Genomic DNA, 130,511 nt, shown 5'->3' with positions numbered 1-130,511 from the left:
GGAAAGCAGAAGGAGAAGGGGAGATAAGGGAAGGCAATCTCCTTTGTGATTTATACCTGCTCCATTTTTTCTGTGCTCATATGCCTGCCTATAACTTGCATGTTTTCCTCCCTCCTCTTTCCTCCTCTAGTCCATTGTTTCCCTTCATCCTTTTTCCTCACCATCTCTTTTTCATATAGCTGCTTATTCTCATAAAGGCCCTCTGCAGATATGTGTCCCAAGCTAATCTCAACCTCTAAGGTCTCTCTGTCTGTGCAGCTTCGGTGTTTTACTGTTCTCTGCTAGCGCAGCTATCAGCACCCTCTGAAGGCCACTCGCCATCAGCAGCAGCCAGATATAAGCTCTGGGACAGTGGTCTACAGACATCAAGTACAGCAATTACATAACCTGCTACTGACAGGGTCATATTTTCTCTAGACTGAATCCAGAGCTACAGTTCATCTCCTGTTACGGAGGGTTAGCCTTACGTACAACCTTACGTACAAGCTCTGCCTATTAGTAAGAACATAGAGCACCACAAAATTTTAAGCAGCAAGTATAGAGAATGTGCACAGAATTGAAAGTAAAGAGGTTTTGTTCATCTGGATATGCTTATCTTTTTTTTTTTTTTTTTTTTTTGATAAGGTGGTTAAAACAAAACCCAGATCAGGCTTTCACCCTATGACTCTTCTCTGGATGCCTTGGATGCCTTTTTTCATGAAGTGAAGAACTGGACATAAGAATTGTGGCACAGGTATCTCTCTCCACAGGCCTCTGTTATCTGTTCTTGAAAGGTGTCAGTTCCAAATCTCATACATATGCCTCTGAAATAATTTCATTATTCACAGTTGTCAAACAAACCTAATCCCAGTCCCATATCACGAAACAAGTAACAAAATAATAGAAGAAAGAGAAGAAGGAAGAGTGAATCAAAAGTAAAAATGTACTGTGGCAATAATTAGCAGAGATTGTTCAGCAGAGGAAAGTGTACAGTAGCACAGAAATCAAAATAAAAGCCAAATAAAGGGAAAAGAAAAAAAAAATTCTAAAGAAATAAGCTGCAGAGAAGAAAAGAATGACAAAACACTCCAAAAGACTTTAAAGATGGTAGTGAACATAATATTAGAGAAAACCTGGATACAATGAAAGATTAAATACTTAAAGAGTTGGAAAGTAGTATGTAGAGCAGGTATGGGTCATCATAATTCTCTACTGTCCAAATTCTGCTTTTGCTGAAGTCAACTGTAGAAGTCTCAAAGGAGGATAAATAAGCCAAATGACAATAAGTCTACATTTGCATTTCGGTTTGGATCAGGAGTGCACTGCTGAAATTATATTCCTGATCATCCGCACTTACCTTCTTTAGTTCACATGGAAAAGTGACACAGGGGAGCAAAATTGGGTGCCTTTTCGATGACGCTAAGCCAAAAGATGCACACTTGGTGTGGTATGATCCAACCACTAATAACCATTCAGCTCTTAGAAGCGGACTAGGGCTGGTCTGAAGCAGCTCCCCTCTGAATGTGTACTATGTGGGCAGTTGATTCTCATCTCCTTACAGTGTCCTTTGGCAGCTTAGGACTGCAAATCCAGTCCTACCAGGCTATGTTGCCTGCAACTGCAAGCACAAGAAAGAATGACTTTGAAATATAACCCAAGGAAAGGGAAAAACCAACATAAATAGAGGTATATAGGAGAAGGATCAACTTGTCACTTGCATGCATGTATGTATTCTTCTTTACAATGCCTAAAATATTTTAATACTGTTCTCAGCAATATTGTAAATCTATTTTAGTTCGTGATTGACAGAGTCTTTCTCTTATTTACAGGTAAAAGAAAGCTGGCAATGGTCTTGTTTCATCAATTTAAATGTTTCAATGTGAACAAAATGTAGCATCTAGTAGTGACTTTAGGTTCTTATTTTTTTCAAAAAATAAGTCAGAGAAGTGTTTCCATGTGTATATTACACATGAGAGACAGAGAGAGAGAGAAGAGCAAAAGAAGGCAAAGACTGTAATTCAACCAAGGTGAAACACCCAACATTTTCATCAGAGCCAAGTATAGATTTGGGTTAATCTGGTGACACACTGAAGTTGTTCCCAAGAGATGCCAATGTAAAGAGATACACCTTTTGGCATCTAGTAAGTGTAAGGAATTCAATATGTCTGTGTTTGCCTAAAGCACTTGAGATATGTTTGAAGGAGGCAAACAAGGCCTCATTAAATTGCATAGTCCAGTTTACCTTAAAAGAGCACATTAGTTCACAGTGCATGGCAAAGCGTCCAACGCAGACAAATTTCAGAATATAGTCCCATTTTTTCCTCAGCTGCCTGGTTACTAACTCAGAGTCAAGGCCAGGAGTGGATTTCACTCTACAATGCACACATTGTGCAATAATACAATCTCTCTGTGAGTACAAGAAATGTCCTTTCACAATTAAAAGTGTTTGTAACTGTGTTCATAGTATTAAAGACTCCATCTGATGGTGAAATACCTTCGTTATGTCTTTCCATTATATCTGCATATGGGTACAGTGACTTGTGATCACCCAGTCTGGGTAGGAATAAATGAGGACTTCAACTTCACAAATATTACACAGGTAATTAAGGAGGCCCTTTCTTTCTGTGCTGGAATCACTATCGTGTTACTCCTGTTACATGCCAAAGCAGCACCACTGAAATTTACTGGGATGAAACACGAGAAGAGCAATAGTTTATGCAAATATTGCTTATAATGTTAGGGAAGTTGTAGTCAGCATTTCACAGAGAACAAAAATTAACAAGAGAAATGAACTTACTGCACTTCCTTTCAAAGCCTCTGAAAACTGACTGCTATAGTCAGCAGCAATTACTAAATTTATACTTCATGTTTGGATTTAAATGGTGATATTTTTCATATAGTTCTCCAAGCCAGTGGGTGCCTGAATAAATAATGTACAGCAAAATCCCAGCAGATTTGAATGGGACTATTTCTTTTTCCAGTGAACAACCTTTCTATCCCCTTAATACTATAGAATGCATTACTTTAATTTTCATGAATGTATGACCAATGAGATGCTTTTGCAGTCTTCTTGGAAAGTTATGTTTCACGCAATTTTATACCATATAGAAAAGCAAGTCCTAGAAACTTGGGGTGATTAAAGCCATTGTCTTGCCATCACAGAGGCTATCCCTGCCCCTGACACACCTTTTTTTTTTAAGAGGGGGGAAGCTGTTGAATCACAACAGCAGGACAGAGGGATCCTCAGGCTATTTCAGTCAAAATAGTGAAGCTGTAAGGAATTCTCATTCTGTCTCAATAAAGAAAATTACTGATAATCTTCGACTGCCAGGTATCCAGGTCTTAAGACAGACAAGAGAAGATATGGAAAAAATATTCAGTGCAAAAAAGGCATCTGGCTTGGATAAGGAGTGAAAATTCCCTGATGAAGTAGGTTTTAGGGAGGAATTTGAAAGATGGGACATCTTGGCAGGCAAAGGAGCTTGGGGGAGGAGAGTGAGATATTCCATGTGGGACACAAAAGATAAGTGCAGAAAAGACAAGTGCAGGAAAAAGAGAGAAAGGAAGGGAGCAATAGCAGAAGTATAAGGAGTCTGATGAGGAATGAAAGAAAAGCTAAGGATCACCTTGGGTTTCTGAAAGATCTCACTGTAAGTTCTCATTATAATTCTGTAAGAGTTAACATGAAGGGTTTAATCATAGAATCATAGAATCATAGAATCATTTCGGTTGGAGAAGACCTTCAAGATCATCGAGTCCAACCATTAACCATGCCCACTAAACCATGCCCTGGAGTACCCTGTCCACTCGCTTTTTGAATACCTCCAGGGATGGTGACTCAACCACTTCCCTGGGCAGCCCATTCCAATGTTTGACAACCCTCTCAGTAGAAAAATTTTTCCTAATATCTAACCTAAATCTCCCTTGCCTCAACTTGAGGCCATTTCCTCTTGTCCTATCTCCAGCCACCTGACAGAAGAGACCAACACCCACCTCACTACAACCCCCTTTCAGGTAGTTGCAGAGAGCGATAAGGTCTCCCGTCAGCCTCCTCTTTTCTAGACTGAACAACCCCAGCTCCCTCAGCCGCTCCTCATAAGACTTGTGCTCAAGGCCCCTCACCAACTTGGTTGCCCTTCTCTGAACACTCTCCAGAACCTCAATGTCTTTCCTGTAGTGAGGGGCCCAAAACTGAACACAGTACTCGAGGTGTGGCCTCACCAGTGCCGAATACAGGGGAACAATCACTTCCCTGCTCCTGCTGGCCACACTATTTCTGATACAGGCCAGGATGCGATTGGCCTTCTTGGCCACCTGGGCACACTGCTGGCTCATATTCAGCTGGCTGCCAAGCAGCACGCCCAGGTCTTTCTCTGCCGGGCAGCTTTCCAGCCACTCTTCCCCAAGCCTGTAGCGCTGCATGGGGTTGCCGTGACCGAAGTGCAGGACCCGGCACTTGGCCTTGTTGAACTTCATATGATTGGCCTCAGCCCATCGATCCAGCCTGTCCAGATCTCTCTGTAGAGCCTCCCTACCCTCAAGCAGATCGACCCTGCCTCCCAAATTGGTGTCATCTGCAAACTTGCTGAGGGTGCACTCAATCCCCTCATCCAAATCATCGATAAAGATATTAAACAGAACAGGGCCCAACACCGAGCCCTGGGGAACACCACTTGTGACCTGCCGCCAACTGGATTTCACCCCATTCACCACTACCCTCTGGGCTCGGCCATCCAGCCAGTTTTTCACCCAGTGAATAGTGCACTTATCCAGGCCACGAGACGCCAGCTTCTCAAGGAGTATGCCATGAGAGACAGTGTCAAAGGCCTTGCTGAAGTCTAGGAAAATAACATCGACAGCCTTTCCCTCATCCACTAGGCGGAATGAAGCGTCCTTCCCCAGCTCCTACATCATCATGTTTGCTGTCAGATTGTATTTGTCTTGTCTGATCCTTCTGCTCTCCCTCTTCTCATTCAAGTCATGCTCTAGTTCTCTTGGTGTTAATATTGTCTTCCATCTATAACTCTATTAAAAAGTGAGATTTAAATAACTCATTAGGAAAAGTCCACTTCAAAATAAAGTAGCAAAAAAAGAGTCTCTGAAAATTTGGGAATAATAGTTTCCTGTGAACTTAGTGGGAGGCCCTAAGGACTGAATTATTACCTTTGCTATGCTGAGAGAACAACAGTGGCTTGATGAATATACTGCTCTGGAAATAAAAGTTAAAGATCTGGAAGCACAACATAAACTGACTCAGTCAAATAAAATGCTGCATAGTCTTGTAGGAAAGACATAAATCACTTGTTGCATGAAAAATTGGACAGGTGGTTTGACTATTGAAAATCCAACTCGTGAAACAGTCCTCAAAGGGCAGCAACAAAGATGATTCATGCACAGTAAAATAAACTGTCCATGCAAGAGGAAGAGACCACAGCTGCTTTTACACATGACTAGCAGGTGTTGTAGAGAGATTTGGAAGAAGGATTAACCAAAATACAATAAGGCTGTCCTTGATGGGAGTGGAATAGAAGTAGCAAACTCTTCCAAGAAACTATATTAGTATTGAGGGTTATTTAGAAGCAAGCAAGCTAGAAGAGACAGCAGCAAGGAGAGGGTTTGTTTTATTATTTTAGTTTATATCCTCATATTGCTTACAGTACTATGTGGAGTATAAGATTATGACTAAATAATAGCTTGGATACTCAATACACCCCAATCCAAGATGGCTCTGCACATAAATTTGACAAACTCTGACAAGCATTTCAAATTATTAAACAAACCACTGCAACTGGGCACCATCCTCTCGCTGTCAGAGCAGAAGAATCCCTTAGCCACCAGTACCTTTTTATGGACTATTAAGAAGCTTTGATAACATAGCATGATACATACAGCACAAATCCAGCTGTGGCAAACAGAATAATGCCTTTATATCATCATACTTTGCCAAGTGGTGCAAGCTGTCAAGGCCTTACCTAGGGGCTCCTTGCAGGTTGGTGACTCCAATAACATGGATTCTACATTAGTTCTGAATATAGCTCCTTATTACACACAGTGATAATGCTTAGGACTGAGGAAAACACCATGTGGTGACAGCAAGAATGAGCCTGGCAAAATTTGAGCAAGATTAGAGATTTATTGCCCTTGGAAGAGAAGAATGTCTGACAGGTAAATAAGTGAATCAAGTGAGAACAAGTAATACTGTCCACAATTTACTATATTCAGGAACCAAGAAAGACTTTGTATGACTCTGAAGAAAGAAATGGGTCATGTGAACATTGTATTTGGACTATAAATATGTCCGATGCATAGACACATCAGCACACATTTTAGAACTGTTATTATGGACAAATAATGTCCATAGCAGCACAGTGCCTATTAGAGAGCTGACTCTTACATAAAGAATCTTTGACCCTGCTTATCCACTATGTTGATGGAAATCTTTAAAAGACATAAGATTCTGTGGCCTTCTGCATTTCCAGAAATCCTCAAGGAAAAGAATCCATGCAGAGCACTTATTTTCAGCACAATGCATGGGCCCTCATATGGCACATCGGTCAAGTTCAAACTACAGGGAAAAATGCCAGTGCATACATTTGGATGATGAATGAATGCAAGAAAATCATAATCTGTCTACAGATATTTATCCAGCAGAGGAGTATATACAGTCAAGACTTATTGCAAATTACTTATTTAGTATTAATATACTAATTATAATTCAATATTCTTAACCTATTGTTTTCTCTTAGTGGGGAATTTCCAGGGAAAATTAGTCTTCTCTTTCTTCTATGTGTACTAAGTCAAAATTCTCTAAAATAAAATAAATGTAAGTATTTAATTTTAATGTCCTGAGCAATAAAGGCATTCTGTTTGTTGAATACGGGAGGTCTTGGGCATAGGTTAACTAAAGGTAGCAGAAGGAATCTGAAGTCGCAGATCCACATGTTATGAGGGAGATTTGGTCTGAAGGAGGAAGGAGATACAAGCACTCACCATTAATGCTGTTGTGGCTGTAGGGGTCTAAAGGCAAAACAACATGATTAAGAAAGAGGTGCAATCTTTTACAAGACCACATCAAATAGCAGAACAACAAAGAAGCTCTTGGGTACAAAGTGCCTTCTCCATGCCACCTGCTGGTTGCCTGTTCTCAGGCTTGATCACAAGTAAGGGGAAACAATCACAGTCAAAGTGATAGTAAGGAGGTTGAGGAGAGGAGCACTCCCAGCTCATATACCCAAATTCCATCTCCACAAAAAGCCCAACATGCAGGTTCTTTGTTAGTCTACCTTTATGGCATCTAATGTGCAATGGGAAAAGCAGTAAGTTTTCCACTACTTCATCCTCCTTCTTTTGATGCACATACTCCGCTGTGCTCCATGGCTGCCTCTCTGTTAACACCTACATAAAGGAGTTGTTTAATATGAAACTAACTTGCTATGTTGAATGCCATAATAATTTCAATATGATTGAGGAAAACAATTGTGGAGTTATTTACATGGACAATCAGCCATGACACTATAGAAATGGGCAAAAACCCCAGTCCTCTCTATAGAGCTAAAGAAATTTCACAGTCTAATAAACAACGTGTTTCATATCTTCTATTTTGCTGATCTGTTGATGGAAAGGTTAGGTTTCATTATGTTTCTCTCCAGACCTCAACAAGCAAACAGAAACAGTTGGTGCCACTAACACTAAGGAAAGGTCAATCCCCATGAGAAAGTATCCCAGGAACCCAAACCTTACACTTAGCAAAACACGTGTGTGTTTCATTCACAATATGCTTCCTCAGCCTGCGCTCAGTGACTGTAGTCCTCTTCAGAGAGGTCTTAATTATCTTTAACAAAAGGAAAAATGCCCATGCATTACACTATTCACTGATACAAGTTAGATCATGTCTGACAATATGTCACTATCTCCTATTGTTTTCTTTTCTGTACGTGATGTATTAGCCACCAGTAAACAAGGGAGCTCTTGCAAAACCTTCAACATTTTATCTGTCACTTTTCCCTGCCTTCATTAATATGTAGGCTTAATAGCTAACCTCCACTGGCTTATTCACTGCTAGAAATTAGGCTACTTAAGTATGTGGCTTTATGGACACTGGAAGACACTTTTTAAACTTTATTTAACCAAGTGATTAATTTTTTATGAGATCTATTTGTTGCACATGTTTACTGCCTATTTGCTTCCTTCTTATTTTTTTCTGTAAACACTTTGCTTACAAAAAACTACATTTAAGTACTAATCTTGTGCAAATGATATAGAAATATGAGCTTATATGTAAATTGTTGTATTATGGAGTATATTTACCAGAACAGAACATGGCAGAATTTGGTTCGTAAAAGGAGATTATGAAAGTTTAAAACTTTGACATACTGGACATATAAGACAAATACATATGCCTTCTCCTTCACACCAAACATACCTGTCCAGATCAAGGTCATAGCACTTTCATTGCTGCCTTCTGTGCCTACCTCCCTAGCACACAAGCAGCTGCCTGGGAAGAGAGTGGGGTGAGTCAGTTTGACTCAGATTTTTGTGTGGTTTTATGTCACTATTGCAGCTGGAAAGAAGAGATTCACAGCTCATTAGGGGTTCCTTCATGTCATATGAAGAACTGTATGGGAGAAGCTAGCTGTGCGTTAAAGTGATCGATTCTTAACAGACTGAAACTTTCCACAACCAGCAAATCTAGAAGAGTCTGACATAATTTTTGACTGTTAAATCAAGCACTCCGCACTGTCCATGCTGGCACTGACTTGTCAATGACAGAGACCAGCCTGCATACTCTATAGCCTGTACAAAAACTTCAGTATCATCCACGAAGAGACTAAACTGAAGATTTCTAGTGGTGTCAGTTGTCACTAGCATTAATTTTGACAGGTCTGGATATCCATGTGATTCAGGTAAACATCTCCTGTGAGCATTGCTATGCTCTGAATAGAAGAACTAGTTATTCATTTTGGTCTGGTGCTTTACTGCCTCAGGGCTGCTTGCATGTTGTTACTGCTTTAACTTCCAAAAGCATGTTTTATCTGAAAGATGCATTTTAGCTCTTTAATTTTTAAACAAACCAAATGGACGTCTTTAAAACTAATCTTCCTCTTGAATGCTGCATAGAATAAATTATTTTGAAGGTGAGACTTTTAATAATGGTATTCAACCAGGGAAATGTATAACATATGTGATGACAGAAAAAAGAGCACACCAGTTGAGAGAATCCAGAAACAAGTTAAATATTTAAAACTAAAATTCTCATTGTATAAATAAGACACTACATTATTAAACAGAAAATATCTGTTTACTTTTTAGTCATTGCTCTCTCTGTGAGAAAACTTGCTGCTCTAAAATACTGATGCAAAAATCCATGAGTGTGAGTGGCAGCAGACTACAACCACCTAGCAAAATCCATAATGCCAAGGTCAAATCTTGTTCATAATAACCAGCTGAAGGCAGAGGGGCTCCAGTGAATATGGAGGACAAGATTTTATCTCCCAAACCTTTACGGATTTAAAAAGTAAAGCTTGAAGAAACAATCAGGAGCAAAGCTATAAAGTAAATTAAGAAACCTTACTGAGAAAGGAGAAAATGTATGCCCACAGAAAAGTCAATAGGGATTGGATGCAGAAAAACACACTGAACCTTTTGCAGAAATAGAAAGATAATGTTTCATATTATGTAATAGGCTGGAAAATTAAGGCAATTAAGATATTTTAACATTTGTAAGAATGAACTTCTGGTTACAACATCTGAAAGTGACAATAAATTAAACATTCCACCCTATGATATTTTTCCGTCATCTTTGAAGAAGTCCAGCTCTTAAGCTTTATAGCTCTTTCTTATGTATTTCCTTAAGGAATACATACCTCAGAAGGCTAGAGATCAGCATATATAGGAAGCATTCAGAATTGAGAAAAAGAATTACATAGAACAAACTCAGCATAATAGGCAGATTCAGAGAATTCATAGCTAAGCTTAGACTTAAAAGAAATGCAAGTACATAAGGCAAAAAAAGTCACAATGTAGCCCTTGGATATCAGTAATATTTAGAGTGATATTCTGTAGTTAGCAAAGGAGAAGAAGCCATTTGAGAGCCTATGTAGCCAAGTTAGAGGAACTAATTTATTTAATTTAATTTATGTTTCAGCTTTTTATATTTTCTCCCTTCTCCTCAAGGGGAGAAAATTGTTAAGAAATAGCTGTGTAAAAGAGTGGAGTCATCCACAGATAACCTACTAATGGGTAGGATGCCATTCAGCCCAATCTTTGATGTAGTTATTAATGCAGATCTCAAGAAGGTTTTGAACAATGGCTTATCTGTGAAATCTGATTCTATTCTATGACATTTGTGACAGATGGGTCTTGTTTGCTCTTCACAGTAAATACATTTTTCCTTTGCCATAATGCAATACGAACACTTCCTCAACAAAAAAAAAATATATCTGTATATGAACAAAAAATCATCTGTCAAAAGAATACCTGCAGAAAGTTTTATATAAAGGAAATGTTCCTAGCCTCAAGGAGTTGATGGCACAACATTACTTTAACTTGCCTGGTCTGTCAGTGAAATAAGAAACACATGAATGAACAATGATATAGTTACTGCAGAACCAGGAATGATCCTATTTTAATCTAGGATCGAAATATTCTTTATTTCATTATCTGCCTGGGAGAAAATGGTACTTTTTATGCCACAATCCCATATAAATTATGTGTAGTGCTTCAGTACAATTAAATTAAAACTTAAAAAAACCCCAACTTTCTTCATTGAAATCCCTCCTAGAACACACCTGTGAACTCCTAGGAGATTGACAAAACAGCACAGAATTTCCCATGCTCAGGGCTGCTGCCTAACTGGAAGGCACCATGCTGTCCATTAACATTTCCAGGAGGTGCCCTGAGCTCTCAGTATCCAAGGGCGCATATTAAGAACATCGAAATGAAATCTGCAAAATCTTGTATGTTAAGCACCGAGCTAACAATTGCCAAACAGTCAAGAGTAATGGGGCAACTAAACATAGTACGGACTAAGGGCCAGCTTTCTGCATTTGTAAAGAATATTCAGTATAATTACTAGGCTCTGAAGTCATTCTGGCTCAATCTCTGGCACAAGGATGCTTTGTTGCAAGTGAAACAGGAGAAAAGGAGAAAGTGCCATCTACGGAGCAAGATGCCATATTGGCATTTCCTGGAGAGAGAAAAGACTGAGAAAAGTCTGGTACCAGACTTTTGAAACAGGAGTCCTGCACATCAAAACCCATTTACCACCAGGACCCTAGGACAGAAAAAAGGGAGCGCTGGCCTGACTGTTCACACAGTGTTAGTCACACTCTGCAATGGTTACACACTTAAAGCTGGTAGGGTTTAAACCTGAATCTGAGTTTGTTACTCTCAGTATAATTTAGGCATATGCTGGGTGACCTGGCTTTTGGCACTTGTAACAGACAAGTTTTAAGCAGGTCTATGTGTGTCCTAGTAGACATTTTGGTACCAGGGTAACTTTGCTGGTGGAAAGATGTTTTCACAGAAAATTCAGATAACTTCAGGCAAGGCAGCAAGAAAGGGAAATTTTTTATTCTGTAATTCTGAATACACACAATGAAAGTGGAAGTTAAATGCCTATCTTTGTGGATTCAGCTACTGCTCCTTACTTTGTATCTCTCAGCTAGGTGCAGCTGACACAGGAAAAGTATCCACTAATTCCTTGACCATCCAGCAGAGAGGTCTCAACTGAGTCACTTTGGATGGCTATGTATGTGTTGTTTGCAGACAAACCCTGGAAAGAGAAGCCAAACTAAAAGAGCAGTTTCAAGCAGCAGAGTCTCCTGCAGCCTTGCTGGGATGTAACCAAAGTTCACCACATGTGCAGAGATGGTACCATCACTTAAAATGTAGCATAAGCAATTCTGTTGTGTATCTTTGGCACATCATAAAACACCACAGAAAAATAACCATAGATAAGTAATAAAATATTGATAGCAATGAATACAGTGAAGAAAATTATCCTGATGATGCTGGGTTTTGTATTCATACTTCCCTGGAGTTAGCTTTCCTTGTTACTTGCTGTGAGATTCCCATACTATTTTAGCTTGCCTGTGACCCTTAGGAGACAGAAAGTACTTACTCCACATTGCGCAGTGGTAGCTGGAGTTAAGGTGATATTTGTCTTTTCTAGTGCAATGCTAGAGGTTTTCTAGGGGCAGTATTGTTTGCTGCTGTACATTTATTTGTTGTAGTTAACTGAAATACAAAGCGGGGACTGGATATACCACTGCTGTGCACAGAACCTGGCTGCCCACCAGCCTTATATTGCATTGCAAATAAGGTCCTTCCTGTACCTTCATACTTGTTTTGTGTTAGGGAACAGAAAGGTGTAGTCTGAGGTTTTCCTGATCCTGTTCACTCATGATGTGGAAAAGAAGGGATAGGTACCTGTAACCTCCTGCGATGGATGTTTCAGCATTTGAAGCTGTGTTGTACTTACCTGCATGGACAGTTTGTGCGAGGCAGGACCATCTCTCCCTCCACCCTATTCTGTCACAGTTTATAAAGGCTGTGGCTTTTTCTTTAATCCTGCCTCTGCATGTGATTTCTCATTATTGTGGTGTTTGGGCCACTACAGATGCTCCGTGATATGGAGTAGTGCTGGATTCTTTGCAGAGCTATTTGCTACCTGCACTGAGGGAATAACAACTTAGAGTTTTTCCAAACATCTTTGCTTTACAAAAACATTTCCCAAATTATTCTGTATAAGGCTTTTCTATCTGAATATTTCTACATATCTATGCATTTGTCCAGCAAAATGAAAATCATTACTCAGTTACTTTAAACACAACATGTAAGACAGAAGGTATTACTTTTCCTTCCCAAATGGAAGCTCCTGAAATGAAAACTCACTTTGATGAGTTTAAAGTTTGCCTTTTCTATGTACTCATAAATAATGTTTAAAGCTGGCTTTTTGAACAAGCATTACGTATTGTCATGTTTGAAATGAGAGAATAGATGGACTATTTTGGCCTGCAAAATATCTATGGGTCAGACTATATGATTCAGCAATGCTGCTTGTAAAAACAGAAACCAACAGACTTATTCCCAAGCAGTTATACTGCCTGTTATTATATCTGAAAAACACACTAATGTTGGAAAGATGATTTTTTTCACTTAATTTTCCCATGCACTATTTCAGACGGCCTATTAAATTCTTTGTTCCCTTTAGATAGCAACAGCACAGAAAATCTTGTACTTTAGTCCAAACATCACATCAGCAAACTTCTGGTGTTCTCACGATTTCCTAGTTGATCTGAAACCCTACTAGCAGCCTTAGTTCTGTCAACTTTTACGGGATCAAACAGTAAAGATTTATCCTTCCCTAAGGCAGTTGCTCACATGGATGCAGAGCAATATCTTATGTTGTTGTGACCTCTGCTGGAGAAAAGACCAAGGCACCTGTAATTTTTTTTTTTTTTTGGAGACAACTGGAAAGGAAAAAGGCACTTTTTACTTCACTGTAAGCTTTAAAACCATTTCTTATTATGCATTTAGGTAATAGATTAATTCATATCTAATGGCACATTTCAATGTGAAACTAATGGTTAAGTACTCACACACCTAGATGTTCACTGTACTAGTAGCACTCAAAGATCCTAGTCAGATTTGGAACAGCTCTGCAGTGGGACCCTCACAAACAGATAAAAAGGCCAAGCTACCCCAAAGGGTTTACATGGGACATGATGCAGCCTGTAAGTTTGACAAAGAAAAATAGCTGAAAAGGAAGTGGCTAGGCAGATTAAGGCAAGAATAATATTTTTCTTTTCATGAGTTAACATTAACTTACATTCAGCAGTTACTAAAGTGAGTACACAAGGCATCCTTCTGCAGTCAGTGAACTATTTACTAAATTTATACTTAAATGCTGGATTATGATCTCTGTATCTATAGCTTGCAGTGGTGGAGTGAATAAGGTAGAAGCTAAACTACAAGTGATGTCCACATTTAGCAAGGAGAAAGGGCAAGGAGCAGGATTTCAGGAGAGGATTGAAGGTTGAGAGAAAGACAGGGAGGAATTCAGGGACACAATTTCATTAAGTTCAGATACTGACAAGAAAAATGTGACATATTTGTCTTTCTTCAGTTAAAGCTGATGAAGTACTGAGATAAACTATCTGCTAGTGCAAACGCTCTGGAATATAAAAATGCAGAAGGGATTTTACCAACCTAATATAATTTGGTTTAGGGGCACAGAAACAAGCTAAACATTAGAGTCATCTTGGAGATATCATATAGGCTTTAAAAGTAAATCTAAGCAGCCTGGGCTTGCTCAGGTAAAGGTCTAGATAACCCTACATAAAACCAGCGGCTTTTTTTCTAATGGTATCCTGCAAAATTGCAGCATAGAAGTGAGTATGGGAAGTATAAGGCAGTGTGGTAAACTCATACATTAAGTAAGCAAATATAATTTTAGCCTCTGACTCAATTAAATTCTGCTGTGAACTGTAAAGTGAAACAGTAGAAAAAGAGCAAGCACAAGAGTACTGGGGCTTCTCTCAGCTGTTCATCGAAAGAGGAATGAAATGCTGGAGTCTCCCACATGGGAATGACTTGGAGAAGATTGCAAGCAAAGAAACCACTATCTAGATGTGGTGAAGAAAAAGAAAAAAGTAATTTTGAATTGTCAGGGTTTCTTCATCAAAATGCAGTCCAAAAGAAACTTTCTCTACTGATTAAATCATACACATCATATACAAAAGAAGGAACAAAAAAGAGACCTACATGAAATTATGTAAACAAGACATTGAGCCCTGAGAGCTGATCCCATGTGTGAAAGAAGGAGGACTTCTGATGTCAGAAAAAGACTGCCTGGCAGGGCTGCTTTTTCAAAAGCATTAGCTAAAAATAGGGCACCTCCCCTCCTGCCTCAGGACCATCCTAGCATAGTGCCACTAGTGTAATATGGATAGCCTAACACACAGGGATTGCCAGTCTCGTGTTTCACAGAAAGCAGACAATTATGTAGCGTGAACAGAGAAGAAACATGAACATACCTCCCCTATCCCAGCTACGGGGCTGAGCTGTGGCATAAGGGAGTAGTAGCTGCAGGGCAGGGAAAGGTGGGAAGCCTCTTGCCATGCTGCAGGCAGATTGTGGCAGTCTCAGAAAAAAGAGATTCTGCTTCTGCTGGGCCAGGGTGGTCCCACAGCACAAGGCTGAACAACCTTGTCACTAGGGTGGTGGGGCTACAGCCAGAGTTGCACCACCACAATGCTGTACAGAGAAGGGAAAGCAATTTACTTCCCTGTTCTTGTTAGTGTCTGGCTGCTCTTCACTGTGCCTGCTGCATCCCTCCACTAAATTCTCATCAAAATCCTGGTGCAAAGTGAAACCAAACCAGAGACCAAGCAAAGGTTAGAGGCAGCTCTGTACGGACAGTGATGCGTTCGTACATTCACTGACCAAATCTGCCAGGAGACAGACCAGCAATAAACAAAAGAATGTTCCTTGTGGCTTAGTTTCTTTTAATTTAACTCATTCTTCCACAAATTACTGAACAAAGCAGGACAGCGAGATATTTTCTGTGTTGATGCTCACTTTGCTGAATCAGATCAGGCTCCCTCTCTGATTTAAGGCAATATTTAGAAGACAGCGGCCCACAAGCTGATGAGGAAGATTCCTAGGGCCATCAGCACCCTGATGTGGAGGGGATGGCTGGGGTAGAGGGAAGCTGCCTTTACAACCTGCCTTAATCACAGGTGATTCGGAAAACCCCAGGGAGACAATACTGAAGCAGGAGAGGAAATCAGATGTTAACACATAATGTGCTTTGTGTTCTTTATGATGTCCCATTTTCTAAGCTGTCACAGAACCTTGGACACAGACTGTTTATAGGTAGGTAAACAGACAAATAGATAGTTAGATAGATAGATTTATTCCTAGTGTTGCAGCGTGATGAAAGTAACTTGGTATTATACAGGCAGACAGTGGGCACTCAATTTCTCTGAAAACTGCTATTTATACTAATCTGTTACCATGCCTCAGAGTATCTCCCTTCCAATGCACATTACACCGCTTTCCTCTGTGTGTGGAAATGACAGAATATTTGCTTTCCACTGTGCAGCAAAGTTCATTTTGGGAAAGGAAATGGCAAGTGCCAAGCTGCTTATCTTAGCAGACAACATTACTCAGAGCACAGTTTACCATCTGAGAATACCCATCTCTATGATGCTAATCCAGCACATGAGAGCAGCAGTGGCACAGACAGGGCTGTCAGTCTGCTTTTGCATGCTAGGTAGCACTGAGGCTGATCTTGACAAAAAGAAACTGCTTATTAATAAAAAATACACTTCTATATTTTTAATGTGGTTGCAGCTGGAGCATAAGCTGATTTATGGTCCACCGGCATCATTGCTGTGTGTGGTCATCAGAGATACTTGAAGGTGCCAGACTGGTGCTATACACTGGTGACAAGAATATGCCTTTAGAATGGTATAAGAGATTTTAGAGGTTTTCAGACAGTTGTTTACAAGCAATAATAAAGCTTACAAGGTGTTTGGAAAAATGTCCTCAGTGTTTCAAATATGATTCCTTTAAACAAATGAATTTAGCTTGAAGACTTTCTAAAAACATCCTTTGTGCAAGGTATCTGGAGCTGTGGCTCTGTCTGTGGAGTTGTCATTAAGTGATTTAAAAAAAAAGAAAAGAAAAAAAAAGAAGGGAATGGTCTTGACAAAAAGCAGTACAACACTGAGAATACATTTGCTTCATCCTTCTAGCAAAAAGGAAGAGAGAAAGAAAGGTAAAGGTTTTGAAATATCACATTTATCTTCATCTTAGCAAGACATTAATCCCATATTGATTACAATGAAATTGTGCTTCATACTGTAACACGATAAGGATTGAATTGTTACTTTATATAAGATATGTATTAGATTGATATCATCTTACTGGTGGATATTGGTGTTTTGCTGAAGATTTGGCCATCGTACTTTGAGAACCTCTGAAAGTATTTTAGAAGATTTTCTTTTTTTTCCTACATTCATTACATAACACTTTTTCTTCTATTCACTTTTCCAGGTCTTAAAAAAGGTTTTATCTAGTAGAAAACCCAAGACTCATCCCTTCTCAGAGATGCAAACTAATGGTTTTAATGGTCTGTTAGCTATTTGACTCTCTTTTGCTTAGCTCATTGCATAAAAGTAGCTTTTAGCTTTTAGCTTTGTGAGTTAACCACTTGGGATAAGCACAGGTAGAGTTTTGTAGTCAGAAAGTTCAAAATTTTAAATTAATAGTTTTCATGAGTAGAATTTATATTGATTGAAAACTATCTGCTCTAAGAATTGTGCAATTTAAATATCACCAACATAATTGTTTTGTTTCCTGCTCCAGTGTTTTGAGATAATGGGTTGTAACTATTATTGACCACAGATTACATATTGGAATTTTTTTCCTGATCTAATTCCAAGGGAAAAAAATGTTCTGATTCTATTTTTTAGGAAGTTCTTCACAATGGGTTAAGAGTTTGAAATATTAAAGCTTTCCCCACAGCTGTGGAGAGCAGGCAAGGACACAGACGAAAGAGTCAAAAGGTAACTGATAAACATAATTTACTGCAAACCTCATTAGTTATTGTATGATAGCAATGCACACATGATAAGAAAGGATTTAAGAAAAAAATCAACCAGAAGTTTTAGAAATTCTCTTTTCTTGTGCAATTTCAAAATTAAATAACCAATATTTTTTCAAAATATATGTGACTGTGATATTAACTGCACAGAGTAGTATGTACAAATACACGAATCATCTTTTTCATGACCTGACCAGAACGGTACCCTGGGTAGTGTGGGAGGTCGTGGAAAGCTTGAAATCCCCTCGGAGTAGATTAAGGCAAAATGATGCCAACCGACCAATCAAATTGTTTATTGAGCACAAACGTAAACAAAATCCAAACAATCGTGTGATAACTCAAGAAATTGCTGTCTGCCAAGCGAGTCACAAAATCAAAGGGAAAGGGGAGGGGAGAAGTTTGCCTGATTTTACCAAAATGATTCAACATGAAACTTAAACTCTATGGATGAACTATTCAGATGACTAACAACATCAAACTATGTACACAAAGTGAGATAAAGGAGGTGAGAAAGAGCAAAATAAGGTGCTGGCCGCAAAAAGAAGAGCAAGGTAGGAAAGAGAAAGAGAGAGAGACACCGGTAAAAGGTATCAGCACCCTAGGATCCAGCGACGTTCTGTTGGTCCTGTTGATTGCTGGTGTCCTGGTCTTCTCAGCTGTGTGGTGGGGAGTCTCCCTGTGAGTCGACTTGGTGATAGAGGTCTCCCTGTGTGTTGGGTATATCAGAGGTCTCCCCACTTCTGTTCCCGATGGTGCCCTTTTACGCGGTCCAAGTCCCCAAAATCTCCGCCCAGTTATAACTTGACTAGTCAAGGTAACGGAGATCCATGCAAAGATTGTGTGGTGTCTCCAGTCCAACACGCAAGTCTCTGCAACTACCCACCAAACTTTTGTTGCGCCTGCACTGTCAAGATTGTGACAGATTGCGCCAGGCTCTGGGTATCATTGTTGGGGTACAGGTAGACTGCTCTGTCCCCGTGGTTTCCTTCATACCAAGAAACATTTATACAGTCTCGTGGTTTCCTCGGTACCAAGAAATATTTAAGACAAATATCTGACACCTGTCCTTTACAATCTTCCAACAAAAAGTCAAGGACAAAAATAAGCTTCAGATAAATTCTGCAATATTCTTTTATTATTATTTTGCTAACTGTCCTGGTTTCAGCTGGGATAGAGTTAACTGTCTTCCTAGTAGCTGGTACAGTGCTATGTTTTGAGTTCAGTATGCGAAGAATGTTGATAACACACTGATGTTTTCAGTTGTTGCTCAGTAGTGTTTAGACTAAAGTCAAGGATTTTTCAGCTTCTCATGCCCAGCCAGCGAGAAAGCTGGAGGGGCACAAGAAGCTGGCACAGGACACAGCCAGGGCACCTGACCCAAACTGGCCAACGGGGTATTCCATACCATGTGACGTTACATCTAGTATAGGAACTGGGAAGTGGGGGCTGGGAATCGCCGCTTGGGGGACTGGCTGGGTGTCAGTTGGCAGGTGGTGAGCAATTGCACTGCGCATCATTTGTACATTCCAATCCTTTCATTATTACTGTTGTCATTTTATTAGTGTCATCATTATCATTATTAGTTTCTTCTTTTCTGTTCTATTAAACCGTTCTTATCTCAACCCACGGGTTTTGCTTCTTTTTCCTGATTTTCTCCCCCATCCCACTGTGTGTGGGGGGAGTGAGTGAGCAGCTGAGTGGTGTTTAGTTGCTGGCTGGGGTTAAACCACGACACTAAGACTTCAGCAGATGTGGTTCACAGCTTTCTATGACTATGCACTGCATCTGGGAAGTTATGTCTCAAAGGAAATAAAAAAAAATCTGATGTGGTATACAAGCTCCTTTCTTTAGATCTTCATGTTAAGCAGGATAAAAGAATCAGACCCCTGAAGTGCAGGTCAGTATATTCAGGTGTTCCCCAGACATGTAGGGAGGTGATAATTATTCCTACCTTGAATTATTATTAATGCCAAACATCTTTCAGCTCTTTACACTAACCTAAAATCTTCTAATAATGTAAACTCAAGCAAATATTCCACTGAGAATGTTTATACCCAAATATGATACTGGTAGTACATTTGAGTCCTAACCTTAGCAACATTTCTATTTGCAAGCTGTCAATAGGATCTGTAATTTCTGGCACAGTGTCCTCCCACAGCATTTAGGCAATAAAACAAAAACTTACTGTGATAAAAATATCTTGGTTCTGTGGCTTTTGTTAACACAGACACATGTGAATTCCCTGGATAACCTTGCTATTTAAGGAAATGGCCACCTGTCATGTACAGTATGTAGACAGGAGCTGTGTGTCGGACTTGGTGGCTGCATGTGATGGAGTATGACCATGGAGAGACAGCTTCTTGCTTGTGGTACTGAATGAAAGAAGCTAAACTAAAAGGGGACAGGAAAGAGGGGGACAAGGTGTTTCCTTTGCTGAGACCCCGGGAGAACAGCTGCCTGGGACCAAGATGTGGCAGCCCTCATTCAGAGCCACTGCTCCTTTCCAAAGCAGTTACTACAGTGGCCAAAGCCCTGCTGTTTCACACAGTCCAGTTTCAGCCAGGGAAATGTCTTAGTGAGTATCTGACAAGCAACCATGATGGCATTTGAATCTCACAAACCATTACCACAGCATCCTAGTGACTCTGACCTGGTCTCCTTTCCCCTGTGCACAGTTTTAGTGTCACTGCATGAATCAGCCATGTGAGAAAGAGCTCATGTGCACACAGCTGTGGCCCAAGGAGCTGAGTCTCCCACCCCAGCACTGCAGGGCAGCATCACTGAGCTGTCAGAGGAAGCTCTCTGAGTCTCCTGCTGTGGCTTGCAAAGCCCTCTGCACTATGCTCCTCTGGAAGAAGCTTGCTGCTGAAATCACCTCCATGTTCTCTTGAGCCAGCAGGCTGAGCCACAGCCGAGCTACCAGGGAGTCACACCCTTCCACCTTGCTGTTTCTTCTGACACAATGCCCTGGAAACACCTTTACTTGCACCCACCGGGCAGAACAATAAAAGTGAAAAAGTTTCTCCCAGTGGTAGCTGATGCACCACAGGGGTGTAGCAGTGTCTCTCCATGGACTACCACAGTCTCCTTGTGGAAGGGGAATGAGAACTGCATCCTTTCCCTCACAGCTACAAGTTGGGCAGTGGGTGCTTATGTGTTTTGTCTCTCCAAACTATGCTATAGTTAGGTCCCACATCCGTAACGTGACCACAGACCACAATGGTGAGTGCTGCTTCCTGATTACCGGGTGATAACTAGGCTCATGAATGCATTAGAGACACTAGCTGATCACAAATAGATGGAGAAAATGGACAACTCACAGAAAAGTATACATTCCATTATTAACCTGACTTTAATATCTTGAAACACAGCTACCACTGAGTATGGTTATAATCTGGTAGATAACATCAATTATACAGCGCAATCACACACTGACTTTTTTATAGTCCAGTGTTTATAGCCTGTAAACAGCACGTTTGCTACATCCATACAGAAACTTCTGTCACAACCCCCAGGTCATTCTTTAGTTTAGGGAAATACTGTTTTTCATAGCTTTCTTATAACCACTGGGCATGGGTGCTCTTCAGATTATAATGACCTTTTCTACCGGAGGTAGGGGAATATTGTTTGTGTCAACACATTGTTATAATTTTTCTTTTTTTTTTTTTTGTCCATTCAGTGATTTCAAGGAATTAATATAGACTGGTTATGTGGCATGGACAGCAAATAGCTCATAGTGAGCTCGCAGCCTCATTTTTCAACAAAGGACAGAGCAGATGTTACCTGCTTTTGAAGTTAATCTCTAGCCATAATGAGTTTAACAGCCTGGGTTTTCACAGAGAACTAGAAAGTGAAGCAAAAGATTCAGCACAGCTAAAAACTGCACCTAATTTTCCAGTGAGAATTTTGTGGTTTTTTTAAACAATGTAAGGTAATAAAATGACTCCTTTAATTTAAATCTCTATCAGCTTTACAACAGCTCTGAATTTCCGCAGATCTCCATGGATGTTATTATTGCATGTATTATACTTGTAATTTTCAGGTCCCAGCTACCACAAATCTAGTGTTGAAAAGGCTATGTTATAAAACGTCCTGTCTCTCACTTGTGAATTCAGTCAAGACAGGACTTGTCATCCTTTTGCTTCCTGTTCATCTGAGAGCATTGCACAGTCCCAGGGTAGGACTTTGTCACTGAATAAAAATATTTAATTCAACAGCAGAAAAAAGACAAATAGTAGAAGGGATATGTGTTCAATAACCATCATTTTATAGGAATTATAGTTTTCACTGATCAGTGAGAAATTAAATCTTTGGCAGGGACTTCAAAATATTTTGAAGGTCCCTCTGCACCAGTACACTAATATAGTGAATTGCGCTTTTATTATACAGAACATTATACTAAATGCTCAGCCAAATGTTATGAAGATGGCATGTAAATTGTGCAGAGGAAGATGTGGGACATGGTAAGATGCACTGAGTCCTGATTTCACTGAAAATAAACACACAATAGAGCTCAATTTGCAGGTCTAAAAACATAGAAGAAAGAAAATGGTATAGGTGTCACCAATGAAAACAAAATATATTTTGTTTCTATAAGACCATTTACCATTATTTGAATCACAGTAAGTATTATTCCTACTGTCAGGAGTATTTGTTACCTGTTCAGCACAGTACAAGAATCAAACAGAGGAGTAGCTGTGTGGGTAAGCGAATGAAGGTTGCTTGAGGCACTTTTTCAAAAAAAGCAGAGACAAAAAATTTTAACTGAAAAACTCAAAATTTAGGAGGGATAGAGAAAGATTGTACAGAAAGGAAATGTGACTTGAAATCTGATCATGCAAAATTATTGTAACAATCTCAAAATTACTTTTACCAAGTAAGCAGCATGTTTTCCTAAAGGTAAACTTAGTATAGAACATTAAAATGTACAAGATCACATTTTGTCAGCTAAGTCAATGTTATGTTATCAATAAGATTGCAGACAACGAAACAGAACTACGCTAGGAAGCATTGAAAGCAGAGCTTCATGAAACACAGTGATGAAAGGCCTTTACTTAGAAGTACCAAAGAATAAGAATAAATATTTCATTTTCAGTCACAGCAGTCTGATGCTGATCACAGGGCATGAGCAACTGTGTCTTATTGTTGTTATTCATTTTGGCTATTAATGCTCATCACTGCATATACAGGTGCATTCTGAGAACACTTTTATTGTTGAAAAAATAATACAGCATACAGATCTAACAGAAAGTTCCTCAGAATAATTTCAGCTGGTGGATTCCTTACTGTGTCGTTCTCCCATTCATGATGTAAAGCAATCCCACAGAATGAAATACTAAGCTTGCTAATAATAAGAAAGCCTTTAATACCCACAGAAAATATTCACTCCTAACAGAACAAGGAATCCTTAAGATCCGTGTACATAGCATAAACTTCCCTCTACATTTCAGGGAACGAGACTGCATCAAAACCAGTTTACAACTCCAATTTATTCCAACACCCCTTGAAAAACTCAGATGGATCACCAAGCCACAGAGCATCTTTAAAATCAGTTTCTTCACTTCTATAAACAATATTCCTTTTCCTAAGGAATATACATTTTTTTTGTTATTATGAAATATTAACAAACAGTGAGCTAAAACCTCTGTGCAAATCAGTGTCTCATGACAGATCAATACCAGCTTCTAGAAAAAGTTTACCTTAAAAACATGGACACACTAGAGCACTGGGGCCCGTGCTTAACTTCAGTAAGACTACTGACAATCTTATGTCTCTCGGCTAAAAACATATGCAGTTTAAAAATTAATCATGTTAGAAGAAGATTTCAGATTAATAGACAGTTTGAATTACTGTACTTTTTCCACGTCTGAAGCCCATAGATTAGAAATCTTATCTGAGAAAGATGAAACAACTTACACTGCACTGAGCTGTACTTTCTCTAACATTAAATGCAAGACTCACTGCACCCTGGGTGCAGACATGTCTTGGGATCCAGTCTTAACTCATTTGTCCTCTCCCCTAGTAATAACAAATTTCCAGTCTGTCAGCTGGAAAAGGCCCTCCCTTGTAGTTGTTGCAATACACTTATCTCTTGACTTGGTTATCAATGCTTAGTGTTTACATGCAGAACAGCCATGCTGGTGCCCACTAAAGGTCTGATTGATCTAATACCTTCTCTCCAGCTGATAGCAGATGCTTATGGAAGCAGTACAGAGTCAAGTCAAGTATAAAGTGAGCTTTCCCTTGCTTTACCCATCCAGGTTCTGGCAATTGTTAAAGACTGCTGGAGCTGGAAATTGCATCTGGATCATTGTGTTTTATGGGGGTACATAGTATATACTGGGGATTTTTGTAAGCCTTTTTCAGTAAATTCCACAATTTAGTTACATGGAGGTTGTTTTGTGATGTCACAGACTGGTTTTATACTGAGATATGGTTAAAGTTTTTCCACTGTACAAAACGGACCTCTATTTTACAGAAGGCCCCCAATGAAATTACATTTATTTTTTTAGAAAAGAGTCAGTTGACTAATTTTGTTGTTATTAATCTTGTGAGTCTTAAAAATAATTATCAAGGCCCAAATTCTGGACAAGGACATAAAATCAGTACATAAAAATAAAGCTATCTCATTGGAAAAAGTAACATCAGCTTGTGCATGGGCTCGCAGCTATCCTGTGTTTCCACAAGACCTATCAGACTAAGGACCTTTTCCAACATGGACTCCATAGAGGTCAATGCAAGTATACAATGATAAATTCCCAGAGTAGATTATACAGCACATAATCTTATGCAATAATAAGAGTCTCTGTGCTATAACACAATCCTGCAGAGTACTTGGGGGAGATTATTGCATAACTGTCTTACCCCTAATCCTCAAATACGTTTTTCTGCACAGGAGAGATTTCTTCACCACTTTCATTTTTTAAATTTATTTTTAGTCTTTCAGAATGTGATAAAACTATTATTAGCTAAAAATGGTACTGTAATAGGAGTTAAATTTTCTTCATAGCAACAGGCAGAGTATTGGTTTTCTTTTACCTTTTTAATACTTTCTCAAAGACTTTAGAGGTGATCACCCAGCTTTTGGAAAGATCCTAGTTTTCCCACGTAAAATCTGAAATCTTTGGGTAAGCATATCTGACCTGCAGAAGACAAGCTGTATGCAGTGTTTAAATATAACTGACTCTCACACACTTTGTAGGAAGCTATGTTTTCAGTGAACTGTGCTTCTAAGAAAAAGGAAAAGGTGTTAGGGACACACTTTCAGGATTTTAAGAAAATAATCAACTGAATACAAAAAGTTTTTCATTCTTCTAATAAATATCTTCCAATAAATATCCCTAAGTTTAGTAACCTATTGACACAGATAACACATTTTTACAATGCCTTCAAATGCAAGAAGATATATGCAATGTTTTCTTCTGAAGCCTCCCATCCTGCAAAAACTGAAGCCCATGGGTAACTTCTATACACATGAAGATTTACAACAAACACAGCAGGGTTCTGCACTTGCAGGAGTGTGTTCGGGTTTAGGATGACTCTTCTGTCCTTCAGCATCCTTCATCATATCACAATGTGCTTGAGGCTCCTTATCTGTAGTTGGCAGAGCCCCTGGGCAATCCTGGTTGCACCCCTGGGAAACGTGGGTTTCCGGGTGGATAGCCCATCATTCCATACCCCCTGGGCCCCGGTGGCCTTGTCACAGCTATGGATGGGAGAGGAAGATTTCCTCCTCTGCTCTGGGGGGGATAGTGGCTGTTCGGGACAGGGCCTGGATGCTGGAGTGCCTGAGAGGAGCTGGCTTCTTGTGGCTGGCCTGTCTTCTTTGCCTCATTGCCACCCTGTTCTTTCTTGTTGTCTGAAATATGTTTGGAGAACAGAATTAAAAAATGAACATGCAAACCAGAAATCCCTTGAGAGGAAAATCCTGCAGCCACCTGTCCACTCCAGAGTGTGGTGGAAAGTCTAGTGCCTCCCCTGCTAGCAGCCTGAAGTCTGGGGTAATGGACCTTCATGATCTTTGCACCAGTATTTTCTCTCCAGTCCTTTCTTCAAGGCCCCAGTGTAGGAAAGTGGAGGCTTTTCCCAAGTAGCTAGCACTTAGATATCATCTATAAATGATGGTAAAGGTAGCTATTTCAGAGTTAAGTGGGCAGGTTTTGATGCTGAAGATGTGCCTTGCACGTGGTTCTTCCAAAGACAGTCATCTCTACTCTGTGTTTCTCTGCTAGGTTTGAGCTTATGCTGGCTGTATGACATGCATGCATGATAGGGAAAGTCTAGCAGTGTCCGGGGGAAAGGAAACAGCCTGCAAAATCCTTCAGGACAGACTGAAACCTGCCTGACCAAGCTAGGCTTTCTGATAAGCGTTGCTACCAGACTGCATTCTCACTATACCTTCTCCCGGTGAATCTGGCACAGAGGACAAACATTGTCCTGAGCAGTCTTGGATCAACAAAATACAATAGGAGGGTGCAAGATTTGGTTTGTGATAGGTAAGAGGGATCACTGACGTTCAGACCAGGCTTTAAGTGTTTTTTTACAGGCCTGGGACCTTGTGATTCATTATAGCTGTATTACAGGGTTTTTTATTTTGGTGTTGCCTGGTGTGGAATAATGTTACAGTATTTCTTAAACGAGCCGAAGAAAGAAAAATGGACTGGAGATTAGGCTAATAATTGTGATTCAGTGTTGTGAATCTCTTTCAGGAGATTATGGCAAAGGAAACAGTCAAGACAGTGAGGAAGGCTATGGTCTGGCATACATTAATTCCTCATCCTGAGGAGTTCAAAACAGTCTTTACCTTGGTTTGGAGTGGGTTTATCTTGCTCGCCTCCGTTTTGCTTTGGCTGTGGTGGTTCTGTCTCAAGTGGATTTTCCTCCTGTTCATTTGATTTTTGTGCCTTTTGTTTATTTCTTCTTTTATTTTCTTCTGCTTGCTAATGGTGGGGGGAGAGAGAAGGCATCTTTCAGTGACCTGAACAACTTCTCTGATATTTAGTAAAACCGAAAACCAGTAATTCTCTATTTCTTACACTTTGTAGCTTCTTTTTAAGTTCCAAGTTAGCTTCCTTGTAGGATTTGGATGTAGCGTTGAGATAATAAATACTCAAGCTAAATTTAAAGAAAAATAATTTATTGTTATGTAATGATTTAAATATAAGGACTCTTACAACTTTCCTATAGCAACAACTACAGTTGTGCTAATATAAAGTCTGTATATTTTCCTCATTTATCATGCCTAATCAGTAGTAGTATTTTGACAGCAAACAATTGCTTCCTTACAGTATGAAGAAGACACTGTTACTTCAGGGTCAAAAAAAGCTGAAAGAAATTATTCTGTCTATTAATGCTCTACATTCAATCTTACAGTAGTTAAGGAAGATGTACCAGAAAGCTATGCCTCACTATGAAGTGTGTTCTAAAGAATAACTTATAAAAGTTAATTAACTTGTATGACATACATACCTTAAAAATGAGTAAATCATATTTATAAAAGCTTTTGAACTAATACAATAGGCAAATTCAAGTACTGCCAAGAAAACAGCCAAAAGCATAAGTTTTCATTTTTGTATTAAATTATGACCTACACCTTCTACTGAATAAAAACATAACTGCATAATGCAATTTTCATTTTTCAGTGTATTGTATTACTTCTTTGATAACTCTATGAAATTAGTATTTTTCACCATGCTGGCTTAATTAGAGAAATTCTGATATGAAGTCTTTTACTGATGTAAGCAGTAAATAATTAATCTGCATATGCTGTTTTCTCTGCTTTGCCTGATTTTGCCCTGTATTTTCCTTCTTTTTTTTTTCTTTTCTTTATTTATTTTTTGTATCTTTGCCTTGGACCATTCCAAGAAGAGAATAGTGCTCAAAAAAATATCTGTAGGACCTGACCATGTATTTCAGAGGACAGCCTGGATTCTTTGTTTTTCTAGCCAAGAGTTAAAAGAGAATTTGATGTTAAGTGAACCTTGGAAAAATTTTATCTCAGAATTTCATTTTGCTCATGTAAAATCCTTCTGCAATTTCTGTTGTATTCTGTAATCTTCTCTACATTTATTGGCAGTTCTACAATGGAGGGTTAAATCCCAGCTCATCTCTACATAGAATTAACTTTTAGTTCAGCAGTATGCTAAATAATCCAATATATGTATACAGCAGTTTAAAATGCCTTTATAAAGCAGGACTCAATACAGTCTCTGAGAAAGACTATTCTGGGGTCATAATTCTTTACCAGGTACTGACTTACAAAAAATCCCTACTAGCCCTATGTCATAAAGTCTCCAACACCTTGTCTCACACTTCTGTCCCAACATCATAGAGTACTTTGTTTGTCAAGGAAAGGCCAAGGCACTGAAGATCACTCACTGAAAGTTACTGAGAAATAACTCTGCTTCCTGGTGGTCATGTTTCTATTAAACTTGCTAAGGATTTATGATACGTTGTTCTGCCTACTGGACAAGCTGATAAAAGTCACAGTATTTCAGATCCCCTATAGGCTTTTGCATTTTAATAGCTTTGCCATTATTGTGGCAACAACAACATTTTTGAAAAGCAATAACAAGACCAAAAAGAAAGCTATTGAACAAAAAAGAGATATTACCCCTTGTTCAAAGGCACATTAATTATGATGAAATAAAAGGCTTGTGAATTGTTTAGGTCCCTCACCATAGGGCAATCAGGACTGTATTTAATTAAATATTCAGACAATGAAGATTCAGAGTGAAAGAAACTTAACAGACCTTAGATTAAGCAAGCTTTGAGTTAATATTGTATACGTACACCATCAGCAATATAAAAGGTAGGATGAGTCCAGGGTTAGAGGCATAACCAAATACCTTCCCAAACCAGGAAGGGAAGTCATGCTCCAGAGTTTCTGATATGACTTCAAACATTCTAGTCTTCCCACTATTAAACAGAAAAGTTGACAATATATCACACACAAATATTATGACAATGTCAACGCAGTAGTATGAATATATAGGTTAATCACATCACATCAAACCTGGGAATAGGTCAATGAACTATATGTTTACATTATTTAAAACTTGACAGTTTGAAAGGAATATTATTTAAAAGAGTATTTATATATTTTAAGGGGGAAAATGGACACCAATATTTTTATCGTATGCTAATAGATTTTGCCTGCAGTTACCACCAAGATTACTCCTCAAAGAACCAGTGTACCGTGTTGTGAACTCCATGCCAACAACCAAAGAGTGAAGTGCAATTTGTGCTCTATGAATTCCTGTTGAAAAATTCAAATCCCACCTTTTTATGGTTGATAAGCAAAAACTGGTCTGCTTGCAATTAGTTTCCATCCAGGAGTGTTCAGCCTAATTCTCCTCTCTCTGCCATGTACCAATGCTATAGAAGTCAGCGGCTGTGGTTTAGGAGACTTGTTATTGTTACAGCAATCTAATAACCTTCATGCGTAACTGTTCCATGGCCAGTTTATCTAGAAAGTATTTTCTCCCTAGACAATTAACATTAAGTTTTTCTTGCAGAAGCATTTTAATGGATGTTCCAAAAGTCGCTTCCTGTTTATTTTGCTTTTGGCTGTGCATCACAGTATAGTTTGAAGTTTTTTACCTGAACAATACCAGCAAAATAGGTCTTTATATGTATTGATACTAATGGTAGTTTTAATTGGTTGAAGGAATTGTCACGAAATTGCCACCTGATATTCCAGTCATTGAGGTCTCCTGTCACCTCTTTTCAGTTCTTGTAAAGCATTTCTGACAACCAGTTCTTATGTTTAACCCCTTCCTGGTAATCTAAAAAGGTTTCAGGGAGAATTCTTCAGACCAATTCTTTCTTTCCACTTCCCCTACCCACCCATGGTAGATGAGAAATTCCACTCTGTGCTCTCCTTATCTTTTCCCCAGCACACACAAAGCTTCTTCTGTTGCAACTTTGCTAATTCTGTCCTGGCTTCCCTACTCCTGGCAAGTCTCTGTTGATTTGTGTATGTTACTTTTAATGACAGATTAAAAAAAAACAAACAAAAAAAAAAAAGAAGGAAAAAAAACCCCCAAAGAATCAGAAGTTTCATAATAGATGAGACACTGACTTACCAACAGGAAAGTTGTTTTTTTTTTTTAATATAAAGCCATGCACTACCAGTATTTATCTACTGGCTGTTCAGTAGTAACATTACCTATACTCAGCTTGAATGAACCTTCATTAGTTTCAAATCCTCCCCCATTAAAAGTTACATTGAATATTTCACACTTTTTATGAAGAACAAAGTATCTCTGCATTTGACAGAGAAAAAGTTGCAGGCACTATTATCTTTCTCATTTTGAACAGTAATCCTGCCATTTCAGTAATATTCAGTTAGTAACTGCAGCTACTCAGATCTGACTCCAGATGTCTCCCTCTGTACTTTGTTTGCTATGACTCAAAAAAACCCTTACTTTGCATCACTTGCTTTGTTATCATGCTTCCACAAATTAAAGCAATTTTCTGTCTCATCAGAAATTTTGGCATGTCATGCAATTCTCCCTCTTAGGTGACTGACTATTGCAGGTGGCTGGAAACTGTCTCCCAGATATTTTGCCTTTGGCCAAAGCTAATGTGGCAAGACTTCTGCTCCTTTACAAAGTGCACTGGGAATTATGCAGATATCATTTTACTCACAACAGTAATGTATTATTCAAACCTTTTATTGGAATCAGGATGTCTCTTTTACTATTCTCCTACTCTTTCTTTGCTAATACTTTGTTCAAAACCAAAGACAAAAGTCTTTAAAAAATTTTAATTTCATATATTGACTGTTGTTGTGTATTCATTATAGTTGTATGTCATGCTACCCGGCAAGTAAAGATGATAGAAATGGCCCTGGACTTTCCAGGTAGTGTGCACAGAAGGAGAAAATGTGGCAACAGGTAAGCTAGCTTGAATGCAAGGCACATGTTTGCACAGGCAAGGCAGGCCTAAGTTTTTAGAAGGGACTAATGAATGTTGAGGTCTTGAAGACTGAAGAAACAGAATCATCATCACAGTGGTAATACAGATGCATGGAATACTGTGTCAGCTGGAGAGAGTCACAGCAGTCAAAGACTACACCACCATACATTTAGCACACCACCATATGTTCTGATGTGCCCTTCCTACAAGGCATGTGCAGACATTTCTTGAAAGTTACCACTCTCAAGCCAGCAGACCAGAGATGCATAACAGGTCACTGCTCTACTCCTTAAGAATAATTTCTGGCTTAATTACAGCAGTAATGACAATTTTTTACATTACAACTAACTAAAAGAAAAGATTTTCTACTCTACGCTTCAGATAAATCTTTCCAAAGAATTACTCAGTTTTCTAGGATTCCAGCTTCAGGAATTATCCACAATTAAACACTTAGCCTATCAGGTGCTAACACTCTTTTTCATTACTGCATCATTCACTGTGATGTAATGAGGAAGTACATTACACCGACAACAAAAGATGGATGTAAAATGCAAAAAACCTGAAAGGACCACAGTCAAAAGATGGTGGGATGGAAACAATGGTGTACACAGCAGGCAGTGTAGAGAGAAAAAGGATGAAAAGCAGCATGGCCATGTAGAAGTTATTGGATCTGGAAGCTTTGAAGACCCTCTCTTGGGGGACGTTGCAGCACATCACTGCCCAGCACTGCAAGTACATCGAAGTGTGGAGGCGGAACACATTGATTGCTGGGAGACATGGAGCATAAAAAGATCCCATCCTAGAAAAGAAGCAACAAAAAAAATAACCACTTTGTTGTAGCATTTCTGTCTTCCTAGATACGCCAGCCATTCCCTACGTCAATGTGCTTTGCAGCCATACACACTGTGCACTCAGAAATCAAGTTCATAAAACCATCTTTATACTTTTTTACTGGTCTTGTCTCTTCAGTCTTGCTTTAAGAAGAGCAGGAGATGTATGGAGAGAAGATACAAAGCCCTCTTTGTCTGCAAATTAAATGATCATCTGATGAAATGTTATCCGCTTTTACTTTGTCCCTTTAGTTCAGGTAGCATCTCACTTGTGTTTTATAAACAAGGATAGTCCTAAAGCTAGGTATTACCAAAATAATCAAGTTTATTCTTTATTATTTTTCTTAATATACTAGCACCATTTTAGGAAGGATATTTTTGCTTAGCTGACATTTGTTGTACTTCTGTTACCATGATTGTTTAGTGCTTCATTCCAACAAACTGTTTATTGATCCTGCTAAATATCGTTATTTTCTTTATTATGTATGATTGCATGACATGTTATGCATGTTATGACACTGAAACAGTTGGGACCATTTTATTTTTATCACACCTTGTTTCTTATGCCCTGCTGATTGAAGAGCAATTACTTTCATTTGGCTGGCCAAATGATCCAGAATGTAAGAGATCAGGAATCTACTTTTTCCTTAATCATTGTCCAGGTGACAAAGGGCTGAGCTGCTTTGCTTCTGAGTGCCTCGGTTTCTCTGTTATATTAATATCTCTTCTGTCTCTTTTCATATATCTTCAGTGATAAGACGAAGGGTTTGCTAGTCTTACAGTCAAAGGGAGAGAGCACCTCATGGCTCTGTTCCTTACCCTTATGGAAATCAGTTGCGAAATACCCCTCAATTTCAACAAGTTCAGAATCTGGGTAACTTATGGCCATTATCATATTTCAGTACAACATTTATTATATGGTAAACAAATTCTTGCCAAAGCTTATTAATATGAAGAAGACTTGCAAATGATTTGCATCCCACTTTCTTTGTGAAAACAGAGAAGGAGAAGAGAGGAGTTTTCCTAACCACGTGGTCTCTCTCTTGTACACAAAAATAAATGCACACATACATGCCTCTTGTATCCTTTCTAGCTATGTGATAGTGCCAGCTTACCAGCTGCACCTGAAACTCTTTTTTAGTCTGTTTCAGATGAGCATGAACATGTGCACTAGAATTTGTAAAGCTCAGATGAAACAGAAACTGATTTATCCTTTGTATGTATTAATGATAAACATGGTTTTGGCGGTGTATGTTTATTATAAGTCAATCTACCTTTTTTTACTCATCTGATGTATTTGGTTCAGTTTAAATCATCAGACATTATTTTGAAAAACATTACACCTCAGTGAGTGCCTTACTCAGCCCTGCAAATTTCAATTAGCATATAAATGCGGTCCCAACCCTGCAATAAGCAGTAAACCAAAGGATGCTGTATCTAAATAGCATCACAAAAGCACAATTCGCAGTTTCTGTGCCAGAATGTGCACATTGGGTCATGGCAGCTTATAAGTGCACAGAGTCTGTGCAGGTAATGAAGTATAAAAATGATAAGTACGTATAGAAGTTTTGTTAGAGAATAATCAGGAATTGACTCCCTCACCCAGTCCTCAACGTCTCTCAGGTAGAGAATGATTTCCAACCTATCTTCCAAAGTGTTAATTACAGCAGTAGAAAGTATTAGTGCCACCAGTGGTGTATAAAATTGCAAGGAGAGTTTATGCTGCAGCCTCATCATTTTGATGAATAGCAGCCTTAGAAATGTTTCTCATCAGAAATTAGAATGCCAGTCCTAAGGCAGATAGCAAGATGTGAATTGCAAAGCTAAGCTGCTTTTCTAAGTTGCAGCACACAATATAGGTGCTCCACATGCCAGCAGCAGGTCTGGACTCCCTCCAGCCACACTCTTATGGCATTCCATCACTATGAAGCCATAGGTGGTGCCATGCTCATCCCCAGCGATATACCCTCCTTCTGAGCAAGCCCACAGTGCTGCTGTTGGGGCCCTCAGTGCATCCCCCCATCAGGGTTTGGTTGCGGGGACTCTAAGATATTTGCAGCCTCTTTCTTTGCCATATTTCTGTTGCATTTCTTTGACATGCACAGAGCACACAACCTTTGGCTTTACAGAAGTGAGGACTTTCACCAAGAAGAAAGTAGGATCAGCAAAGTCATATTAAAGGTGAAAAATTAGGCCTTAGCAACAATTTACTTTGAGAAGTCAACAGTGCTTGAGGAGGACAGTTCCTGAGGAAGACTGAGCGTCTTGCATGAGGACTCTACACCCTGGTATTCTTTACCTCTGGTGTAAAGTCCAAAAATGGGATGAAACAGACCTCTTCTCTAGAGCTAAGGGCTAACAGTGCAACAGAAGCATTTTCTGCATGTTCACATGCCTGCACAGATAAGTACACATACTTTTGGTTTAAGGTGTTTTTCACAGGACACGTGGGAAAAGAGTGGTAAAGTATTTTGAAAGGCTGAAATTCAAAGCAAAACAGGACAAACCAAGTGCTTGCTCTAGCAAGCAGTTGGTCAAAAAAAGGTAAGTCATCTACACAGCTTTTTATCGGTTGGTCTTACCAGCTTATTGCAAAATCCTGATGCATCTGGTCTCATAATCTTAGCCCAGAACTAGTTTTGAAGTAGTCCCACTGATTGCAGCGTACCAGAGTTTGATATATATTGGATTACACTTCCATCAAACTAAAGCAATGGGACAGGATCAGAATTTCAGAAGAATCTTTCACAGATACAGCTAAATCCTGCAGTCCTGCAGATGCAACATGCTTTGCCACACCTACCAGATCATGCCTTGGTTAAAGATCAGTCCCAGCACATTTCCGCTTATATCAAACTCAGAATATGATGGCTGAAAGAAATAATACAGATGCTTTCATTAAGTTTGCACAAAGGGTTTTAAGATGACTTACAGTAGGTTAAAACTGTCACTTCCAACAGCAGCAGCATACTGGCATTGTGTTGTAAGGCCTTTTGTCACATCATATCAGTGAATCATGAAACAAATTAATATGACTAAAGGCCAACAGGCAGACTTTAATACAGCTTGCTGTATTTTACTGAAAATCTTTCTGAGATTTGTTCTGAGGAAGGTGCTAATGGAGAATTAAAAATAGTTCTGGGTACTAGGTAACTTTTAAAACAAACAGTTAATAAATTTTCCATTGGAGTGGCTAGTGGTGGTCATCTAGTGTGTCCTCTAATACAGTACCAGCCATAAGACTGCTGTGATTTAATTCCTGTTTGAACTATAACACTGTCTTTCATATTTTAAGAGTTACTGTTGAAAGATTCTTTTTGAGCATTGATAGATATTGCCGATCATTGTCTTCCCTGCTTAATATGACTATCTTATTTCTAATTTAAGTGTGTTTGATTCTAATTTTTACTTCAAGATTGAGCCATGGTGTCTCATTATCACTTTGTCTGCTGAAGAAAGCATTGTATCATAAATTTTTGTTTCCAGTACAGACACAGACATACTGTAAACAAATAATTCTTTAGTCTCATATTTCTGAACTATTCACCTGACTCTCTCATTCTGGTTTTCCAAATCTTTAATCATTTCCACATTTTCTCTTTTACCCTACTAATTAGTCTCTAATTCATGAACACTTCCATCTGCAAACACTGAATCAATGCATTTGAGCGTCGATTGAAATACACATATACGTATTTGTTTGTGTGCATATGCACCAGAACAAAACTTTCTTGGTAAGAAATTGTGGCTGTAAACCTTTGGTTTACACCTAAATGTCTGATTCATGCATATTATTCATATGGTTTTCCATCATCACAAGATTTTGTTTAATCAGCTTTCTGATAAAAGAGAGTTTTGCTACACCATAGCCAGTGACTTGCATGATTCACCATAGTGGGTGGACAAAAAGATGATGAATAATGTGTGTCTTGCAGGTATTAATTACATAGATGACTGATAGAGGGAGAAAGGAACATGAGATACAAAAATAACTATTCCTATATGGCTGAACCAAGACAAAGTTGTTCTATTAAAATCACCAATTAAAGTCACAATTTTGAATTGTACTATGTTATAATGTCAGAGTATTTGGAGCCCCTACACTCTTTCTGTGTCGTTTTGTGTATATATGTAAATGTTTACAGCAAACTTCTATATTTATGTTGCATGTATTTATGAATCTGTTTCCATATGAGGAAAGATTAAATAGATTACTAGTATTCAACTTGGAAAGCAGTTGACTAAGGAGGGCTGTATAGAGGGATAGAATTTCATAAGTGACATGGAGAGATGAACAGGATCATACGGAATCAAATAATGTGTGACTGTTCTTCCTAACATAGGGGCTAGCATTAAGAAATAAAATAATTTGAATTTTAACTTTTAAACAAACAAAATGAAGTGGTTTTCCACACAACATGCAAGTTAACTTCTGGAATTCTTTGCCAAAGGACATTTTGGTTGTCAAAAATATTTAGGGTATTAAAAAAAGTCTAAAAATTAATGGATGATAAGTATATCATGGCCACTAACCACAGAGACACAGGTACAGCTACTTCTTAGGGAAGATTTTAAGCTCAGGTATTTCCAGAAATTCAATGATTTCCAGTTTGCACATCCACTTCTGGCTGTTGTTTCAGGCAGCCTACTGGACCTGAGGACCAGACCATTATAGCCTTCTTATATACCACCAAATAAAAATGTCAATAATAAATTGGTTTTAGCATCCTCTACCAGCAGATGTGTTGTTGACAGTTTGAGAACAATAATTGATCATGGAAATAAGTGTACCCTCATTGCTGGATAAACATGCCACAGCTTCCATTAACAGTGTTGAAGCCCTTGTGTGTGGTCTGTGAGGTTCACTCTCACTGCTTATCGCCTCTCTCTATGTTCTTTACTTTTTATATGGGTAAATGGCTAGAAAGAAGGATGGTATCTGTGCAGCTCTTTATTCCAGACCCTTAATTAAAGCTCCTTCCTTTATAGGTTCTGTTCTATTGATTGAATTACTGTTTATATTCCATTAACATCAATACTGGTAACAAAAAACAAAGAGCAAAAATTAAGTCTGAAGTGTTAATGGATGAATGTATGCATCTTCACTTGAGAGCTGGCACTCCCAGTTCAAGTCAAGCTGTCCTACAGTTCACTGTTTGGCTCCCAACACTGGGAGACTTGCAGGTATCTCACAAAAAAATACATCTAGCAGCCCCATCTAGCTATTCTGGATACCTAGGGTCATTCAAACAGCACTAGGCACCTCTGGTTGGGCAGGTCATGCAACAAAAAGTCCCTGCATAAGAGACAGCTGATTCAGAGTAAATAGCAAGACAGAAGAGGCTTCAGGAAGCCCAAATGGAAGCCATATCATCCTAGGTAAAGAGTCTGTCCTACAGTCTTCAGAATTGGTTTCAGGCTTGCATTCATTCAGGCTCTTTCATTGATCGTGGATATCCTGACAGGGAAAAGATCCAAGCTATCACTTCAACATCTTTAGAAAATACGATGTCTGAGCTATTTCCTGTCAGAGGTAGCACTGGCTACAATGATTCATGTGTTCCCCACATCCAGCCTTAGCTATTGCGGTGGCTGTGGAACATCTGAAAATGTGAGGAAGCTCCAGATGCCACTTAAGTATATGAAAATACATGGTTCCACAGTTGTGCTGGCTCTCTGCCCATGCTGTATTCAAGTTTCTGCATTTGATTTTGATATTGCAAGGGTTATAGCTTGTTTTTCAACAGCCTGGCCAGCTGGTAGTCTTTGTCTTCAGCCCTACATCAGTCCTGTTTGAGACACACTGTGGAATTAACAGGTAGAAGCCTGAACCTTGCTATAAAGGCCAAAATTCCATAGAGCCAGCCAGTAGCAATGAAATTGCTATACCAGAAAAGTGGTTTTCTATAGCAAACACCAAAACTTTCTCTTCCTCTGGAAAACTATCATTTCCTGAGAGGCTCTTTTTAGTAAAACAAGAAATTTGTACACATATGAAGGTAAAATTTTGAGGAAAGGAAGACAAAAGAATGGCAGAACAGCTACAATGGCTGTTTATGCAGATGTACTCAAGATAGCTTTAAATGACTTCGCTCTTTTCCATACCTCTCACTAAGTATAAAAGAGGCTTCAGGAGCTTCACAAGCTTTGCCGGTACGCTGACTACTACTTAACAGGTGAAAAAGCAACATCAGACTTTACAGTGTAGGTATCTTAGCTGGCTAAGTTAAACTAGCTCAGACCTGTGTAAAAGAGTGAAAGTCTCAACTTCCAAGTGAAGAGCTCTACACCCACTTATGTTATGGGAATTACTAACTTTATTTCAGCTAAATTAATTCTAGCAAAAAAAATATATATAATAAGATTTCTAGAACAAGTTATTTCATATTTTTCTCCACAAACACTGTGTGCTAGAAGATGCTGTCCACAATCCTGTAGAAATCAATGAGATTGTATTCTGTGCAACAGGGAATGAGTCTTCAAATTGGAAACGTGTGAAAAATGTGTACCCAGTTTTCTTACACAATCAAATAAGAAAAAAACAAAACAAACATTTCATAAAGTTACCAAAGTCTAAAGAATAAGACACATATTAAGAAATAAGCAAATTCTGAGAAAAACTAATACAATGTTGTTCATGGATTTTGAAGGTGATGTGTCGTCTAGCTAACTGTTAACTCTGTAGGATTGAAAGGAAAACGTAACTTATTACAAAAATATGAAGTGATAATCTGAAAAAGACATTTAAAATAGCAAACAAGATACTTACAAATCCATACTCCAAGTCCCAGCACCAGCAGTAATTGAAAAATCTAACAAAGACAGCTCTCAAGAAATCGCCAATTAGAATTGTGATGTATGTTGTCATCGTGTCGGAGACTGTCAGCCGCACAAATTCCTGTTAGAGCAATATTTTCTTTTAAGAATATATTTAAGCAATTAATAATTATACTAGTATTGAAATACTGGACTAGATCCCTAATTATGCTTACCCTGCTTCAACATGGAAGACTCTGCTCCTCCCTTACATTCACCGATTCTGAAAAATGCCAGGAGAAAAACTGCCCCTCGTTTGCTAGAGGTATCCTTTGCTCTAATTTGTGCTCATATGATCAGATGAGACTTCCAGGGTGTGATTAGACTGGGAAAGGCTTCCAGCCAAGATTGCTGCTGTAACAGAAATCTGAGCTGATATCTTAAACTGCTTTTGATCCCTTCGATTTTGGGAAGATTAAAAAAAAAAAAAGTGAATGGTTTTCTTTCTCAAGGAGCACCAACTCCCAATGAATATGAAAAAAAAAAAGAAGAAAATCCTAATGGAAACCCTCACTCCTCTACTTTAGTTTAGCAAGTCCCACTAAACCCTACTGTAACAAGCCTTACCCCAATAGCCCAAAAGGCTATTACTCTCCCTAATCTGAAATTAAAAAGAAAGTGCAGTGACGAGCTCTTAGTGTTCTTAGCTTATTATTCCACATCAGTGAAAAGAATAGAGGGGCTGTTTTTCTTGCCTGTCTGCTCCCTGCTGGTGATTTATTCAGTCAGAAGGTGAGATTGTCAGTGTGATAGAGCAACAGCAAAAGTTGTGATTCAGTGGTGAATTCATTCTCGTGCACAAAACAACAACAACGGCGTATGATCAAAAAGAGGAAACGGGGATGTTAGAAAATTCTTTGGAAATTATATTTTATATTAATAGGTCAATAAGAAGAAATGTTCAACTAAATCAAATAAAATGACTGAGCAAATTTACCATTAAACCATGACTGTTCTTTTGCATCATGTTACTTGGCTAAAGATGGAGCTGCTTTCTCAAAAGCACACTTCTGTAAGAGCTATCTTATACACATTTCCTTGTTGAGGTACTCTTTTTTTTTAATCTTTTCTATAGGTCTGTTGTAGCTACAAGCTTATATTGCCTGATCAAAATTCTAATCACAATTACCACACTTATTAGGGGTTGTAACGAACCCAACTTTTCAAAATTGTTAAACAGGTTTTGCAATACAAAGATAGGATGAGGAAGAGGAAGGTAAATGAAGAAAATAGCAAAAAGGAGCAGAAAAAAAGAAATGCTTTCAATGCTGTCAACTACCAGGAGAAAGAATTCTTGGCTAGACAAGGTCCAAAGAAATTAAATAATTTTTTCTTAACTTTTTAGCTCAAGAAAAAGTCCCACATCTGCTTTTCCTCACATTTTCCCACCTTAATGCCACTTATTAGCAGAAATAAAGATGGGTTAGATATCATATCTTGTAACAGACTATGACCTGTTTTCAAATATGAGCTCAAAGCAGTTACATTACCTGTCCTACCATTGTTTCCCAGCATGGCCCTCTGGGGACATCTGCAGGGTCTACCTGTATTGGAGGAGCAGTCGAATTTTCTGGAATAGTACCGTTGTACAGATTGGCTTCCCATATTGACATGTTATACTTGACTATCTTTTCTTCTTCCAACTAAGTAAAGAAATAAATTGGGGGAAAAAAAACCAACATGAGCTTGTTGCCAACTCAACCTTTTCTACTCCAAGACTCCCATTACCAGCTCAGGCATGGACGCGATTTACAGTACCGAAAGAAAAGAACATCTTTCGCTGACATGTCTGTGACTGGCTGGAAATCCTCATCCTTGCCCAGCTACATGTTAAAAATAGTGAAGGGAAGTAAATAGCTTGCCTTGAGATTGATTTCATCCATTAGGGCAATAATGAAAGTGTAGAGATTGCCAAGAAAAAGAGCAAAGATTCGTCCCAGCTGCCATCTTAGAGCTATTCGAGGGTGGTAGTTTTCCAGAGAACTGATTACATCAAATAAAGTTGGACAGAACATTCCTAAAAGTGACATAACCATGTTCACCTGAGAGGGGGAAAAGAAAATAAAAAGTTCACAGTGAAATGTTAGAGGCAAGTTCTTTTGTTATTATTAATTTGGGTGGAGGGTATACTTCCATTACTACTTTTTATTTGTTTTTTGATTTAATGAAAAGCAAAATTCACTTTGGGAGTCACAAGATGTTTTCACAAAGGAAGAAAGGGCTGAAAAGCCAGTTGCAATCTACTGGAGATGGATATATGAGATAAGCCATACTAAGCCATATGATTAAGACTGTTGTCCAGACACTCCTTGAACTCTGACAGGCTTGGGGCTGTGACCACTTCCCTGGGGAGCCTGTTCCAGTGACCAACCACCCTCTCAGTGAAAACCCTTTCCTAATGTCCAATCTGAACTTCCCCTGACACAGCTTCATTCCATCTCCTCGTGTCCAGAGAGAAGAGATCAGCAGCTCCCCCTCTGCTGCCACCCAATGAGGAAGTTGTAGACTGCCATGAGGTCACCCCTCAGCCTTCTCTTCTCCAAGGTGAACAAACCAAGTGACCTCAGCCACTCCTCAGAAATTTTGCCCTCAAGGCCTTTCACCATCTTGGTCGCCCTCCTCTGGACACACTCTTAATAGTCTGATGTCCTTCTTATATTGAGGTGCCCAAAACTGCCCACAGAACTCGAGGTGGGGCCTCACCAGTGAGGTGTAGAGTGGGACAATCACCTCTCTCGACTGGCTAGCAATGCTGTGCTCGATGCACCCCAGCACGCAGTTGGCCCTTTTGGCTGCCAGGGCACACTGTTGACTCATTTTCAACTTGCCATCAACCCAAACCACCAGATCTATTTCTGTGGAGCTGCTCTCCAGCCTCTCATCCCCTAGTTTGTACGTATAACCAGGATTGCCCTGTCCCAGGTGGAGAATCCGGCACTTGCTCTCGTTAAATTTTGCATGGTTGGTGATTGCCAAGCTCTCTAGTCTATCTCAGATCTCATATCCTCACTGCATAAGCAAATTCAGATCAACCATGCTTCTTTCTGTATGATTTTCTTAGAAACCTCTAGTAAGATTAACTCATCATCTTAGCAGTATGGAAATGGAACAAGTTTACTGAAAGCAAACTGAGAAATACAGATAACTAGCTTTTATAGAAAGTTTGAAATACAACATAGCTTATAAATTCTACAAAGTGAGGCATTCTAGTAATGTAACAAGTAATTGCTGAAAATTATTTCAAGTCTACCTGAACCTTTTTGTTCTAATTCATTGTGTCAGCCAAAAATGAAAATAATTGTAAAAGTTTAAGAGTGCAGTTATTCAATTTAAATTTAAAATAAAATTGCATTACAAAAAGTGTGCCTTTAAGGGACTAAAAATAACAAACAAGAAACAGAAAAATTGGCTCAGTCTAAGTCACAAAGGTTGTTGGAAAACACAAAGATGTTTATTCGAGATGGCTCATATTAAAACAATTAAGTAAAAATAATTTATTTAGTCAGAAAAAAATGTAATTGTTCACACAAGTCTGGTCTTCCAGTTGCTCTGAAACTAGCATTTCTCAACCATGCTGGAATCCATTTTGCTAGAACTATTATAAATTTTAATAAATTCCTAAATTCCTGCTACTGAGAGAGTTAGGACTGCTCTTGCTTCTCAGAATTAATATGGCAGCAGAAAGGCACTATGCCAACAAATAAATTTACTCACTTATAAATATGTACATTCCCACTCTTAAAAAGTTTCATCTATGCGACTGGTGTTCTTAAAGCAAAGAAATAAATGGCTTGCTTTCTGCTGGTTTTCTATTCTTGGTTTTTAATGAGATCTAGAGCTAATTACTGGATTTTTGCATTTGTAGGCAATCAGTATTGCATTCTGTGCATGGCTTGTGGCACCCTGTAAGATGGGGGGGCGGGGGGGAGTGTTAAATGAGTACAGGAATTCACTGATGTTTTCTATGTATTTAGAAAGTGTTTTTTGTAACAAGGATTACCTTGTTAAAATAACAAGAAGTCACTGTTACCTCATAACACTCAAAAAAGAAACAACCAACCAAAAACTTGTAGCTATCGTCTCTTGCAGCACTTTTGGGTTTATAACTGAAAAGGGCAGAATTTATATTTGAATCCTCTGCCATCTTTTACCTTATTTTATTAACAGCTGTGTTGGGTTTCATACATTAATGCTTTGAATAAATTTTCTCTTACGAGAATTGTGGATATTCCTACTTTTTGGTACTTCTAGAAGGTGATGAGATGTTGGTGACCAAAATATTGGTTATTTTTTCTTCATAATGAACTGTGTAAACTTTTTTATCTTAAAGTCTTTGAAGTATTTAACATAGTTTATAACACATATTGTCTCAGTCACCATCAAACCAAAGACTTTATGCCCAATATGGCCCAAGATGGTAAAGCTGCAGGAGTCACCTACAGCCAACATGACCAATCATGAACTCTCAAAATTCAAACTTATTTGAACAGGCTGTATAACCTGTTCATCAATAGAAATGTTCAGTCCTGTTGGGATACTGCTGAACCTCAAATCAGAATCCTCACTTGCTCTGGTGTGTCATATCCTCCCGTGGCAGCAAGTTCTAGGCACAAATATGTGCATAAGAGGAAATATCCTGGGTCACCCCAAGGGTTGGCCTAGCCCAACAGATGCCCAGGGATGAACAAGAACAGGGCAAACATACATGAATAATAAGTCCTAGACTCCAACTATATTCAGTTTGGGTACTTGTCAGTCAGGTGTGGTTTTTGTGTATTTAGCAACCCCCAGAGGATTTCTTTTTCATGCCTTAGATCAGTCTTCCTTCAGTCAGATGTGCACTGGCACCCACCATCTACCATTCGTTCTCTTTTGCTTTTTCTGAACCTAGCTTTTACTCAATTCATTTGATGTCCTTAGTTCTCATACTGGAAGACATAGTGAATATGTATTTTGGAAGAAGAGTTATGTTCTTTGGGCAGTTTTAAATATAGTACCTGGTAACTTTATTAAAAGTTTCCTTGTTGCTGCATGGGAGAGGCAGGACAGAAGTCACTGTTTTTCTTTCTCCTGAACATTCAATATCTTCTATATTTGTGTTATGTTCTGCCTTTTTTACCACTTATCTGACGCAAGCATATTCTTTCTCATTTGCTTTCTATCTGCGTTTTTCCATGCCTTGACTATTCATGCTCCCCGTCTCAAGAGCATTTCTAATTCTGGAGGAAAGATATTATTAAGATAAAAAGTGAAATGAGGCACAGAAACTTCCAAAGCTGAAAAGTGAGAAATTATTACAGGGAAAAATGCAATGTTTTACTGAGACAAAATGTAGCACATTGAGTTTTCAAAATCCAAAAACTATGATGGGTTCTATATTTCAAAAGCATAAACATTTCTCATATAGTTTCATAGATATATTATCTTTATACTTTTTAGTTTCTTGTGAAGGATTTTGCCATTGTCCATTGAATCATCTATTGAACAGTCCATTGAATTTTAGCCACTTTAATCTAGTCTGATTTCAGAAAGGAGCTGATTTGTATTCTGGACTTCTTGTTAACGTGAAGCTCAGGTGCTGGAGCTGATTTTCTTCCCCTGTTTTTATCAGCGACAGTTTCACTGTTCTGTGTTGACTTACAAATTGTAGAATGATATGCCAGAAGAGGGGCAGCATGCCAGCATGCATATGTGGTGGAGTCATGGCTGATAACCAATGTGGTCTTATATTCACTATCCGCTGAGTGAATCTCAAAAGTCCTCTCTGCCCTACTGAGATAGAATTTTCCCTAAGAAAGCAACAATAATCAAGAGGCACCCAATAATTACTAAAACTCTGGTTGAAAACACAGTTTTTTATCTCTCTGTGACATTAACTACTCCACATACCAAGTTTCTGCATTACACTCTGAAAGCTAGAAAATTACTGCTTACACAAGTTTTTCCAGCTGCTATGAATCTGGTAAGAAATCCTGTCACTGCAATCACATCTAAACACTAGCCCCCCGGCATATTAAACTCTGCCAACACAACATTAAATATTGAACACTGACCACTTGTTGGTTAAATGATAAGTTCAGCAAGTGTAAGTAGTCTAGCTAAAATATATCATATCTTCCACTAACAATGATTGCAATAGTCATAGATTTGTCTAGCATCTGCTGCAGAAAGGACTGATAAAGACTTGTTTTTCCAGTAAATGCAGTTTCATTTTTTAAAAAGAAATTAGAATTAAAAATTATATTTCATACTAATAAAAGTTGCCTGATGATTTCTAAAATTAAACAGAGCATTGACAACACAGCTTAATAACTTCAGTATAAATGTACTCCATAGCCACTACTAGCAACATTAAACTAAATAGCAGGATGTTTTTGGTAAAAGACCTATGGGGTTGTTTCAGTGTCGTGGTTTAACCCCAGCCAGCAACTAAACACCACGCAGCCGCTCACTCACTCCCCCCCCACACAGTGGGATGGGGAAGAAAATCGGGAAAAGAAGCAAAACCCGTGGGTTGAGATAAGAACGGTTTAATAGAACAGAAAAGAAGAAACTAATAATGATAATGATGACACTAATAAAATGACAACAGTAACAATGAAAGGATTGGAATGTACAAATGATGCGCAGTGCAATTGCTCACCACCCGCCGACCGACACCCAGCCAGTCCCCCGAGCGGCGATTCCCAGCCCCCATTTCCCAGTTCCTATACTAAACGGGACGTCACATGGTATGGAATACCCCGTTGGCCAGTTTGGGTCAGGTGCCCTGGCTGTGTCCTGTGCCAACTTCTTGTGCCCCTCCAGCTTTCTCGCTGGCTGGGCATGAGAAGCTGAAAAATCCTTGACTTTAGTCTAAACACTACTGAGCAACAACTGAAAACATCAGTGTTATCAACATTCTTCGCATACTGAACTCAAAACATAGCACTGTACCAGCTACTAGGAAGACAGTTAACTCTATCCTAGCTGAAACCAGGACATTCAGCTTGCAAGACCTGAAATGTTAAAACTATACTTTTTTGTTCCTGGGAAAAAAAAAAATTATGGGTAAAACTTATCTCCTCTTTGCCCAAATGTTGTTAATGATTCTGTCTCAAAGAAATCAGTCTGTGTCCTCATGTTTCCTCTGCTTTAAGTAGCTTTATTTTTAAACAGTACAGGAATATATTTGAGAAAACATGGTACCTCAGTACCAGAGAGATGCTCATACTACCATATAGCTCTGCAAACTATCTCCTGTCAAATAAGAAAAGTCAATTTTGTTCAGCAATTTTCATCCAATTTCAGAACTTTAACAGGGGAATCAGTGGCATTATTCTCCATTTTACCAAAATTTCCACAGTCATGGGGAAATTGTCACATGATGCAGAATCATCATTCATCCATGACCAACCACCAGGCCACAGCCATGTATGAGGAGCAATGCAAACGCTGATGAAATCCGTTAACAGTCCTAGTCTGCCTGTTTCCGCTAATTTCCTGCTTTCCATGACACACTAGACACCTTTGTCTGAACTGTGATCTGACAGAACTAGGTACTGCCAATATGGAGAGGGAGTTTAAAAATTTACAACACTATGACAGAGGAGGATAGTCAGAAAAAGGTCTTGTCCACAAAGTCACCAGTGCCACTTCAATAGGCTGTGAGCTTCAGGAACAGATGATATAAAATGTATTTACTTCAGGTTGCTCCAAGGACACCATAACTACATGTAATAATTTTTTAATCCCTTAATACATTCACTGTGATGAAAAGAAATTTCTTACAAAAGGAGCTTAATATTTTTATGAAGAATGTCAATTTTTACATACTGTTGTTTGAATCGTATATAAAAGCTGCACTTTCATTTATTCTAAGTAGTACATTAAGTGTTTATGGGTTTTTTTCTGATCAAAATCTCAATTCAGTTATTATTGATAAAAACATGAGAGCTTGATCTAGAAAATAAGAAAAATGTTTAAATGGTTGTTACATAGAAGCCAAATATATTTTGTAACTAAATGTTAATATCCAAACAAGGGCAATATATTGTACCTCACAAATATGTTCATTACCTGTCAATAAGAAAAATTCTTTAACCAAATAATGGCAATGTTGCTTTATCCACTCTCCTTTAGAGACAGACTTGCTCCAGATCTTAGTTCTGTGATACAGAGTCTGCTTACCAGTTTATTTTTGTAAAGCAAACAAAAGTAAAACAATGAATGTAAACATGCGTATGTTTAACTACTTTCCAGGTTGCAGCATAAGCTAATATAATAGCTTTCGGTAGCACAGTTCTTGTTAGTACAAATCTGTTACCACACCTTTCAACTGAGAGAAAGCTGAATTCCTCCTGAACGGTCTTCATCTGCTAGTCTGTTATCACACTTAAAGCTCATGTTGCTTTAAGCTAAGCAGCTTTGTACACAAATTTTCTTTCCCATCAGATCAAAATGTAATAACTTTTATAAGTAACTTAACCCAATCTCTATAGACCCATTTCTCTGGATTCCAGAGGTGGATTGCTGGAGTTTTTTGTGTTACTTTCTCAGTCAGGTTTTGGTGCTGAAAATTAGGGATTGACTTTCTTCATTCCATTGTCACCCATCCCAGCAGCTTTTTGAGGCTAGCATCTTTTTGCCTTACCTTAAATCAGGTATCTACTTCACACTCCAGCTCAGAAGATGAGCTTTAAGTAACAAACAGCTAGTTTTACAACACACACAGCAGCATCTTCACTAAGAAAGTCAAACCTGCCCAGGTTTTTATATAGCAACACTGACTTCAGGTGCTTACTGCACACTATTACAGCAAACACAATAGCTATCACTATACACCTCTATCAGCCAGGGCTGCATCTGCTCTAGAAGCAAGCAGATTAAGCACAAAAAAATGGTATTGGACTGGGCAGCTGGATCAGGAAGGCATGACTTTCACCTTGTTGCTACACTGCAGAGTAATATCCATGAGGCCCCATATAACTTTGGATATGCCCACACACCAGTCACTGCTTCAGCCAGTCCCAGGAGGAAAGCAATAGGAGAGCAGGCCCCTTGAAGAGATCTTGTGAGTCCACAGAATGGCTGGAAAACAGTCTTAAGAGCACAGAGGAAAGGTAAAGGCCTCAAATGAAAACTAAATATAAAGGGACATTTGAAAGAACCAACCAAGGAACAATCATTTTAATGAAGCAGGAAGCAGAGACACAAGAACAATTCTTTTGTTAGACTTTTACCACCCACACTCAGAGTATTTAAATTCTCAGAAAAAAAAAGGCAACATGCAGAGTAGAGAAACACAGTTTCAAACCACATCTATTTTAGAAATGTGATAGCACGAACTTCATTTCTTTCCCACCACCCGTAGTTCTCCAGACCTTCCAGGGCAAATTTCTGGGATCTTCTGACAACAAAAAAGATGAGGTAGCCACTTCCAGCAAGTGTGCATAAGGCTAAGAAGTTAGCAAGAACCCTCAGGAATCGAGTCAAGTGAATATTTTCCTCTTTTCGGCTCTCCTGCTCCTCCACAATAGCTTCCTGCACTTGTTAGAAAGAAAATAATATTATGAGTACCTTAATGGTCAAGACTCCACCTTGCTTCCCCAGTTCTTAGAAGTCAGTTAAACAAATTATGAAGACGTGAATGGACACCTGGTCATCATGTTTTGAGAAGACTTTAAATTGTCTCATAAAATCTGTTTTGGAGCCTGGTGGGCCCTGAGATTTTGACTCCCCAGAGTTCACTTTGCTTCTATTGAGTGTGTCCTCACCAAGTCTCGTTACATCTGCACTTGTGTGCCAAAAAGAAACCAGCATTTTCTGTCAGCTTGCAAGGTGCTCTGAGGCTGAGTGACCCAGCAGGATAAATGTGTGATTAGCTGCCAGAAAAAGAACTGTTGTACTTTAAAAATGTGCATTTGTGAGAAAAAGGTAAAAGGTTTTATTCTGAAAGTCAGCAGTTCAGAAGGAATGAAAAGACAGTTTAGTTGTAGGAAGCCCAGAAAAGGCAAACAGTGTACAGCTTCAGACTGCAGAATAAAATGTTTGTCCCACATTTAACCTTGGCCAGGACTGATAAATACTAAGGCTCTGGTGTAGCTATAATCTCCAGCTCCCACTTTTGACAGCAGAAAGAGCTTTGCTCTGATGTGTCCTCGTGAAAAGAGAGTTCTGTTACAGCTTCTCACTTTGGTATAGAGATGAGTTGCCCAGAGGGGAAGCTGAGCTCCAGCATTGTAATAATTACTCTGCATGGCTCTGCTTTTCTTACAACTTGTGTTTGTTACATAAATGAAAGGAGATTGCAGCAGCTCTTGAGCAAAACTCCCATGACCTCACCCAAGCCAAGATTCACCCTTTTTCACTGAGGTTCCTTGCTCATTTGCAAAGATCACTGTAAAGCTTCATGAGTTTATTTCTCAAAATTCAGTCTCTGTCTCAAATGATTTGTATTCTTCTCCCAATAGCTTTCAGCAACTGGCCTTAGTAGGCAGGCAGGGAAACCTCACACAGTTTCAGTGCTTTCAGTCAGTATTTCTTCAATATTTGTTTTCCTTGGACCTTTTCTTTCTACAGATTTTGAGTGCAGTTATCTTTTATGCCTGCAGTTGGGATGGTAGGCTGGGTGAGATGATATATTGGCTATATCACCACTGTAGAAAGGAAGGGTGTTGTGTGTGATGGGATGGTGCAGCTAGTGCTTGGTCCTCCAGCTCCCACGCTACATATTGTCAGTGTGACTGCAAGACTAGCATCTTGTTCATCATGTGGCAACACCTTGCCAGTGTATTCCCTGTACATTACTACATTGAAAATTAGATTTTCCTTTACATGCTGCACTGGTATGTCCCAGTGACCCCAGTGTGGAAACAAACTCTTTAACGTTCAACAGATATAATATATCCCCTTCACTCTTTTCACAGCAGTGCATTTTGCATCCTGCCCAGATTCCTCACACAACGACTCTTGAAATCAACATACCCTATAAACTGAAAAGAGGCCTAAGAACACCTTATATTTCCTTGCAAACTGGGCTACATTTTGTATTTAATTCAAAAATAAAAACTTCATATTATGCAAGGTAAGTAACATTTTTCTTACTGAAAAACGAGTTTACACTCAAAATTCTGAGGCCAAGTCTTCTGACATGATAAACAGCCCTTTATAGATGATCCTATTGCTTTATCTTATGATATCTCTTCAGTGTAGCAAGAGAAGATGATAACATGAGGTTGGCAAAATGTCACCAGCATTTTAAAAATAAGTTTTTCAGACAAGCACCATAGAAACTGGAAGCCATCAGAGATGAGAAAAAGGAAAAGATTATTTTTATAGTAGAATCATTTTTCTAAAACTAGTAGTGCAGTCACAGAGGACACAAAAAGATGCCATTAATGCTTTTTCTTCCACAATCGAAAGGAAAAAGTTAAGATGGCAAGGCACAAAGTCCCAGATTCAGAAGAGTATAGAGCTGCCAATTTTAGTTTAAGTTTCTAGGCCCCAAGCACAGCTAATACTTGACCTTGGAGTTCCATTTGATTCACAGCAGTGTGAAAGACAAATCAGGTTACCTCTCCTTAGTGAGCCCTATTTTACCTTAAAGCTTGTTGTGATTGAGGCAAACTTATTATCTGCTGTCTCAGGATTGCCAATCAGGTAGTCCCAGCTTGTGAACATTTTCCAGCTGAAATTAAAACTAGTATCATCCCCACCACCTTCTTCATTTGCATTCCTTGCCATTCTACAAAAGCCAGAAAGACACAGGAAGACCTTGTTAGAACTAGTTCTGCTATGTAAGCATGATTTTTAAATTGTTCCTAAATTCTAACATTGTTCTGAAAAAAAACTGTATTATTATTACAGTCAGTCATGTTATACTAAATCTGGAAAGCTCAGTCTGAAACAAGAGAGGAAGATGGAGATTTTCATATTTAGACAATTTATGAGCTCACAACACACATTTCGATGAGAAAGAATGAATTTATTTCATTAATATCTCAGAGAAACTCTGCTGGAGAAGAAACTTAATGGGTAAACAATATCAAGAAGATCTCTCAAATAGAAAGCTGCAGAGCATCCTGACCTGCAGTAGATTTTATTAGAGACTTCACAAAGAGAAAAAAAGAGTTCTAAAATAACCAAATAACCAACAACAAAAGCCAAAACAAACCCTGGTTATACCATAGAAAAGTATCACTAATACAGCTTTCTATCTTCCCTTTCATCTCTTATGCACTTATAAACAAGATTTCTAACTGTATCCAGAAACATCAAATTATTTCTTCAGTGATTTGACTTAATCTTGACTACTAACATCTGTATTTCAAAGTGTTGTCGTTTATGTAATAATAGTGGTCTTGCTTCTGCATACTATCACTTAATTCAGACCATTAATCACAAGGATGGTGTATATTGGTAGGGTAAAAACCATTTAGCCTTCAGTATTGTATTGATTTCTTGGTCAGGGAAAGGCAACACCTATTTTAAAGCTCACTAATGCAGCAGAGTTATGTTATTAGTGTCAATATGTTCTACATACCACATCTTTAACAGTTCAGTAAAATACACACTCCCAAATCTAGGAAGAGAATAGTAAGTAAATAATACAGAAAATTCTTCTGACCTGTCATAAACCAATACCAGGGTTGGTTTTTTTGTTTTTCCTTCTATATACAGAAGGGACAGAGATCATGAAAGGTTCTTAGTAGGATCTGCCCTGCTGCTGTTTTCTTGACTAAGATAATTCCTTCTCAAAGGTTCCTAATGAAATAGTGAACAGTCTTGTGGTTGGGATATAATTTCTTTGAGACCAGAAATGTTTCCATTTTATGTTATGGACTGGAAGAGCTGTAGAGAGGAGCCCTAAATCTAAATAATTCCCCTAAATAAAATAGTAATGCTTATAATCCTCACTACCTCTTTCACGTAGACATTCCCTTTTCCAGATCTCAGTCAAAAGAAGAAAAATGGTTGCACCTCCTGTTGCACTGCTTTTAGTTGCTGTGCCCACTGTGTTGCTTTCTGGAGAAACAGCAAAAAGCAGAAGACTGCAAGAACTGCTCATAAGGTTACCAAAATATTGATCAGCATTAGTGTTATGTGGCTGGATAGGAAGTCAACATGTACAAAGTATTTTTTCCTCAAGGATATTCTTCTGTTTGGGCCACAGGCATTTTCTGCTAGAAAGAATTTTTTTTTTTTTTTTTTTTTGGTCTGGGTGTCAGTCACTGAAATACAATTGTCCGATACTAAGACTTTTCTAATCTTCACAGCTACATTATCAAAAAATATTTTAAAATATATTTTCAAGCTAAACCAGTGACTTTTTTATTGCAGTAGTTTGTTCCTTCTCCAGAAATACATATATGTATCTGAAGACATTTTTTTTTTTCTTTTGAAATGCTTCTTGCCCTATGCAGGAAACCATGTAATATTTGAAAAACAGAACATGAACTAATCCAGTGCTCATGCACTCATTCACTGTAGGGATCTTTTAAAGCTACCACTATAGCTAGCTGTATTGTGGTAGGCAGTCACCTTGCTTGAGTCAAGAGTATTAAATATTATATTCATTGGTGGCCAATGACCTTAGAAACTATCAGAATTATCACAGTTTATTCCAATAGTGAATTATTGTGAATAACAGTTTTATAATTGTGTTTAATAATAGTGAATAATAATTTTATTTCATTTAAATTCTGACCCTAAGACAAAATTCAAGTCCAGAATTTGAGAGGCAAAAGGCTACTATATCACCAGCTGAACTGCATAAACCCTGTTTCACTGACCCCTGTGCTTCCTACTGCTTAAATGTTATGTTCTTAACACTGTAGTAAGCATAGTTTTCACACTGCTGGAGATTATTTTGTGTTCCACAGAATATTAAACCCTTACTATGGCCAGTAGCATTAATTCTTCCCTCTACACCACTGTGCAAATGTGACCTAACCACTATAGTCTTGCTGAGGATCATTTACTGCTGACTGTGAGCTACACACAGAATTATTTGCCATGTTTCTTTCTTGTCTTCTTCTTTCATAGAAGAATTTAACTCACATAAGGTATCATTAAAGGTAGAACAATTGAATTTCCTGGATGTTAGCTGGCATTCTGCTAGATGCACAGTATTATGAAAAGATGAGCTGACAGCTCTGTTCTTTACTTTATGCATTCATTTTTCATTTTGAAGTTGCAGCAGGGAAGTGTTATGTTATTTCAGTAAGGATTTTTTCCCACTTCCACAACACTGCAACGCAGCTGCTGGTGCAGAACAGTAGATAAATAAATACAAGCTGAAGGAATCTTGCATGACTTTGACCTTGCACTTGATCTAGCATTGTCCTGCCCTTACAGTAATCATATTTTTAAAAAGATAGTCTCAGTGGTCAAGAGAGGAATTATCTGCCTTTCTGAATGTACTTTACTCCAGAGTCAAGGAAAACTTACGTTCGAATGACAATCATAAAGCTGTAGCCAATAGTCCCAACTCCAACAAGGAAATATGAAAGAGGCATCCTGAACTTGAGCCATCCAATTGTCCTCTGGTTATTGTAATAACCATAAAAGAGTACAGAATACTGTGCAAAGCCCTGTAAAGTCAGCAAAAATTATAATGTCACATCTGTTAAATATGCACATATTCAGAAATTGTACCAATAACAATGTACAGAAACATTCATTTCAATGCATTCAAAACAGTTGTAAGCATCACTATAATAAATATCACAGGATGGAAAATCTCTCCTTTCATTTAGAAAGACCTAAATATTTCATGTCAACTTTCAAATCTTTTATATTTAAACTCTTCATGGGCACTCCATCTATGATTTAATGAGTCAAAATTTTTCATCCACATACTTCTTGTAAAGAAAGAAACATTTCATTTTACAAAATTTGTTTTACAAATTACTTGCAGATAAAATGCCAGATTCTTAACTTAATTTTCAAGTTTCTAAAATTTATTTGCATAGCCTATTTGATATAAAATTATCATACACCTTCTCTGTCTAGCAATGTTGTCTGCTGTTCATTGGGTGATCATTCTATATAGATTAACCAATAGTTAAGTGCATTTTATGGATGATTATTCAGTATGCAGTGTTTTTTAACGCTTAGACTCCAAGGCTGTAAAAAGTGCAATGTAAGTGTACCTTCTTTCTCAGCAATTCAAAGTATATCTCCTTTTCTAAAAATCTTAATGAGAATTACCCTCTCTTCTATGGGTTGGATTGCTGATTTTTTGAAATAATTTAATGGTACATTATTAAATGTAAGCAATTGCTGGTATCTAAAATGATTCAAATACCTAAAACTTCCTGATAATCCTCAGGTTAGAGCAAGAACTTGCTTCCTAGAAGAAGACTGTATCCAGAGCCTTTGCAAGGAGAACTCAGCACATGCACAGCAGTGGCAAACCTCCAGCTGGGCGTAATGACTTCAGGTCAAATGCAGAGTATTTGACCATGTAATTAGTGGTTAGACCATGCATTATTTTGACACTAGTACAGTAAGCTGAGGGGTTTGTAAATTAAAAAAGCCATTTACTTCCCTTCTGCTTTTCAGTTGCTCATTTTACTTAAAATAAATAATATCTTTCTCATATATTATTGTAAAACATGCACTTAACTTATTTTAGCCCTCACTATATATGAAATGAGTCATGGTGTTATCTGGAAAACCTAATTCACAATTCTAAGATGAAAATGAAATATTAATATATGATAAACAGAAATATTATTCAAACTGTCTTGCTTTGGTAATCAGCATATCTCATTTTTCCTCCTATCAGACTAGGTTTGAGAGATGTGCTTACACATAACACATAATAGTTATGTTCTTCTCTGATAAGGGAAATATTGTTATAGAACACATTTATAACTAATTACTAGTAAAACATCTATACCAGTCAGGACACATTGAAATTCAATAGTATGTCTTTTGCATCCTTTTGCTCATTAAAACATCCTATAATTCCATCTTAGCCCAGGTTTCAATACAGCCTAACACAGCTCTGGAGAGCCTTTTGGATCCCTCAGATTATTAAAATGCTTTTTAAGTCACTGTGTTCTGCAAAGTCAGAGATAATTCCTCCACTGCATGTCATTCAGTATGTTGTTCCCTGGGGTTTGCCTACTGCATTCACTGTGAGACTTGAATATCTTTAGCTGTGTAAAGGTAAGCATGCATGGAAGATCTCTCTCACTCCTTTCTGAGCCTAACATAAAAGAGGGGTGAGATAAGAATATTGGTCAAATGCTTTATCGTAATGACCCTTGAGAGTCTGATTTTTTTTAAGTTTGAATTATATCTGAACTGTGAAATATACAATGTTAAAACTGAATTCCAATTAAAATACATCAAAATCCAAAACTGTTTCTCTTTGCCATGTCAGTAAAATGAGTACAATTTTAAGCACAAAAAAGCAAAAGATATGTTGAGCTCATCTTTTCTTTACTGTCTTAAAGATTTGTGGGGTTTGGGGCTTTTTTTAGGATGAAATAATGTTTGCTCATGTGGGTTCATTTATTTGTAACTTACTTGGTAGCATACAAGAACTGCTAGCAGATGAAGGGTACTATTTCCTGTGCTGCTTAATTAAAGATGGTATTGTCTTCAGGGAGTATTTGTCAGTCTGACACACCTCAAGAAAATTCTTTTTTCCCCTCAGTATTTCACAGGATCCATCTCTTTCACTTCCCTATTCTGTGTTTATTACCTTTGCATTTGCTCCTTGTGTTAACTGCTACTCTCTTATTTACGATACTTTCTTCTTCAGAGCTGTCAGATCCTGTTTCTGACAGTTATTATAAACTTCCTCTCTCTTTCCACCATCTGTCTTCATTCATCTTTTCTCAAATATGTTTCTCTTTAAACCTTATTCCCATTTGCTGTGTAAAGCTCTTCCAGTCTCTACTCTTTTTATAAAATATCCAGGTTAATATGATTTCTTTTTCTCCAGTATCTCCCGGATATTTTAATTTCTTATTTTGTAATGTCATGATCTAACTTCCCAGCTACATGTCTAGATGTATTCTTACTGTCACTCAAATACACAAGTCCTGATGAACCAGACACAATGTCATTTTATGCAGCAGTCATTGCAAAATGTTACATGCATGGCCTTTTAGAAAGATCTTTCTATCCTTTTGTATCCAAAGAGGGTCCATCACTTTATGTGGCAAAATAAAGAAGTAATCTGTTCACTTTGCATACCTTTATAGTCAAAAGACAGACAAACATTGTAATTTCTACCTATTATTTTGTTATTTTCTTTTAATTTGGTTGTCTATAGTTAATAAACCTGAAAGATTTGCTTATAAATGAGAAAATGGGTATATCCAGCCAAGTTTTTTCTGATGTTCTGTCATCTTACAACATGATTCTTCCTCCACTGATAGCTGAAGATTGAAAATAGAGCTAAGGAAGCTAAAAAAAGGACCAAAATCTGGCATCATCTGAGTCTCCACATGCAGGTATTAAGCCACAAACTAAGGGATCCTCTTTGAGATCTGCAAGTCACAAGATTAGGGGTCTCTCCACCCCTTAACCATATTAAAAAATGGCAATATTAATGAGAAGCATAGACACCGTACCCTTTTTATGTTTTTTCAGGAGAGATCAGAGCTGGCCTCCTGTTGGAAAAGGGACAGGTATGAAAATCTGCCTGTGCCCCTCCAGGGATTGCCTGTGTAGAGCTTCACAGCCTGCACTGTTCTCCCCACTGGCACAGCTGGAATGAGACCTCACATGGTCCAAAGCTACATGGAGAGGCCACTTCAGATGAGTCATTCTGCAGACAGCTGGAGAGTCTGAGCTGTAAACTGGAGGAACCTGTGCCTGAGTTTATTTTTCCAAGAAATGGGTCTGCTTTCAACTTCATATTCTTGCTTGCTGTTGCTAAAACCACTCAAGTGCTAAAACATACATGTATGCATAACTCTCTAAAAGTCTTGGTACTTCTTACAGAAGGGAAAGAGTGCAGCAGATTGAGGGAGAAATCACACTTAGTTCAATGGATGCTGCTTTGATTAATCTGAAGGAAAACCTTAACTAGATGGTTGCACCCTTTCACAGGTGAAGAGTACCTTTTGATGACATTGACTGCATGCCATAGAGAAACCTAACAGCCTTCTAAGCAACATATTGTAATACCAAATTTATAATCAGCTGACTTTATGCAAAGTTGTATCATCTTTATATAAAGAGGCCGACTATAGAGACTTGCCACATGCAAAATTAGATAAAACTGTTGTTTTCAGGAAGAAAAAGCAGTATGACATATACCATTAGCTTGTCAGTACAGGAGGTATAGATCCACATGATAGACTGGGCATCATATCAACGGTAAAGAATTAAGACATGCTTCTCAATATAGCTAAAATATCTGCATATTCTGTAAGACTAAGAAAAACTAAAGATAGAATTCTTTGTTTTAGAAAAAGGCTACAGACCACATTATTGGAATTTCTTTTCTTTTTTCTAATTCACACTACATCCTCAAATTTGGAACCATAATCATATAAAAACAGAGGACCAAATTTACCCATAAGAAAGGGAAAGTCAGTGCCCAGGGATCTGAATCCAGCTTTGAGACTTTTTCCCATGTGTCTTTGGATTGCTACATATACTGAAAGTGCGTGTGGACATTGAGCTTCATTATATGTTTTGTCTGAAGGAAATATCTATACTCAGAACTTGTGAAAAATATATGTAAATTAATTATATTGCCATTTCCTCCTGAAATATTTCATATTAAATTTCTGAATATTAAATAATGAAATAAAAGCCCATAATAATCAAATAGTCATGTGAATATACAATATTGCAAGTTTATGCACTTACACTAAAATCCCAGAGAGTAGCGAAGTTCATAGCACTTGCTTCTTCAGCTCTTGGGACAGTTTTTCTAGGTAAAGAGCCATATGGCTTTCCCATCAAAGCCTGGAACCAAAAAAATGACACCAATTTACATTTTAAAGCAAAATACCAACAAAGGGAAGGGACGGTGATCTGTCATTTCTTAGGAAGACTTCTTTTATGCTCCTGAACTCCTTAGTGAGGATGACCTACTTCTCCAATTCTTTTGATCACTTCTCACATTAATGATTGAAACTATGCTTAAAGTATACATTTATGGTGTTTTCTAAATTTAAAGTGATGTTCCACTAGTATCAATGGATTGTCAAACTGTGCCTCCTACATTCAAAGGCAACACAGAAGTCCAAATTCCTCTGATTAGTGGTGTTTGTCTTACAGACAAGACCAGAACATTCATTTTTCTTGCATTATGGATTTTATTGGGTTTTTAATTGAAATGTATGGGAAGATGGTACGGATTCAGGTTTTGGATTCTGAGAGTCCCACTGGTGCTGGCGAGATGCTTGCTCAGCCACAGTATATGTCCTCACAGGGTCCTTTCCAGGCTTTACCCTGAAAACTCTTGAGCATTTTCTCTGTTTTGCCTTCAGTGGAAGATGGGTCATACTATTGAAATGCTGTACTAGTATGCTGTTGGAAATTCCTACCTAACTGTTTCCCATCTGCTTACTAGAAGATAAGTGAGAGGATGTGGAATAGTGAAATCAAGGAGATGGCACAATACTTTTAATTCCATATAAGCCCTCTTTTTAGAAAGACAATATGGTGGCTCAAAGGAACTAGAAAAATATTATATTTCACAGAAGTGATTTCTACCTGAATTACACCTTCTCTGAGCAGCAATATTAACAGTTATGCTGCACACAGTGCAAAACATGAGAGGCCCCTCTCGTGACTTTACAGCCCTGTTGGGCCTTATCAGCATGTGCGTATTAAAGCAGCTGAAAAGGATTCATGGTGCCTCAGAGGCCTGGAGTGTATCTTTCTATTGCAATGCACATTTCAGTCAAGATACTCCACTTGGTTGCTTCTTAGTCTCAGTTCCTCTCCTTTTCTACACAGGAAAAAAAAGTTTAGCACCATCCCAGACCCTGGACAAACATTTTCAGGACACAAGCCTATATACTTTTTTCTGTTGTGTCTATTTGAAGACATCTCTCTGTAGAGACAGCTGTCCACAATCAAAGCACATTTTGACAGCCTTAGTATATATTATTACTTTTAAATGGAGCATAAAGAGATTACAAATTTATTTAAAGGTCCAGTCCTATGAAATCTCACTGCAAAGACAGAAATTCACATAACAGTTCTTAATGGTAATTTAAAAAATTCCCACCTCAGGCACCATTACAAGTCCAAAGGTCAGTCCAAAGAGAATCATGTTTATCCCATACATCCAGCGCAAGAATATGAAATAAGATGCTACTGATGAGCCAAAGTGACCTATGAAAACATGAGTTGTGAGAAAAGGGTGGATAAGTTAGTCCTCTTATGTTATTTTACCTTAAGATGAAGATGCTCAAAGTTTATTCGAAATAAATAAAATCAGGGGAGGTTTTTTATTTTATTACCATAATTCTAATAACTTTTTTCCAGATTGCATACTAGCATTCACTGACCTGGCAGAGAAAACAGAAACAAAAAATAAAGTATTATTTATACAGAGTATTTAGGGTCATGTAAAAGCTGTGATATTTACTAATATTAAATCCTCTAACAGCAGGATTCAAAGCAAATTACTTTTTTTTTTTTCCCCTCGTGGGGATAGTCTTTCCAAGGGCACAAAATACTTGTAAGTGCTGTTGCCAGAGTGCTCACCAGAGTTGTTCACCAGGGGACAACAAAAAGATCTGTAAGTGTTTGTACCTTTTCTTTCTCTTACTTTGCTATTTACGTGTTCCACCTGCACCCAGGCGTGGAGGCAGTCCCATCACCAGGTGCACAGATGAAACCTTGGACTCCACTCACTCTAGACCCCTGACCCAGACCTGTGCGAAGAAGAGGAGGCTGCAGGGGAAGCAGTGAGCACTAAGTGCCTGATTTGACCAACACTCTGCAAGTCAGGCCAAACAGAAATAACAGTCCAAATTCAACCCCATCTTGCTGCAGCATAGCTCTGCTGAATACAAGATGGCTGGCAGTCATGCTCATCTGTCTGTCAGAGTTAGCAAAATACCAGATTTCAATTCCATTACTAGTCAGTCACAGGAAAAAAAGTGACCTTTCAATAGATTTTTCACACACAGTTTAGTTAAGGAGCCTGATGTGCTCTGATGGCAAATAATAAGAAAATCTCTCTGTTCAGAGGAGATTACGTTGGTATTTCCACACTGTTTTGCAAGCCTTGTATCAGATTCTTCCATTCTGTAAAATAACATTAACATGACTGGTGCTATTTGGGGCGTGTATATGCAGAATTTACTATAACAACAAAATCAGTAGAAAATGTAATACACTTAAACTGGTATAACCTCAGAGTATAAAGAGAGACTGACTAGTAAGAGGTTTTTATCAGGACTGTGCAAAGGGAGGAACAAACCATTCTGTCAAGGATTTCAGCATTTCAAAATCTGCTTTATTCACAGTTCAGAATGGAACCAAAATTTTGAAATTGTTCATGAAGAAGTAGTCAATCTTAGTGACCTGCATACTGGGAAGTCTAGGTAGAGGCATAAAGCAAGAGACTTTGAGTTAGTTAATCTGGCTGTGATATGCTGATTACCCAATTACAACCCAGCTACAGCCTGCAGGGATGCTATGGACTCAAAAAAATGGAGTGCAGGAAATTAGGAAGATTTCTGATTTCAAGACACTTTTGATACTGTAGACCTCTCCATACCACATTAGGTTTTTTGCTCGAATCCTAATATCCCCATTCTTTTGGGAATGGTTTCTTTTCGTGCATTGAGTTATAGTTCTTGTATCAGTTAACCTGATGAAATTACTGCCATGCACCCATCTGGAACATCTGCATTAAGGTAGTGTATTGGAATTACACGCATCAGTATAGTTATTGCAAGTCACAATGCACAGACTGTACATGGGCTTCATTCCTTTTCACCAGTGAGGCAAGAACAGCAATCTCAAGTGAAAAAGCTTAGCTGGGGATGAGGATAATTTAGCTGTGGATGCCCTTAACCACATTTCCAGAGTGGGTAGGTCCAAACAGGGGGGGCAACAGGGAACATGGAAAATGGTACAAACAGCCTGCACCATCTGTGAACAAAACCAATCCAAGTTTCACCAGTGTCTTGAATCCACTCTGGGGTGCAACATGTTCCAGGTATGAAGGAAAGAGTAATACTTTAAAGTAGACTTGGCCATCTTTTCCCACATCCACAGCCTTACCACATTATGCATTGGCATGCAGATTAGCATGCACAGTGTAAATTTCAGCAGTGGAATGAGGAGGTTTGCCCTGTTGCAACACAGCAATGTGTGTTCCCATAAAGTCTTGTTGCACAGATATTACTGAATGTCTATTCTGTAGTGAAAAGAATCATCTCTTTTCTAAATACAAATACTTCACATATTTATCAACTTCTGTCTCTCTTAAAATCAAAACCCCAGCAGCAGATTCACCTGTTTCCATCACAAGGATGCAGCACAGCAGAGCTTGATGCCTGTTATTCTGAAGCTGAGCTCCCTGTGCTAGAAAGGACTCTCATCTTGAAGCAGGGAGCCTACCTGAGATAGCCCAGCACTTCATGTTGATACCTGCTCTTTCTAGATAGCTAGCAGCCTGGAAGAGTCAGACCCAACTGAAGAGGGCTGTGGTAAGAAGGGCCCTACTATTTATAACAGGGACCATTATGAAACTAAGCAGAAATTGAAGATGAGTTTTCTTGGAGGGTTTAAATGTAGTTAATACTTTCCTTTTTTCTTCATTCTATTACTCTCTTTATTTCTTTATTCTTTTATTTATTATTATTAAATGACATTGTTGATTATAATTTTCACAGGAAGGAAACCTCTTTCAAGAATTTTAGTATCTAAACATTAACAACCCCCTGCTGCCAGTCCCTAGGCCCATCAGAAATGATCTCTGTATAAAGTTTAAATGTGTCGTTAATGCAAGTTTGTAGTTTAGGACCCAGTATGAAAAATTTAAAACAGGGGTGTGTCTTCTCATGCCAATATTAATAATGATTAATAGTTAATAATATTTACTTATTTTTCCTATACCTTTCTATAGCATATCTAAGGCACGTTGAATTATCTGACCTGATGTGGTCAAGGTGGTTCTTGGGTAACTACAAGTGGCCTTGAAATAAAATCAGAATTGGTTTTTCAAAGCAGACCAGAGGGTTTAGGTTTACCTATAACATTAGCTGGTCTTCTTTGATTAGTCCAACCTGCCCTAAAGAACCCCTTTGTTTATCGAAAGTATCTTCTTGAAGTCTGTTTAAACTTTCCCATCAAGCCAAAACTATAGTAACAAAAAAAGCTTGATAAAACTTGTGATACACCTTGGGAGTTCCCAAGCATACCAGCACAACTCCAGATACAGAGAGTTTGTTCAGTATGAAGCTTTTTCTTCCCAGGTCTTTCTAGGGTATAAGTAATAACCCAAGGAACTTTTCAGTTTGGTAGCACTGCCAGGCACATGTGTGCCACTTGCCCCAGTCCAACACATTCTTCATTTGACCTCTTTTTTGCCAAAGCTATACTATTTCTATTAACTTTATGTGAATTTAGCAGTTCTGTTGTTGTGGCAGTACATCCCGCCCCCCCCATCCTGCCAGCAGGAAACAAAACTTCTCCAGGAAGGGAGAAGGGGAAGGAAACCCTGGAGGCCACAGGTTGAAATTTGAACTGGCCAGTCGAGATGCGCCAGGTACACCAAGGTGACCCTCCTAGCCAATAGAATTAAATGACCACAGGTCAGATTCAACAGGGGTATAAATGGGGTCCCGCCGGAGGACACGTTGGCAGTCCTCCTCGGAGCAGCGGGTCTGCAGTCGGCAACTCCCCCTCGGGCCAGGGCACCGCCCGAGGTAACTCCTCGAGGGAGAGAGCCCTCAGCTTTTAGGTGAGTGATACACGCGTTTTGAGCCATCACTTTAAATCTTGGGAATTCTTAAGTCAGCCGTGTAGTATTAATTCTCTTTACATCATTGAGCCTGTGATTTTATAGAATGTTATCGGACTTCTAACTAACTTTTGCTGAAGAATAAATCTGAGTTTTAACACCTGTTGGATTTGGTTAGTCGTGCATCCGTAACAGTTGTTCTCATAAAGTGTGTTTATTTCAATGTTGCTTTTCCCATCAAGTTTCCTGCATCAGTTGGCAGTGGTTGGCTCAGCTACCTATCCTCTTCAGTTTGCGTGAGAGAAAACTTTCTATATATCTAACATTGTTTTACCAGTCCAGTATTTTCTTTTGAGTCAAGGAAATCTTCCCCAGTACTACCTAACTGATCTTTTACCTCTATACAGGACCTTAATTCACTTTTCATTTGCAATCTGTGTACAACCCTGGCTTCGAGAATGGACCAACATGTAACAACACTACAGTATAAACATCAGGTTTTCTAAAAAAGAGCCTCTATTACATGTTAACTCCTGAACTGCATCACAAAGAAGACAGATCTTTGCCATTCTATTAATATATGGCTTGATCTCCTTTGGTTTGTTGATCCTTTAGATTTTAAAGTAGGTATCATGATAGTCCTACATTAATTCTAATTTATAGGGCAAAAATTGTTAGTGCTCTGAAAGTGTCTTCTTTTGGATGAGTCATGCTAGGTTGCTCAGATGTAGTTTTTTAGAAGGACTGAAGAATAAACATCAGTGTTTCTCATCAGTCAGAAAATTAAATTTACTTCCCCCATTTTCTACTGTAAACAGTTACTGCCTTGTTTGCTTGGGATTTTTTTACAAAGAGCTCACTTTAAGATCAGAAAATGCAAATCATCTTCATGTAAGAGCACAGACATGACTTATGCTGAGAATTTAATTGGTTGGAAGCTAACAACTGTAAAGGTTTGCCAAGCATAAACTATTCCCTCACACAAAGGTATTTAGCCAAATGTAGAGGTTTCCTATACAGAGTAGTCAGCACATAATGTCAGGCTTTTGTTCCATTCATGCTCCTGCTGCTTACAACTTCTTTTAGCCGGGATCAAGCAAAATTCAAACAGAGCTTGAAATTTCATAAATTCTTGCCTCTCTTTTAGGTGCTATTGGCATGACGTCTTGTTATACCCTGTTAATGCTTACACTTCTGTTCTTAGTGCCTGCCTTTGGAAAGAAAATAGCTCATAGCATAGTATTAGCAGTGATCATGGAGGATTATATAAAGGTTATACCCCTAGGTTTTGGGGGGCTAAAAGGCTGTTCATCTGACTATAATCTTGTCTGTTGGAAGGAGCAGAAGCTACCCATGAACATTTCATTTTCAAACATGTTTAACTGGTGAATTAAATATACCAGATACTTACCTGTGTGCATGCATGTGTTCTGGTGGAAAAATTACCACAAAAGAAACATTAGTTTAAAAACACTAAACTATGTAGTGACATGGAAAGCAGTTGTACAGACCCAACTCTGTGGTGGAGAACTGGGCAAGCACATTTTGCATCATCAGATTTCCAAGAGTGGTCTAAACAGCCTACTTTACCTGTCACAATCTTACATAATTTGCTGCTTGTGTCACTGTACTGTCTTCTCAAAAAATGAACTGTCATGCAGACAGTGCTGCCTCCAATTTCCTTTATGCAATCATATTTTGCCACATGAAACTGCAGCCTGTGGCAACTGACATCACTAAGGACGCACCACAAACAATGCTGTCCAACAACAGTATCTTTTTAAATATTGATCCTGGTGTCCAAGTCCAGTGTTCAACCACTTTCTTCAAACACTCCTCAGTATTTTGGGTGGACTGAAGGATCCAGTGGCTACATGCAAGTTTGTATTGGGTCTGGCTGAGATGGAGTTAATTCTCCCCATAGCAGCCCTCATAGTGCTGTGCTCTCTATTGGTAGGTAGAAAGGTGTTGGTAACACACCAGTGTTTTGGCTACTGCTGAGCAGTGCTCGCACACCATCAAGGCTCTCTCCAACATTTGCCCCCCTCACCAGTAGGCTGGGGTGGGCGAGATCTTGGGAGGGGAAGCAGCCAGAACAGAAATGGAGGATAACTCTTTACCTTTTACTAAACTTGATACAATATGACCAATGTAGTACACGTCCTAGCTACACATAAATTCAGATGACACCTAGGTTTCTAGAAAAAGTTGAAGCAGCAGTCTTTTTGTCTCTGTAACTCAATGTATCTTAATCTCTACTCTTCCATTATACACAGAGTAGCTTTTTTCCATTTCAATTTCCCTCACTTCCACTTTTGTAATGTCTAAAACCCCCTTTTTTCTGGGACTTGGCAGCTTTAGCAGTGTCATCATTAAGATGTCCTTGATCTTAGTACTACAAATTCACTAATATGACGTACACACGAAAAGCTACTGCTTGGATTAACCAGAATCAAATATATTGTGACTTAAAATTATTTTCCTTAGCAATATTTCAGAGCTGTTCCCTTAAAATCAAGCCTTATTCTAGACTACAAAGTTTTGGACCAAACTGTGGTTTAACTTCTTAAATTACTAATATTCAGAGAGAGCATTGTTTCTCCAAGTAAAAGCAACTGCAGCTTGCCTTAGCAATACTCTGAACAGAACAAAAAATAATAGAAAAAGAGTAAACTTCACAATTTTACCTCCTGAGATTATGAAAAGCTACTATCTCACTGTTATTTTTGGACCTTCCAGGTGACAGCAAAAAAAAGTTACTTATTTCAAAAGAAAAAATAAATAGATATAAAGGCAGGGCTGCAAAAATTATCCTGTTCTATTTTTGCATTCTGATTTTATAAGGAAAGAAATGTGTCTGTTGGAAGCTATTACCAGCAGAACAGCTTGTGCCAGGACTAGTCCTTTACAGAGGCTTGCAGAAATGTTGCTCCCACAAAACCTCAAGAAGTCTGTTATGTGTAAAGACCAGTAAAAGACCACATGCATCTTGCTGCTGAGTTTGATTTTAACTACACATATGCAGCAGTTTCTTTCTAAACTCCACCTCAAGTGAGTAGATCATCTGTTCAGCAGTCTGTAGACCATATGTTTAAGGACATTATGTAAGTTCTCTTCAATGGTTATTTTGCAGTCCGAAACTTCACAATTCATAATTTTCCTGTTCTTCTACTGTTCTGGTTATTGTCTTTTGATGCAACCCACAGCTTCTTCCAATGGCAACTTCTCTAAAATCAGTTTCCATTGCACTTTCATCTGCATTTCATCAGTGGCAGAGCCTCACTCAGGTACCCATGCAGTTAAGCCAAATTTCCTTCAAAGAAAGGGCTGCAGTTTGAATTCAACACTGGAACTGAAACATAAAACTGACTTGTGCCCAAAACCTACTCTCAAACATAACCATAGTACTTACTACACTGTTTTGTTTATATTTATGCCTAATATAAGGGGATATCCGAGACCAGTATTGTTTTCTTTGTGTTGTATTACATAGTTGAAAATGGAGAAATAACACTAAAATACCTCTTAAGTAAGGCTCAAGATGATGCAAAAACATCGCAGAAATAATTATAGTATAAGTACAGACCAAATAAACTGAAGGTAGGCAATAGCTAAATCCCAATTCTGCTTTTCTAGGATTAACTTAAACACTGGCTTCTGACCTGTTACCTGTGTATTGAGGATTTTCATCTGTAACTAACTAACTAACTAGTATAACTAACACTCTCTCAAGGATATTTTCAACTAGCTATAATATCAAGCTCAATAAATATTAATGAAAAATAAATACTCATTGATTTTATACTACACATTGAATACAGACATGTATTTCTAAAGTATCAGAAATAATTTACCATTCTGGCATGCATCAAGAATACGATACTAAATACTATTCTTTATTACCTTCCATAAGTACTTACTTTCAATCTCCTTAATTTTCATTTCCCAGGGTATGCAGGCTGTCTTAAAATTCTCAAAATCTCTTTGAAATTTCATCCATTTCTGAAAAGGGTCAAGATTAAGAAAAACCACCATCAACTCAGTGCCCAGATGCTCAGTTTCCCCTTGAGCTAATGTAACCCCTCAATCATTCACAGTATGCTTTGGCAGAGCTCACTGCAATAGAAGCACTAGCTTATGAAGAACCTTCTCCTTTTGTTTGTTCTGAATGTGTCTCTTACTGGCTTTGTGTGAAGTCCCTATTTCTGCCACAGGAAGAATGACTAAATAATCCCTTCCTTTCATGCCATTAATTTTTTTTACAATTGTTTCTGAGAATTTATTTTGTTATTTCCTTTGCTATTCAAAATTCAGATCTGGAGCTCAAGCTGTGTCATTTAATAACAATTACTCTACCCAGTAGTTTACCTATTGGATAAGTATAACTTCTGTAATTGAGCTTCCTGTGCTCAGCTGAGTTTGAAAGCCTAATTATTTTTTTGTGAACATTAGTGTTTATGAGATGTGACTACACAACTGCTTGCAGAAAATCCAGTCTAAGTAAGGGTAAACCTGGCCATAGCAAGTAGTCCTGCCAAATTTTCTTAGCATCATTCTGCATCAGCATTTTAGTTTGCGGCAAAAGTGTGCTTTTGAAGTGAATCTCCCAAGCCATCCCAATTTACCACACTACGTTTGCACTGTAAAGCAGTGTCAGAGCAAAAAAATAAGTCAAAAGATGTACTTGAGGAATGTAATTGAGGAGCGTGCTAATCCACGTCCACCGCTACTGGGTATTTAGTCTTTGGGACCACACAGGACTTAGCCAAAGAAAGACCTGCCAGAACACATATTGTGTGGACATTAGGTCCTCAGCAACCACTGTTTGGCCTTTCAGTCACAATCCTACAGAGCCATATTGCTTCCTAGGATATACGTATCCCTAAAGTCTTGGCTCAGTGGAGATGTCTACAGTATTTTTGCTGTGGGGCAAAAAGACACTTTTTGATCCTTCACAGAGGGCTGTCTGAAGGAAAGGACTGAGTTTTGGATTTGGTCCACCGAAAAACCCAGTCCACACCAAGAGAAATTAACTTTCACAAGATAATCTCTTGCAAACTCTTGCAAAACAGTTGATTTTTGTTTTGATGACAACTCAATCAAGCTGTGAGCTTTCATTAGAAATCTTTTCATGTAAGAGCAGTGGAAATAAAAGTGTTAAAATGCAAAGAAAGATGAGGAACTCTATTTTGGAAGATGGGTGCATATGGCAATAATCTGCAAAAGGCTCCCCATTTGCATTACATGAAGTTAGTGAAATAATAAATTTACCTTGGTCATCATCACTTTGTATGCATAGAATTTTTTTCCTTTTCCTTTTCCAAGAGCACCTTCAAACTTTTCAACAAAAAGCTGGCCTTCCCTGGAAAATGAGGGCAAAAGAGAGATGTAGATGATGCTACGGTAAATTTGTTTTTGTGTCTACCATAGCAATGTAATTTTTTATGTCTTCTAACTCGTCATAGTTTTGTATAATCTTGTTCCCTTAGTAATGTTTAGGAAGAAAAGCTCTGAGATTTTGTATTTCACAGAAGACTAATCATATGCAGTGAAAACAGAACACGCAGCTTCTGTCATTTGCTCTAATCCAAATGCATTTGGAGCTCTGAGATCTGCCTACATCCAGTTAATGTTACCAAATGTTTTTAGTGACAGTGACTTTGTTTTGCAGTTCAGCTGCTGCCCGTTTGTGCCACTCACAAACTGTTACTCCTTCTGGTCCACCTAATATAAATTGTTGTCCAGCTACCTAAGGGAAATTTATTTTCGTTTTTTATTTTGGAGATATGCATACACTAGAACCTTGGTTCCCCTGTGTCTACCTTTGTCAAGATTAGATTTAGTTCAACTCCTCAGAATTTCTGCATATATCACCTCTAACTATACCATTCTCAGAATCATTTCTCAGAAGTGTAGCTTCAGTGCTCGCGGAAAGACTAAAATTTTGCTTATGAATTTACAGAAGTTAAATAATACCCTGGTGATATAAATATGAAAGGAAGATTTTTAAATGGTTTTAAAAAGGCATAATGTCCAAGGATTAAAAAATAAACAGATGAGATCAAGAGCATATGAATATTTTCTCCATTTCACCTAATTTTCATTTATAAGTATGACTTTTGTATGTGTCTCTATTGAAAAAATGTGCCCTAAAGGCAAAATGCCTAATCTAAAACACTGGAAAGTAGAGTAAGAATTCTTAGCTCTGAGTGTATGCACAAGACAGTATAACTATTTTGTCCTCACACTAGATGATTGCAAAGCATTGTATATTATATTAGGTATTACACTAAGCACTTGGGAAAAGGTAGACTGTTGGGAAAATGTTAAGTGTGATGCATGTCTCTCCAGAAGTGCTACAGATAAGTTCACAGAGTGAAATTAATTATCATGCTTATATCTTCTGCTCACATATTTTCTGTGTGCAAGCAAAAAAATTGTGTTAAACTGCAAAATCTGACAATGGCATTACCAGAATTGTGGCGTAGCTGTGATAAAGGAGAATTAAAATTATGTGTGAAGAATGCTATTAGCTGTATCAGAATTTCTCTTAACTCATGGTTAAAAATCTCAACATCTTTAAAAATATTGTGTATTTTTAGTAACTGCAAACGCTTAGGGTGATCTTCATACTATCATGTGAAGACCTATCAAAATGTTTCTCCACTAGACACCCACTGCACCAGTCTCTTTAGCTCACAGTACCAAGGCTCTGAACAGACTTTTGTTTCTGTGCTTCCCAAGACAGTGCAAAATTGAGCTACTGAACTTAGCTTTTGCTCTTTGAGAGCTCTCTCTCTTTGAGAGCCCTCTGAGCACTCTCGCCTTCTGAGTGTTCACACCTAAACCCAGCTGGTGAGGCATCAGGACCAGTGCCAGTTCACCTGAACTCCCCAGGAGTTCAGCATGCATTTTCCCACCGTCTGAGAACCTGTTTTCTCCTTCGAAGTCACAAGTTGGCAGAAGCAAAAAGCTACACACAATGACATGAATCCCAATCCAATCACTCTTTTTTTTTTTTATTTTTCCTCTGGCACGAGGCATGCAAAGATTCCAATAAAAAAGATGAAATACCCAGCCACGGCCCCAGCCACACATCCCACCTAATCACCACTTCAAAGTGTTCCTCAGGGACACAAGTCAGTGTCTTTTTAAGGCTCTAGATCCCTTATTCTCAATTCTGTGCTTCTGGATCACATCTGTATTCTGCATTTTGGAGTCTGATCTTTCTGTACTGTAGCTAACTTTGACGCTCAGTGGGCCGCCTTTATTTTCCAAGCCACTTCAAGTCCTTCAGAGATTTGCTGGTTCAGCACTCATATCTCATTCTTTCATTTTGATTCTCAAAAAAATCTGCTCTTAAATTTCAGCCCTCTCAAATAAGTCAGAGAAAACAGTTTCTTTCAGCTTCAGGAAACCAGTGTCCAAGAGGATTTAAAATCTTGTTGCACTGTCAAGAGATATAAGGCAGTCCTAACAGCAGATGGCAGCTTCCTCGTAAACTCAGCAGTCAGTGTTGGAGCACTACCATAAAAGCAGCCAGAATCAATAAACTGGACGTGTACCAGTCTCCCAAGTCAGCATATGATATTCTGGACTTAAGAGGAAAACCTTCTACCACCACTTCTATCACTAGGTAATTCAAGCACCGGGGCTTGTTCATGAAAAGTTACTGAAATCAAAACCTGCAGAGCTGTAGAGAACCTGTGCTTTCAGTCACTAATTATGCACAGTTATGTTGCAGAATATGAAGATTTCAAATTATAGCAGGGGTTTTTTACAGTGAGGTTAGAAATTTAAGGGGATAATATGAAAACAACCATTAACACATAAAAAATCCTTCACAGCAGATATGAACACATTTTGCATCTATAGCTGAACACAAAAGTTCTCCACAACCATGTTCTGCTATAAAATTAAGCTAAGCCAAAACAAGAAGGAACTTTCCACAACGAAAGTCATAAAAAGATTTATTTTACACTCTTAATCTAAGCCTTCTGTTCATTTGCTTGAAATGTATTTTTACAAGGCTTTCTACAAAAAATAGTACTTCTTATCCCTCTCTGCCTCCTGGACTCTCCGTCAAGTAATCTTTCAAGTTACAGTGTTAGCAGTATTTAAGTTTTTTCTCCAGGACAAACCAAAACATTGCTTTTCGAAGCTGGTGATTGGGATCTGCAGGTTTAACACTGCTGACTCTCCTGAATGCCTCCCTGTTTCTTACTTTGCCAGTGGCTGAGGTTTCCTTTCTGCCTTCATCCCTTCTTCCCCAACACTGCCCCACTCCAGTGTGTGCTGGTTACAGAACTGTTATAAATCACCCCTAAATGTTACTGCTTTATAATCTGTTTTTCTCAGATTTTCACTCCGTTGGCCTGCATTGGTCTAAGTTCATCATTGCAGCACAAACAAACCAGACAATAATCTGATACCAGTTAAACTTCTTACTGGGTGGTTACACATGCAGTCAACTGAGTTACACATGCAAGACCAGAGCAAAAAAACAGTTGGATCCATGCATGCACAATATTCGTGAAGCTACTTTCGTGTTTCATGAAAGATGTATGAAGTAACTCTGTTGATTTTTTATATATTGCTTTCCTGTACTTAAAATTTTGTTGTATAAATCTTGAAAAAAATCAACTAAGTCCAAATGGTGGACTTAACAATATTATTTTCATTTTCCATTTATACTGTATTTGCATTCTAGTCTAGTTACAATATACTGTGATTTTTGGAATTAATAGGACTTTTGGCATTAATGCATATTTCACACTGACCATAACAAGAAGGTGTTTCAAACATGCATTAAAAACTGTGCCTATTAATATTTCCCATTCTTGTGAAGTAACAGCCAAAATCGTGGCATAGTCAATAATCGTCACATAGTTAATAAGAGTTGTGGTGAATGGAGTTAAATCCAGTTGGCAACCAGTCACAAGTGGTGTTCCCCAGGCCTCAGTATTGGGGCCAGTTCTGTTTAATATCTTTATCAATGATCCGGATGAGGGTATCAAGTGCACCCTCAGTAAGTTTGCAGATGACACCAAGTTGGGAGGGAGTGTTGATCTGCTCGAGGGTGGGAAGGCTTTACAGAGGGATCCAGACAGGCTGGATCGATGAGCCAAGGCCAATTGTATAAGGTTTAACAACTCCAAGTGCCAGGTCCTGCACTTGGGTCACAATAACCCCATGCAGCGCTACAGGCTTGGGGAAGAGTGGCTGGAAAGCTGCCTGGTGGAAAAGGACCTGAGGGTATTGGTCGACAGCCGGCTGAATATGAGCCAGCAGTGTGCCCAGGTGGCCAAGAAGGCCAACAGCATCCTGGCCTGTATCAGAAACAGTGTGGCCAGCAGGAGCAGGGAAGTGATTGTTCCCCTGTACTCGGCACTGGTGAGGCCGCACCTCGAGTACTGTGTTCAGTTTTGGGCCCCTCACTACAGGAAAGACACTGAGGTGCTGGAGCGTGTTCAGAGGAGGGCAACCAAGCTGGTGAGGGGTCTGGAGCACAAGTCTTATGAGGAGCAGCTGAGGGAGCTGAGGCTGTTTAGTCTAGAGGAAAGGAGGCTGAGGGGAGACCTTATCGCTCTCTGAAAGGAGGTTGTAGCTAGGTGGGTGCTGGTCTCTTCTGTCAGGTGGCTGGAGATAGGACGAGACGAAATGGCCTCAAGTTGCACCAGGGGAGGTTTAGATTGGATATTAGGAAAAATTTCTTTACTGAAAGGGTTGTCAAGCATTGGAACAGGCTGCCCAGGGAAGTGGTCGAGTGATCATCTCTGGAGGTATTTAAAAGACCTGTAGATGTGGTGCTTAGGGACATGGTTTAGTGGTGGACTTGGCAGTGTTAGGTTAATGGTTTGACTTGATTATCTTGGGGTCTTTTCCAACCTAAATGATTCTATGATTATTATGTAGTTGAAAGAAATGAAATTCTTTTCTTAAAAAAAAGAAATTTTTTTGTGAAAGAAAAGAGTGAAAGCTTTCTTCCACTCTTGGAATTCATGAAATCAAGTTACCTTTGACGTTCTACAAGCATTTCTTACCTTTTGGTGTGTGGTGGATTTTACCAATAACATTCTAAGTAGCATTTTCATACCATTCATTTAGAGACACTAAGTCTTACAAGGGAACCCCACCACATGCAAATATACAGAGGAGTTATTAAGTGCCCCACAGCAGCCTATCTGTTAGCTGCATCCATGAATATTTGCATGACTTAAAGATCTTACTTAGTTGGTATTTAAATGCAAACCTCAGTAACAACTTGATCTATGCAAAATTCCCACCAGAGTTTTAATGAAATATCTGAAAAGCAAATTAACTGCAGAAGCAGAACTTGAAAGAGTGCCTGTGGGTAATGAGGCAGAAACATGTGTGCAGTTACGTGCAAGGAAGTAATACAGAAACCTTAACTACCAGACTATGCTGGAGCTGTCAAACAGAACATGTTTTCCTTCTCTCCCTCAGCTTTTCTTCCCTCAGCAGCTCTGCAGCAGGTTAGTCCCACTGGGTTACTCCTGACCTCTGCAATTTGTAGGTTAGGGAGACCTTTCCTTGACTTCTATTTTAGCTTCCTGGGTTTAAAAGTTCAGCCATGACTTGGCACCATTCAGTCAGGGAACAGGCTAGCAATGTCATTTCCATGTCTGTGACACATGCTCTTTCTTGTTAAATATAATCCAATATGTTACTTAATTTAGGTTTCTACCTTTATGTCTAAACTGTCTTGCTGAAAGACCTCTATTTGCACATCCCTGAAGATTTTTGCCACACTTTGTCCTACCCTCCATCTCTTTTGTGCCAAAAATAAAACATAGGGACAGGAAGAATGATCAAGCAGTAGAAAGTAGTCCTAAACCCATAGAACTGTTTTAGAAACCACAACAACAACCAAAACCACATACCTACACATGCACGCCTACTTGGAAGTAATGCAACTTCACTAACATGAGGATGTGTCAAAAACAACACAGAGCGACAAAACTGAGCTTTGTAATCACTGGTATCATGTGTTATAGGTAAATTATCTATATCACAAGACAGGCCAAAGTGTGCCCCGTTAGCCAACTGTGAATTTAAAGAAGCTTCAGAGAAACATTATTAATTGAATTACAGACACAAGGAACTAATAAATGTTGCATGGGGTTGGGCATTATTGTCCCAGAGAAGCCTGAGTTCATTATTAATACTAGGTGTGGAGTTACAGCTTCCAAAGTGCTAGGTGTACAGTACTTCAGCCACTTCAGTGTTGCAGAGAGAGGATGAATTACAGCTCTCAGAGGTTGTTGCTAATGAATAGGATTCAAGTGCACTGTTCACATTTTTCAGTAACAGTTCAGGAAGGTTTCAGTCTCTAAGATCTAAAAACTCATTAAAAAGAAATGTCGTATTAATATTAATCACCCAGGACTTCTCCAAGTCTTAAAAAGATTGGCTAAAATCTGACTGCAAAACAACTCTTGTCAGGCACAGTTCACTTGAAAAGCAGTTCAGCGGTAATAATGGGCAAATTATAGTGTTATTTAATACCCAGCTGGCTTCCAGGACATCCAGGCTGGCTTCCAGGACTGCCAGTATGTGCACAGTAAGAGAGGTGAAATACTGATTCACTGGTGTACAAAGAGCACATCCAAAGTTGAAAAATTTCCACCATCTCACACAGGCACCTTATGTATCTTTGGGTTTTGTATAGTTATAAAATATTCTGTTTCCAATTCATCTGTCTTGATGGATGATCTAAGTCCTGTAATAGAACAAATGATGCTAAAAAAATACTGGAAAATCACCACATTATATTCTGTCCCTGGCAGATGAAGAGGTGTCTGTTCCGCTCTGTTTTTCTTAGAAAAACCAAAAAGTTTGTCATGGCTCTCTTTATGGTCTGTATTTAATTGGAAGTCCTTTAAAAAGCCTAAGCTTGACATTTGACTGCCTTTTTTTTTTTTTTAAATATTGTCATTTCACTTGTTTTGATAGTTTGCTAACTGGCTTGTGGTACAGCTTGAAAGTGAGACCACTGTTGGCACATTTCTGGATTCTTGTGTTCAATTCTCTGATTATATGGTACCATAATAAGCTTTGCTAGTGGATATAAACTACCTAGCTGTTAAAAGCCTTTGCTATTTTATAGCACAAAACTTTGGCTATCTGAAGTGTTATGTGCACTAACAAGGGGAGTGAGATTAGTATACCAGAGCCAAACACAGTAGCACAGCTTTTAAAGCTTCCCCTTTCCTTCATAACTCTGCAAAACCCAACCAGGAGAATACACAGGTAGGGATGCAAGTCCCCAAAATCAGACCCTCAGAGGTAAATTGGAATAGCTTTCCCTGGACATTTTCCAATTTGCAACAGCTGAAGCTATGGCCCATGAGGGTTTATTTTATTTTGTTCCTTTTTCTAATCCAAAAATCTTTTCAATAGTTTACCCCCCTCTCTAAATCTCACTCTTGTAAGTAATGATTGATGGTCGTTATCATCTGATGGCTCTTCAAGTAATTTTGTGCTGGCCTGAGTAGGCAGTGTCAAGAGGAAATGTGCACAAATTATTGTCTCCCATAGAAAAGGCAAAACAAAAGTACTCACAAAGAATGTAAACCAGTGGAAAGAAAACGGAAAAAAAAAAAAAAAAAACAAAAACAAGAAAACTTCTGAAGGAGAATATTTGTCTTGGAAATGAGAAAAAGTCTGGTCTCCAGCCACAGCCATGCTCTCAACAGCACAGACCACTGTGTCCTCAATCTGCAGCCTAACATGTCTATTGCTTAGGGCCTAAGAGAGTGGTGGTGCCCTTTCCTGCATAACATCTGTTCATTCCCCTCCGTGCTTCTTCCTCACTTTTTTCACATCTCCAGACCTGTAAAGATCTGACCATGAAGTCTCAAGGTGAGGTTAGAGTCTGTCAATGCCGGTACAATTCAACTTCAAACTGCAGATGGACACTCTGCAGCAGGGCAGTATCCTTAGTCATGGTTCTTCAGATAATAATCAGGGTCTGTTTGAAATGCATCTTTCCAGACACAGCAACGTAAATTAGAAATTAGAGCTGATCTAATTTACCAGTGCAGCTCTATTAAGAATGCTATTTCAGCAATGAGTATCTCAGCCAGGTTTTGACAGAAGGCATTTTCTACAGAGCAACTAGTTCTGCATCTGTGTTTTAAAGTTATTGTTCATTCATGCATTTTCAGAACAAAAAGAATGGAGAAGATTAACTATTTTACAAAGTAGTCACTAGAGCTAAGCAGAAATCATCGTTCCGACCTTATACTTTTTAAGCTATGAAACAACACTCCCTCAGGAGAAACTGGTTTTGAATTATCAAAGCGAGGGTGTTGTGCAACAAAGAATAAGGAAATATCTTCTTCTACCTCTAAGAAGATAGCCTTTTTTTTCCCCCACACATTCCATAATACTCTCAAATCTGCACAGGGGAAGAAGCAGATGACATAGGAAAATACTCGCTAATAGTAACTGTTGACCAGAAGTTTTGACAGCAAGATATGCTAATACAAGGGCATTCAAAAGTCACATTATTGATTTACAAGTTTAAGGCACTTAAAGCCAGTGTGTGTCCATTTTCCACATATACAAGAATAATGCCAATCTATCAGATTAATGATTCTGGTATAAATTTTAAATGACTTGCTAAAATACAAAACAAATACATAGATACTCTAAAATGTGCTGATATAGACACTTCTGTATTGTTATAACTACAATCATAATAAAGCATCCATTGATAAGATATTATTTCTTATTTTAAGCAGCATAATAACACCAGATCTTCCAATACAACTCAGTTGAATTTAGGCTTCAAAGAGCCAATTACAAAAACAGGACTCTAGAAAACAGTCTATGACTGTATTTTGGAGTGTAAACTATTGGGTTTGATTTTTTCAAAGGTACTGAGTGCTTCCAAATTCCATCATTTTCACCTAAGATGCTAAACATGGATTTAAGTGCCTAATTCTCAGCACACACATTTAAAAATGTGACCAAAGATTAGGTTTTAGTTTTTAGCTTTTATTTTTTATTCCAGCTGTTTGCTGGGTTTATGTGTTTTGTCTGATGAGATATGCACAACTCTGCAGAGAACTGTGAAAATCTGAATAGGATTGCCTGGAATAAAAAGTAACTACTTTTTAAATCTTTTTTGACAGAGAAACATAGTAATAAACTTAATTCTTCAGTTAATAAAGGTAGATTCAAAATAAATAAGCTGATCTGAAGAACTGTCATTTGGTGTTGGAATACACAATTTTCTAGGGCAAATAAACTGATAACATGCTTCCAAGCCTACTTCGAGAGCTGTAGCAAAGCATATAAAAAAAAACATTGTTGCAAACTGCCATAAGAGCACATAGTTGCATATCTTTTGCTAAAATAAACCTTCTGATGTTGGCAAATAAAATTGAATGCATGTCTAGTCTTCCAGTCTAGATTGTTGATAAACTAATGTTGAAAATTGATAAACTAATGAACTTTTAGGTAGAATTGCTGCCCATGCTGAATGTACAAGGACCACCTCACCCTGAATATTAAAAAAAGAAATTGTTAAGATAAAAAGGCAGCTAACAAGGGTGGGATTTTGAAAACTCATTATTGGCTTAATTGAGAAAACCCACCTCAAAGATTAAAAAAAGTGCAGAAATTTAGCATTCACTGAGGATGACTAGAAGCACTCATCCAATTACAAACATTTCATAGTAACATAGATTTTTAAGGCTGGAAAGGATTGGTGTTCCCACTCCCTCTGACATGGAAAGGATGACAGAGGCTACAGATGTTCGTTGAGGGGCTCCTGATTCAAACCCACAACTAGTGGCTGAGCTAAAACATATCATGCAAAAAGTTACACATCTGATTTAGAGGCTTCTATTTGTAGTTAATCATTTACCCTCACTGCAAATACATTTGCCAGTTGTCCTGAAACACATCTTTTTTACAATGTCATATAAGCAGACTGAGAGAAGCAGCTGATGTTAATCATCAAATCAGAATGGTTTGGGCTGGGAAAGACCTTTAAATGTCATCTAGTCCAACCCCCTTCCAATGAGCAGGGACATCTTCAACTAGATCAGGTTGCTCAGAGCCCCATCCAACCTGACCTTGAATGTTTCCAGGGATGGGACATCTACAACCTCTCTGGGCAACCTGTTCCTGTGCCTCACCACCCTCACCATAAAAAATTTATTCCTTGTACCTACTCTGAATCTACCTTCTTTTAGTTCAGAACCATTTCCACTTGTCCTATTGCTACAGTCCCTACTAAAAAGTTTGTCCCCATCTTTCTTATAAGCCCCCTTTAAGTATTGAAAGGCTGCAATAAGGTCTCCCCAGAGCCTTTTCTTCTCCAGGCTGAACAACCCTAACTCTCTCAGCCTTTCCTTAAGCAGAGGTGTTCCCGCCCTCTGATCATTTTTGTGGCCCTCCTCTGGACCTGTTCCAACAGGTCCATGTGTTTCCTGTGCTGAGGACTCCAGAGATGGATGCAGTACTCCAGGTGGGCTTTCACCAGAGCTGAGTAGCGGAGCAGAATGACCTCCCTTGACCTGCTGGCCACACTTCTTTTGATGCAGCCCAGGATATGGTTGGCTTTCTGGGCTGTGAGCGTACATTGCCAGCTCATGTCCAGTTTTTCATCCACCAGTACCCACAAGTCCTTCTCTGCAGGGCTGTTCTCAAGTCCTTCATCCCCCAGCCTGTATTGATACTGGGGGTTACCCCAACCCAGGTGCAGGACCTTGCACTTGGCCTTGTAGAACCTCATGAGGTTCACACGGGCCCACTTCTCAAGCTTGTCCAGGTCCCTCTGAATGGCATCCCGTCACTCAAGCATGTCAACCGCACCACTCAGCTTGGTGTCATCTGCAAATTTGCTGAGGGTGCACTCGATCCCACTGTCTGTGTCATTGATGAAGATATTAAACAGTACTGGTCCCAGTACAAACTCCTGAAAGAGACCACTCATCACTCATATCCCTACAGACATTGAGCCATCGACCACTAACTCTCTGGATATGACCATACAGCCAATTCCTTACCCACCAAATAGTCCATCCATCAAATCTATACCTCTCCAATTTAGAGAGGATGATGTTGCAGGGGACCATGGCAAAGGCCTTACAAAAGTCCAGCTAGATAACATCCTTAGCTCTTCCTTTGTCCACTGATGTAGTCACCCCAACATAGAAGGCCACTAGGCTGGTCAGGCAAGACTTGCCCTTGGTGAAGCCATGCTGGCTGTCTTGAATCACCTCCCTCTCTTCCATGTGTCTTAACATAGCTTCTAGGAGGATCTGTTCTCTGATCTTCGCAGGCACAGAGGTGAGGTTGACAGGGCAATAGTTCCCATGGTCCTCCTTTCTACCCTTTTTAAAAATGGGTGCAATGTTTCCCTTTTTCCAGTCACCAGAGACTTCACTTGACTGCCATGACTTTTCAAATATCGTGGAGAGTGGTTTGGCAACTACATCAGCCAATTCCCTCAGGACTCTGGGATGCATCTCCTCAGGTCCCATAGACTTACATATCTTCAGGTTCATCAGGTGGTCATGAACGTGATCTTCTCTTGCAGTGGGAGGGACTTTGCTCCCCCAGTCCCTGTCTTGAGGTCCACCCACTTGAGAAGTGTGGGAAGAGAGGTTCCCAGTGAAGACTGAGGTAAAAATGTTGTTGAGTATCTTAGCCTTCTCCTTGTCTCTTGTTACCAATGTGCCAGTCGTGTTCATTGAGGGTACACTTTCTTTGATCTTCCTTTTCTGGCTGACATACCTATAGAAACCCTTCTTATTATTCTTTGCATCCCTTGCCAAGTTCAGCTGCAGCTGGCCCTTGGTCTTTCTGACCCCATCCCTACACATGTATGTCCCTATACTCTTCCTGGGATACCTCTCCCTGCTTCGACTGCCTGTCTGTGCATTTCCCTCTTGCTCTTTAGTTTGACCAGCAGGCCTTGACTCATCCATGCCAGTCTCTTACTGTCCTTTCCTGATTTCTTACACATGGGGATCAAGAGCTTTTGCGTTCTATGGAAAGCATCCTTAGATCTTCCAGCTCTGTTCTTCTGTGTCCCTGAGTGCAATTTCCCAGGGGGTCCCATTGACTAACTCCTTGAACAACTGGAATTTTGCTTTCCTAAAATTCAGGGTCCTGACTTTATTCTTTGCCTGTCCCATATCCCTCAGGACTAGAAATTCCAGCAGTGCATGATCATTGCCACCCAGGCTGCCTCCAATCTTGACGTCTCTGGTTAGCTCACTTGCGTTGGTGTCCAACAGGTCCAGTATCACATCCCCTCTGGTCCTTAGGCCTGTCCCTAAGATGTGGTGTCCTGGGTTCAGCTGGGATAGACTTAATTTTTACAGGAACCTGGGAGGTGGGGGGGCATAGCCGGGGCAGCCGACCTGAACTAGCCAAGGAGCTATTCCATACCATGTCACATCATGCTCAGTATATAAATGGGGAGCGGGCCGGGGGGAGGGCTCGGGACTTTCGGTGGCGGAGCGTCGGGTTCCGGGTGGTGAGCAGTTGCACTGTGCATCACTCTTTTTGTATATTCTTTCATTAGTACCGTTGTTGTTGTTGTAACCTTTTTTTGTGTTGTCCCAGTAAACTGCCCTTATCTCAACCCTCGAGGTTCCAGGTTTTTTTTTTCTTTTCTCTCCTCCGTCTCCTCCCTATCCCACCAGAGGGGGGCGGGAGGAGTGAGCGAGCAGCTGCGTGGTCCTTTGTTACCAGCTGGGCTGAAACCACGACACTCCTTTTTGGCGCCCAACGTGGGGCAGGAAGTGTTGAGATAACGACAGGTCTGGCCAGAGCGTGTTGAAACAAATTTGTCATACGCATTTCTTATATTAGATAAATAGATGTTAGTCACAATGTTGATTCATTTGTTTACATGGTGGCATTTTGTAAGTTCTTATATGCTCTAGGTATTGCCTGTAGTTACGTTTCTCACCTCTGGGAGAGTGATTGGGATTATCATTTTGCTGTACTGGGTAATGTCGACTTGTGAAATGATTACATCACTGGTCATGAGGTTAAGCTGGTATCTGTATGAGGCAGTGATATCCCTTCCATACTTCGGGCACCTTCTATCGGATTTTATTGGTAATTACACTCAATCCATGGGGAAGTTAGGGGGGGATACTTTCCCCCGTCCGTTCGCCTCCCTTCTCTCCTTCCGACTAATTACAACAGCTTTTGAGAATTTTGAATATCCTTGGGATGCGCAAGCCAGTGTGTTGTTAGTGCTATGCCTCCTGAATATGTTTCAGGTCTTGTTTAGGGCTACAAAAAGGCTCCTTAAGAGTACCACCCAGAGATCTGCCCCAAAGCTGGATATTCATGGGTGGCACGGCATGTGGGAGGATATGGGCAGGTATCTAGAGAACTTCTCACCTCCAGTGGCTTGGAAGTTCACTCCTAAACAACTACAGAACCCTCATGAAGTGGTAGAATATTTGAAAGAAAAATGCTGTGGCTATCCCAAAGACGTACAAGTCACTGCACCGTGCTGGGCCTGGCCAGTATCTACCAAACACTGCTTGATACTAGGCAGCACCCTCAGGGGGAAAAGGGGGAAAAGATGGAAAACAGGACAACAGGCACCGTGACTACCCCAACCCCGACAACAGGCACCATGACTACCCCAACCCCAACAACAGGCACCGTGGCTACCCCAACCCCGACAACTGGCACCGTGGCTACCCAAACCCCGACAACTGGCACCGTGGCTACCCAAACCCTGACAACTGGCACCGTGGCTACCTCAACCCCGGCAACAGACAGTGTGGCTACCCCTACCCCAGCAACAGGCAGTGTGGCTACCCCAACCCCAGTGACAGATACTGCAGCTAAACCAGAGAACCAACCTGTGCCAGTATCAGTCGCCCCTGTACAGAAAAAGAAACACACAAAGAAATCAGTTCCCTTAGTGAGAGATGAAGATGAACCAGGGTCATCGCGAGAACAGGAGGAAGAGGCAGAACCTGAAATAATTACCCGATCTCTATCCCTGAGTGAGTTGCATGACATGCAAAAAGATTTTAGCCGCCACCCAGGTGAGCACATTGTTACCTGGCTGCTCCGATGCTGGGATAATGGGGCTAGTAGTGTGGAATTAGAGGGTAAGGAAGCCAAGCAGTTGGGATCTCTGTCTAGGGAAGGGGGCATCGACAAGGCGATTGGGAGAAAAACGCAAGTCCTCAGCCTCTGGACGCGACTTCTGTTAGGTGTAAAGCAAAGATACCCCTTCAAGGATGAAGTTACATGTCACCAAGGCAAGTGGACCACCATGGAGAGAGGTATCCAGTACCTGAGGGAATTAGCCGTGCTGGAGGTGATTTATAATGATCCAGAAAATGCGCGGTCACCCACAGATCCAGATGAAGTCCAATGCACACAACCGATGTGGCGGAAGTTTCTACGAAGTGCACCACCAAACTATGCCAACTCATTGGCAGTCATGTCCTGGAAAGAAGGCTATGGACAAACGGTGGATGAATTGGCTGTCCAACTCCGGCAATACGAAGGAAGTCTCTCTTCCTCCCTACGGGCCTGTGTCTCGGCTGTAGAGGAATTGTCCCGAGAGTTCCAGCAATTCAAAGTGGATATGTCCTCCTCCCCACCTGTACAGGCCTGCATCACAGCTATTGGGAGTAAGCACTCCTCTGCCCAAGAGAGAGGAGAGAGAAAGTACACACGACGGGCTAACCTGTGGTTTTACCTGCGTGACCATGGAGAGGACATGAGGAAGTGGGATGGAAAACCTACCTCAGTCCTGGATGCACGGGTACAGGAGCTGCAAGAAAAAGCAACCAGAAAAGAGGATTCTTCTTGGAAAGCTGCTGCTCCAGTTTCCCGTGAGCAGTCCCCCAGACGCAGTAGATGGGCTGATCCCATTTCTGATCCTCTTGAAGGGACTTCTGATTCACGTGTGCGAAAAGTGAGTAACGGATATTCTAACCAGGATTAGAGGGGCCCTGCCTCCAGCCAGGTGGAGGAGAGGGACAACTGAGTCTACTGGACAGTGTGGATTCGATGGCCTGGCACATCAGACCCGCAGGAATATAAGGCTCTAGTGGACACTGGTGCACAATGTACCCTAATGCCATCAAGTTATAAAGGGGCAGAACCCATCTGTATCTCTGGTGTGACAGGGGGATCCCAAGAGCTAACCGTATTGGAAGCTAAAATGAGTCTAACCAGGAATGAGTGGCATAAACACCCCATTGCAACTGGCCCAGAGGCCCCGTGCATCCTTGGTATAGATTATCTCAGGAGGGGGTATTTCAAGGACCCAAAAGGGTACCGTTGGGCCTTTGGTATAGCTGCATTGGAGACGGAGGAGATTGAACAGCTGTCTACCCTGCCTGGTCTCTCTCAAGACCCTTCGGTTGTGGGGTTGCTGAAGGTTGAAGAACAACAGGTGCCAATTGCTACCACGACGGTGCACCGGCGGCAATATCGCACCAACCGAGACTCCCTGATCCCCATCCATAAGCTGATTTGCCAATTGGAGAGCCAAGGAGTGATCAGCAAGACTCACTCACCCTTTAATAGTCCCATATGGCCCGTGCGGAAATCTAATGGGGAATGGAGACTAACAGTAGATTATCGTGGGCTGAATGAAGTCACGCCACCGCTGAGCGCTGCTGTGCCAGATATGTTAGAGCTTCAATATGAACTGGAATCAAAGGCAGCTAAGTGGTATGCCACAACTGACATTGCTAATGCATTTTTCTCCATTCCTTTGGCAGCGGAGTGCAGGCCACAGTTTGCTTTCACTTGGAGGGGCGTCCAGTACACCTGGAATCGATTGCCCCAGGGGTGGAAACACAGCCCCACCATTTGCCATGGACTAATCCAGACTGCACTGGAAAAAGGTGAAGCTCCGGAACACCTGCAATACATTGATGACATCATCGTATGGGGCAACACGGCAGAAGAAGTCTTTGAGAAAGGGAAGAAAATAATCCAAATCCTTTTGAAGGCTGGTTTTGCCATAAAAGAAAGTAAGGTCAAGGGACCTGCACAGGAGATCCAGTTCTTAGGAGTAAAATGGCAAGACGGGCGTCGTCAGATCCCTATGAATGTGATCAACAAAATAGCAGCTATGTCCCCACCGACTAATAAAAAGGAAACACAGGCTTTCTTAGGTGTTGTGGGCTTTTGGAGAATGCATATTCCAAATTACAGTCAAATTGTAAGTCCTCTCTACCAAGTTACCCGGAAGAAGAACGATTTTAAATGGGGGCCTGAGCAATGACAAGCCTTTGAACAAATTAAACGGGAGATTGTTCATGCAGTAGCTCTTGGGCCAGTCCGGGCAGCTCAAGATGTTAAAAATGTGCTCTATACTGCAGCTGGGGAGAATGGCCCTACCTGGAGCCTCTGGCAGAAAGCACCTGGGGGGACCCGAGGCTGACCCCTGGGGTTTTGGAGTCGGGGATATTGAGGATCCGAGGCTCGCTATACTCCAACTGAAAAAGAGATATTGGCAGCATATGAAGGAGTTCGAGCTGCCTCAGAAGTGGTTGGTACTGAAGCACAGCTCCTTTTAGCACCCCGACTGCCAGTGCTGGGCTGGATGTTCAAAGGGAAAGTCTCCTCTACACATCATGCAACTGATGCCATGTGGAGTAAGTGGGCCGCACTGATCACACAACGAGCTCGCATAGGAAACCCCAGTTGCCCAGGAATTGTGGAAGTGATCATGGACTGGCCAGAAGGCAAAGATTTTGGAATGTTGCCAGAGGAGGAGGTGACACGGGCTGAAGAGGCCCCGCTGTATAATAAACTGCCAGAAAATGAGAGACAATATGCCCTGTTCACTGATGGGTCCTGTCGCATTGTGGGAAAGCATCAGAGGTGGAAAGCTGCCGTATGGAGTCCTACACGACTAGTTGCAGAAACTGCTGAAGGAGAAGGTGAATCGAGTCAGTTTGCAGAGGTGAAAGCCATCCAGCTAGCGTTTGACATGGCTGAAAGAGAGAAGTGGCCAGTGCTCTGTCTCTATACTGACTCATGGATGGTGGCAAATGCCCTGTGGGGGTGGCTACAGCAGTGGAAGAAGAGCAACTGGCAGCGCAGAGGTAAACCCATCTGAGCGGCCGCACTGTGGCAAGATATTGCTGTTCGGATAGAGAAGCTAGTGGTAAAAGTACGTCACGTAGATGCTCATGTACCCAAGAGTCGGGCCACTGAAGAACATCAAAACAACCAGCAGGCAGATCAGGCTGCCAAGATTGCAGTGGCTCAGGTGGACCTGGACTGGCAACATAAGGGTGAGCTGTTTATGGCTCAGTGGGCCCGTGATACCTCGGGCCATCAGGGAAGAGATGCAACATATAGATGGGCTCGTGATCGAGGGGTGGACTTGACCATGGACACTATCGCACAGGTTATCCATGAATGTGAAACATGCTGCAATTAAGCAAGCCAAGCAGCTAAAACCTGTGTCGCATGGAGGGCGATGGCTGAAATATAAACAGTGGGAGGCCTGGCAGATTGACTATATCATACTCCCACAAACTCGCCAAGGCAAGTGCCATGTGCTTACAATGGTGGAAGCAACCACTGGATGGCTGGTAACATATCCTGTATCCCACGCCACTGCCCAGAACACTGTCCTGGGCCTTGAAGAGAAAGTTTTATGGTGACACGGCACCCCAGAAAGAATCGAGTCGGACAACGGGACTCACTTCCGAAACAACCTCATAGACACCTGGGCCAAAGAACATGGCATTGAGTGGGTATATCACATCCCTTATCACACACCAGCCTCCGGAAAAATCGAACGATACAATGGACTGCTGAAAACTACATTGAGAGCAATGGGGGGTGGAACTTTCAAACATTGGGATACACATTTAACAAAAGCCACCTGGTTAGTTAATACTAGAGGATCTGCCAATCGGGCTGGCCCCGCCCAACCAAGACTTCCACATACTGTAGAAGGGGATAAAGTCCCTGTAGTGTGCCTGAGGAGTATGTTAGGAAAGACGGTCTGGGTTAGTCCCCCCTCAAGCAGAGACAAACCCATCCAAGGGGTTGTTTTTGCTCTGGGACCTGGGTACACCTGGTGGGTGATGCAGAAGGATGGGGAATTTCGATGTGTACCTCAGGGAGATTTGATTTTGGGAGAGAATAGCCAGTGAATTAGGCTGTATGATATTTAACTGCTAAATAACCTGCCAATGTATGTCATTGTATCTATAGTGTCTATATGCCATATCAAGGGTATTACTGTAAGAATTACCCAAATGACTGAAGGATGGACTTTGAAACTGAGCCAAGTACAACAGTGATAGAACTTGAACTGGTGCCCAGCAATTTCCTCAGGATCAACCTCTTCAACCTGCAGGCCAAGGGTGTGGGTTGCACCAAATGTACGGGCCACAAGTTCCAGAGGCAGCATACAACAACCTAACACCTCACACCATCTCTCTTATCCTCAAGAACTGTTACAACAGATGGAGCCCCAAAGTCATGGACTAAATAAAATTGATGGACATGTTGGAGGGATAACCCATCGACTAAGGGAATACTATTTGGGGGGGGGGGGGGGGAGGGGCGGGGGGGGAGTGTCCATTCCATATATATATATAAGACAAGGAAAGTGGTAGTAGTTGATTGGAAAATGTAGGATCTGGGCATGATGTAGATGGTATAGAATAAAGGGTGGATAATGTCCTGGGTTCAGCTGGGATAGAGTTAATTTTTACAGGAACCTGGGAGGTGGGGGGGCATAGCCGGGGCAGCCGACCTGAACTAGCCAAGGAGCTATTCCATACCATGTCACATCATGCTCAGTATATAAATGGGGAGCGGGCCGGGGGGAGGGCTCTCGACTTTCGGTGGCGGAGCGTCGGGTTCCAGGTGGTGAGTAGTTGCACTGTGCATCACTCTTTTTGTATATTCTTTCATTAGTACCGTTGTTGTTGTTGTAACCTTTTTTTGTGTTGTCCCAGTAAACTGCCCTTATCTCAACCCTCGAGGTTCCAGGTTTTTTTTTTTTTCTCTTCTCCGTCTCCTCCCTATCCCACCAGAGGGGGGCGGGAGGAGTGAGCGAGCAGCTGCGTGGTCCTTTGTTACCGGCTGGGCTGAAACCACGACATGTGGCCTAAGAAATTATCCTCAATGCACACCAGGAGTCTCCTGGATTGCCTACAGCACTCCATGCTACTTTTCCAGCAGTTGTCAGGGTGATTGAAGTCCCCCAGCAGGATGAGAGCCTACAAGCACGATGCCTTCTGCAGCTGGAGTTAAGAAGGTTTTGTCAGTACATTCCCCTTGATCAGGCAGCCCTGCTACCTCATGAGGGAAGACCCTCTTCCTCCTCCTTCAAGAGAAGAATCCCCTCTAACACCAGCAGGCCTTGTGCCATGTAGACCATCCTGTTATCGAAAAATGAAAAATTCTGTCAGTGACACCAGCCATGGAGCCACGTATTGGTATGCTGAGTCTGTCTGTTTCTTCCAGTATCACTGCCCTGGAAGGCAGTGTAAAAAGTATCACAACTGGAAGGACAGAGGAAAAAGCTGCCTGTGCCCCAGATCCCCTTACCAACTGTCCCAAGGCGCAGAAGTCTCTTTTGATTGCCCTTGGACTACATGTTGCAGCTTCATTGCCACCCACATGGAAGAGCAATAATGGGTAATAGTCCAGGGCTGTACCAGGCTAGGGAGTTTCCTAGGAACTAGAAATTGCTAGGAATGCTGGGATATAAGATTGGGTATAAAAATAGAAGCTCTGTTCAGAGGAAGAATACAACAAATTTTAACTTTATGTATATGGGGATTCTTCAATTATAGACTATGCAAAATAAAGTAATTGTTATCTGATTATCTAATCTGCTCATCTATTTTTTTCTGAAATTTCCCTCACCTTCACAATGCTTCCACTTTACATCTCCTAGGTCCTCTGTTCTCTTTTACCCCCTTCCATGTCACCTTCTTTCACAATATACCTTCCATTTCCTCTTTGCAACCGTATCCTTCCCAAAATGACCTTACCTTGTAGAAGGAAAAAATTGTAGATCTTCCACACCATATTTCATATGCTCTTTCCTACCATTATGTCTGTGTTTTCTATCCATATCAAAAACTGTCTGCAGGAGAGACCATATTTTCTTTGTTAGATGTGTCTAATGAAACATGACCATAGGTTTTGTTGGTATTTGGGCAGTACTGCAGTGAATGAGTTATTCAAAAGAGAGGAGCCTAACAGTTTTGGCAAAAGAATAAAGTTCTCTGTGTTTACCCAGTTCACTGTGCTTGGTGGAAATTTAACTCTAAATGAAAACTTAACTTTTAGCCTTAATGAAAATGTAGTAACAGGTTTGCTAGGGCAAAATGCAATTTTATATGTGGCATACCTAAAAATCAATGAAAATGCAAGCTCAGTTTCCAATCAGTTTGCTTCTTCAGAAGTTAAAAAAAAAAATCTTTTCTTCTTTCCAAAAGTAAGAATAGAAAGATAAACCCTTTCTTCCCACCCTAGTAATCTTGAGGTATTCCTGAAATTGCATCATTCTTATTGAATGAGATATTAAACTTATCAGTGGAAGAATTTACCAACATTAACCTAACTGATGAAAATGAAAGATTTTGCAGGTCTACAGAGACAAGAAAGTACTGATCTGCAATGCCATTTACTTCCACTTCCTGTGAAAACACATGCTGGGAAAGAGAGATTAGAGATGGTTTGAAGTCAATTGCGTCAGTAGGTCTAGAAATAAAGTGAAAGTTCAGAAAAACAGTGCAAAGTGCAAAGCAGGATGGCAGATATTCATTATGGAAATCAAACCATACTTCAGGACAGACAACTTCTTTTTCATCTTCCATGGCTTGTTTCGTAGCGTGGCGATTAGTTTCTTTTTTTCTTCTACTTCTTCTTTCAGCTTGGCCAATTCTTCCTCTGTAATTGGCTCCTCCTCAGAGTCAGAATCAGAGCTTCAAATAAAAGCAGGAACAAAAACCATCACCAAAACTCAGAAAGGACAGAAGTTTTCACTGAAGCACATACTTGGTGTTAATTCTTGTTAACTTTGCAACCTAGATAAATGCCTTCACTGTTGCACAGAAGGGAGAACACAGTTCACTTAGACTTGTTATTAATTTTAGTATGAAAGGCAAAGCCTGCACACAAAGTGCAGAGCTGCAGCTGAACCAGCACTACACCCAGAGCATCCCATGGAGAGTCGGCAGTGCTCCTGGGGAAGTGTCTGACAGCCACTGATCATTCCTGCAGGAGTAACCAGCCTCCTCAGAGTCCAACCCAAACTCACAACAGACAAGTGAGAACACTATAACTGCAGTCATAATAATGAACTTGTTCACCCCACTTCAGTGTGCCACAGGAGAGAGAAGAGACACCACAGCCACAGCAAAGACAAGTGTAAACACCAGATGACAGCCCATTGACTGATCAAGGCAGTAACATTTCAGAGATGGGAAAGATTCAAAGCCACATTGCAGCAAGGCTGTGATGTGTCCTAGCACTTGGAGTAAGCAGATGCAATAGTAATGGCATCTCCAGATGTGTTGTGTGGTAATCTGAACTTCTTATTCATGCATCTGTTTGTAGTATCTTTGGAAAGCATCGCTGATTAAGGCAATGTCCATTTTCCTAAAACCTGCATAGATATCTTTTTCTGGGAGCAATCTTACATCTCATATAATGGCATATAGCAAATCATTAGCAACGGGTGTTACCTTTTCTTACGCCAGCAAACAGGAAAATGGTAAAAAGGCAATCATTAGACTCTGACTTCCTGCCCTAAAAGGCTGACAGTGACAACTACCACTAAGTGAGCGCCTAGTAAAAGCAGTTTAATGCCTTTCTATTTGTTTCTTGTTGTGTTTTCTTTTGCCTTTTTTTTTATGCTTTGAATATTTGAAAATGTATTGCAGGGTTTTTTTAAATAGTTTTCTGGTTTGTTTTGGGAACAGTTCATTCAGGCTTTACCAGGCAAGCAGTTTTCAGACTGTTTTGCTTATAATTCACCTTTTTGAGTGTTTGATATTCGAAATCTGATGTCAGAGCTGAATGATTTTTTACCTAAGCCACCTAATTCTATAGTTTCTATCTTCTGGACAACTAAAGAATTATAAACTTTTTCTTCTACCAAAATAGATAACACAGGTGTCGTTAAAGATTTGTGTGACATGAAGGTCAAAGGGTTTACTTGTGTGACATAAAGGACAAAAGGGTTTATCAGTAAGAATATTTATGAAAAGTTTCAAAACAAACAAATACAATAAAAGCAAAATTCTTTTTGCAACACAGTAAAATACAAATTTCTCATTGGTCATCTACCTTTAGTTTTCATGAAATACACATCATTATAGCAAAAGCTATAGGGGATCTGTTAAAAAATTTCAGACACACAGGAGTAAGTTGGCAAAGGAAAGAAAAAAGCTTTCATAGTTATCAGGTACCCTGCTATTAAAGACTCAAATGCTATTTATTGAAAAGACTGTCACATTAGAGAGTTGAACCCATCAGCCATAAAATTTCAGACTTCATGTGATAAAAAACAGTGCCGCAGAAAATATAAATCTACAGAAAGGAACACAGCTACTGAACACGAGACATATTTATTGTTATTCCAGTATTGCGAAGAGCAAGGGAAGAACTGTATGAAAACTTAAGTCAAATGGATGAAGGTCAGGAAAAAGATTTGTGCATATAATTTTAAGGCATTGTAATGCAAAATGAGCCATGTCTTTAAGAAGAAGAGAAGGATTAAAGGAGTCTGGTTTTGAGAGTGGTTTAAATCTGTAGTTGTTACAATCAGCTGTTTTGCATTTTACAAAGCAGACAGCAACATGCCCAATATTGATGATTTCCTTTGACAGAAGATTGCTGCGTTATGCAAAATTGAAATACGCAGTTTTATGAGATCATAGTGAGAGTGGTGGGAAATATGAGTGGTAAGTGCTAATGCAGTGAGCTTACTGAGGAAAGGAAGCTGAGCAGAACACAAGAGGTAAAGTAGGGATAATATTGGCTCTGGTACCCATTGCCCACTACTGCTTTGTCTTTGCAAACACATCTAATCTTTCATTTTTCACTTTCCTTTGGAACCAGGAAAACAATAAAAATTCCAAATTTTTAAGCACCTTTAAGAAATCAGTATTTTCAAGAGTGTTTACACTACACAGTCAAACTTTACGCAGTTACAGCAGATTTTTCCTTTAGCTCAAGTGGTTGAACACTATGAGATTTAAGCCAGGAAATCAGAATTCCATCTTCTGCAACTGAAAGTCTTAGCCTTTCATGAAAGGTTGCAATTCCTACATTTGAAGGCCAGAAGGGTTCACTGTGACTTTCAGACTAACACAGAGCACAAAACATCACTAAATAATTTCACATCAAGCCCCCACCTTCTCTGGCTCCGGTTCAATGCACACAATGCATCTTTTCCTAAGTCGGTAGAGCTTTTGAAATCAATGATGCTTCCTTAAATCACACACATAATGAACTTGCTCATAATATTCATCTGTGTTTTGGTTTTATGCCCATATTGTACATCTGTGTTTTGGTTTTAGTTTCATCTCCTCTTTATGGATGTAATCTACTTTTCTCACAATCTTTGTAAAAGCCATTTTATAAAGGTAAAAATTAAGATGAAAATGTTTTCTTGGAGATTGGATGTTTTCAGCAAAAAGACTAGTAGGACTTTAAGAGTTTACAGTGATGAGTGAATAAATTTGACTATATTTCTTCCTAGTTTTTTGTGAAAATTCTATTGTTTATTGATAATCCCCGTAACACCCCCTGGCAGTTAGTGCTCTTCAGCAATCTTCCTGCTAGCAAAAAGACGCAGTGCCTCTACTGCCTTAATCTTCCATGTACCCGTGGACTTTTGCATAAGCTTTATACTCTTCAGTAATCCTACTAAAAATCAGTTGATTTGCTCACATGTAGAGCTAGCTATACAGTAAAAACAGAAAGTGCATAGGCTAGGCAGAATATAAGATTCCTTCTCTGAGGATTTGTAGCTCAAGTGACTGCACACTGCCTAAGAACAGAAGATTTAAAACTCACCCAGAAATAACTCCTTTCACCATGGAATTATCCTGTGAAACTCACTACCACAAATTAGCAGACATCAAAATAATCAGGTTAAAAAAAAAAACAAAAAAGAATTAACACATAGTTCATCTAGGATTCCTTTATGTCCTTTATGTAGAATAACTAGGGCATAAAGATGTTGTCCTGATTTAGGTGAAAAGTAGAGGGGAGGAAGAGGGTAACAGCAGCAGATTCTACTGACTTGTACTGTGACCTAGCTAGAAAGGGAAGTGTTTGTACCGTTTAGCAAAATCCACAATGACAGCAGCAAATACAGTATTACCTCTCTGTGGAATAATATCACATTTAATTTTACTTTTCTTTTTGTTACGGATTTTTTGTTGGGTTTTTTTTTTTCTCAACTTCTTATTTTACTCTTTTCATGCTTTTTCATGCTGAAATGGCTTGGCAATTAAAAAACTACATCAGTAAGACGTACATTTAAACAGTATATAGCATTTGTTGTGGTAGGTCTTAATGGATATGCTAGGGAGGCTGTATTTCTAGGCTGCCACCCTTCTCTTCTGTCCTGAAGATTTGCAAATCCTTTATCTGAATCACAGCTGAACTCATCACCAGCCTATTTTCCTTTATTCTTACATTATTTTTGTTTTTCTTTTAAAAATCTTTTAAAATATTCTTATATTTATTACTCTGTAATCTTGTCAGATGGTCCCCTAAAAGTCTAAAAATATAATGATCTTGAGGTATCTTCCAGAACATCCTCAGTTTTTCCTCAAATGTTATGCTTACCACCTCCAGAACAAAGTTTTGATCCAGGTAGCAATTTCTAATTATTTAGCCCAAATGTATGTATTTTAATATTAAGAACTTTGAAAGACAATGGAAAATATTGTGCCCTCATTCAATTTTATATTTTCAGTGATTTTTTTTTAAATAACACTCAATAAATGTTTACAGTGGAAGACAATTATAAGCAAAGGAACATGGATTCATACATTCAGGACTGTTGGTATACGCATACAGAAATTGCACAGAGGGGTATAATTGGCACGACAGTGAAGACCCAGCATGAAGAAAGATTTTAGGCACTCCTGTAAGGAAGGGAAATGAAGCAGAGGTATATTGAAATGGAATCATGAACAAATTAATGCAACAGCACTTCCCACTGTATTTTTTTCTTTTCTTTGACTCCTACTGTGCTCTCCAGTGATGCCTTTGGGAACACAAACAGCTGTAGCAAGTGCTGAATGCGGGAAGGGGAATCTCTCTCCCTCTCCACTGAGATAAGCATGCCTAGCTGCATTTGCTCCATTATACACCATTCCCAGGGGTTGTTTCCTTTCAATAGCACAAGCAGGGACAGGGAGCAAGAGAATGCCAGGATGGCAGAAAAATACAAGATAATTTTCTGAAGTGCTCCAGAGCCAGTGTCAGTGAGGTCTTCCAAAGACCCCAGGTTGCATTAAATGCCTTGGGAAACTGAATGATAATATTTCAGAGGGAGTGAGTAGGAGACAGACTGGAAAATCCCATGTCAGTCCTTGGTTCTGGGTTCTTGAAATTTTGGCACTGTTCTTTTACAAAAAGCTGGCTCGAACCTGATTGGGATAAAAAGAACTTGATCTTGTGAAAAGTGTGAAGATTTTAGTTCTGGACTGGAAATAAAACTAGGCCTTGGGGTTTTGGAGGGTTACCAACTTAGGGTTTGGGAGATTTTAGTTTTGGGGAAAGGAAAAAGCAGGAGAGATCTCACATGTTATAACCTCTCTGTGTCATTTGATCCCCTCCTCTGTCACTTTCACTCCCTTTCTCCAGAGAACAGCTCATAAACTTAGGGTATTTAACTACAATAACAGTGACCCTGGCTTGAGCTCCCATTCCACCAGACCAGCTTTAACCTAATCCTCAGGGTACCAGCAGTCCCAGAAGGGCCTGGCTGGTCATTTCCCGAGGTCCCACCCTGGACCTGTGACAAACCCCTGACTTCATTCCACTGAAGTGGATATAGCTTTGTGGAAAGTTTCCATTTCAATCAGCCAGCATTTTCTCACTGCAGGAAAAAAATAAAATCTGCCCAGCTCTAATTGGGCTGTAATGAGTAAGGGAGTCATACTGACTCTTGGTATTTCACAGCTATAAATGAAAGCAGGTTTTATGTAAGATAACTATGGGTTTATATTTAAAAAATAATTTACTGAATTACCCAGATCCTGATTTCTTTTTGTCTTTTTTCTTCTTGTTGGCCTTCTCTTTTTTCCCTTTCTTATCAGGCTTTTTGTCCTGTTTCTTTTCATTTTTGCCTTTACCACTTTTACCTCCTTTCTCATCTTCTTCTTCATCACCTTCCTTGGATTTCTGATTTGCCTCATTCTTCCTGGTTTTTGCAGGGTCCCCATCAGAATCACTGCCCTCCTTTCCAGCTGCTCGTCCCCGTCCTCTACGGTTTCTGTGCCTGCGATGCCCAGCTCTCTTTGTCCCATCTTGGTCATCCTCATCCTCCTCACCACCACGCCTGGCTCTCCCTCTTGCATGTCCCCTTCTGGTTCTCGGTGTTCCTCTCTTCCCACCTTTATCGGTGATGGAGAAAAACAAACACATGAGAGAAGGCAGTATGTCAGATGGAGAAATTTCCTCCTCCTTTATTCATACAGATAATCAGAAAACATCTGAGTGTGGCCTCAAAGTAATCCACACTACTTACCTGTTCCTTTGACATTTTCTTCATTCTCAGCTGCACTGCCTTCTTCATTGTCAACATCACTACCATCTGTGGAGTGAAAACAAAGGCCAGTGCATGTGAAGTGTGGATCAGTCATTAGGAATGCAGGGGGTTTAAGAAATTCTTGGCAGTTACTGTATTATACTCCCTTACGCCATTTCACAAACCCAGCTTTTTGGAACAGAGCAAATAGTTTTCAAGAAATAAGTTGAAGACAATAAAAATAGTTACACTTTCCTTCAGCACTCACATAAGTAAGCCCTAAAGTGATGCCATGAAGAGCTCCCTCTTATGGAAGAAATATGTAGGACAGGAAGACCCTGAAAAAGAAACACAATAGCAATATCCTACAATTTGGGGAAAAGAATAAGGAGCATGAAAATGCTTCTCAGGCAATTCTCAGAGATTTTCTTAAACATATGAAAGATAAGCACTGACTGAGATTAAAGAAGATTAAAAGAATCATTTTCTGATTGCCTGACTGGAGGGCATGAAGCTTCATAGCTGCAGCATGGCTGAAGAGCACATTCCCAGAAGAAAGAGGAGACTTACTCTCAGTTCCAGCAACAAAATCTCTACGCATAGTGACAAAAGTTGAGCCAGCTCGTTCATATGCTGTACCACAGTCCTTTTCTACCACTCAGGAGATGATAAAAACATTGGAGACTCTAGAGAGAGATCCTATTTACAGAAGCAAGTAGTATTTCTGCTCAGAAACATCTTTGGTTCGGGGTAGATCTCTTGCTTAAGTTTTTCAGTCTCAATAAGTTCAATAAGAGATGCTGTCTCTACTACCCATCAATAACCAGGAAAGTATCCAATTCATTTGCCTGGTACATTTTGAAACTCGGATCATGCATATATAGAGAAGAAAGAAAAATACTTTAATATGCATTATATCCATAATAATATTTAATTAATATGCTCTCTGCAAATATTGGTATGAACATAGTACTTAACAGGTCACTCCTGAAACTGCTAGTGGTATTCACCAGCAATGTTTCTTCGGAAGCAATCCAACTAATACCTGAGAAGCCAGCAGCTAATAGGTTCTCCTGAGGTATCTTTGAGCTTGTACATGTAGGACAGCACTTGAGACACATCAGTGAAATATATAAAAATACATGGTAGTAAGAGATTTAGGAGAAGACTCAGAAATATTACCATGACTAGAAATAGGCAGCTGTCATTCCACTCCTATATATCATGTATGTTCCAGATGTATGTTGTCTAATTTCCCCTCTGTACAGACAGGACAGGTGACATGTCATGATACCTATATTTGTATTTTTCAGGCAAGAAGATATCTTCCTTCTTCGCTCATGTGTAATACTGTTGAATTTTTCTTTATATTGTTTCTCCACCCATTCCCTAGTTCCCTAGTTCCTTTTATAAATTTTGTTAAGCCACTAGTGATTATCAAAAATTTATACACAGGTTTATTTATCTAGGGACTGCTGTAGCTAACTATCAGGCACAACTTCTTAGCTTTACCTAGTATCAAAGAAAAGCAGTCAAATGTGTAAGGCTGCAAACAAGAAGGAATCTAGGGTCTTGTTTCACTGTGTGCAATAATGGGCAGAGGGTTATTACACAGAATTTGACAGGCATTTTAAAACTTGGATATATGTAGAGAGTCTAAGTTCCCTTCACAAAACATTTCATTGTAATTACATTTTCTAACATTTCCTCAGCATCTGCACAATAATTTTTTAAGACTATGCAAAAATATTAACATTCAATATCATCAGTGGAATGGGAAAATAAGTGTTCCTTTGTTCTGTCTGGACATATGCCTTCTGCTGCTGACAGTAACAGGATCTCCATTTGACAAAGATCATTACATTGCTATTGAAAGCTTGCAAAGATAAAGACAGACACTTCTAAAGAGATACTTTGCATGCAAAAATAGGTCACGGTCTTTTATTGCAATTAATGCTTTTGCTGATCTCCTCCAGTCAGACAGAAATTCCCAGGAAAGCGCTTTAATGGTATAAGATTGACCTCACTACAGATTCTGATGAGCCCATACAACAAGCAAACAGCTGGAAGTTTACCATATATACTGAAATATGTATTAGCAGTGAAAGTGTATCGTGCTCAAGTTCACATCATACTGACATAATAGTCAAAGTGACAATGGACTAATACAGAGGCTTAAGCAGGGCAAAAGGTAGCTGTTGGGGTTTAATTAATTCTAACAGCGTAAAGGTAACAAATGCACTATTCTGAATCCAACATTTCTGGTAAAATAAAGTGTTAAACTAATTAATAGATTTCAGGCTGCTTGAAGAAAATACTGGGAACACTACTAGAAGGGAGTGTATCTGAATAGTGACTCCTGTGTGTTTATATCTTTTTTCATCTAAATGCTCAGGCACGTGAGTGGTAACCAAGAAGTTTTTAAAGAAATTAAGAAAAAGAATAAAATCAAACAGAAGTATATATTGCCACAAAACAAGTCTAGAAAACATGAACAGTGATTACATGGAATCATGCAGCTAGAAAAGTAGTGGGTACTACAGACATACCTAACAAGCACAAGTGCAGCTTCAAAAGCTATTTCTGCAAAAATTTAAAATTATAGCTCCAAACTGAACTTCACAACACTCCTGCCTCCACAGCCCCATGGTCACATAGAGATGAAACGTGTTCATATGAAGAATGTTAGAGGTTTGTCCTTCTCATTCTGGTGTATCCACAGAATAAGAGATCTCCCCCAGGTCTTGGGGTATGATGCAGAAAGCATTGTACTAGAATTTACTTTTAAAAGAAGCCGGAAGCCAAGGAGGACTTTCTGATCCTCCAGTTTTCTTGCTCTCTTCTTTATGTCATGAGCTGTGTCACTAGCATAAAATCTGAAGCTCAGGGTACAACTAAAAGTTATTCACTTGAGTCAGCTGTGATAGCAGTTGGTGCTGTTTAGCAGGAACAAAATCACAGAGGAGGGGGGATGAAGGAGCTTTACCATCCCTGAGGTCTGTCCTGAACAACATATATGCATGCACTCACGTAAGCTATGTAGCCACCCCAAACTGCACCCACATTACAGCTGTCCCTGGAGACTTGTAATTCAGACAAGCTGTTGCATCATCTTTTTGTGCTTGGGGTTTTTGCACATATCATTAAAAGACCAATGTTGACAGTTGGTTGGGTATTTCAGCAATAAGAGAGATAAATAATCATTACTGTGCTTAACATTATTATCACTAGAAAGCTATTTCAGGTCATTAACTCTGTAATACTTTTCAAAGAAGAAAGCAAGAGGCTAGGCAGCTCATAACTCAGCACTTTAGGTGCTTGAGGCAAACCATGTCTTACTGAATTATTGGAGAAACATTTCAATGATAAACAAATTACATTTTATGGTGACACTAAATCTAAATGTAGTTTAGCACTACATTTAAATGTTCTTCTATAAACCACAACATAGAGAAACAGTAGAGTGCATTCCACAGGCACTGTATTATCATCCTACAGGAAAACTGAAGAGCATTTCTGATGCTCTGGTTTGTTAATATAAAAATGTATAGTCTTTGATGCAGGAACAAAATCATCACTATGTGGGATCCTTTTAGGTAGATATACTTGTCTTCTGCTTTTGTAAACAGATCTTCATGTGATCCCACTTATCAAAAGTTTAGTGAATCCGCCACTAAAATCAACTATATCTTACTAAAGCACTGTCTAGAATTACTTATTGTTCCAGAAAAGGGTTGATAAGACCTCATTTCTTCACAGTATTAATATTCATAGGGCTAATATCAGATTATTAGGCTTTGAGTCAGCTAACTTGAGTTTATGTGACCCACAGCAAATGATTGCTCAGCTGTTACACCTTCCAGGATACATCATCCTGCCCTAATGATACATACATCATTAGGTATATTTGGAGCTATAGTCCATAACTCCTTATGTTCTCGGAAATCCAATCACTTTCTGGGTTTTTTTTCCCTGCAGTAGTTTAAGGGAAACTTTCTCATCTTTCTAGACTAAGGGCAAGGAAAGTGTAATCTGAGTAAGCTATCATTTTACCTGAAGTCTTATTTGTGTTTTAGACTATAGCCACAAATGAGCCAACAAGACTAAAGGAGGACATCTTGAATATGGGCTCAGACTAACTTGCAAGTCAGAGACTGCAGTGAAGGCAGAACATCAGACAGCTCAGGAGAGAGTTCAAAATGTTGACATGTTGGCTGGTGAGGAAATTAAGGACAGAAAAAAATGTATAAAACCATAGGAGTCTTTGCTATATGGGATGGCCATTTAGCAGATTGTGGAGGCTGTTGTATCCTTACATTATTTTCCCAAGTTGTTTGTACACCACTTATCAGAGGGTACTACTCAGATTTCATGTTTTGGATTTTTTTTTTTAATTCATTTTATACTGACATAATTTCCTTGATTTTTCACTGAGAGGGATAATGATTCTTGGAACTACCCCATAAAATATGGCCCACTGTGTAGTATTACTGCTCATATTACTATTACGTAAAACTGACGGCTGCTAAGCAATTCTGCATGCTGGTGCCATAAAAAATTTCAGTGGTATGCAAAGTAAGCTGTAATTCAAAAAATGCTATCAGACTTTTTGTATATGTTACAAAATAAATTTTTACTTTGTTAATTAATTATCAAGCCAATGAAATGGATCATATGCAGATAGAGACTTGCAAGCAATTATTGTGTCTTCCTCTGGACTGGACCGTGCTGGAATTTTTTCAGTGCCGGAAAGTCATCAGGCTAAATAGCTAATAAACTGGGTGCTAAACATGTAGAACTGTCAGCAATGCAAGATCATATTAGACAACAAATGCATATGAAGTACTAGTCAAAAAGAAAGGAAGAGTTGTATAATATTAAATTCTAGATATTTACATATGTTTCCATACTATTCTTTCTAATCACGTAAATATGAGAGTATCTCACAACACTTCTGTGAGGAAAGATATCACTAGAAGTAACAGCTGTAAAACACACCAAAAATAATATACCAAGGTCTCACAGAAAGTCTATGGCAAGAGTGAATTGGTGCAGACTTCAACATCCAAGATTTGAGACCTTAACACTATAGACCCCATCCTCTTAGTGTATGAGGGGAAACCATACCTTGGGAAAAACAGCTTGGCCGACCTTGGGCACAGGAGAAGGGGACTTGAAACACAGAAATTACAAATAAAAATTACATTTATACAACAACTGGCACACTTGGTATTTGAGACCATGCTTGATTTTTCTTTCATGTTTTTCCCAGTTAATGTTGCAATTTTTTCTTCCAATGGACTAAAATTAAAATCACAATGCTCAGAAAATATCCTGTCCAGCAATAGCTATGAATTTGTGAAGTAAAATAATAATTCCTATTCAGTTACAGTCACACTAGCAAATATACTGCTTATTTTTCTGCACCTGAATTGGTAAGGTTGTAAATACTAAAGTAGGCAGAACATTTATACTACAATGTCATAAAGCCACTAGTGTCTTGGAAGACTTATTAGTCTTAATGTACATGCTGTGGCCTGCAGACTTCTATACCCAAAGAGTTTCCAGAAGTTGCCTGAAGGGCAATAAGGTTTCCCTCTCTGCAGATTGCCAATAAAGACAATTTGCCCAACTAATTGTAGCCCACTCAACAACTAAAAATTACAGATGGGACCACAGGGAACAAATGGAATCCATTCAATTCACATCCATAAATTGCTCATTTGTTTTCCATGGGTAAGGAAAAATTACAAATGTTCTACTAAAACAACAGAGACTGAGCTTACATAGATCAAGTTGGCACTGTGGCTGGCATTGGGCATATCATCTGATTACATTCTCCTCTTTCCAATTTCTTCCTGGGCTGTACTTACACACCATGAAGTTTGAGTGTTGTCTCTCAGTTTGTGGGTCAGGACTTCTCTTAGGCAAAGTTTCCCTTCAGGGATAAATAAGTTTATTGCACAATTTCAGTGCAAGAATTTTAGGCCAAATCTGATTTTGCTATTATAAAACCTACAGAAGGTAGAGGAGGAAGATAATTCAGTGAGAAAGCCCTCAGTATTTCATCCCCTTCAGAAAAGCATGGATAAAATTTTCCAGGCCACCATGTCTTACACTATCTCTGTGGATACACCCACATTTCCCTACCTATGCCGGACAAAGACCTAACTATGTAGTGCTTTGTCCTACGCAAGACTAGAGATATGACAAGCTTGCAGGACCTGATGGTTACTGTAATAAAGCAACCAGGAGAAGCCACATTTACTTTGTGTCTACATCACACAGTTGGCTTGGTGGTGGGCAGTTTTTTATTTTCATCCAGTCTTTATTGCAAGAATTAGAATCAGAATATTAAGTGTCCAATGCATTCTAGGAAGTGTAAGACTGCAGTAAATCATACCAATCTGACCTTTTCAGGTTCTGAAATGTGATTTACTTAGTTTATTGTTATTCATTCATATTACTGTTAACGTGGGAAGAACAGGTTTTAATATGGAGAAAACAGTTTATGTTCAAGTTACAAAAGTAGCATTCTTAGTGGATCTGAAGTCAACTCTATTTTTTACTACTTTGTGAGAAGACAGCTCTTTTAAGGTTGATAGCTAGAGCTGAGCAGCTCACCACACATTCTCTTTATTATTTTTAGATAATAGGCAGTTTCCATCTGATCTCTTTTAAACATCCACTCTGAAGATTTGTGCCCTAAGTCTTCTTTTCCTATATGAGAAGCCTAGAACAATGAATTCACATTCATGAACTTAGCTTAATGAACCATACATGTCCTACTATCACAGATTTTGCAGAAGACATGCTATGAAACAAGAATGGCCAAACCAGGGCTTCACTAGAGCTAAAGATATCAAAAAGCAAAAATGTATGGCCCTAGACTGCATTTTTGCAACTGTTGGGGTCATCCATTCTTTGCAAGAATATTCCTCAGGACTGTCAGCAATGGTGAAGCAAAAACTCCTGTAAAGAAATTGCAACCAGATTAGTGCCTGAGCTTTGTGCTGACTAACTCCAGCCCTTGTAACATTTTAAGTCAAAAGCCGACTGAGAACCACATTCTGAAAGTGTCTCATAGTTACTTGAAATGGAGCTCCAGCTTTTTAAGTCTTCTTAAATCTAGATGGAGTCTTGAATTTACTCGCAAGATCTCATCTCCAAATATACTGATAACAGTCATTAAGGTAGTTAGATTGTATTATAAATTACGTACAGGATAAATTTTCGTGCAAAATGTGTCAGAGTGATCATGTTTCTGCAACCTAAAGATCTCAGCCTTCTGTAGTTATAAAGATGCGTGGGTTTTGTTCACCATGGGAATGCTAACCTCTGTACTTTGAATGAATAATAAAGTCACTGAATAAGAAGGTAAGTTAATTTAGTCAGATATCTGCAAGCAGAAGGCAGACATTTAGGATAAACTTAGAACCTTGATATTCTAAGAATTTTTTAATTAGAAATGATTATAAAAATATGTATGTTCTATATTCATGCTCTTTTTTTTTATTCAGATAAAAATTCTGCTGGAGTTGGTAAGTATTTTGCCTATGCTACATTAAATTCTGTGCTTCTCTCATGTTAAAATGAGCTCCATTAACATGTACTGCTTGAAAATTAAATTGGTCAATAAAGGGACTTGTAGAAAACACTGGCAGAAAAAAAACAATGAAGGTGCGCAGGCAAAAAAGGAAAGAAAATAGGAGAGACTCTTAAAATGAACTACTTGTTATATTTTGCCAAAATGCTAAGCAGTCCCTTCTGATGTTTTCTATGGAAGCAGAACCCATTTTATTACTATGGCATGTTACGAGTGTGAATTAAAAATATAGAAAGTACTTTTTAGTAGTACCAGCCCTAGTACTTAGAAAGACCTAATGAATTCATTCAGAAACCAGTCTAGAATAAGGTCCCTTGCAATTTTCCTTCATGCTGAAGGTAAGAAATGTCATGTCTGTTCCGTACAAAAAAGATCCATATTTTGGAAAAAGTAGTATTGTCCCTGAGAACTGAAAGCACTTCCTATATCAAAGAGTTGCCTTGCACTTTGCCAGAGTAAGGCATTAGGCATTACCAGCCTACAAAAACATTTTTTACATCCAGAACAGTGCAGTATCAGTATAGAAATATTGTTAATCTTATTATGAAGAATGTTTGACATTTCATACCAAATACTCAAAGCGATAAGTAAAGGAGGCATTGCCTTTATGCAATTTACAGAAGCCACGAAACAGGCTTGTTTTCTTAATCTTCCCTCTAAACTACATATAAATGCAAGACAAGTAACCAGGCTGTGGTTGCACTCTTTTGATTTACTAACCAGTGGAAAGCCACACTGCCATGCTACAACTAGCCAACTTACACAGCAAAGCTGCTTTCAAAAGCCAAGTAAAATAAATTTCTGAGCAAAAGGTAATGAATTGTGACAAAGAAGATTTTGTATTAGAAAGAACAAGAAGAAAACAAAACTTGCACACTGTTGAGCTACATGCAGAAAATGAATATGTGCTTAAGATGCATAATTGTAGTTGTAATTACCATTTCCTTCAATGGCGGTTGGCTTTTCATGTTTAGGCATCGTGGCTATTTCACAGGGCTGCTCCAGCTGTTACCTATATAAGAGGTCCTCTGAAGGTTGAATGGTTCAAGATGAAGTGTACCACATCAACATCGTCCTGTCTGTCACTGAATGGATGGCGCTGGTGAAGTTTCACTGACTGAAATATAAGAAGATACTAATTTCCTAAGTGATTAATCTTTCATGAATGTTTAGTTTACTATTTAGGGTTGGCATGCTAGGGTCAAAAGAATGGAAGAAGTTGTTCACCTTCTTTGTTATTATTACTGAAAAAAGACAAACTCCCCTGCAGTGTACTTATGACTAACACTGTTTAAATGCTTAAGTGCCTTACTGAGCAAGGATGTTGTACATTGTCTACACAGGCATGCTCTGATGCTGCATACAGGTCTACGCTTCAGCATGTGGAGGAAGTTACATGGATTTTTTTTTTTCTCACGACAGCTTTTACCTTAGACATATTTGACTTGCATAGCTTTAGCAGCCTGGCACTGATTTAAAACACCTTAACAAAAGGAGCGAGATGCTGATACATCTGCTGGTTTATATTTGCATTTTCCTGCAGACCTGTTAAGACTCCTTGCTTCTGCCTTTATGCAGATATTACATCCTAAGTTTACCAGCTCTATCCTGATTCACCTTGTATCTGCAACACCAGACAAACTTAATAGTGAAACAAAACAAAAATTTAATTAACAAAACAGGTCAGGTTTGGAAGTAAAAGATTTGAAACCACTGGTTACAAATAAAACAACATAAAAGGCAATCCTTGATCTGTATTTAACTAGATAATTCCTTCACAGCTTCCCCAGTATTCCTCATCTGGAATTCTTTCAGTGTGACCCAGCTTGAAAAAAGGGGTAAGCATATGCAGAATACCCCACATTCTCAGATGCTCCTGAGTGGTTTTTGGATCCTCTTACTCACATGACCACAAAAGCCATTCAGAGTGGTTTTGGAGCTGTCATTCAGATGTCTGAAGGAAGCTTAGCTGGAAGTTTATCCAGTGATGCTGGCTACCTTACCTTTTCATTTTTTTGGAAATGCTGAAGATGTTTGTGGAGGTTGTTTGCACTGACTTGAAATTCAGTTTACAGACAAGACACATCCAGCTGTTTAATCCTATTTCTGTTAGAACATTAACATCTTATGTTTCAAATATTCCCAAAGAGATTAAGTCTACATGTACAATTATAAGACGCCCTACGCCTTTGTCTATAAAGCATGTTTTCTGAACTATTATTATTTACTTTACTGCATTCTCACATTAGTCATTATATAATATCATAGTTCCTGTGCATTTATATGCTTGGAAAGACTTCTAATGCAAAAAAGAAGTGCAAGAAAACACTCAATCTCTCAAAATCCATAGTTAGACCATGTGTAATAAGCCTTGGTTTTAAGAACTCAGAAAAAGAATAATCATGGTCTAAAAATTCAGTTGGTAGACTTCTGTACTCCTTTAATAACAGAAAGAACAACTTGGGAGGAATGATGGGCATGGCATTCAAGTTAATGATTCTGCAAGTACTTGCAAAAAGCAGCAGTGAAAGAGTTGTAACGAGATGCTTCACAGTTGCAGTGAAATCAGGACCATAGCCTTGACGGAACTGTGTAAGACTTCATCAGAAATTTAAGTTAATAATACTTCACTTTCATTTATTAGCCACATTGGAAAATATTTCACTGGATATATAAAAAGGCAAGGGACATACATTGAGGGCTGATTTATTAATCTTACCAATAAAGATGACATTACTTTAATATCAAAGATGCAAAGGCAGAATTCAAAAAGATAGATAAATAAAAGAATTAAGGTCATATTCACAGTCTGAATGTGGTCTCTGAGTGAACATTTGCTATGATATAGGTGAATTGCACACTCCTTTTTATTTGTTTCTCAAATTTTATTTGTTTCTCAAGTTTTATTTTTTTCTCCTGACTGGGTCAGGATGGAGCTTTGAGCAATCAGTTCTGTGGAAGGTGTCCCTGCCCATGGCAGAGGGGTTGGAAGTACATGATCTTTAAGGTCCCTTCCAACACAAACCATTCTATGATTCTATGAGATTGTGACTCACACAGTGATCAGATTTACTTAAATACTTTTACCACAGTGCAACTTTTTACTGTAGACAAGCCAGATCCAGTCTGGTTTGTGGTTTACTTTTGTGGCTGCGGGACTTAACTGTCTCCATGAGGTCCGCCACTTGTTGCCCTCATCAGTGTACCACTAAAACTGTCCATGGGGCTGCCCTGTAAAATGGGTCACTAATCAAAGCAAATAATCATTTTCTTAAGTCAGCTTAGTGCAGTGATCCCATCCACAGCACGGTTCCACAAATGAATGTATTAGCGCAGAAGGGGGAGTCAAATTGTGACATGATGTGGGAAAGGGCAGCCAGGGTCAGGAGGCAGAAAGAGGGTGCAAACCTTTGAAGACAGACTTCCCACTGGAGATAACATAGCACCAGGCTACATCATTGTCTATTTCTTAAACATTAAAAATTTGGAGACCAAATACTACGCAGAGATTGAGGACAAACTGTGCCAATTTAACTTCATAGCATCCTACTGCTTCTCTAGTACAAATATAAAGGACTGCATGGAGAGCATGGACAGTCTTCATTTACACAAGGTTCTCTTTACAGCACACCAGTCTTGCAAAAAAAAAGGCCTTTAATTTTATTTAGCTCTGTTTAATAGCAATAAAATTTGAACAACACAGAGTGGTTTTAATATATAATAAATTATGAAAATGACCCCGGTGCAGACAGGTTCAGAGAACTGGGCTCATTCCTAAAAGAGTTTACTGAACACTACAAAAATTTCTGTTGTTAGCAAACATGTCACATTTTTGTTTCCTCCTTCAAATGTGTACCTCCTTGTCAGAGACACTTACTAGATATTTAAAGTCCTGAAGCATGCTTGGTACACAAAAGATAAGGATAGAAATACACAATTATCCCTTTACCACTGCTGAAACTCATGGGAAAATGTGTAATGAAGGAGAAAAGGAAAGTATTGGTCCACATACCCTTCCTCATACCACTAAACTGATAACTTACTTGATAGCCATCTGCCAACCAGATAAATCCATCCAAGGGAAATAAAGATGACACCAAAGAATGACATAACTATGTTTGGTACAAACATTAGTGCCTCAGTAAATCTGCAAGCATCAATTTTGCTTGTAATCAGCATTTAAGTTACAGTGCCACAACCTATTCACAAAGAAATCACCGCTGTAATTTCTTTCCTGCCACTTCTTCATATCAGTTGTGAACTCCTTCCACCACAATGAAGTGCCCTGAATGTTGATTTTTCCATGTTTCAAGGTGCATTTTCCATCAGTTTCTAAACATACTGCAAAACTTAAGGCAATAAATTATTTTCTGTCAGACTTTGTTGCTAAAGGTGACTCTTTTCACAAGGGGATTTTAAAATGCCATTTTGTTTTGAGGCACACAAAATGTATATTCTGCCCTGCTGAAGGACATCATAAAATCAGGCAGTTCTGGAAGTAGATACAAAAACAAGCTGAAGTCATGGCACTGCAGCTGTGCTAGTGAAAATGCCTTTTTCTATGTAATGTAATACTTACATCGATCTTTCCCTAACCTGCTGCATTTAAATAAGTCAGATGAGCCTGAACAGCATTAGCTGGAAAGTCTGTGCCTACCACCCTCATTATCCCACATCTTTTCACAGCTGAGTGGATGATTATGCTGATCATGTCTGGGAGCAGCAGGAGGGGGCCAAGGCAGGACTGGGGTCAAAACCTCCCCAAGGGGCACCATCCCACAGCAGTGCAAGCAGAGCAGGGTGGTGACACTGGCACTGGGGGGACCCGGGCGAGGGTGGGAAGTAAGTCAGATGACAAATCAGATTGATTAATTTCATGCAAGAAACTTTCAAAAGCTGATTCGCAATCCTTTTCAAATATTAACTCCCAAGTCAACATGTTCTGCTCTTGAACACTGGTTAGAGAATGCCGTGTAACAGAAACACAAGTAACTTTGCTCTGATGCCACTTTGGTATTCACAGAGAAAAGAGCTACAGCTGAAATCTACTTGCAGACAAAACCTTATTTGGGTAGAGGTCTCTGAGCAGCTCATGAAAAGGAAATCTAACAGCTAAGTCAAAAAACTACATGAAATTCCAACAGACTTCTGCGATTATTGTTCATGAAGCTATTTGTAGCTTCTCTGATATTTCTGAAATACTGTATTTCAAGTTTCTCTGAAAAACTGGAAGTTAAGCTAAAAGTACAACGGGATGTATTTTTCATTATACTTGGGTGCTTTACACTCTCCTGGTAGGCCTGATCACTAGGTTCAGAGGAAAAACATCAGAAGTCTCATGAAGAAGACATTTTTTTACATTTCCTAGTCAATTTATGTGGATCACAAGAAATTAAGGTGATATATATGATTTAGAGGAATTTATCCAAATTGCTCTTGATCACTGAATCTATCCTGCTCCATCTTTAAACAGAATGTTTTATTAAAAGCTCAAAACCAGCTTTAAATTCCTAACATTCATTAAAATTCTGCCACGTTAATTTTTTATTAGAAAGGGAAATATTTAGGAGACATTCTACATCTCCATATGCTCTGTTCTTTAGACCACTTCTGAAAATTTGTAGCCGTAAGCATTTGGGAAGTTCATCTGAAGATATGCGTATATATGTTTCCTCTAATGATAATGCTGCTTAGATAATTCTACTTAGAATCGTATTCTTGTCTTTATCCTAGCCAAAATGAATGGATGACTGAATGGTCGTTAATACAGATGCTTTCTTTAATAACATCTGGTATCACACACTGCTGGCTATGTCTGACTGCTCGCAGCACCTGCTATGCTGACAAATGGGCACGCTGCTTAGATAATTGCATTCACTGTTTAGTTGTGTCTGCACTCAATGGAGGGACTCCTGATTTACATCTCAGTGCAACCCTTTATTGCTTAATTGTTCTAAAATGAGATTTAAAAAAAACACTAGTTGTTACATGTCTCGAAGTGCTTATTTGTATAGTAAGTGCAGCTGGAGCAGCCAAAAAGGGGTGAACAGAAGTCTTAGACTGCACAGGCTGGTTGAGGCAGGATGTACTTCAGAGCACTAAAATACCGAAACTTTGTGGCTCCACAGCCATCAATGCCCCATGTAAATCACAGATCAGGTCCTCCTAAATGCCATGTCCACTTTAATGTACTCTACTACACCAGATAACACTTGCACAAGCGATTATTACTCAGAGAACATAACATTCAACAGTGACTACTTTCCACTCCAAGGTTTCATTGCATTTCTCAGGCAGACAGTTCGCAAAGGACTTAGCAGGCACAGATGGCACAGCTCAAAACTCTCCTCACCACTGCACATGCCAGAGGAAGTGGAAAGGCTGTAATTATCTTCAGGGACTCCTCTCTTTTTGAACTTTGACCACTGCATGTTCTTGGAGCTGACCTGTCTATATCTCATGAAGGCACTAGGATCAGAACAAGCTCCACATATTCCCTAGCTAGCATCTGTACCCCAATCTGGTTCCTCTGCTGTCATGGCAAGTGGCAAATGCTATAAAACCAACAATGACCCCTCTTTTTTTTTTCTTTTTTTTTTCTTTTTTTGCAGGGCAATCGGAGAGCAAAGAGCACCAGAACCAGGCTTCATCATGGTCAGGAGTTAAAAAGTAAAGTCTTGAATGTGAAGCTTCAGCAAAATAACAAAACTCTGAGCTCTGTGAGTGAATTCTGAAAAAGCGAATTCTGCAGAATGACTGAGGGCATGGTGCCTTTAGCCAGAGGAACTGGTCTATTCCTGCCTCTTACTTCCACATTGCCTGTAAAATCAAGTGAATACAATACAAATGAAAGGCAGGAGTCCAGGGAAGAACAGTGCAACAAGTAGTCAATTCAATGACAAATTCTTCAGCCACTGAAAAAATGATTAATAATAACACCACCTATAGCCCTCCAATGCACTCAATCAGTGCCTGCTCCTAGGAGCTAGTAAGTATCCTGAGAGGACCATAACAAACCAGCTAAGCACACCAACATTGTTTATTGTAGTACTGGGAAAAGTCTAGTACTAGAAGAATATAAAGAAAATCGTTTTCAAGAAGGGGAAAAAAAACCAAAACCATATTGTTATAGACGCTCGTGACAAATTGGAGGAGCCAATTTGTATTAAATGACAAGATCGAATTTATTAGCAAGCGATAAGAGAGCAAAACAGCGCTGGGCGGCCGGGGAGACAGTGCTCCGCCAAAGGCTCACGCCGAAAATGAGGAAGAGTCCCTTTATTTATACAGTTTCTAGTTTCTGTCTACGTGACGGCTGGTATCTTCTGCATTGTGTGTGTGTTTGTGCCGTCAGTTGTTAGGTGGTCGTAATCTGCCTTCAGGTGGCGGCTGGTATCTTCTGCATTGTGTGTGCCTTTGCCCCGTCATTTGTTTGTTAGGTGTAACCTCTTTCGTTAATCATCGGTACTTAACTGGATACTGTGGTTTTAGATAAGCGAGGAAGGTCTCTACCCCCACATGCGATTTCATGAACAAAGTTAACCAGTTCATTACAATATTACTTACAGTGTTTTCAACTACTCACATGGCAAGCTTCCCATAAACCCCATTTTCATCAGGGTTGTTAGGAGAATAGGAACATATGAGTGAAAAGTTAAAAAATAACTTCCATACCCATTCAGCCTTAGTTTTGTGAGCTTATGTTCCAGAATGGATGCCAGTCAGTGTCAGTGACAACATCAGTCTTTGATACATGGACATCCCTTCATTAGGAAAGATTTTGGAACTATTAACTCATTCTCAACTGACCTGTTGAACAGTTGCTAAACAATGATAAGTTTTATTATTTGGCAAAGCTGGGCAAACCCATACAATAGGTTAAAGTTTTAACAGGTTAACTGCAGGCTAAGGGTTTCCTAGACTATTAATGATCTCCTGAGACACAAATCCAGCAATTCAGCTGATGAGGGAAATAAATATGCTTGTATCAAGTGAAAGCAGAACAAACCAAGGATAAAATAAGATAAAATGTTTTGAAAACAAAACATGAAGGCCTGCAAAAATACTCACATGTGTACAAGCCAACAATGACTGAAAAAATACTAGTACGCTCCAACCCTGGACACACAAATCAAGGCTTGAAATATATGCTTGAAGCCATAAAATCACATTCTCATTAAAACCAAAGCTATAAAGTTAAGCACCCTTGAAGGAATGATTTTCAACATCAAAGATCCTTTGAAAAAACATCAGTAAATGTAGCAGAGACTAAAGCTTGTCTTAAAATTACATTGATTTGGGCAAAATGCAGATCATCAGCTACTGAAAACATTACAGAAAACTACACCATTATGACCTGCAAGTGAGCTTTTCTTCAGGTAAGCTTTGGTAGTTGCTGAAGGACAAAGGCAATTTTGCAAGAGCTTTTTCAGAATACCCTTGTCTTTGTTCTTGAACACGGCAGCATTGTGTCATCATTTATCGAGGGAATACCTTTGGGAAAAACACAGCTCTGCATTCCTGAGGAGAGGCAACTCCAGCACTGTCATAATAAGATGCTACAATCAAAGGTTTAGTATCAGTGACATTCCTGGTACTCCAAACCCTGCCTCAGCCTTCCAGCCGTGCTAAAGAGGAGGCAAGGCAGTTGAGCATGAAGCATGGAAAGAGCTTTCTTTTCTTTTTTCTTTTCTTTTCTTTTCTTTTCTTTTCTTTTCTTTTCTTTTCTTTTCTTTTCTTTTCTTTTCTTTTTTCTTTTCTTTTCCTCCTAATGTTTCTTAATCCCTTGGAGGTTTCAGTATCCACTTTCTGTGCCTAACATCATGTCACAAAGTCCTGGACAAGGCCACTGTGCCAAATTCTGGGAAAGAATATGACAGTTTTATTAGCACATACTTGTTTTCATTATGTGATGCAACAGTCACCCATTTATTTCACCTCTCCACATACATACATGCATATCTGTCAAATTATATTAATTGACTTAATAATACTCCTAATTTCTACAGAAGTAGAGAAAGATGATTAGTTTATTATTTCTGTCATTCTTTGACTATCACAATAATGAAAAGTGTCAGGAAAGAGCCTTCATACATCTTCAAAACATATCAGTTTGTAAAAATATGCAAAGCTAGAAACATAGGCAGTGCTGATGAATGATATGACATATCTCTAGCTTCTAGATAGATGTAGATAGATAGATAGATAGATAGATAGATAGATAGATAGATAGATAGAGGTTTGTTAAACTATTTGGATTACAATTTGCTGTGAGAAACTCCAGGCCATGAGGACCCCTCCCGAGAAGCTGCAGTTCCAGCTGCCATCAGCAGATGGCAACGCATGCGAGTTAGTGGCACCTTAACGCAAGGGCTCCATCCACAGCAAAAACTGCAGGTAAAGAAAAATTACGGTCTCATTACTTAAGAAAGCAGAAGACCACCCAACAGAGGTTTTGCTTAGAAGCAGCAAAAGAGAGAGCATGAAATTAAACCACATTAATCTTTCGTCATGTCAGTTATGTCCCTACTTTCCATGACCTGTTAGATTTAAATTGATCAATCATTTGGATGGCAGAGATAAAACAAGATTCTTGGTCAATTTGGCAGTGACATAAACAATGTTCTCTTCTGTTTCAGTGTGCTTGTATGGTTTAAGTGAAACAACTTCAGAACGACACCCAAACTACAGGAGATAAAGGCTCTGGAAACAGTCCACTTTTAGTATTACACGCAAACCTCATTTCTTTGGCTGTTTGTAACAGCAAATCGATGCTGATGTGCACAAAATGCACCACTCAACAATGAAAACTAGAAAGAAAAGCAAGAAGATATATGATTTTTATACCATCTCTTCTTCCATCTGGGAGAAGAAGCAGGTTCAGAAACAAAATTCTATCTCCACGTATTCAGAAGGCACATGAATCAAAAAACTAAATGTGGCTGTAAGACTTAAACATCTACAAATAATTTTGTGAACCTATCCTTACAGGAACAACATGTACCAACAATCTGATACAGAGAAGACAGACATAAATACAGAGCCAGGCAGGGGGACAGGTCTAAATGAGTATTTTCAAATATACTTACCTTTCATTCACCTGTCCCCTCTTCTTAAATAAAGTCCAGTTTTCCTCCAATAGTCAGTCACATAAATTTATTTAACTGTATCATCCCTCCAAATCTATGACTATTATTCCCATCCTCACCGTTACGTTTGAAGATTTCTATTCAAAGTATACGAAGATATACAAGGAACAAGCAAGGTGAACTAGAAGCTTTGGCCTAGTCCCAGAGCTACAACATCATTGGCATAAGCAAAACCTGGTGGGATGAGTCCTGTGACCGAGGTGCCATGATGGATGGTTATAGGCTCTTCAGGAGGGATAGGCAGGGCAGGAAAGGCTGGGGGGCAGCGCTGTATGTAAGGGAGGGGCTGGACTGTATGGTGCTTGCAGCTGGTGGTGACATGGTTGAGAGTCTCTGTGTAAGGATGAAGGGGAAAGCAAATAAAGAGGATGTTGTTGTGGGCATCTACTAATTGACCACCCAGCATGGATGATGACACCAATGAATTACTCTACAGGGAATTAAGGGATATCTCTTGATCAACTGCCCTTGTCCTTATGGGTCGTTTTAACTTCCCAGATGTCAACTGGGAATATCATATAGTGGACACAAACAGGTCCAGGAAATTTCTGAAGCATGTTGAAGATAACTGCTTGGTGGAGGTACTAAGGGAGCCAGCTAAGAAAGGTGCCTTCCTGGAGTTGTTGTTTGCAAACAGAGAGGGACTCATGGGCGAAATGCTGATTGGTGGCTGTCTTGGTCACAGTTACCACGAAGTAGTTGAGTTTCAAATCATTGGCAATAGGAGAAAAACTGTCAGCAAAACTTTGACCCTGGATATGGGGAAAGCAGACTTCGGGCTGCTGAAGGAGCTAGTTAGGAAGGTCCCCTGGGAATGTGCCTTTGAATGTATCAGGGTACATGAATGCTAGTCACTTTTTAAGAGCCACCTCTTAAGAAAGCAGGAGCAGGCAGTTTCAAAGTGTCAGAAGTCAAGCAAGCGGGACAGAAGGCCGGCTTGGCTGAGCAGGGATCTTCTTCTAGAACTTAGGCAGAAAAGGAAGGTGTACGGACATTGGAAGCAAGGACAGGTGACAGAGGAGGACTACAGAGATGCTGTTTGCTGCTGTAGGGAGAAAATATATGTGGCCAAAACTGAATTGGAGTTTAAGCTGGCCAGCACTGTGAAGGACAACGAACAGAGCTTTTTAAATATGTTAATAGCAAAAGGAGAATCAGAGATAACATTGGTTCATTGCTTGATGAGGTTGGTCACCTCACAAATAGGGATATAGACAAAGAAGAGATATTTAGTGCCTTCTTCGCCTCTGTCTTCAACACCAATGATGGGCCCTGGGACCTCCAGAGCCCTGTGCTGGAAGACCATGACTAGGGGGACGATAAACTCCAGCTGACCCTGAACATGTTCAAGACTTGCTGCTCCAGTTGGATGTGCATAAATCTATGGGGCCCAATGAGATTCATCCCAGGGTACAGAAAGAGCTGGCCAATGTTATTGTGAAACCTCTCTCCATTACTTTCAATGGTCTGGGGAGTCTGGAGAGGTCCCAGTCAACTGGAAGCTGGCAAACATTGTCCCAATTTTCAAGAAGGGAAAGAAGGAAAACCTGGTAATTACAGGCCTGTCAGTCTCACTTCAGTGCCTGGTAAAATTATGGGGAAGGTTATTCTGGGAGTTACTGAAAAACACTTGAGAGACAGTGCAGTCATTGGTCATAGCCATCATGGGTTCACACGGGGAAAGTCCTGCTTAACCAACTTAATTTTATTTTCTGACAAGGTCACTCATCTAGTCCACCAAAGGAAGCCAGTAGATGTGGGGGTTTTTGCATGCTAGCAAAGCTTTTGATACTGTCTCTCACAGTATCCTTCTGCACAAAACATCCACTACACAGCTAGGCAAGTCCATAATACATTGGCTGAGCAATTGGCTGATGGGTCAGGCTCAAAGAGTTTTAGTAAATGGGGTTACATTGGGCTGGTGGCCAGTCACAAGCGGGGTTCCCCAGGGCTCAATTTTAGGGCCAGTTCTCTTCAATGTTTTTATAAATGCTCTGGACATGGGAATCAAATGCACATTCAGTAAGTTTGCTGACAATACTGAACTGTGGCCTCCCTCAAGGGTAGAGAGGCCTTACAGAGAGATCTGGATAGACTAGAGAGCTGGGCAATCACCAACCATAGGAAATTAGTATGAGCAAGTGCCAGATTCTCCACCTGGGACGGGGCAATCCTGGTTATACATACAAACTAGGGGACGAGAAGCTGGAGAATAGCCCCGTGGAAATAGATCTGGTGGTTTGGGTTGATGGCAAGTTGAATATGAGTCAACAGTGTGCCCTGGCAATGAAAAGGGTCAACTGTGTGCTGGGGTGCATCAAGCACAGCATCGCTAGCCAGTTGAGGGAGGTGATTGTTCCACTCTACAATGAACTGGTGAGGCCCCACCTCAAGTACTCTGTGCAGGTTTGGGCACCTCGATATAAGAAGGACATCAGACTACTAGACTGTGTCCAGAGGAGGGCGACCAAGATGGTGAAAGGCCTTGAGGGCAAAATTTCTGAGGAGTGGCTGAGGTCACTTGGTTTGTTCACCTTGGAGAAGAGAAGGCTGAGGGGTGACCTCATGGCAGTCTCCAACTTCCTCATTGGGTGGCAGCGGAGGGGGAGCTGCTGATCTCCTCTCTCTGGTGACCAGCGATAGGACATGAAGAAATGGAATGAAGCTGCGTCAGGGGAAACTCAGACTGGACATTAAGAAAAGGTTCTTCACTGAGAGGGTGGTCAGTCACTGGAACAGGCTCCCCAGAGAAGTGGCCGCAGCACCAAGCCTGTCAGAGTTCAAGGATCATCTGGACAACAGTCTTAGTCATATGGCTTAGTTTTAGCTAGTCCTGTGAGGGACAGGGCGTTGGACCTGATGACCCTTATGGGTTCCTTCCAACTTCAGATATTCTAGGATTGTATGATCTATAATTAGCTGTTTTATTATTAGCTAACTGTATGTACATTGTTTATATGCCTCAATGGAGGCACTTGAGCTTCTGTCCCAAGATACCTTCAAAGGCAGCAGAAAGGATAAAGAGAGGGAAGAACCATTACAAGTGAAGAACTAGGCTGCTGAGATATGCATGCTGTTTGTCTGAGGACCAGCATGAAGACTTTGCAGGTCTAGGAGCTGGGTGCAGGTCTCTGGGAGTCTGGGTTCTGGATGCAGTGGGAGATGCAAGGGTCCTCCTTGGGATGTGTGGTGAAGAACTTTCCCTGCAGTCCTGGATAAAGTAACCCCCACCAGCAAAACTGGCAGTGATAGCTATTATGAAGGAGCAAATATGAAAGTGCTTGTTAAGTATGACTTTATATATGACGTAGGGAAAGTGCCAGTAGGTGGCACTCAAGAATACGTAGCACTAGCACTCTTCCGGGGATTGTCAAGGACAGATAAAACTTGCCGTTGTACATGCCTACGGGTTGCTCTGTGCTGCTTTTTACACGCAGGGGGTAATCTGAATCTCTTAGGGCTGTAGTAAATGCAGGTGCAGGAATGAAGGGTCTCCATACCAGACCATACGAGTCTGTTCCTGGAGGCCTCCACAGTCCCCAAGGTGCTGGAGGCCACTACCCTGAATCACCAAAGTTTCACCGCTCAGCTGGGCAAGCTGCAAAAGTCAGTTAGTCAAAGTCAATATGCAAATCGGAGTAAGTGTTAACTTAACAGAGGAAAGTGTTTTAGAAAAATAACCAGCAGAGGATAGCTGTGCTTTGAATGCACAGACCCTTCTTGTATTCTGACAGGATCCAGCTTTTTGTGGCGCTTCTTTAAAGGGTGTTCTTTTACCTACAGTAGTAGTTCAAAATTACAGCTGACCATGTTTTTTCTCCCTTGGGGCAGCAGTGATCAAGCTGTACCAAAATACCTCAATGGGCAGAAGCGATGCACTGAGGATGCAACCTGCAGAGCTTGGCCACATACCTACCTGTAGGTGGAGAGGTAGAACTGGAGCAGCCCCAGGCTTCACTGGATCCTTCCAGTGAGCTCTGATATCTTCAGTGAAGAAACTGACACTAAAATACTCATAAAATCCAAGTATTTCTTTAATTTTGTGCTTCATGTAGCAGCTAAATAAAAAAATTGGGGAGGGGATCAGTTTTTTCTATCAAGTATCATGTTTCTTCCATAAGGTCCTTTACAAGACGCTTCATGTCTTGTCCTTCTTATATTTTTTTTAAATAATGAGGTCTTGCTGAAGGCTTAAATGTCCTTTAAATTTTTGTCTTGTTCTAATTATGAAGAATATTTTTCATTGTCTTCATGTAAACACAATACATGAATTTAAGATGGAGAAGCTGAGCGGGGGTGTGGAGACAAAGCTTTTTTCTGGAGTTTTCTGGAAAGGTTCTACAAGTGAAGCAGACTTAAATTGTCCTCTCTTCTAACACAGAGCAGAATATAAGTCATTTAAATGAGTCTGTGTTTGAAACAGGGTTGAAATCTTCCAGGGATTGAAGGTATGAGATCTAGGGAACTTAATTTCATATTCACTGGTGTAAATCCTACGTAACTTAAAGAACATACTCTAGTAAACTGTGCCAATGAGATCAGACTTTTGTCATAAGAAGAAAAAACATGAAGTTCATTACTGCATTGAAACCTCACTAAAATTTTTATGATGTTCAAATTCAGGATTTTCATTTAAGTCTGCCTTGGGGATATGCATGTATATTTATGGGTCATGTTCTGCTCTCTGCAGTATCACCCATATACAAAGCAGTCTTCAGTTTCAGTGCTGTAAATGAAAGCACATTTAACCCAGATGACGCTCTCACAGATCCTTTAGTATAGACACTAACACCAACCACAGTAACCACAAACAAAAAGTCAGTCTGCCAAACACAGCCTTTTTCACAGCCATGTTAGCAATAGCCATAGTCAGTTGTAGACGCTTCAACTCACTTAGCAAATACTATTTAAGGATATTCTCCTCGTAAATCACGAAGGATCTTTTCATTGTGGGATTTCAGCACATTTCTATTTCTAACAGATTATGGCAGAGTTCTTTAAAAGTTGTTTTGAAAATTTAAAAAGATGCAGGTTTCACTTGTCCCTTCTGCAGAACAGAACTGCAAATGGTAGGGAGATAACCAAGAGCCTCTGCCTTGTTGGCCTTAAAACCATTAAGGCAACCTGTGGAAAGGGTTCGCTCCCCAACAGACAGAGGCTGGCCTGTCACTGGACTGCACAAAGAGAGATAGCTTTAAATAAAAACATCTATGTCTACCCCAAAGTTCAATCATGTTTTATCATGTCCCAGTGTCTTTCGCTTGTCATACTTTAAATGCAACAGTAAATGAGGCTACATGTTCCCCATTACACACAAATCTAAAGACCTGTAACACTATGAAAAAGTGCAATTACCAGAAAACAAGCATTTTTCCTACAGAATTAATCTGTCACACCTATACCCGCATATGGTGGAACTCACTTGTACAGCTGATATAGATAAAAGGGGTCACTTTCTTGTTTCTAGCTCAGGGAGCAGCTGCATTTCAAATTGCACATCCTCCATACTGTAAGTTGACATAATATCTGTAAATTTTTAAGTCACTTTGGTTCACTATTCAAACTCAACAATAATGGTGAAGACAAAAGTCCTGAACTGGTGCCTTTTTTTTAACTAAACAAGACTCTTGCATCAGCAAAGAAACCTTAAATGCTACAAGAACAGATAAATTTATAAGGTCTCCAAATCTTCAAGCCAGGCCAGAAACTTACTTTTACTATATTAGCATTTCTTTATTCTGATCAGGCAGAATTGGGAATGCAAATAAAACTGAACAGCAATTCTGTATTTTGGAACTCAGAAGATATATATACTTGATTCAATTTTGGCATAGACACAAATTATTTTGTATTTCATTCCTCTTCTTTCTTCCATGCCTACCCTTTAACTAGTAGAAAACAATAACATTGCTACACTGGCAACTTATTTTGAAGTTTCGCAATATTTAGTGTTTCTTCTTAAAATCATTGATCTTCAGTCATCTGAACATAGCCTCTCTTTCAAAAGAATAGCCCTCATAACAAGCTTATAAATATGTTCTGAAAACTGCAAGTGCTAGAAGGTATATGTAAACATTCTATATGTTGCTGTTGAGACTTACCATTTCAGTACAGTTGTGGCTGGCACGCATTAATGAGATGATGATGCTTATTTTTAATTGAGAGCATATCAGACTCTGAGCTTCCATGAATTCTAGATGTGTCTAAGTTATCACTACTGCTTTTTTTTCAACTTGCTACTGTTCGCTGCTTCTTATTCTTTTTCTCATCTGGACAGAAATCCTGCTAGATTATCTATTTGTCTATACAGACCCTTGAATATATTTGGGAGTGACTCTGGCCTGCTATATGGAGAAAGGACTGCTAATGTTGGGAAACTTGGATCTAATATTGAAATGCTGGGTGACTTTAGGCAGAACATCTCACCTCTCTGTGCTCTTCCTTCCTCATTTGCTACAAGGGAATATCACCACCTTGAGACCTAGCAAAAGAAAACTGCATCTGTAGTAGGTTGTAGTACACAAGCTGTAGGCAGCATTCTTCCTCCGGTGAATTTGCAGCCTGGCTACACTGATACAGGGTAAGACAATACTGCAATCCTTCTGTTTCTTCTTTTATTTCTACTTCTGCATCTTCTATTATTATTTCACAGTGGTTTTTTAGGAATTAACTGAAGCATACAGTAATGAGACTCTGTGAGCATGAAATGAAACCTTCAGAAAGTGTAGACACCTTCCCATGGGCTACAAAGAGTCATTGTCGACCAGAGCCAGCAGACTGCAGTAGAGGTTGCCCAGATGACTAGTGGAGACCCTGGTTCAGGTGAACATCGAAGCACCTGCTTACCCTGAAGCATGTGAGCAGTCTCATCCAGGAAAACAATTAGCCATCAGATGTTTAAGTGACTAATCTTGTTCCTACTTACCAAATGGCATAAGCATGAGGTGTTTGATTCTCAGCAAAGCCAACGAAGAACGCCTCATGAAGAACAGACCATATCAAGGTCAGTGACTAGGGATCAGCCCAACCACATGCTCCAAAGAGTGCCCAAATCAAACTGTGGAGATTTGTGGGAGTCTTCCCACAGATGGCAGGGCACTGTTGCAATTCACCATTTCATTATTCTGGTTTTGGGCACGTAACTTCATTGAAAACCAGTTTCAAACCTTTAAAAGTGATGTAATTCAGCAGTAAGCAAATCTCAAATCTTTTGTGGGAATTATTTTTTCCTCATCTTAACATTTTACTCGGTTAGGATTAATGATGAACCTAACATAAATTTCTCTATTACCTTCTTTTCAGCTTATTCTCTTATAAGAGAGTGGTCTCTCCTTTGCTCCTTTTGTTTTCACTCCTTTCTCTTATCCTCATAATTTAATTTTTTAAAAAATACTACAGGGATCACATATTTTCAATCAAAAAGCTTGATTTTTGATAAGATGAAATATGAATAGATTTCATTAATGAAAGATCTGAAGAAGTTGCACAGTAGAGCCTGTTCAATCATAAACTGCACCAGGGGAATGTTGCAAATTTGTAGTGTTGTGTTTTATGTGTAAGGCCTACCACATTTGCTCAGGCAGGAAATGGACATGGACAGACAAGTAATGAAAAAAGAGTATCAGTACATCAGATGATTTTCACAGCTAGAATTCTAAACTGAGCCAGACTAATACAAAAGCTACTTTTGAACTAATATGATACTTTTTCATTGTTTTTCATTTTTAAAGTCAAAATTTCATTGACATAATTATATAATGCAGAAGAGAAAAAAATCATACAAAATCCCATTTTTGTGGATGACACCATTTATATACTGTGGGTATATATTTCATTACAATTTCAGTATCTATATTAATGAACTAACATGATCAGTTTATCTCCCTAGGTTCTTTCTGAAGGATAGAGAACAGAGATGATCCTCCGTAAGCAGAAGCCTAGCTGGTGTGCTCTAAATTGGTCAGATTTAGTATAACTATTGGCGATTGTTTCTCACTAACCATTAAAAAAGAACTTATTCATATACACACACCATTTGCAAGGGTATGCACCTGGATTCTGTATCTCTCAGAGTAACTAAATCACTACTGTTAGTAAGTCAATCAAACCAGTGCAGGGCACACAGATAGTGTAATATTGCCAGTAATGACATTATACCAACTCTCAGTTGCTTTTATAGAGGGCATGCTCAAGAAAAAGCAATGTATTCCTAACTGGCAGAAAGCCCCAGAAAAAAATTGTAACCAGGAGTTACCATTTGTGCTCTGCCTCCAGTTTCTTACGATTTAGACAGCAAACAATCCAGCATGTGAGTTTTGTTTTGTCGCAACAAAAAATATGAATTTTATATCATGGCTCTTTCATTATTTGTGCTGATTTATTGTGAGTCAATATAAAGAGCACAACCATAGTAAAACGTGCTTCAGGCTAATTACCAGCTTGTGGCTTTATGCCAGTTACATTCATTAACTGCACTGATCAGTGCTAGCTATAAAAAGCTCACATGTGCTACTGTTTATACAGCACCCTTCCATGACTTAAAAATGGAAGTCGTCCTTCCTGGTTTTGACCACACTGATCTGTCATGTGAGAGTTGTGCCACTCTTGCAGACAATGACAAGTCTAGCTAGGTTACTCATTGCCTCATGAGCTAAGAAAACATTGTGCTGGACTATAAATGCCCTCCCAAAAACCTCAGCTAAGTCAATTTTTGGTGAGCAAAAGTTATGGGGATCTTCTAAGGACAGTTTCCATAGCAGAGGCATGTGTGACAGCAAATAAAGTCTTCCAGACACCTTTCTTTGTCCCTGGGACAGAACACAGAGCACAAAGGAAGATATTCACTAAAATGCAGAAGAATAGCCAGTGAGATTCACAAGGGATGTTTATGCAGTTGGGCGCTTAACACCCACTGAAGCTAGTGGGACTTAGTCAGTTTGAGGCAGTTCCCAATGACATCTTCATTTGAGCACCCAAACATTGAGCCACACTAAATCAATGGGCTCTCATAAAAGCACTGGCACTAACAATTAATATCAGCCTCTACGGTGAGTCACAGGTGCTAAAATGTGTGTGGGAACACTTGTTGCAAAGGCAGAGACTGCCTCTCGAAATCATTCCACCTACATTTTGTATTGTAATTTCCTTCTAACTCACGGAATTCCTTTAAAATGTACAACTATACACTCAAGACTTATGCTAAAAGCCTATACAAAAATTCTGAGTTAAAATGTTTCCCTATAACAAAGGCCAATCCCTATCCATGATAGACACCCTCCCCCAGCAATGTAATTATTCCTTGTCTACATATGAACATTTTAGAAATGCTTTAGAAGACTGAGTGAGAGAACAGTATTTTAAAAAATCATCAGGAAAATCTAGATCCTCTGTCATTTTTTTCATCTTCAAGAATATTCCTAGGGCATTTTTCAAAGTAACACTCCACTCTTTAACGGCTTGTTATTTCAAAATAGGTTGTGTACTTTTGCATATAAATGGATAAGAACAGCTTTTCTGGACCAGACCAAAGGTCCATCCTGCCTGCAACAGTGGCCATAAGCACAAGCTATGGAAGACAGGCATCTCTGACTCTTTCCTCTAGTGCCCTCCTTACAGCCTCTAACCCTCTTCAGTTCACAGACCTCCTGAGCCTGACATGGTTCCTGTGCTCAGGGGACTTCTCTTCCATTAATTTGTCCCACAGCCCATGTATGATTTTGGTGCCCTTCCACACCCTGACCCCTATCAGCCTGATGAACCAGCATCTCTGCTCGTGCCGAATCCAGCCCTCATTTGGTTCCCCCCAACATTCATATCGGAAGAGAACACAAATGAATGACCCTGCCTGATGCACTGCATTCATGATTTGATAGATCCCTCAGGACAAGCCACACTGGCCTGGTATCTCAGATGTAGCCAGCCTCTGCCAAGTCCTGCCACATGCCGTGCCGTGCACAGGCCACCTGAAATATTGCCATTGAGTTGCAACAGAGCTCAGTGGCAACACTGACATGGCAGGGTGGTTTTCTGAGCTCTTCACAAAAATTAGCTTTCTGAAAGTTTTTTATTTTCTAAGAGGCTTATTTAATTTGCATGTAGAACTGGTAAGAGCTAGATAATAGCCATTAGCACAGATGTGAAAGAATTTCAAACACTTTATTTTTTGAAGATTCAATTTGAGTTTGTGTGCCAAGCAATGAATCAACAAAATTATTTTATTTCAGTAGAAGAAATAGTCTGAATCCAGTCCTTTGATGGGTCTGATACCACTGACATAGTAGCATGGTATGAGTAAAAAGTTTTTCCTGAGGCAGTAACAGCAAGATCCTGTGAGGACACACTACGGTAAATCACCATAAGTTCCAGTCAGAGATGCCTACTAAAAAGTGGAGCAGGGGATATTTGCACCCTTGGGATCTTTGTATCTTTGAGGCAAGCATGGTTACCAGAGCAAAAGCCACACATTGCCACTGGGAATTAAAAGGCTGGCTCTTGTTTGGTTTTTTTGTTTATTTATTCATTCTTGCTACCTTATTTCTTTCACCGATTGCTAAAAAGAGAAGAAAAAATCCCAGCACCTACTGATCCTAATGAACAATGTTCTTTTCTTCTACAAGGGGCATGGGGGAGTTTGGCTTTCTACATGCCAAAAAAATGACTAAAGCAATCTGCTTCAGACTGCGACGTTCATCTGTGCTGGCAATGTGATTTTTTTAAATCTCACTTCTAATGCCCAGAGTCAGAGCATGCAAACTGGAAAAGCTTCTGCTGCCAGGGCCTCCGTTTGCAGTCCCACACATTTTCTTCCCCTCCCGCTCCTATGCCTCTCTCTTGACCTTGGATTGTGTCCATGGCTGAGACTCAGAGGCACAGGTACAGAGGCTCAGGGTTAATTAAGCATTTTGTCAAGTCTCGTTGACTCCAAGAAGTTGGATAGGTGTCCTCAGCTAAGACTTACCAGGTGGGGATGGGGCTGAGAACCTCCCACCCCTGCAGGGCTGTATCCCAACAATCCTGACTATGGTCTAACAGTGCTCATGCTATATGCATGCTGCAGCATGGGGATGGAAATTGATGTCCTTACACAAGTGCTGTTACTGAAGCATGGCCTCACCCTGTATGTCCTGTCTTAGCTCTCTCCCTTTTTCAACTATCCTGTACCACATGGCTAATCTTTACCTACCCTTTCCCCCCTCCCACCCTGCCTTCAGTTCCTCTCTCCTTTCCTTACCTTGCAATAAGTGATTCCTCTGTCACAGACCTCTGATCTGCACGTGTCTCTCCTCCAAGTTCAGCAAGTCTTCGCCACTCTTTTATGTTCACCTGGCCAGTGTTTTTTGTGTAAAAGTCACAGGTTGACTCAGGGAAAGAAGCAGGAGACCCAGGAGCTCGGTGCACTCAGGGAACATCTGCAATCGCTTGCTTTAGGCAGCCCCTATGGGACAGCTGAATTCTACACTCCAGGACCATATTCCAGAAAATTTACTCACTCTCTGTTTGCAGATCATGAAACCTTTCAAGACACAGTCCTGCAAGCAGAAAACAGAATGGTGCAGTTTTAAACAGGGTTTCTATACCCTTTAAGCACATTCACCCATCCCTGATAAATGTAGCTTGGAGCACCAAAGCCCGTGATTCATGGTGCTGTAGCAGGCACCAGATTTGTTCACCTTCTTAAAGGAAGATATAGCTACTGATCAGGGTAATTAGAAAGTACCAATTCACTGCAAGACAAATACAGGCAAAGCCATACCAGTGACTACTTTTTCCTTGTGGGGTCAGCCACATTTTGCCGACAGGGCGGAAACTGTGTTACCACATGAGCCTCCATCCCCTTTGTGGCCAGTCTTGGGAAACCACAGAGCTTGCCTCAGCTGTCCTGAACAGCCACCCTTCAGCAGGAAGAAGTAGGCCTAGCAAGTTTAACAACACAAGAAACCCTGTTCTGTTATTAAGGGTCACAGACATCTGCCTTTCCTCTAATCCTCTTCCCTTGGGCTGTCAGGGCTTGCTGCAGGGCACTGAAAAGAGGGTGGTGGCAGCTGTTGCCACTCCTGAAGTCCACAAAGGGCAGCACGTCACAGATGCCAAACAGCTGTGAGGGTTGTCCTGAACTGGACATGCCAGCTGCTAGCATCTTGTGACTTTTACATCCATCATCTCGTATCACCTGCTTGTAGTGCAGGCAGAGGGGAGAGAGAGGGGAAGTAATCTGAGATGGAGGAGTCAGCTCAGAGAAAGCTCAGAAGACAGGGAGAAAAAGGCTGACCCTAATCTGTAGACTTTTAAACCATCTTTTGGTGGGTGCAGCTCCATTTTTATTATGGCCTTTGTGCACAGTAAGTTGAATTCTGTTCCTTTTCCTGCTATGTAGAAGGTAGGTGGGTAGCCCTGAGGACGTGGGGTTTGAAACTTTGCAAGCCTTCCAAAATCACTTGCTGATGCCTAACTATTTTAAGAAAGCACTTGTTGCAACTGCCCAAGTAGGTAAGTGTATGTTGTCGCATCCCAAAGTTGGAGCGACTCAGGTTCATGGATTTCCTTTGTCAGAATTAAGGTTAAACGACACCAGGGAGTTCAAACAACAATCAACATTTATTCAACCTAGCTAACCTTGCCCAAGCACAAGTAAACTTATCAATATGAACCTTGCAACATGTCATTAAGCCACTGTTTGAAAAGAGAAGGGAGGTGTAGAAAAAGAAATGGAAAAAGGAACATGGAACTGTATCAGAAGGAGAGCCCTCCCGTTGAGTCACGAGGTTCAGAGCAGACTCCCTTGCTTTCTGGACTCCTTCTCAAAGAGGAGCCCAGGGGCGGCTGGATCCACTCCTAGTCTCAGACTTGGTCAACGGTTTATGTTTAAAAGGATGAGGTCTAGGGACTGTGGAAAAGAGAGAAGGAAAAGAGGGAGAGAGAGAAAGAGAGAAAGAAAGGAAGAAAGAGAGAAGAAAAGGGTTTCATCAGTCCTGGGTCCAGCGTTGGTCTAGCCAGCGTAGAGATCCAGTTCCAGAGGGCGCACGCTGAGAACTCGTTCTCGCTTCTTTAATAGTGTGTTAGTCGATGGTCTCGACATGCGCAGTCCCATTCCCGGGGTTCTCTGGAATCAGTCGGTGAGCTTTGAGCGGGGGGGGTTCATTGCAGAGTTGCCTTGCCTCTCTTTTTCTGCTGGCATGACCGCTTAAGATAGAAGCACAGTCCCATCTTCCGTGGGGCCTCCTCCTCCAGGCACATATGCTGTGCTCCTTCTCCTGGTCACTTAAGATAAGGAATTGCGGCTTTGGAGAAGTGCGGTCTCACCCTCCGTGGGGCCCTCTCCTCTGGCCACATTGTCCTATTCACAAAACTCCAGCATTTTTACAGAGGCTGTTTTCTCCACCAAAGTTCTTTAACAAATGTTTGAGACATTGACTATAATTTGTCAGACCGTCACATATGTGTATTAAAACAAGTTCCCTGCCTGTATCTATGCATGGATGCTGTAGCTCTGTGTGCCTGGAGGCCACAAAACTCTTCTTTTTGAGACTCCATCCAGAGCATCACTCCTGTGTATGCTGCACCACACACAAAAAAATCCTCAAGCTGTCCGAGAGACTAACCCTACTCTCAAGTATACAGAAGCATGCTCCTGTTTGATCAGGGCTGTTACCTGTTGTAACTCCTTAAACCAAGTGTTCAACAATTCTGCATTTGTTTTTAAAAACAAGTCATCATGGAAGAAGGAGTAGCCTGGTGCTCAAATCTCTGTCAGAATCTCAGAACAAATATTAAGCAACATAGGAAATTGCTCATTCATATTATTACAGGATTTTTCACTGGGGCAGGTGGATGAAGTGAACAAAAACATAAAGAGAAGCACCAGCTGCTTTTGGATGACTTTTTCAACCCAGTGACAATAGGACTGTCTGCTGAGTCACCCCTGAAGCTGTCATCACAGCCACACCTCACAGTATCTCCCCAGCCAGTAAGAAACAGTCCTCTCCAACCAGCCACTTCCCCTCTCTGCTCTGGATTACCCAGAAATTAATGAGACACTTACAACACTGTAGCTGCAAAGCCTGAGTCATTTGTTCTTGGGAAAAAATAAGAGCAGAAAGCTGAAACTGGTAAATTAATTTAGCAGAGTAAGGACTCTCAGCCCCTTTGACACTTTTTTTATTTCTCATTCCCAGAAGATATTCTGAGTAGGGCTGTCTGGACTGGCAAAAACAGCAATCAGGTATTCCAGGAAATGTCAGGTTTCCTCCCGACCTATTTTCAAACAAGAGAATTATCTTTTCCTGGAGCTGATATCAGGTGATACTTCCAATTAGTCTGCATATTAAGTAAACATGGTGGGGGGGCACTCAGAATGTCTGCTTTTGATGCTGCTACTCTGGCTTTAAATCTATTGCCTAACAGCCAAAACATTCCTATTTACGAATGACTGCAAAAGCTATATGCCAGTGCTCCTCGGCAAAGCAGCCATATACCTCTTTAAAGAGAGGGCCTGATTCTCCTTTCTATTACACAAGCTTTACATCCATGTAGTTCTGATTTCAACCAAGGCAATGTAAGGATTCTTGATTCCAACAAGAAAACCAGCTCTGCGGTTTGGATGAACAGCATTAAAATCATGAGCAGTTTGCAGTCTTTCATTACCTATTAAGCCTTTGCTAGCAAAATACGTCTTCTCATGCTCTAAATTACAAAAGCTGAGCTCAGTGTTAACCTGAGGAAAATCATGGTAACTGCTGTCATCCCTCCCTCGCCCACTGCACCACATCACACTGGCTGCAGGCACTCGGGGAGCATGGAAAGGAGGCAGCACTGCTGGACACGGTAAGGCAAAGACGCCGCTTTGTGTCAGGGGTTGAGCAGGAAGGAAAGCTGAATGATGAATGCTGAGCCCCCTCCAAAACAGGTTATTGATCAGCAGCTGAAATAAGGGGAAAGGCTAAGATGTGGACTTGAAGAGGGCTTTGCTGAAGTCAGTAATCTTGTGGTGATTTAGATGAGCTGAAAAATGAGTCCAGCTGAATTCAGCAAAACCATGTCATTTTGCAGGAGCTGAAGATGCTGTGCATACAGTTATATGTCACTCATTCCATTAAGCCTGGTCCCGCAGGACAGGACACCACAGGCAACCAGGGCTCAGGTGCTAGCTCTCAGTCTTGATACAGCTGTGCCTGAAAAGTCTACACTGTGAAAAGCCTGTTCTCAGTTTCCTCCTTTTTGAGTATTCATGCTGAATATGGCTAATACATCTGTGATCATCTGATGCATCTTTTGGTTCTTGTGTCCTGTTTGGTGTGACCTTTTTAGACTAGCAATTTTGATTTGGAGGCCTGATGCCATTTAATACATGATTTTTATAATGTCTGAAGAACCCACATGCTTTTGGTTTTGTTCAGTAGATCTTCAGCTATCTGATTTAAGCACTCTCTCTGCTAAGATAAAGGAGGGATAGTAGTTTGTAATGTGCCTGATGTTAGGCACAGAAAACTTCAGTTAAAAATCTGCCTGAAGCAAGCCTTCTCATAACGTTCTTAAAATACTCTCTGCTTTCACTGTGATAAAACCTTTAATTCTTAGGCAGAAGACTGACTGCTAGGATTTTACACTGTAGTGTTACATATAAGAAATCCCCACCTACACACTAGATGCAAAAAACCCCAAAAGATAGGGGTAAGCCGAGACCTTTACCATATTTTTGAGATATTGTTGTGATGCGAAGAATATAAATTGAAAAGTATAGCAAAATGGCATGTGGTGCTCAGGCACAGGCATGAGGGGCACACAGATATGTCCTAGAGACCTATATAGCTCAGAGTCCACCCTATCCTTCAGGCAGTTTCCAGTTGTCCCTCATCAGCTGTGTGGGAAGAGCTGACAGTGAGAACAGTGATTGGCATTCCTGACCTGCAAAAAGGATATTAAGAGTTTCACCTCACACTGTCCTCCTCCTTCCCTTTCAATAAAAGAAAGAAAATATGGAATTTATCACACTATACTACTTTGCAGCTTCAAATTAGTAAATAGAGTTAGGCTTCTTCTTTCCAGTCAGTCACTCACATCAGTCTCCTGAGGAAAGTATTCCTCCTATTAGTCAAAAAAACTTTGTCTTTTTTGTGTCATATCCTTAAATAAAATATTGTACCTATACACAAAACTGCTCCACCCACTCACTCAGATATCACAGGCCAAAGCTGTGTCTTTGTTTTCTTGTCTTTACTAAGTCTGAGTTAATGCAGGAGAAATTATCCCCTAATTGTAAGCCTGTTTTAAAACTGGTTATAGCTGCAGCTCACAGAAACCTCCAGTGTGTGAAAATATTCATACAAACAACTTGTCAAATTTACCCAAAGTGTATTTCACTGAAATCACAGTAAGCATTAAAGCTTTATCTATTTTGTAATGCCATCCACACAAGGCACACTTCACTAGGACACTGGCAGAGTAGGGAAGTGGTACATATCTGACCGTACAGTGCACCTGAGGAATACTGCATAACAATTGCAACTCGCTGTGCCACTAATGCACAACACAAGCAAGGAAGCTTATCACACCTCACAGTATGCTTATTTAATATCAAAGACCCTGATCTCTTTGCTATCATAGTCCCACTGCCAAAGCAGTCTCATCAAATGGGACCCAAAACTATGCATTTCACCTAACTGCAGTTAAAAAATGAAACACAGAATGAAAAAGGAACAGATCATAACCATTGTTTAGTGAAGAGCAGTGCTGGATGAAGATCTATATACTTAGCTATTCTTTTAAGCCAGCAGAGAAGAATAGTTAGAAATAAAAGGTATTCCTATGAATTATAAAGCACAGCAAATTTCCCATCTTCCATTGCCAAGAGCCATCTGAAATGCCTTCTTGTGAATATAGCTTCCAGAAAGAATACCTTTAGAAAGCTTTTGTTTCAAGAACAGGATTAACTTATGTCAGTGAACTGGTTTTCAGCTACTCTACAGGCTTTAGAGTTGCTACATGGCTGTGAGGGTAAGAATCTGTTCACGGTTTCCTGAAAGAGGAGACAGACTGTGATTCAGACTACTTGTACCCTTTGTATTGTTGGATGTTTACAAACTTTCATCTTACAAAATGTTCTCTCAGTTATGTGTTTGGAAACACTAGACTTCACATTTCTGGTTGATTTTCTTTTCATCAGACAGACACATCTCCTGAGAGGTGAAGTAAAATTCGTTTGAAATAGAAACAGAAATATTTGATAAATACTGTCTAAGCAGGACATAGAAGGAAAACCATAAGAGCAAGTGAACTATTACAAGATAAACTGCAACTTCTAAATATTAAATATTGACTGGATATTAGCTACCCAAAAAAAAACCCAAAACCCTCTCAAAAGCCTATTTGTTCATGTTTGTCTGGACAAAAACACTGGTGGTTCCCACTACTCCTTTCCCACTCACAGACATCGGGGAGGGGGGTGGTAGTATAGCTAGTTCCCACACTTCGTGAATCCTGCCCAAAATCTAGAGTAGTCAAGCCAAGGACAGAAGACAGACCTTTTCAATCCAGGCTGAAATCTGCCTCTGATAACTTTGCATACCAAGTTGCAAACAGTTATGTACCACGTGTCTCTCTTTTAGCTAACAGAAACTCCATACTCTGATTTGCAACCTGAGGGAAGAGGTGGGCACGACTCACTGAAGTGCCTGCTCAGAAAGGAGGGATTGCTGTCCACTTGTAGGAACACAACTTTCTGGACCCTGTTAATACCAATAAGAGCCAAGGCAGAGCTACAAACTGCTTCAGCACCTCACCTCCGCATCCTCCTCCCTGTAATTTCTGTACAGTAGTCAAGGTGAAAATTAATATGACACTGAGCTCCAGTAATTCTTCAAAACCTGTGCTGAACAGCTGCAGAGATGCTAACTGGTGTCCAAAGCCATGCTGCCATGGTGGGTAGAGCATAGGCAGACAGGAAGCAGAGTAGGAAGCTTTTCATTTGAACCTAGGAGGTCTTACGCAGCAAATCCTTAGTTCCTGCTGTGTTTGGAGGTTTCACAATCTGCCAAGGCAGTATGACTCTCAGATGGCAGTTTGAGGCAACTTTCCTTGGTAGGCCCCCTCAGGACTTTCTCTGGACCTCAGAATGATTTCTGGTTATAATGGCTGGAACCAGTTAGCAATCTCAGTCATTAAAAATGGGGATACAGATTTGTGTCTCTCTCAGCATGCAGCAAAATGAGCAAAAAATTTTCTCAAGGAGTTGTACGCTGTGTCTGTGATGTGCAATGATCTCACAATCAAATCTGAATAAATCTAGCCTAAATGCAATGCTGCATGACATTGTATGCCTGCCAAAATAGACTTATTAATCATGGAACAGAAGAATTCTTGGCAGGGTTTCAAAGCTACTTCAGAAGTTTATTAGAATGAGGCATTAAGTCATGGAAGGGAGAAAAAGTCAGAGACAACAACAGCACTACTCATTCTTTTAGTATGTTACATGGCAGACTGAAATGGCAAAGAGGACGGGGTAAAATGAATGTGCTGCAGGACTTCTGGCAGAGCAGGTCCCATTTTGTAGCTTGCTAAGCATATATTACAGTGGATGCAACTTTTTTAGGCTTTATTTTTCACTGGAAAAGGGATAAGTAAGTTATGGAGGCACATTACAGAATGTTAAGGTTTACCTGGTATCAATAGTCTTCATTAATAGATTGAGAATAGCTATATTTTCTCCTATTTCTTTAGTATCTTCCAACCAAGGATCACAAAACAAATGATAAAATTAGTATATTGATATATACAATTAAAATAATTGAAGTGTGTCAGCATAATACCCTTTGTCTCCATCATGCTAGTCTGGCACACTATTTGCCTATGCTTGTGGCACTGAGGAGTAGCACCGTATTTATTGGCCTAAATCAGCTTCAGGAGGACACAAATCACAAGCAGACCTGCAAGAAGGGAAAGAACATGGACTTCCCTTGC

The 130,511-nt window shown here is 39.7% G+C and overlaps 1 protein-coding gene across 1 annotated transcript; it reads right to left on the bottom strand.

Moving 5' to 3' along the window:
• Positions 1-22,832: 22,832 nt before the first annotated feature.
• Positions 22,833-107,864, bottom strand: TMC1 (transmembrane channel like 1). The gene is made up of 21 exons (XM_052777179.1): positions 107,756-107,864; positions 102,351-102,525; positions 93,807-93,872; positions 93,309-93,672; positions 87,874-88,014; positions 67,325-67,415; positions 65,974-66,055; positions 58,358-58,464; positions 56,986-57,084; positions 52,591-52,733; positions 49,741-49,885; positions 47,488-47,682; positions 40,023-40,202; positions 39,651-39,803; positions 38,114-38,242; positions 34,148-34,215; positions 31,074-31,313; positions 28,385-28,510; positions 26,629-26,707; positions 26,397-26,532; positions 22,833-25,451 (listed from the first exon to the last, which is right to left on the bottom strand). Exons 2-21 carry the CDS (start codon positions 102,388-102,390, stop codon positions 25,183-25,185), a joined length of 2,853 nt encoding a protein of 950 aa, XP_052633139.1. The 5' UTR covers positions 102,391-102,525; positions 107,756-107,864; the 3' UTR covers positions 22,833-25,182.
• Positions 107,865-130,511: the final 22,647 nt, after the last annotated feature.

This window comes from Harpia harpyja, chromosome Z (assembly GCF_026419915.1).
Source record: "Harpia harpyja isolate bHarHar1 chromosome Z, bHarHar1 primary haplotype, whole genome shotgun sequence".
Lineage (NCBI taxonomy): Eukaryota > Metazoa > Chordata > Aves > Accipitriformes > Accipitridae > Harpia > Harpia harpyja.
Note: the sequence above shows the minus strand (reverse complement) of the source record. Positions and strands in the feature narration are given on the sequence as shown.

Excerpts from the sequence above, each read along its gene's own strand:
- TMC1 (XM_052777179.1), bottom strand. The coding sequence starts at position 102,390 with ATGCCTAAACATGAAAAGCCAACCGCCATTGAAGGAAATG. Across the intron at positions 31,314-34,147 it reads TTTAACCAAGGCATGATCTG|GATGGGATCTTTTTATGCTC; the intron begins GTAGGTGTGGCA and ends CTTCTTTTCTAG. Across the intron at positions 26,533-26,628 it reads TTAAAAAGAAGCTACAAAGT|CAAGCAGAAGAAAATAAAAG; the intron begins GTAAGAAATAGA and ends CCCCACCATTAG.